The sequence below is a fragment of the Rattus norvegicus genome, chromosome 8, assembly GCF_021556685.1.
Source record: "Rattus norvegicus strain SHRSP/BbbUtx chromosome 8, alternate assembly SHRSP_T2T, whole genome shotgun sequence".
In the NCBI taxonomy this organism is placed as follows: Eukaryota; Metazoa; Chordata; class Mammalia; order Rodentia; family Muridae; genus Rattus; species Rattus norvegicus.
This window is the reverse complement of record NC_141541.1, coordinates 83,946,381-84,090,559: the sequence shown is the minus strand read 5'-3', so window position 1 is coordinate 84,090,559 and position 144,179 is coordinate 83,946,381. Positions and strand designations below refer to the sequence as shown.

The 144,179-nt window shown below is 43.9% G+C and overlaps 3 protein-coding genes across 12 annotated transcripts in view; 2 read left to right on the top strand and 1 right to left on the bottom strand.

Moving 5' to 3' along the window:
- Positions 1 to 12,401, bottom strand: part of Lysmd2 (LysM domain containing 2) — a 15,806-nt gene extending 3,405 nt beyond the window's left edge. For 2 of the 6 annotated variants that reach the window (XR_015626481.1, XR_015626480.1), the window contains exons 1-2: positions 11,300 to 11,608; positions 157 to 340 (exon numbers count right to left, since the gene is read on the bottom strand). Coding sequence is in view for 4 of the 6 variants with exons in the window: in NM_001106839.2 (NP_001100309.2) it covers positions 11,300 to 11,572 (273 nt within the window). In the remaining 2 variants the exon portion in view is untranslated. Of the gene's footprint in view, positions 1 to 156; positions 341 to 3,191; positions 3,310 to 11,299; positions 11,670 to 12,198 lie in introns of those variants that run through there. The other 4 variants (XM_087561200.1, XM_087561201.1, NM_001106839.2 and 1 more) reach the window with 4 other exon arrangements.
- A 12,615-nt stretch (positions 12,402 to 25,016) lies between these two features.
- Tmod2 (tropomodulin 2) lies at positions 25,017 to 74,029 on the top strand. 4 transcript variants are annotated; one of them, XM_087563503.1, is made up of 10 exons: positions 25,017 to 25,304; positions 38,711 to 38,906; positions 41,604 to 41,760; positions 44,093 to 44,215; positions 49,564 to 49,650; positions 51,301 to 51,431; positions 55,057 to 55,164; positions 60,411 to 60,554; positions 62,562 to 62,706; positions 65,105 to 74,029. In XM_087563503.1, exons 2-10 carry the CDS (start codon positions 38,781 to 38,783, stop codon positions 65,137 to 65,139), a joined length of 1,056 nt encoding a protein of 351 aa, XP_087419629.1. In that variant the 5' UTR covers positions 25,017 to 25,304; positions 38,711 to 38,780; the 3' UTR covers positions 65,140 to 74,029. The 4 variants fall into 4 exon arrangements, with proteins under 4 accessions (XP_087419629.1, XP_087419630.1, XP_087419632.1 ...); XM_087563504.1 differs by lacking the exon at positions 25,017 to 25,304 and adding an exon at positions 38,326 to 38,596; XM_087563506.1 differs by lacking the exon at positions 25,017 to 25,304 and adding an exon at positions 38,333 to 38,464.
- A 5,684-nt stretch (positions 74,030 to 79,713) lies between these two features.
- On the top strand, positions 79,714 to 140,073 carry Tmod3 (tropomodulin 3). 2 transcript variants are annotated; one of them, XM_087561197.1, is made up of 10 exons: positions 79,714 to 80,056; positions 107,860 to 108,030; positions 113,618 to 113,774; positions 125,542 to 125,664; positions 126,850 to 126,939; positions 128,452 to 128,582; positions 129,677 to 129,784; positions 132,308 to 132,451; positions 134,269 to 134,413; positions 139,567 to 140,073. In XM_087561197.1, the coding sequence occupies exons 2-10, from the start codon at positions 107,905 to 107,907 to the stop codon at positions 139,599 to 139,601; spliced, it is 1,059 nt and encodes a 352-aa protein (XP_087417323.1). In that variant the 5' UTR covers positions 79,714 to 80,056; positions 107,860 to 107,904; the 3' UTR covers positions 139,602 to 140,073.
- The last annotated feature ends 4,106 nt before the right edge of the window (positions 140,074 to 144,179 follow it).

Genomic DNA, 144,179 nt, shown 5'->3' with positions numbered 1-144,179 from the left:
TGGAGCAAGCCAATAAGCTGCACTCTACATGACCTCTGCATCAGTTCCTGCCTCCAAGTTCCTGCCTTGCTTGAGTTCCTGTCCTGACTTCCTCCAATGATGAACTATGATCTAAAAGTGTAAGCCATCAAATAAACTGTTTCCTCCACAACTTACATTTTGGTCACAATGTTTCATGGTAGCAATAGAAATCCTCACTAAGATTGAGACTTGATCCTGAAAATGAACCATTCTTCATCTCAGATATCTTGTTGTTTCTCCAAATCAGGTTGATCATGGGCATTGTGTCCAGAAACGGACCCTGAATAAGCTCCAGGTTGCAATACAAGCTCCAGTTCCCCTGGAAGCCAGAAGAGAGCATGAGATCCTGTGAAACTAACATTACAGAGGCCGTTAGCTACCACGGGGATGCTGGGAATCACACCCAGGTCCTCTGGAGGGGCAGCTAGTGCTTGTAACTGCTGAATCACCTCTCTAGCTCCTTTAATACTTACTTAATTCCAATTTGAACATTTCTGTTATCTGGCTTTTAAAAAAAAGTAAGTCTAGTGATACAATTTAACTTGTTGAGGGATCCCTCTATCCCTGGAATTCTGGTCGGAATTAATAGGACCAGGAGGTGGCAGTGGCCCATGGGTAAACAGAATGTCAAAGACTGTTGCAGCTGTTGAGATGGCTTCGTAGAGAAAGTGGAGTCTGGTTCTGATCCTTGTGACTCCAAATGGGCCCTAAAGAATCAGCTTCTGAGGGCCAGGTAAGAACAGGAGATAGGAGACATTTCGCTAAGACTGTGTCACTCTTTACCCTATGGAGAGTGAATGCTCACTTTAGGGTTCCCAGAGATTGTGCACATGTGAGTGGCAAATGGAGGTGGGTAAGGGGGAACAGAGACTAGAACATACATATCTCCCATAACCCTCGCAACAGGTCTGCAAGCCAGATAGATCTCTTTATCAACGAGAAGACAGGAGAACGTGGCCTAAGCCCATAGTGAGGGCTCACACTAATGGGCTCACTGCTTGGTAGAGTACATCTCTTGCTACTTTCCTCGGCTGTGGGGTGCCTATACTTACTTCCCCATGGTAACCTCTAAACTGCACCATGATAGGACCCCACAAGCAGCGTGAGGCTCATTTACACAAAATCGTCCTAGCGAGTTAAAGACGGAAAGTTTAGTGAGGTTTCGGAAGAGCCTAATGGCTTGATTCAAGCCTTTAAATTGACCGAGTTGGGGGGAAAAATGCATTCCTACTTCAAGGAGTCTAAAGAAACATCAGTCAAATAAATGGCCCATTCCTCCTGCCTTGCTTTGTTTTGTAAGAGGGTTTTACTACACAGCCCTACCTTTCCTTGAACTGGGGAGATGGCAAAAGTGAGAGAGACTGTGATGGGTAGGTGCATTTTAGAGACAAAATTAAAATCTAAATATCCCAAGTGCCCTGGCTAGCAGGCTCAGATTTGTGAGAACGAAATAACTTGAAAACATTGCCCATGTAGGCTGAGATATATTCCAATCCACCCACCTCTGGGCCCCTAATGAGATCCTTCCATCTCCCTTGGTGCACAAGCTTCCAAAGGCAGACTGCTCTGGAATGCACGGGGAGCACATGCTCACTCCCACCCCTGCCGTACGGAGCACCTCGGCCTCGTGACACATGACTTCCATCCTAGAAGGATGGCAGCTGCTGTCTGCGCCGGGCAATGTTCTCTCTTTCCTGCAGGGAGGAGAGGGCTGAGCCACCGCCAGGGAACTGCTACCACAGGGAACCTGACACTGATGCCACCCTGGAGGAAGGCATCACAGCCTGAAGTCAGAGTACCTCAGGCCTTGTGTTCCCATGAGTGAAAATAAAGCCCACTTTCTACTTGGCTTGATGCTTTGTTTTGGTTTTTTATTGGATATTTTTTATTTATTTACATTTCAAATGTTATCCCCTTTCCCGGTTTCCCATCCATAAACCCCCTATCCTATTCCCCCTCCACCTTCTATGAGGATGTTCTCCCACCCATCCACCCACCCTTCTCACCTCCCGACCCTGACATTCCTAGGACCAAGGGCTTCTCCTCCCATTGACGCCCAACAAGGCCATCCTCTGCTACCTATGCAGCTGGAGCCATGGGTCTGTCCATGTGTACTTTTTGAATGGTGGTTTAGTCCCTGGGCGCTCTGATTGGTTGGTATTGTTGTTCTTATGGAGTTGCAAACCCCTTCAACTCCTTCAATCCTTTCTCTAACTCCTCCGTTGAGGACCCTGTTCTCAATCCAATGGTTGGCTGTGAGCATTCACCTCTGTATTTGTCAGGCTCTGGCAGAGCCTCTCAGGAGACAGCTATATCAGGCTCCTGTCAGCATGCACTTCTTGGCATCAGCAATATTGTCTGGGTTTGGTGGCTGTACATATATGGACTGGAGGCCCACATAAAGCAGGCTCTGAATGGCCATTCCTTCAGTCTCTGCTACAAACTTTGTCTCTGTATCTCCTCCTATGAATATTTTTGTGCCCCCTTCTAAGAAGGACTGAAGCATCCACATTTTGGTCTTCTTTCTTGCGCTTCTTATGGTCTGTGAATAGTATCTTGGGTACCATTTTGGGCTAGTATCCACTTATCAGTGACTACATACCATGTGTATTCTCTTGTGTATGAGTTCCCTCACTCAGGATGATATTTTCTAGTTCCATCCATTTGCCTATGAATTTGATGAAGTCATTGTTTTTAATAGCTGAGTAGTACTCCATTGTGTAGATGTACCACATTTTCTGTATCCATTCCTCTGTTGAAGGATGTCTGGGTAGTTTCCAGCTTCTGGCTATTATAAATAAGGCTGCTATGAACATAGTGGAGCACGTGTCCATGTCATATGTTGGAGCATCTTTTGGGTATATGCCCAGGAGTGGTGTAGCTGGGTCCTCAGATAGTACTATGTCCATGATATTTTGTTTTGTTTGTTTCATGTTGTTTGTTAATTAAAAACAAATCTTGGGGCTGGAGAGATGGCTCAGTGGTTAAGAGCACTGACTGCTCTTCCAGAGGTCCTGAGTCAATTCCCAGCAACCACATGGTGGCTCACAACCATCTGTAATGGGATCTGATACCCTCTTCTGGTGTGTCTGAAAACAGCTACAGTGTACTCACATACATAAAATAAATCTTTTAAAATAAATAATAAATAAATAAAATAAAATCTTTACCTAGAGTCAAAGTACAACAGCAGCCATGCAGAGAGCAACAACTATGTGGCAGAGCCAGAGACTGTGGCAAGGCTGGGGACAATGAGCCTCCACCACGGTAAGGAAGCCGGGCCTTCTGAAAAGTAAATGCTGCAGTTTACTTTGAATGTAGTAAGAAGCCCTTGGACAGGCAAAGAGACATGCAATCTCAATGCTGGGAGGCCAAAGGACGAAGACCCCTGAGACTTCAAGGCCAGCTCTGGGCGACATACACAGGAAGGCAGAGGCTAGCCTACGATACAATGAAACTCTTGTTTCAGAAAACAGTGTGAGTGGGGTGTGAGTGGGGTGGGAGGGTGAGGGTGAGGTTCACCTAGTGCTTTTTGTTAGCATCCTTGAGATCCTAAGTTCAACCTCCAACAACACTTCTGCTAGGAATGGGGGCTCACACATTGAATCCAGGGCTGGGCATGGTAGCACATACTTCTAATCTGAGGATAGGGATGGTAGCACATGTCTGTCATCTTAGGTCAGACATGGTAGCACGTGTCTGTCTGTCATCTTAGGTCAGGCATGGTAGCACGTGTCTGTAATCCCATGACATGTGTATCTGTAATCTCAGCACTTAGGAGGTGAAAGCAAAAGGATTGGGAGTTCAAGCCCACAGAAGCTTCTAAACCACAGTTGACTGTGAGGCCAGCCCAGGATTCAAGAGACCCTGTCTCAAACAAAACAAAACAAAATGGCAGCTCCTGCAGTATGAAGGAAAGAAGAGGTGTGATCTAATTATAGTCAAAGTCCACTTACTTATAAACAACGTCAACTACCCAGGAGTTGTGGGGTATGTGGACTGAAAGACAGACTCTGGTGAAGGGGTGAGGAACAGAAGGGCAGGTACAGAGAGAGCAGCAGCAGCAGCCATGTAACTGGATAATCCAGGACACAGAGGATATTTTATCCTGTGAGGAATGCTGTCTATTTCCATCTGAACGCAGGTGTGGAAATTTCACCTCACAAGAAAGAAGGGCAGCTCATGATCCATGTAAGGAAAAGCTGGAAAACTCATTTCCATGGGCCTTCTGCTCGTCCTGACAGCCACTCAACCCTGAGAACAGAAAATGTGACCTTTCAAAGTGACAGAATGACTTTCTGTTTCTCAGGAGTTGGAGGTTTAGCAATTGGATATTTCTGTCCTCTCCTAGCCAGGCCTAGCAGCATGACCCAGGGAAACCAGCCTGCTGTCTGGTCACTGAGAAACAGACTGGAGAAGGCAAGTTAGAACCCTCAGGGCGAAATAAGGCAGAACGCACACAGCCGTCATTGAAGTGCTTTTCCTGTAGATACATTTTATGAACAGGAGTTTAAACAGGAGGGAATTCACAAGACTTAGCCCCAAATGTTATCTCCTAGTGGCTGCTGGCTTGGCTTGTGGAATAATCACGTATACATCATATACATATACATCATATACATATACATCATATACATATACATCATATACACATACATATACCATATACATATATATCATATACATATACATCATGTACACAAACATACACACACACACACACATATATATATATATATATATATACAACTGTCATTGTTTTTACAGGAAACAGACTGAAATAGTAAATGGCTCTCTCAATGTTCCATTTGTCTGTGACCTGTCCCTTTCTGGTGTTAGTGGTAACCAGACCCTTCCCATCACCATGTGGTCACAGGGAAAGCGATGCTGTTTTTCTTTCTACATTCTCAAAAGAGTATATAAAATCCACTTGCAGGAAATGTTCCCAAAAGGAAAATGTGTATGTGTGTGTGTGTGTGTGTGTGTGTGTGTGTGTACATATATATAACATATAACACATATATTATATCAATATAATTAAATTATAATTCTATATTATAATTAAAATAATGTATTAGTAATGATATATATTATCTATGCCAGAAGGTATTATCCATCTCCTGGAACTGGAGATGGTGAGATGGGTCTGGAGGTATCTTCAGGGTGAAGAAACTTTCTGAAATCAAACTGTGACAAGGACATCACAATTGTAAAGTCATTAAACATCACTTAAGGCAGGGTGAGTCTGTGCTCTATACTTATTCCTCAGTGACAGTGTTGGGGGGGAGGAGAACTCATAAAAACTATTAAAACCCCAAGTCACAAGTTACCCGGCCATACCTTTCACTCTAGGTGGCACTGTGACAGTCAACGACCTGCACCAGCCTCAGTGGGTCACCGTTAAAAACAGCCCACGAGTCCATCCAATTAAGTCTAACTCCCAGGTTCTCCCTCCCTTAACAGAAGATCACTCTCTCTCATCAAGGTGTCTCTAATGAGGGGAATCGTGGAACAACCCAGCTTAGCAGTTAAATGGAAGACATGGAGCTGACCTAGGAGCAGGTTTGAACTCTGATGCTAGGTGTAGGCCTGTTATCCCAGCACTCAGATGGTATACGCATTTCTCTGATACAGGGTGAGTCTAGACCATGTCAAAGAAAGAGGGAGGAGGAGGCAGAGTTTATGCAAATCAGTCTCCTTTGCTGCCTCCTTCCTATTCGCTGCCTCTGTGCTGTCCTCTCGTTTTTTCCCAAAGTTTCCAAATAAAATATTCTAAGTGGCAATTTCAAGCTGTGGCCAACTTCCCCCAGTGGCTTAGATACAACAGGGAGGGGCCAGGATGCTGGAATTAAACAATAGCTAAATCTAGAACCAGAGCTAAGAGGCCTTGATGCGTCAGTAGAGATAAACATGGCAGGGACCTTCCAGCAAATTTACGTCTGAGGTTTGAACTGCAGCTAATGGTTTTCTCAACCAAACCCAAAAGGTTTCAGTTTCAGAGCTACTTCCTCAAACTCTAGCAGAGATGCCCAAACCTAACCCTGTGTGGAACTGAGTGCTAGACTCACAGCTGAAGGAGACCAGGGCACCAACAGCACGCACCAGCAACTGCGGCTGGTACACAGAACTGGCCTTGCCTGCAGAATGGCACAATGGAGACAGGAGGATCAGGAGTTCAAGACCAGTGTGGGTGGGCTAGATAGTGACTTCAAGGGTAGCTTGGGCTACATGAAACCTTGTCTAAAAAGAAATAATAATAACAACAACAATAACAACAACAACAACAAATGGATAAATAAAAGGAGGGCCTACAAAATGGCTCAGGAAAAGTGTTTGCCACCAAGTCAGATGACCCAAAATGGGTCTCTGGGACCCAGCTGGTGGAAAGAGAGAACAGACCCCTTTAAGGTGGACTTTTGATTTCTACTCACATACTGAGGTACATGACACACCCCTCCCCCAACCCAAAGAAAAAAAGGTCATTTTTAAAATGTTTTTATATTTATTTCACATGTATGGTCTACATGTACATGCCTAGTACCCATGAAGGTCAGAAGAAGGTATCAGTTCTCCTAGATTTAGATATAGATAGTTTTAAGTCATGTGGGTGCTGAAAACCAAACTCAGGTCCTCTGAAAGAGCAGCAAGTACCCTGAACCATTGGGCCATCTCTCCAGCCCCACTTTATTTTTTTTTTCTTTTAAGAAAAGAAATAGTCCTCAAATCAATTCTAAAATTTCATATCTTCAGCAGATTGTACACCCTTACTCAGTCCCAACCTAGAATAGAGTCTGCTTCACTTCGGGGGCTAAGACTTCATACCACCCAGACTTTTTTTTTTTAATTTATTTAATACTTAATAATAATTCTTTGGTTTCCGGGCAAACATCCCCCTCCCCCCTCCCCTTCCTTATGGGTGTTCCCCTCCCAACCCTCCCCCCATTGCCGCCCTCCCCCCAACAGTCTAGTTCACTGGGGGTTCAGTCTTAGCGGGACCCAGGGCTTCCCCTTCCACTGGTGCTCTTACTAGGATATTCATTGCTACCTATGAGGTCAGAGTCCAGGGTCAGTCCATGCATAGTCTTTAGGTAGTGGCTTAGTCCCTGGAAGCTCTGGTTGCTTGGCATTGTTGTACATATGGGGTCTCGAGCCCCTTCAAGCTCTTCCAGTTCTTTCTCTGATTCCTTCAACAGGGGACCTATTCTCAGTTCAGTGGTTTGCTGCTGGCATTCGCCTCTGTATTTGCTGTATTCTGGCTGTGTCTCTCAGGAGAGATCTACATCCGGCTCCTGTCGGTCTGCACTTCTTTGCTTCATCCATCTTGTCTAATTGACCACCCAGACTTTTTATGGATTGAGTTCACACACGCATGAAGGACCCATCACATGCTAGAAAGAGAACATTTTTATCATGTAGCCTTGGCATCTAACACAGGCCTCAAATAACCCAGGCCCAATACAAGTAGAGGAAGAAATAATAATGAGAATGGGTTATTAGTGACTCACTGAAGAAAGGACACTGTGGAAATGTCATAGTGTCCAAGTCACTGGAGGAAGAACTTGGGCCAATCAACCTGGCTCAATTCTTGGAAAGAATTCTCCTTCCTCACAGAGAGGCCCCCTGGGTCTCCAGGCAGATTTCTAAGCCTGAGATACTCAGTGGAAACAGTAAACAAACAAGCACAACGGGCAGACAATGTATCTTTTTTACATTGTGACTGACACTGTGGCAACAAAGTTCATAGGTGAGAACTGTGCAATCAAGTTGCCAAAGCACAAATTCACAATGTTTCAAGTGAGTTTATAATTGTATACTAAATCACATCCCCAGCCCCTGGTTTACAGTTGAGACACAGCTGACAGTGGATCAGCAGAGGATCCAGACCCAGCCACTTCTCACCACATCTTCCCTTCTTCACTGTTATCTTAATCACTCTTTCTAGTTCATGGCATCACTACAAAGCCTTCATCCTATCTTGTTCCCCTTGGTCCTGGTCCATACAGTCTTCTCATCACAGCAGCCAGAATGATCCTTTATGGTCAGGCATGGTGATGTACACCAGCATTCCAGAGGCTGAGGCAGGATTACAAATTCAAAGTCAGACTGGGATTATACAGGGAAACCTTGTCTCAAAACCAAACCAAACCTACCCTGTTGGGTGGTTTTTATGCCAATAGGATACAAGCTAGAATCACTGGGAAGAGAGACCTTAGGAGCCAGGTGGTGATAGCACGTGCCTTGAATCCCAGCACTTGGGAGGCAGAGATGGGCAGACCTTTTGAGTTCAAGATCAGCCTAGTCTACAGAGTAGGTTCCAGGATAGTCAGGGCTACATAGAGAAATCTTGTCTCAGAAAAACCAAAAGTAATAAAGCGAGGATACCACTTGGCCTTTATGCAAAGGGGTTTGGTTTGGTTGGTTAGTTGATGGTTTCGGTTGTTCATATCTTCATCTTATTTTGCAGCCCTGGCTACCTGATACTCTATATGTAGCCCAGGCTGACATGATTTCCTAGCAACCTTCCAGCCTCAGCCTCCTTAATGGCTACTGGTGTTATGGGTGTGCAGCACCAGTTTAAGATAAGCATTATCGGTTTCCCTGGTTCTGTGTAGCCAGTGGGAGCACTTCCCAAACAATTTCATCAAAGTAATGAGCTGAGAATAAAGAAGCTGGGCAGTGGTGACACACCCACACCTTTAGTCCCAGCATTCAGGAGGCAGAGGCAGGTAGACCTCTGTGAGTTCGAGGCCAGCCTGATCTACAGAGTGAGTTCTAGGACAGCCAGGGACATGAAGAAACCCTTGTCTTGAAAAAAAAAAAAAAAAAGACAATGAACAAACAAAACAAAAACAAACAAACAAGAAAAAAAGGTGTGAGTTTGCCTTTAGGAGAACATCCAGCAATGTACAGATGAGAGTAGGAGGGTTAGTGTCTGGTGGGCAGAGCATGGGGTGCTGCTAAATATTCTACAATGCACAGGACAGCCTCCTGGAACATGGACTCTTACCATCTGTCTCAATAGAATGTTTTACACACACACACACACACACACACACACACACACGATGCACACCTTACTCCAGCAGGTGAAAGCAGAAGGATCTAGAGTTCAAGGTCATCCTCACCTACATAGGGAATTCAAGGTTGTCCTCACCTGGAGAGTTCAAGGCTAAGCTGGGCTACATGAGACCCTTTCTTGAAAAAAAATTTTAAAATTTCACAAAAACATATTAACAATAGTGCTAATGTTGAGAAATCACATTATAGACTATTTGTGACCCTAGATGGAGTACCTAATTCTTTATATCTGATTCTAACACATTAAAATCAGAAGTTGGGGCTGGCAAGACACGTTAGCAATTAAGAGCACTGGCTGCTCTACTCTGGACCAGGTTTTTATTCTCAGCACCCATGCGGTGGTGGCTCACAGCAGACCTTGACTCTAGTCCCAGGGAATCACCCTCTTCTGACCTCCGCAGGCACCAGGCATGTGTGTGGTACACAGACATACACACAGGCAAAACACCCCGCACATAAAATAAATAGCGTTTTAAAAAAAACGAAATAGAAAGACCAGAAACCTTTATAAAAGTACGGAAGATCTGGCTTATACTTTAACAGGAAAGAATAATGAAGGTAAAAGTAACGGGATCTGTTTTAGAAAAATCAAGTTAGAAAGTATTTAAACAAAAGCAGAGATCGCACTAAGCATGTGTTTAGCAGAATAAAGCCATTTGAGAAGAACATGTGTCACAGAATAACTGTCATAGGGAGAGACCATAGAAAATTAGTCTTTTGGATGTTATAGATTCGCAAGTATGCACATACTAGCCCAGTAGCTAAGATGCACAGAAACCAGACAAAATGACCTTCCTTCTTCGGTGAGCAGGATGCTGACAGCTCCTGCTAAGAACGCAGATCGGAAGTAATATTTAGAGCAAAGAAAATCTTTATCCCTGTGTTAGCTCAAGCTGGTCTTGGTGATAACCATATTTGGAAATACCCTGACTTCTTATCTCTCTTCTCATCTGCTAAAAGATGAATCACACCTGACTCCCCCTAGGCCTCTTAAGAAAGCCAAATTAAATAGGAAAAATATGAAAGCAAGAAGAAGCTGGAGAGGTGGCTCCGTAGTTAAAAGTATAGTCTGCTCTTCCAGAGAACCAGGGTTCAATTCCCAGCACACACATGATGGGTTACAACCCTCTGTAATTTCATTTGTAGGGGATCCAACACCTTCTTCTGGTCTTTCTGGACACCAGGCACACAGAAGGTGGGCATACATAAATTCAGGCCAAACACTCATACACTTAGATTTCTCAGTTCTGCTTTTCCTAGACTCCGACCCAAACTAGCCCCCAGTGAGTACATGGCTCTAAGTATATGTTCACATTTAGAACTGCCGAGAGGGGTCTCAAAATGGTGTGATCAAGTTCTCAAAATGCTTAAATGATAGAAAGACTTGCTGGAAAACAAGCACCTGGTTAAATATGCAAAATAGGTTTCTCTGAAGATACAGGCAAGATCATCTTTCTTCCGACTGCTGCCCACGAAGCTTCAGGAAAGATCATTGAAAACGGATACTGAGCTCCAATGTAAAAAGGCCATCACACAGCTCACAGTTAATTATAAGTAATTTTAATGAAACAATTTGTTCCCTCGGGTTTCCATGACCTTCCCTAAGGTGTAATGCAATATACCCAAGACGCACACCTTTATAAATTTGTAAAACACAGCCCTCCAGCTCACCTAGACCACAGTTCCTGGCTGCTGTTTAGCGACAGGTGTCACGTTCGGGGTCGCCAGTGAGCACAGGGGTGTAATTTCACTTCTAAATAAAGAAGCAGAATCGATAGAACCAGAACCATCCACGGGAAGAACTGTACATCCTGACTCATCACAGCTTGTTTACAGAGCACAGAATTCGTATCCGTGTGGCTTTGAGTAAATATGTAGTGAGCTCCGGGTAGGAAAACGGGTAAAGGTGGCTGTGGGTAGTGCCCAAAACGCGGGCCTCCCTAGTGTTTCTCGCGCGACAGAAACGACCTGAGACTGGCAGGGGTACTGGGAACGCCATGCAATAGCTGGTCGGGGAAACTCCCAGGCGGCTGCCTCTCCCTGCAGCAGCAGCTTAGACGCCCATTGCAGTTGCAGCAGCGCGCGCTGGGATGCGGCGCGGAGACCCGGGGGACGCACGGCCTGCTCTCCACCCTCCGCTCTCATCCCCGACCCCGCCCGGGGGCCGCAGGCCCGGACCGCGGCGGCGCGCCCTGCTCACCGTGACTCCGTACTTGAGCGCGATGCCCTGAAGCGTGTCCCCGGCGCGGACCCGGTGCTCCACATGGCGCTCGATGACGCCGGCGCCCAGAGGCGCCCGCACGCTGGCCGTGCTGCCGTACGAGCGGGTCTTGGTGCGGGCCAGGCTCAGCGACAGCTCAGCCTCCTCGGGCTCCGAGGTGGAGCGAGAGCGCAGCGGAGGGGAGGGCGCCGAGGGCCGGTGCGCACGGGGGCCGCCTTCCCGCAGGGCCGGCGCAGGCGAGAGATCCGCCATGGGTCCTGCCAAGGCCGCCGGGGCGCCGAGCTCGCCAAGGGGGCGGCGCCTCCTCCTCCGCCTCTTCCTCCTCACTAGGGCTGCGGCTGGCCGTGCCGCGGGGGCGGCAGGCGCGAGGCCGAGGCGGGGAGCTGCGGGACCTGCATGGCGTGCGCCGCTCTGAGCCAGCTTTTCCCAGGCACCAGAGGTCCCCGTGCTGATGGCGATAAGGGAGCTGAGCCTGGGCTGTAGTGTGCGGGTCCTGCCAGAGAAGGCCCTGCGGGAGCGCGCCGAGGCCTGTGGGCCGACAGAGGCCCACGGAGGTGTCCTAGATCCCATGTGGACCTCAGATCCGTGCAGACGAGAAAGAGTCCGACTAAAGCCTGACCTAGCCACAGTACATCCCCCCTACCCCCCATCAAGCTTTGCTTGCCATTACTGATTCCTCAGTGAGGGGCCTGCTTACTCAGTAGTACCCACTTCATAACATCAAAATCTTAGTGGCAGGAAACCTTAAGCTCACTGAAAATAGCTTCTACAGGTCTCTCTCCACCTGACACCCTCCCAACACGCACACACGCACACACCCTTGCTTGACACTAGGGATTCACCTCAGTCACACGCTAAGCCATTGCTCCATCACTGACCTGTAATGCCCATGTATACCAATTTTCTGTTTGGTACGCAGGCCTGCTGAGTAGCCTCTGACTACTCTCCAGTTGTTTGTAGTTCGTTCTTTTTTGAGGACCAGTGCCAGTTTCAGGCCTAGGTTTGTGCAGAGTTGACTGGGATCTTCTGTCCTAGCTTTTGAGAACCCCACTACCACCCATCTGTCTGCTCCACTTCCTTTGGCCCCACCCCCATCCCCCACTCCCTACTCTAGGTAGAAGAGAAGAGTTGTCTCTTGCTTCATTGGTTGTCTGAAGTTTGGTTTGTTGCTGTGCCCACAGAAACCAAAGAAACAACTCAGGACACCCTAGAGGACAGAAGAGCAGCGGTAGTCCCCAATATCACCCACCCCCTCGAAGATCCTTTAGTTGCTCCCTGAGAGTAACAGCATTGGTATAAACCCACATATTGATACCCAAGTCAGTTGTTTTTGCTTTTAATATATGTATGTACCCGGCCTACAATTCATCCTGGCCAGAGCCACTCCGTCTTTACTCTCACCTTCGTGTTTCCCATATGTTGTTCCCTCCATCAGTGACAGTAATCTCCCAAAAATCCTGCCTACTGTTCATTTGTGTGGCTACCTTTAGATTTATTTATATTTATGTGTATGTGTGTGCCATATGTATTCGGGTGATCGTGGAGGCCAGAAAAGGTTGACAGATCCCCTGGAGCTGGGATTGCAGGTGGTCGCAAGCCACCTTAATGGCTAAGAACCAAATCCATGTCTTCTAGATGGACAAAATGCTCTCTTAAGTGCAGAGCCATCTCTCCAGCTCTGTTTTGGAGAACAGGTCTCGTATAACCGAGGCAGACCTGGATCTCTTGGTTCGTGCTGCCTTCTGAGTACCCGGATTACAGGCATGAGCTGTCACAACTGGTGTATGCAGTGCAGTTGATTGACCCCTGGCAAGATCTCTACCAAATGACTATACCTCTGACCCCAGCGTTTTAGTGTTCTTTTCTGACACACGGTCTCCTTCTAATTCCAAGGCTGACCTTGAACTCAAAATCCTCCAGAGCACTGGGATTACCTGCATTTCATTACACCCAATTTGATGGTGTTCATTGCCTGGGACTCATGTTGTCAAAGCCGGTCTGGAGCTCCTGAGCTCAGGTGATCCCACAGGCACTACAAATACTGGGAATAGATGCCCAATCCACTCTACCCAGATTTCCTCCATCTTTAAGGTCCCTTTTCAAATAGTGTTCTTGAGCAGTGCATATGCTAGAGTCGAAGGATATATCCTCCGTAGGATTATTTTTTCTCTTTCTCCTCAAATTGCACCTAGCCCCAGCCTGCCCAGTTGTTACTATTTCCCCTTGGAACCTCCAGGGTTGTTGGTGAATCATGTTCAGTTTTGAACCGTGTTTTATTTGAAACATTTGTGTGTTTACCTTAATCTTCTCCACCAGATGCATCCTCCTACGAGGCATAACTGGTTCTGTCCCATTTTTTTTTTCTGTTCCAGCAATGACTACTTTAATAAAAAATACACATTATTACCTGTAGCTAAATACAATAGAAAATATTAAGATCTGATTTTCAGCGTACACTCCCAGGTGTGACACATCTCTCTGCTCTAAGAACAAAGGCAATAGGGCTGACTGGCTGTACTGAGACCCCTGAGGTTAGAAACTGAAACTAACTTTCCACTTCTTTTTTTAGCTTGATTACGTCAGACATTCTGTCCTGGTGACCAGAGTCCAAATAATTCAACAGGCAATTCTGAAACAATTACAAGCAAGGCTGATAAAAGCTGGAGTGGAACTAACAGGAAGAGTTCATCAAGGCTTGGGTCCATGGGCTGAGCACGGTGGTGCACTCCCATAACACAAGCACTTAACACAAGCAGAAGCAAGAGCTTTGCTGTGAGTGTGAAGCCAAGATTGGACTGTAAAGCAAGCTCCAGGTCCGTATCAACTACATGGGAGATTCTGTATCAATAAAACAGAACAATAGTAAAATAAAACTTTTTCAAAAGAGTTGGCTTAAAGATGCTTTTGTTAGTGTCTGTCTTAGTTCACTGGGATCATGCTTACAAAATAGCACACATGGGGTAGTTTTATAAACAACCAGAGCTCATCCTTCACCGTTGTAGAACTTGAGAATGCCAAGACGTTGGGGAGAGCATATGCAGCGTATGGCGAGCCTGTGTCCTTGTTCACACACACCTTCTGGTCTTCTTGCAATGGTGGAAAGCAACAATGAGCACCTTTGGGTCTGTCTTATAAGGACCAACTCATTACTACGCTTTTTCAATCTAGTCGCCCATAAAAAGCTCTTCTTCCTTTTATCCTTGGCCAGGAAGGTTAAGATTTCACCACATGAACTGGGGGAGTGGGTAGCAAAATATTCACACACACACACACACACACACACACACACACACACACACACACAAATGCAAGCTATACTGTGTTCCTGAGGAAGACATCATAAAAATGTCAGGACTCTATAATTAGCCTCTAAATTCTGTGCAATAGCAATTAACATCCCAATATGGGGTTTAGAGGAACGGGACAGGCTAGTCTAACATGATCTGGAGGCTCTTAGGAATAAGGAGATCAACATCGATTTGGAATGAGGTTAGTCCTTAGATGGCCTTGTTCAACACGGTGCAACCACTACACACACGGGATTCTGTGTGTGGCTATCTTGTAGAGTGAGCTGGACTGAGGATTCTCCCTACTACTTCTGTTCATGGAAAAGATTTGTGTAGGATCAGTTTGATATGAACCTTGAAAGGTTGATAGAGTATCCCAATAAAATACTTTCTTTCCTGGAATATGTTATATGTTATATAGTCAGATTCATATAGTATATAACCTTCAGACTCATTTCACATATCTAAACATATGTGTGTATGCACTTATATATACACATATAAAATATACATGTTTTATGCACTTATGTATATATATATATGTATATATATATATATATATACATGTATTTGTGGCTTAGACCTTGTCTCTAAAATAAATTTATTTAATTTAAACAAAAAACGGGGTGCTGGTTAGGTGGCTCAGTGGGTGAAGTAATTTACCGCACAAAGCTGGCAACTTGAGTTTGTTCCCCAGAGCCCATTAAAGGGGAAAGGGGAAAACTGACTCCATAAAGTTGTCCTCTGGCCTCCACATGTACACAGTGGCACTGGTGTACTACACACACACACTTCATACACACACTAATTATAATCTTGTAGCTCATTCTTTTCATTACTATTTGGTAATGTTTTGTTGTTTATCTATTCACTGACTGAAAGACACCAGTATGAACGTCTGTGCACAGGTCAATGTGCAAACTTGAACTCATACAGGAGCCCAGTTGCTGGATCTTATGCACAGCTGTTTGGCTGTGTAAGAGACTAACTGACTGGGGCTGGGGATTTAGCTCAGTGGTAGAGCGCTTACCTAGGAAGCGCAAGGTCCTGGGTTCGGTCCCCAGCTCCGAAAAAAAGAACCAAAAAAAAAAAAAAAAAGAGAGACTAACTGACTAACAGTCGGAGGGGCCACGACATTTCCATCCACAGCTGCAGGAAGAGTTGGGGCAGCCCCTGTTTAGAATTGCAGCCTGAACCTTGAGGCAATCCTCATGCTTCTGACTCCACCCCACCCCCAGCTTCTCCACTGATGTCCAGCTCTTCTCCCCCGCTCCCACCTCATTTTTAATCTTGCTGCATCAGTTAGTACTGTGATGTTAATTAGAAATATTGAGGGAGGAGAAGGGCCCTTGCCTTGTTTATGGAGCCATGGAAACACATAGTTTCTCGAGGCTGTGTTATGTTAGCTGTAAAGTTGTTTTCTTTCTTTCTTTTAAAGGCTCTCTTATTAAATCAAGGAAGCCTCCTTTAATTCCAAGTTTGCTGAGAGCTTTTTATCATGAATACACATCAAATTTTGTCGAAACCTTTACAAATGCTTATATTGGTGTGGTCATCTTCTTTGCTCCTTTCCCCTGTTGATGTAATCAGGATCAGGTGTTGAACCACTTGATCGTGGTGTATAATTCATTTCATATATGGTTTAATCCAATCCACTAACACTTTCTTAGGATTTCTGCACTTGTATCTGTGGGAGCTACTGACCTGCGATTCTCTCTTCTTACAATGTCTTTGGTTTGGGATTAGAGTAATGTTGGCTTCACATGATGAAATCAAATATTGTAGCTGCCTTGACTTTATTAAAGATTATGTAAAACTGATATAATTTCTTCCTTTAATATATGGATATATATTCACCCTGAAACCATGATTAATCTAACAAATGTTAGAGTAGAACAAAAGAATAGATTAGAAGTACTTGGGGAAATAAACGAAACAAAAAAAGTAGTTGTTTGAGAGATAAAACTGTAACTTTAATTTTTTTCAAATCCTATTTTTAATGATGGTTTTTAAATGCTTTAACCTTTGTTGTAACCCACCACCCACCAGAGGTAGTAGAAAAGGATACCGGAAGGTCTGGGCTACCACCTGGGACCACGTAAATGTCCAAGCGTTGTGAAGAGCTGATGCCACGCACTGGCGGCAGCTTCTAGAGAGCTGGCTCTGGATACAGCACTTGGGAGAGAGGGCTCTGCACCTCCCTGGACAGTACAGAAGAGCTGGCCCCGGTGGGGGAAGGCAGTGCAGGTAAGCTGGCCCCACCACTCATCTGCAGTCACAGGTAGAGAGATGATATCCTTTCCCCCTCGCCCCTCTCCACCTATGGCAGTTAGAAGAGCTGGCCCCAGGGTCATGAGAACGGGAGAGTTGGCCCTGCCCCCCTCACCAGCTGCAGCACTCAGGAGAGTAGATCCTGAACCTTGACTGAGCAGCAGAGTGGAGCTGGCTTTCGTGAGTGCACCCCCTGGCCCCTTGCCAGATGAAGCTCACATTGGGTGAGCTAGCTGGGACAGTGAGGGAGAGCTCACCCTGGTGGCGCAGGTGTGAGAAAGCTGGCCACCTCAGTTACCACCCAGGCCCAGATCCAGGGCTTTGAGTCCGTCCACCCCAAAATCTACCTCAGCTGTGAACTCCTGGAGCACGTGAAAGGGTAGGTCCTGCAGATCCAAAGCTGCAGGATGTCCGTGACGCAGGGCAACAACAGGGTAACCAAGAGGAGTCCTGGGGAGGATCCGGTAGAGCGCATGAAGCAGAAGCTAGAAGCCTCAAACCTGCCCAATGATTCATTGCAATGAACATTTGCAAGTACAGATTGTAGAGAAAGGGAGATGTTATGGGAAGCCCCGTGACAAACTACAGTTTCCATGACAAGATTTTTCTGGGCTTCGTTTTATTTTATTTATTTTTGTTGTTTTTGTTTGTTTGTTTTCTTTTGGTGGAGAGGATGCAAAGTCAGAAGGAAGATATGAAGGGACGGGGAGGGGAGTGAGATTGGGGACGTGATGTGAAACTCCCAAAGAGCCAATGCAAAGTTTAAAAGAAAACAAAGCCTTTGAATACAGAAGAGCCAACAGCAGGCCTGTTCGTGCATGCCTGTGACCTGAGTCCTTGGAGGAACTGAGGCTGAAGGTTGCAAGTCAGAAGCCATTGTGCACCATATAGTGACACTCTGCCTCAAAGCAAGGACAAAGAACAGCAACAAAATAGATAAAAATCCAAGTACATTTATGCCAGCACTCTGGAATGTTGAGTCAGGATCAGAAATTTGAGGCTAGCATGGACTGCATAGTGAGATAATTTCTCAGAAACAAAATGACTCTACCAAGACACAGAAAGCTTCACCAGCAAATCCTACCAAAAATTTAGAGAAAAATTAATATCATGCTTTCGCAAACATTTTCAGTGGACAGACATCAAAAAAAACTCATATCATTCTTTAATACTAGCCTAATACCAAAACCATTCAAAGTCATGAAAAATAAATAAATAAAACCTTCAGACCAATTTAAAAAAAAAAAAAAAAAAGCTGGCCCTGATAGTTCACATCTGCAATCCTAGCACTTGAGAGGCAGAGTCAGGAGGATTAGAAGTTCAAGATCATCTTCAGCTACATAGTGAGTAAGAGGTTTGCCTGACATGATTGACACCCTGATTAAAAACAAAGCATCCTAAACCAGAAAACACTGTTATGGAGGCTCCAACAATTATCAACTTACAACCTATCCTATTGCTTCTATACTTTTACTCTGTTCCTACACACACACACACACACACTCACACACACACACCCACACATACACACACTCACACACACACTCACACACATACACACACTCACACACACTCACACATACATACTCACACACACACTCATGCACACACACACGTGCACACAGAGAGAGAGAGAGAGAGAAAGAGAGAGAGAAAGAGAGCGCATTATTTTAAAAAAGCAAAATCCTATTTCTTTGGTAAATATGTCTATACTCTGAAAGATAAGAATTCAAAAAGAAATGATCATGACAGCATTATTACTACCCCAAATGTTTAAATAGTACCTCAATATAATAAAATATCCTGAGTTTGTCATGTGTGTGTGTGTGTGTGAGTGTGTGTGAGTGTGGTGTGTGAGTGTGTGTGAGTGTGTATGAGTGTGTGTGAGTGTGTGTGAGTGTGTGTGTGAGAGTGTATGTGTGAGTGTGTGTGTGTGTGTGTGTGTGTGTGTGTGTGTGTGTGTGTATAGGACTCTGAGTCTTGTCTTGAACTCCTGGGCTTTCTGTCTGTACCTCCCAAATACAAGGATTACAGATGTATGCCACGTGGTCAGATACTGCTATAACTGCTTAATAGCTGTTTTGTTCAAACCAATACCCACACGTTCTACTTGGTTGTCTATTGGATTTCCACAGGTTCACATGCTTCTCCTCATTTGTTTTTAATTCCAATTTACTGAAGAAAGGCTACAATGGTAGGCATGTAGCTTGCTACATCCTGGATTTTGCTGGTAGAAGTCTAGCGGTGTTGTTTAACATGTTCACTATAACATAGTGACTCTCTTCTAATTGCTTGCTGCCAAATCTGCTATAAAGATGATTTAGGCCATCTGTCAGCAACATGCCATTGCTCCCATAGTCCTTACTAACTGCTGCTTCCTTTGTAGCACACTTAAAACTAGTGATCTCTCCCGATCTTCCCAAAAGCCCTATATGATGCACATGGTTCTCTCTAATCTAGAGATAAGGAACACAAAGCTTGAAGAGGTTAAGGAATTTTGACTCCAGTTAATTCACCAGCAAATACCTGGGCTCAAACTGGGGTCTGTCTGATGTTAAAATCCATATTATTAGGGCTGGAGAGAGGGCTCAGTGATGAAGACCTCTGCTCTTCCAGAGGTCCTGAGTTCAATTCCCAGCAACCACATGGTGGCTTATAATCATCTGTAATGAGATCCAGTGCCCTCTTCTGGTGTGTCTGAAGACAGCAACAGTATACATATATACATTAAATAAATAAATAAATAAATAAATAAGTAAATCTTTTTTAAAAATCCATATTGTCATCCATTGTGACATGATGTCTCCTTGCGCCCCTTTGCCTGGGACTTGTCATGGTTGACTATTTTAATCAGCTCCAGGACGGAGACTTTCCATCTATCCAAAGAACTTTCACAACTCACCTCCTAAGTAACACATTGGATGCTTTCAACACCAACATAATAGAAAACCTCATCTCAAATGGGCTCAACAATAAGGATATCTATTATCTCATATAACAAGAAAGCCAGAAGTAGGACGACACCAGGGCTGGTTGGTTGGTTTTGTGACTTTATTCTATTTCTTAGCTTGGACATCATCAGTGTGATTTTCCCCTTCAGCTGGAACCTCTGATGGTTTTAGGACAGCTATTCCAATTTCAAGTCACTAACTCCATGAAACATCCACCCTGAATAGTGGCATGTTTCTCCGTGCATCTCTGTTTGAGAGCAAGAAGTTCCTTCACAGGGGAGAAGACACAGAAGCCATGTTAAGAGCCAGAGAGTGGGGAGGGGCGTTGTGAAGTGAAAGCCGTTGCCTTTTGTGAAGTCACTGCACTTATTATCTCTTGTTTAGATCAAGCCAACAGGATCAGGCAGATAACATTAACTGAATTCAATGACGGTAGGTCCAAAATAGTGAGACGGCAGACATGTTGGGAGGTATCCTGAAAGAGGAGAAGGAAGAGTATGGGTGGATAAACACGTGAAATTATTGAAGGATAAATTAAAGGGTAAAAGAGAGGTTTCTTCAGCAGACTTTGCCTCAGGTGTCACTGCCCACTCCTTGGACTATAATGTCATATGGCCTAGGAAAGGGTCCTGTTCCCCTGGCCATAATAGGGTTAGGAGCACAGTCCTAAGATGATATTAGGGCACCCTTCCCTAATGGATGGATTCTACTGTAAAGAAGAACACGAAAGGGCATGCCTTTAATCCCAGCACTCAGGAGGCAGAGGCAGCAGATCTCTAAATTTGAAGGTAGCCTGGCCTATAGAGTGAGTTTCGGGACAACCAGAACTATACAAAGAAACCCTGTCTCAAAAGGAAGAGGTGGAGGAAGAGAAGAGGAGGAGGAGGAGGAAGAGGAGGAGAATAGAATGGATGTGAAACAGGCAATCACTCCGCTACCCACTTCCACTGGGCTGTGCTGCACGCTCTGTCATGAATAATTAAAGCACTTCATTGTAACTATTGCATTTTTATTTTCTGCCCCCTGACATTTTCTGCCAGGGTGTCCGTTTCTTCTGTGGCATGAGGCTACAGCAGACGATCTGCAATCTAGCAGTTCTGGTTTAATTCTATATCTTCACAGTCCTAAAAGCAAGTCGGGGAGCTGGAGAATCAACTCAGTCAGTACAGTGCTTGGCGCATGAGCATGAGGGTCTGAGCTGGACCCCTAGTGTCCATTAAAAGCTAGTGTCCATTAAAAGGAGAGCTGTGGCGGTAAGTACCTTAACTCCAGGGATGGGAAAGCGGAAACAGGGCTCACTGATCAGATGCCCCATCCCAAAAGAGAGAATATGCCTAAAAAAAAAAAAAACAAGATGGATCACACCTGAGGAATGGCACCCAGGGTTGACCTCTGGGCTCCATATACACATACATATATGAGCATTCGCATGTGTGCACGTGCAAGACACACACATGCACATGCATAGGGCAGGGGTGTCAAAACTTGCAGGGTGGTACAGGCCTGTCACACCAAACTTGGAAGGTGGAGGCAAGTTCAGGAGTTCAAGGTTTCCTTTAGCTAGAAACCAAGTTGGAAGGCAGTATGAGTTACATAAGACCTTGTCTCAAAAGAAGAAATTCTGACAGGTTATATTAAGTCATTGGTATGACTGTATTCTTTTTTTTTTAAAGACATGAACAATAAATTTGAACTTCGTTACCTTGCTTGTTTGTTGGTTGGTTGATTGGTTGTTGTTGTTGTTTACATTTTTAAACACAGCCTTTGCAATAGACAAGGCTGGCCCTTAAGACCTGACTCTCCTGCCTCTGCCTCCCAAGTGCCCAAACTAAAGGCATACCGTCAGACACGCATGGTTTGTTTCATTGTTGCTGTTTGTTTTGTGGTTTGTTTGGCTGTTTTGTTTTGTTTTGCTTTGTTTGAGACAGGGTCTCACTATGTAGCCCTGAGTTCCTGGGACTCTCTGTGTAAAACAGACTAGACTTAAACTCACTGATATCATCCTACCTCTGCCTCCTAAGTACTGGGATTAAAGGCATGGGCCACCACGTCAAACTGGTATTTTGATTTTTGAAATAGCATTTCACACTGTAACCCAGGATATTCTGTACTTTACTGTGTAGCCCAGGTCAGCCTTAATTTCTCAGCAATGCCTGATTCACTACTAAGTGCAGGAATTACAGAAGCGTACTTGTAAGCCAAGCTTCTTATTAATGTCTGTCTGTCTGCCTGTATGCTTGTTTGTCGTTCTGAGACAGGGTCTCTGCAGCCCAGGTTGACCCTAAACTTACTATGCATCTGAGGGTAGACTTGATCCTGTGATCTTCCTCCTTCCACCTCCCAAACATTAGAATTATAGGTGTGTGCCACCAAACCTAGCTTATTGATTACTAATATTAAAAATAAGAATGCTAGGAGTAACGGAGAGGCATCAATCAGAACTCTACCAATTTTTTTTTCCGGAGCTGGGGACCGAACCCACGGCCTTGTGCTTGCTAGGCAAGAGCTCTACCACTGAGCTAAATCCCCAACCCCGAGAGGCATCAATCAGGACGTAAAATGAATAGATAAATAATTAATGGAGAAAAATTAGGAAAGTTAAATAAGTAACCTACTTTACACATTTGTATATCCATTGACATCTACCCGATTCTAGCCCTCGTGGGACACACAGAGGTTGACCAGATGTTCTTTTTTCTTGGCTGTCTTTTCTATAATTTCAATATCTTTCTAGAGCCCACACAAGGCTCTCTGTCTCTGCTTAGACTGACAACTATGATGGCAGTGTAAGAAATCATTTCTGTGTCTTCTTCATTCCACAGACTGCTTCTGGCGTAATGATCCATTCATTGTCTTACACGCAGCCCTTTCTTTATGGAGGACCATGACATAGCCACAGAAGATAGTTGGCTACCAGGTATCTTTGCCTCTCTCTCCTCCAGTCTGAGCAAAGTTGCCCCGTTATCTTTAGTTCATGCCTATACCACCTTTCTCTAGTAAAACTGTTGATCTGATCTGTAAACAGCCCCATTTTTATTTAGAAAAAGGCTATGACTTGTAATAAATGTACGACATAGAAAGGTCAGACATCCTATCTGTTATTCAGGACATTTGGCACTATGAAAGCATAGGAAAACTCGAGAACATTATTTAAGTTGGTTTGGCCACACCTCCAGTTCTTTTCATTCTGACAAGGGGGTCCGGGGTTATAACTGACCGTGAAACTCTGGTGTCTCTCTACCGCCATGCTATTCCTGTGTCCACCACCATAGTTTCCAGAGCAGTAAAAGGCCAGCTTTTATCCTCTGACTCAGCCACCTGCTGGCCTGTTTTTTGTTGTTTATTTTAATGCTCGTGTTAGTCGTGTGGGGGTGCCCTAGGAAGACAGAAAAAGGCATAGAATACTCCAGAGTTGTTGCAGTCTGTCTCGTGTAGGTGCTGGGAACCACACTTGTTTCCTCTGGAAGCATCATCAAGTTCTGTTAATGACTGATCCACATCCCTAGCCATCCCAGTTCTGAAATGTACAAAGGAAAATGCTGGGGTGGCCGGAGCAGAAGCGGAGAACAACGTTCTTGATGACTGGTGAAGCCGGACAAGCCTGAGTAAATCCTATTACGTCTCTTGAATGATTCTGTACTGATTTAAAAAAAAAAAAAATCCTCTGTTCATCCCATGGGACCGTCACAAAAATAAAACAAAAACAGGAATAGGAAGGTCTATTTTCACACACATGAAAAGTTGCTGTTATTATTTTCAACTTTAGAGTCTCTTCTGCAGTGTGGCTTTTATTTCAGCCATGTGACTGCTGCATACACCACTCCAGACAGCAGTCATTCAAGTTCACTCTCATCCGTCCTTTGTCTACTGTGGATCCCGTCAGCCCTGGGACGTCCATCTCTTTAGTTCACGTGCCTGCACTAATCCCAACATAACACAGATCCCCCATACAGGGAAACACGGCACGGAGCACTTGGATAACAAAACAAAACTGAGGCTGTAACTGTCACGTACCCTTCAAAGGTTATACTCGAAATACCCAACAAGGAATCAAAGGGAGAGAGAGACCTGATCGAGATAGAAAATGCTTCTGTTGTGTGTATGGTTATACGTATCTGTAATCCCAAGCCCCAGGAAACAAAATCAGGGAGACTGTGAGTTTAAAGAGTGGCCTAGGCTACATAGTAAGACCCTGCTCGTCCTCAAAAATAAGATTCTGGAAGGAACCCGTGTGCTAGGTACTTCCACAATCAGGGATTTGTCCCGTTCAACTTTCATGCCCCAGAAACAAGATAATATTCTGTGGTTCCTAAGAATCAGACAGAGGGGGGCTGGAGAGATGGCTCAGCGGTTAAGAGCACTGACTGCTCTCCCAGAGGTCCTGAGTTCAAATCCCAGCAACCACATGGTGGCTCACAACCATCTGTAATAAGATCTGATGCCCTCTTCTGGTGTGTCTGAAGACAGCTACAGTGTACTCACATATATAAAATAAATAAATAAATCTTTTTTTAAAAAAAAGAATCAGGCAGAGGGAAACAGACACTTGAGTACACATTCGTTGGTAGGGGTAGAGGTTGGACTGCTTAATAGATCCACAGTAATAAACTCAGGGAGTTTTAACTTCTACCCAGGCCAGAGATGCAGTTCTTTGGCCTAGCACTTTTTGTAGGACTCTCCCATCAGAGACTGCATCCAAAGAATGTCGTTTGTAACCACAGTGAAGAACTCCTTAGTGTGTGTGCTTTTAGTACAGACAGACCTGTGGTAGTTGACTCCCGCGTCGCATCTTTAAGTTGTAAACATATTATAGGGAATGAGTCTCGAATCCAATGTCCAGTGTGAAGCCATCGTGTAGGTGTCAGTTCCCCAACACTCCCAAACCAAAACTTATATCAAGCTCCCTAAACCCCAGCTAGCTTCCCTCCCCTCTCAAGCAATTAACCCATCTAGTCCTTCCCACACCTACACCCAGCCAGTAAATCCTAGGACAGGCCTGGTCTGTTCCTGAGTTTGGTCAGAAGTGGGCCTTCATGAGGCTGCCCAGAAAGATGCTCGCTTGTCCACAGTCTAGCCAAGCCTCTGCATTCACTGCGTCAGTGATCCTGAGCATGTCCACAGAGCCTACCCAGCTTCCCCCAAGCCCAGGCTCCACCTGCTTCGCAGCGCGCTGGCGCACAAAGCTCTAGATTCTACGGGAGGACCCTGAGAGGCCAGCGTGTCATCAGTAGACTCAGCGGCCCGGGCAGGGGTCCTGTCCCAGTGTGGCCACCGCGCGTCGCCGGAACTACGCTTCCCAGGCTGCCCCGCTGCAGCCGCGCGCCCCGCGCCCCGCGCCGCGCCGGGCCGGGAGCCGCCTGTTGATCTCAGCTCTAGACCGGGGCTACGGCAACGCCCCTGATTGTCGGACCCGCGTACTCCGGGCTCTAAGGCTGCTGGCCAGGACCTTCCGCTTCGGGATGGGCGCAAGCAAGGGTGAGAATCCGGGGCAGAAAGGGACTGTCCGGGCAGCCTGTCTGAAGCACCCCGGTCCGCCGCTTAGCGTGTCCGCGGGAAGATGCTCCATGGCGTGGCGCGCGGCCAAGTGCAGCCCGCATCGGCTTGCACCCGAGCTGCGGGTGCGCTGGGTAGCTGGGGACAGCGCTCAGCGGCCGGGGATGCGTGTGGTTACGGATTGCACTGTGCCCTGCAGCCCCGCAGCCCCTCAGCGCCGCAATCCACGCGCAGATGCAGAGAGGGCGCGGTCTCCGGTCGCTCGGGGCTACAGAACTGGTGTTTTCCACGTTAGGCTTTGTTTCCCATTTTTCTTTCTCCTGTGAACGTGTCTGTGATAAGCTCCCAGGGTCTCCAGCATCTCGCGGCCTCATTTGAGCAGGAGCCTGGGAAGGGAGGAGTCGGGCCGGCATCTTTTCTGAGATCCCGGGAGCTGTCACAAGGACGCATCAGCCTTCAGAAAGCCTCCCTGGACAGGTCCCAGACAATCTTGTCTTATTCTTCCCGGTTAAAATCATGCTGGTATGTGTCTTTCCGAGGTTTCCTTGCTTTAGCCTGTTAGCCTGCAAAAATATTTTTTTTAGGGAAAACATGATAATAAAGGGCTCTGGGAATTTTTACTTTAAAATAGTAGAAGGTGGAAGGTGATGCGGCTAAAATGCAAATTACAAGAACATCACCGTTTCTCCGGCGCCTATTAAATATCTGGTTCACCATGCGCTTGGAAAAAGAGAAAAAAGAATATCAGAGAACGTATTACAAAAGCATGGTTTCCATAGCAGCACCACCATCTAGGAGCTGAAGGCTCCTGGGCCAGACCCCCCTCGCTTCTCTGAGCTGCAGTCTCCGTGTAAAATGGGATATTTGGTAAAACGGTCTCTGAATCTCTTTTCTTCCTAGATGCTTGCTTGTGTCGAGGTACTGAAATGCCAGAGTGTTTAACACTTTTACAAAAAGCTTGATGGGAACAGAACGAACAGTTTCCCGTTAAAAAAGGAGGATTTTTTTCCCCAAGGGTTAGCCAGTTTTGTTTTGTTTTGTTTTAAACACACCCGATCCCCTCTGTTTTCTTCAGTCTAAGCTCAATAAATATCTCAAAGGTTTGGTTTTCGCGTTAACATGAATTGGCAGGCCACGGTGTGGCGGTTTTGTTTGCAGAAGGCAATGCGATCAGCTGATAAAGGTTAGTGGCTCCCTAGGGCTGAGTCTGAGCTGTCAAATGTGCTCGGCAAGAAGGTGGGGGAGGAGACTCCAGCAAGCAGTAGGCAAAGAGAACATACAGTGAGGAGAGAGAGCGGTACTGACTGACGATGGGTTATTGTGTGAAATGTGAATTCACAATAGAAGGGCTGAGAGACACACTGTACAACACTGACCTAATTCACCAACGGGTACAAAACCTTTGAGTGAAGTGTGAGCATCTTCATGTTATCTCAGAGCATCTTACCGAGGGAGCAGGTGCCTTCACACTGCAGAGATTAGGAGCTCTCTACCAGCCTCCAAAGGTCAAGGCAGTACCTCGAGTGGGTCTCCTGCTGTAAGAAGACCATCATTTCACCCATATAGCATTCCAGCCTATATAATGCAGGGGTAGGGGAACAGCTATCATAGTTGGAAATACAGGTAACTGTGCATTGGTGTATGTGAGCCTTGACTCCTACATGAGAACATAATAGTTGTAAAAGATCATTTTGGGGGGACAGGATGTGATGGGGCCTGTCTTAATCCCAGCAGGCAGATCTTTGTGAGTTTAAGGCCAGCCTGGTCTACATAGTGTGTTCCAGGGCAGCCCGGCAACGTGAAACCCTGTCTCAACCTTACGTTCAAAATAAAGAAATAAATAGAAATAATTTGAAGATGTCCAGGTAACCTGAATATGCACTGTATGTTAGATAATATAGAATGACTGTTCTTGGGTACAGTAAAGGTATTGTAGTAAGGAGATTGTTGTAATTTTTTTTGAATTTTAAATATTTTTAAATGCCTTTACTTATTATTTGACACAATGTATCTTCATTCTATCCATTCCTTCTTAGCCCCCATTATGTCCCCTTCCCACCTTCGTGACTTTGCTGCTGCTGCTGCTGCTGCTGACCTATTAAATCCTAGCAGCCACAGCTGCTGTGGGTTTGTGAGTGCAGCCACTGTGTCGCATCTAGAAGACTATTTTGCCACACTCCTCCCCATCCTCCAGCTCTCACATTCTTCCCACTCCCTCTTAGGTGATGCTCCCCGTGTGGTTGATACAGATGTTCCACTTAGGGGTGAGCGTCAAGCGTCACTTATCCTCAGCACGTCAGCCATGACGAGTCTGCACTCACTGTTGCAGGAATCGTCTCTGGCCAGCGTTGAGAGCGGCGCGAACGTAGCCATTAAGTATTTAGAAGACGGTCTGACGACATGTCCATTTAGCAAAACAGCAGTCGTAGGTTCCCCTCATGGAGGGCCTATAACCTCCCAAGCCATGGTCTTTTGACCAGGCATGAATTCCCTTAATCCAGTCGGGAACTGGTTGGCTGCCCCGCCCCCATAACTGCATTGTGCCATTGTGCCAGTAAGCACACCTTGCCTAGCAGGTCAATGTGAAAGCATTAGAGTTCACTGTTTGGATTATCCATTGGTGACAGCCTACAGAGCACCTCTGAGAGTGTGAACGATTTGGATTTTAGAGATAAAGCACATTGGTATCTACAACACTCAGCAGAACAGTCTGTGGTGGTAGAGCGAGTTCAGGACAGGCATGAGAGCCCGTGGGCCAAGAAGAGAAGTGCAATGTACAGCTGGATTTTGTTCCACTCTTTTGTAAATTTGAACCTTTTTCGTCTTTCTTTCCTTTCTTTCTTTCTTTCTTTCTTTCTTTCTTTCTTTCTTTCTTTCTTTCTTTCTTTTTTGCTTTAGGAGACAGTTTCTCTGGCTGCCCTTGAGTTAGCTGTTTAGACCAGGCTAGCCTTGAACTTAGAGATTCATCTGCCTCTGCCTCCCAAGTCCTAGGCCTAAAGGTGTGTACCACCACCACCTGGCTTAGATTTGAACTTTTTAAATAAGAAATCGGGAGTGAATTTTTTTTTTAAAAGCGACGCAAACAGTAGAAAAGGCTACAGAGGGCTTCGGGGATATCGCCAGGCTGCTGGAGTGAGTCTGACAGAAAGTTCTTAACTCCAGTCTCCCAAGCAAGACGTAAAATCTTCCCAGAGATGTTAATGGAGTCAGAAAAAAATTTGCTTCCTTTGGCTCTTCTTGATCATTTATGCTTAAGAGACGAATCCTCTGGCTCTAACTCAAAATGTCATCATATACTTGGTATCTTTGGGAAATTTGTCATAGAAAACCACCCCCCACCAAGGCCTTTTTATAAACTGTCACAGTGTTTGCATGTAACCAGAGGTAATCTCCTGAGATAAGGCCTTCCGGAACTACTTATACCTAACAAAATGTAACTCTGCAGCCTTGTGGGCTGTTTCTATGGAATGACAACAAAAGGTATACACAGTAGAGACACTCTAGGAATGAACCCAGAGTCTTCCCAGCACTCTACCACTGAACTATAGCCTGACATTTTTTAAAAAGATAATTTGACCTGCAGTTGATTAAAGTAGTGATGTGGAAGTCACAGTTATCAGTGCAGCCTCTGTGTTGGGTAATTCCCAACCCTCAATAATTCTTGCCCTAGCTAAGAACTACCCTGAAAGGATTCCCTCCTCGACACCAATGCAGGATTGGAGCTTGAAGATGAGGCCCACGCATGCTAGGCCAGTGTTCTACCACTGAGCCACAGCTGAAACCTTCTTCTGTTTGGTTGGTTTGTTGGTTGGTTGGTTCATTAGTTGGTGGATTTTTTCTATTGCTGGTAGTAATTTTTTGTTTGGTTGATTGGTTGTTTTGGGGGACTGGTGTTGAGACAGGGTTTCTCTCGGTAATCCTTGCTGTCCTGGAACTCGATCTGTAGATCAGGCTGGCCTTGAACTCAGAGATCTGCCTGCCTCTGCCTCCTAAGTGCAGGGATAGAAGGTGTGCGCCACCATGCCTAGCCTCAGCCTTCTTTGTTTTTTATTCTGATTAAGGTCTCAACAAGTTGTTCAGGCAAATCTTGAACTCTTGATCCTTCTGCCTCGCCCTCCTGGGTGGCTTAGGTGACTGCTCCCAGGGTCCAGCTGTCTTTTTCCCTTTCACATCTGGGATCTGTGGCAGTATGTAAGGAAGTCTGAGAATGTAAGTTCTAGCTAGCATCTAATGGTAGTTCATTTTACTTTGGGTTAGAAAATGCTGGGGAAGTAACTGGTTTAGTTTCTGACAGAACATAAATAGTAGAGTTCCCTCTTTGTCATTTTGTGAGTAAATCACATTGAAACCTTGTGTAAAAGGTTATATGGGCTTATAGACTATACCTAGTTCAGAGAAAGTTCTAGAAGGTATGTGAAGAAAACTTTCTACTGCAAACTAAAAAAAACAATAAACTCTTAAGACACCACCAGGTACGATAGCTTATGTCACAGAGATGGGGAGACTCATCATGTGTTCCAGGCTAGCCTGGTCTACATAGTGAGTTTCAGGCTAGTTAAGGCTACAGAGTGAGGCCTGACCTAAACTTTTAAATACATACATGCATGCATGCATGCATACATACATACATATATACATACAATGCTTCATTTAGTCACTGATACAAACCCCTTTTGTTCAATATTAATTTTTCTATAACTAGATCTCGTGTGTGTGTGTGTGTGTGTGTGTGTGAGAGAGAGAGAGAGAGAGAGAGAGAGAGAGAGAGAGAGCGCTCATTTAAAGCATACAGGATGCATGTTTACTTGGATATTTGTCTGTAGTGATGTATGTTTGTTTTTCTGTGACTCTCAGCTGTTGTGCTTCCAAACATTTAGAATATTAGTGTTACCAGAGAAACTATCTAATCAGATCCAGAAAAGCTGGTTTACTTGTCATGGTCAGATCTTTTTAGGAGTTAATGACCACTGAGTTCTTGGATCTGGAGGTAGGGAGGCAAATTCTGTAGAATATGGTATACAGTGTTTTCCAAGCTCCATATGGGCATTTTGAAAAACTGGCTAACATTGAGTGGAACTAACTTTGGGAAATTCTACCTTCAATGTATCTTTGAGTAGATGGCCAAATATTCTTATAAGTAAGTACAGATCATAAATACTGTCATCTGTATTTCTCATTACTTGGAAGGCCAGAATTCAGACTTCAGTTTCTAGTTTTCATGAATCATTTGACCCTAATATTCTTTCCTAACCTTAATTTCCTCTCTTTCTTCCTATAAACTCTTCTGATTATTTTTTTATTATCAATTATTTTTATTTTTAGTATGCCAAAAAGAGTCGATTATAATGCAGCTGAATGTGGTGGTACAAGCCTTTAATCCCAGCACTCAGGACACAGAGTTCCTGAGTTCCAGGACAGCATTTTCTAAATAATGAATTGAAGGCTAGCCAGGACTACCTAGTGAAACCTTGTCCTTAAACAACAGAAAACAAACAAACAAAAACCATTCAGTTATATACACAACTGTGAAGGCTTTTCGACTGTGTAAAGGGAGAGGTATTTCTGGCTCATCAACAGGGCTGGAACTGTCTCTTCTCCCTCTACAGCCAGTTTGAGTTCCTTGAAGTCCTGTATTTCAGCACATCCTTCCTGAGAACTGTAACTGTTTTTTTTTTGTTGTTTTTCTTTTTTTTTTCTCTTATATTTTCAACCTTCCTGTTTGAGTATCAACATTACTCTATCAGTTGGGTATGGTGGCACAAGCTTTAATCCCAACACTCAGGAAACTGATGCAGGAGGATCCCAATGTCAAGGCCTGCCTGGGATGAATAGCAAGTTCCAGGCCAGCCTCTGCATAATGATATCTTGGTTTTGTTTTGTTTTCTTTTCTTTTCTTTTCTTTTCTTTTTTTTTTTTTTTTCGGAACTGGGGACCGAACCCAGGGCCTTGCGCTTGCTAGGCAAGCGCTCTACCACCGAGCTAAATCCCCAACCCCATGATATCTTGTTTTAACTCTGCCTCTCACCCTGCAAGGAGGAAAGAGGTGATTGGAGGGAAGGAAAGGGAAGGAAAAAGGAAAGGAAAGGAAAGGAAGAATGACTCTCCTAGTAATTATTTCTTTCATGTGTGTTACCTGGCTCCGTGAATGACAGCTAGGTTGGTGGAAAGGTTGACTCTAGGACTGTGAGCTAACAGTTTCTGAAGCATGATGTAAGACCAGTCCTGCCAAGCCTAGACATGAAAACACCTCCAAGTTGGCACCCCAGCCCTGAGGAAGAGCCAAAACGCCCCTCATCAGATAACTTGGAGGTCTCTGGAGTCTTGTGAATATGGCTAGCATGTAATCAGTGTGGATGGGCAGGACAGCACTTTTGTCTATAGACAGCCGTTCTGATTGGCAGTGCCATTGCCCACCAGTTGCTCCATGGCTTGCCTATCATCCTGAGTCAATTTGTAAGCAATCCTGAGTCAAGTTGCACAAGACACCCACGGGTCATAACAAGGCAAAAATCAAAACTTAGCTGATTGGTGCCAAAGAAAAAGAGATAGGTAGATCAAAGACCAAAAGAGCAGGCAGAATCCAGGAAAATAGGAATCACAGGGCAGAAACAGGAAACCCATGGTGTTAGGAAGTTAGAAGTCTTTAAATTCCCAAAGGTGGGATGAGGGACTTATTAAAACCAACATGAAACTGGAGCTGGTGAGACAAGAGGATAGGACAGCATGAGACCCTGTCTTGATGAAGAGGAAGAAGAGGAAGAGGAAGAGGAAGAGGAAGAGGAAGAAGAAGAAGAAGAAGAAGAAGAAGAAGAAGAAGAAGAAGAGGAGGAGGAGGAGGAGGAGGAGGAGGAGGAGGAGGAGGAAGAGGAAGAGGAAGAAGAAGAAGCCGCCGCCGCCGCCGCCGACGACAATGATGACAACAATAATACAGCTGGAAAAGTAGCTCAGCAGTTAAGAGCACTTTTTGCTCTTGCAGAGGACCTGGGTTTGGTTCCCAGCACCCACATGGCAGCTAACAACTGTCTGTAATCCCAGTTCCAGTTCAACACCTTCTGGTGTCCTTAGACACTGTACACACACATGGCCCATTTATATGTATATATGTGTGTATGTATACATATATGCAGGCATAAATACTCATATACAAAAATAAATTAATATTTAAAATAAAGACAACAGCAGTAACATCAGTCAGTTAAAAAAACAGAAAGGCTGAAATACAAGGTAAAGAAGCAGACACAGATCTAGAAATGGGGATTCAGCAAGGCATGGTTGTCCACCTTATAAAGTCACCAGTACTAACAAAGAAAAAGCTAACCTGGTCTTCAGGTTCAGCCTTCCAGAACTATATGGCAAAACCTTGACTCAGTAGGAGGGGGTGAAAGGCACAATAGTAAAAAGAAATGAGAACACCTAAGAATAGAACTTAACCAAGAGGGGAATGCCACAGCAGGACATAAGGCCCATCAAGAGGGACACACTTTAGCAGAATGTAGGAACCATCAAGAGAATTAGAAATCAAGAGGTAGCATAGGAAGGGAGGCATAAGGCTTCCGTGTGAAAGAGCTTCTGCCCCAACTGGAAAGTCTTGGCTACCTCTTGCTCAGGTGGAAATATACATCAATTTGGGCAACCACCAACCATGGAGGCTTGCTACATTTGACAGTGCTAATCTGAGACCCTGATATGATGCTGCTTCTCTATGTTTAATCTTAATTAGGAAAACAAGAGAAAGAATACTTAAAAAAAAAAAAACTTCTCCCAGACCAAAGAGAGAATCAGCAGTGAAGGCTTGAACACAGTAGGCACTGTACCTCATAATGTCATAATGCCCCAAGTATTGAGACAAAGTCATGTGATGATGTCTCAGCGGTAGAGCACATGCATGATAGGGGGTCTATGTATTACATCACCTGATTCAGTTCAGCTATCTTAAGACTATGTACGATATATGTTAGCACAATACAAAACTGCCCAATGATGATTTCTCCAAATACTGCCCCGAGGAGAAGCGATGTGTGGCTGCACTGTTCATCAGTTCCATGTGCGTCTTCATCTTGAGACCTGGACTGATTCCCTCTAAGGTCATGCATGCTTTTAGTCTCCCATGCTCTCTAGTCCATTGCTATAACCACTTGGCCGTGACTACAAGGCCTTCTGTGCTTTCTAAACTAGAAAGGAACCTTCTTCTGTGGGTCCATTGTTAGAAGAGATGACTGTTTTCTCTTGACAGTTTTTGTGCTATAAAATTAGGGAGCAAGAATAAATAGTTTCAGTTAGAAGCACTTTGTGAGTCTGATAGGATCGGGTCTTCCCCGCCCTTCTAGCCTGCTCAATCCCTTTGCTGTAATTTTTTTTACCAGAAATTTTCCCTTGAAGTTTTGGTGTCTTTCATCCTCTGAGAGTCTTGCATAGTCCAGGTTGCCTCCCCAACTCTCTGTGGACCTGAGTCTAACCACAAACTTCTGGTCTGTTGCCTCCACCTCTGAGTGCTCATGTATCAAGCCTGTGCCTAGCTTCATTTGACAGCATTTTACAGCAACCACAAAAGATTTCACTGACCTGTCTTCAAATAGCTAGATTTCAAAACCCAGGCTATACCTGTCACATCTTTATATTTGTCTAGCATCTAGCAATTAATTAAAGTATATGTCTCTCTTGCCTTTAATACCAACACTCTGGAGGCAGAGGCAAGAGGATCTCTATGAGTTTGAGGCCAGCCTGGTCTACAAATTGAGTTCCAAAGGGCAGCCTAGGCTATATATCGAGATTCTGTCTCACCCAAACCTAGAATAAAAAAAAATAGAGATGAACTAAGTATTCAGGCATAGTGAGTGTTCTGTTAGAGGAGCTTGATAAACTCATGATGTTCTGTTTATTACTTTTAGAAAGTGTGGCTTGACTTGTGCAAATCTATTCATCTTTTTTTTTCAAGTCTCGTGAAATAATGAAGGTATAGATAGTAAACAGCTAAGGATTATCATCATTTACTGATTCAGAAATTCAGTTGGGTTTGGGTGTCTTTGTGCAGAGAACATTAAGAGCTGGGCCCTTCGTGTCAGAGCTGATTTTCCTCTTTCACAGCGTAGTTGTGTTAACAAGACAGTGGAAAAAGAAGCAAAGAAAAGCACACGCTTGACTTTCCTTCCCAGGGCTTGGGTTTCTGGGTAACAGGAAGAGGCGCTTCCTGCAGCTTGCTATCACTCCTACTTTCCATTTTGCTAATCGGCTCTGTGTTTGCCCACCTGGGCTCCTGGCCGCCTCAGAGGCACATGCTCCATCCAGGGTGTGCTTTAGTATCCTGTTGCCTGTTGAATGTTTGCCACGGGATAGACACCCCACTGGAGGCGAGGCTGCAGCAGGACTTTGCAAACTTTCCACTGTCTCATCGCTCCCAGGAGGGGAACCAGATGTGAGCCCAGCAGGGCCTGGGTGGATACAGCAGGCCAGCCAAGCTCTGGGAAATCAGAGATGCGACATTAGGAGGAGCTCATTTCCTTCCTCTGCAGCATACCTGCCTTTGTTTTAGGAGTTTAGTTTGGTTTTGAGATGAGACTCTTACTATACTAGGTCAGGCTGGCCTCAAGCTTCTATCAATCCTCCTGCCTCTGTCCCCAAAATCATTTAACAACAACAACAACAACAATAATGTAGCCGGGTTTGGTTGTGTGCCTGTAGTTAACATCACTCGGGCTGAGGAACGAGAACTGTAAACCAGCTCTAGGCCTACCCAGTGAAAATTTCCAGGCTAGCCTAGGCCATAGTACAAGAGCTTGTCTCGAACAAAACAACTCACCAATAATTCAAGGTTCTCTTTGAACCTTCAGATCAGATTTGTGCTCTAAACAGACACAACTCTCTTTTCCCCTCTGGCTCTGAGACCCCCACCTCCCCAGCACCTTGCTATAGTATATGAAGTTTGCTTTGATAAACCACTGTTGGTGGTTTAATTAGGACTGTTATTGCTTGGTGTTCTTTCCCTTGTGGATTACAGTTTGCACCCAGTACCATCTGTTTGGTCCGCTGCTGAGTCCCAACAGTGTTAGGAGAAGGTGGCCCCCAATATACATTTGTTAAATGAATATCCAAGCCTGAACTTGAGAAATCCGGGAGCAGTGAGAATTATGATACAGTTCCCTGCTTCCTGGGAGGTTGTGGTGTCTGGAGAGAGAGCGTGACATGCGTGAAAGAGAACGAGTGATAACTGTTAAGTAGGTGGCATAGGCAAAGCAAATTCAGGGAGGAGCAAATCCTGTGGGCTTAGGTGACCTCAGCAGGCTCCACGGAGGGGTAGGGCTGAGGGGAAAAGATGGCTGCCATGGAAAGATCTCTGGACCCACATCCCCCTCACTAGTGTGAGCTCATTTCCTTCGTTTGACATCAACATTTATTGTGTGTCTACTGTGGGTCAAGATCTGTGCTGGGAGCCAAGATTTTATTGGTGAATAAATGGTATACAATATCCAACCTCACAGAGATTAGCTAATAACTAATGTGCTGAAGCCAAGTTGTAGTCAAGGGGGTTACTATAGGGACAGCAAGTGACCCAGATTTTGACTCAGGGTCTGATCTGATTGAAGAAATAAAGCTCTCATTGACACTGGAAGATGAGTCTGTAGTGGGATACAAGTAGGGTTCTTAGTGCTCTGAGCAGAGAGATGTGCATTTATGTTCCAGGAATTGGAAATGGTCCAAGGCTGGATCCAGGAGGACATTGGAGATGCAGTGCAGGGAGGGGGATAGAACTGCAGAGGCCTGAGTGTGAGTTTGGACTGCATCCTCGGGGTAACCAGAAGCCACTGGGGGATTGCAAAATGACTGAAATAAAGGTAATCAAAAGATCCCTTTGACCTCTGTGTGCAGAACAATCAGAAGGTGAGGGGCTGGGCCTGGACATGGATGGAGATGTAGATGAGGTTCCCCATCATTGTGTAAGGATAGGACTTGGTGAATACTACACAGAAGGGTGGGGAAGGAAAAATGGCCAGGATGACACCATGGCTTCTGAAACAACTTCCTGAAATTCTAGAGGAGGAAAGGGCAAATGCGGGCTCCTCTGCTGAATTTTCAGGGTCTGATGACAGAGAAGAGTGAGGAGAGAGAGAAAGCCCAGAGCTGGCTGTGTGGCTGGGCTGAATGGCCCACAGCCTCCCTCACTCAATCCTGTGGTCCTGCAGAGCTCAGGATCTTAGCCAGGCCTCAGAGGCGGTGCACAAAGAGAAGGGGGGACATTCCAAGCCATGGTGCCACATCTGCCAACTTCCCGACAAGAGACAGAGGGTGGGCTCAGACCGAATAACTTGGGGGAGATTTCAATAAAGAGGCTATTTACAAGGGTGTGGGAAGCTTTAGGGAATCAACAAGGCAGAAATCTGGCAAGAGTCATCACAGAGACCCTTTGCCACCCCAAGGCCTGGAGCCAGCAAGACCTTGGGGAGACACGGTCATCTGAAGCACCCTCTCCGTACCCTCTCCGCCCTCACCCCGACCATGTCCTCCTCTTTGCTGCTGGTGCCTCCTGTCGGTCAAACAAAAGGCAGAAACAGCAGCCTGAGGCAGATGTACTCCTGAGTCACAGCACCTTGATAGAGCACCGTGGACAGCAGAAACAGAAGGAGGAACCGAGGATTCTAGAACAGTTACCCTGGAATTGAGAGCATTTGGGAGAGAGTATTTTAGTTTCTGTATTGCAGTTGTGACAAAGAACAAAGTCATTTGCTTAAAACAATATGAATATGTTGACCCTTCAGTTAGAGAGTCAAATGGATCCTGCCGGTATCAGCGAGACATTTTTGCTCTCTAAAGGCTGTAGGGGGGAAAGTCTTCTCTTCTCGTTCCTCTTCTCGTGCCCCTTCCTGCATCTTCAAAGCCCCAAATCATGATGTTCTGACCATGTTCTGTTCCAGCCATGACCATCTGGCTTTCCCTTCTGTCACCTGAATACTTTAGAGTAAATCGTGACCACTCAGATGATGCAGAATACTTTCCCTGTGAGAGGCCCTTAATCTAGAGCAGGAGAGCTAGCTCAGTTGGTAAGATCCAGGTTCCTAAGGTGTAGTACATAACTTTCACCAACATCCCATCTCCCCCAGTCAACCAATCTTCCTCCTAGCCACCCCAACCCATTCCACCAACCCACCATGCACTTTCCTATCCTGCGTTTTTGTGTAGGCCCTGGTCTATCCTAGATGGCTCTTGCACATGCACGTCCCCGCTTAGGACCTTTTCCTTCAAGACACAATGACAGTCTCCTTTCCGGATGACTCTCAAAGCTCCCCTTCCCTTACCCAACAGTTTTCAACCTACTTCAGACATTATTATAACACTACATGGCATCTGTGTGTCTGTCTCACTAAGCTCTGACCTTCCTGGAGGGAGCTTCTCTAGAGCTGTACTTGGCAGCAGGAATACAGCAAATCCTTACTGCATTGAAAGAGCTGACTGAACGCAGAATGCAGAGTTGTCTTTGTAGGGAAGATCTGTTGATTTTTCCTCAAGGGACCAAGTAAAACTTGCATTAGGCATGAAAGTTCGGGAACGAGGCATTTCAGAGGAGTGGAAGGCTGGAAAAGCATGCCTTAGGAGTATAAAGAGCAATTAGGAAGAACGACTGCAGAATTACTAGTCCAAAGAGGACATGAAGCTGGGAGGGAGGTGGGGTGGGGCACTAGGAGGTGTTGGACGGAGGTAGTCGTGTATAGAAGAGATCGAAGGATGTTATTTAAAGGTAGGAACTCTCAAGTGAATTAAAAGAAAACTATTAGAATACTCTCAAAGACATCATTAAAAATGGAAGATAAGGAAAGAAGAAGAAACAAGAGAGAGTTAACTGTGTGAAGAGAGCTTTAGAATGTCTCTTGGTTTCATTGCATGGACTTAAGGGACAACGTGTTCTCACCCAGAGCCTCTAAACTCTTTCCTCAATGAGTCCCATTCTGTGTTCTTCACAGCACTCTCCACCCTGAAAGGGCACAAGTATGCTGCTTACAACTGCCATACAATTAGTCATTGTTCTTCACTGTTTTCAATGGAGAGCAAGGAGAGGCTTTGTAGTAGAGTGGAAAAGCACTCACTACCCTGGGAACCAGAAGCCAGGCACACCTCCAGTAGCAAGGTCTCTGGTCACCACCTGCTCAGTCGAGGTCTGTAAAATCCAACATCCAGTGACGGTGTCGTGCAGCCTTCCTTACAGGGCTGCTCTAAGGGGGGAAATGGTTGGGATAACATGCTGTGTGTGAAAATACAGCAAGCTGCGGTCGGCTCTGGAAACTAAGGTAATTGCCTTTTGGGTCGGTTGTCTGTGTAGTAGAATTTATTGCTAGCCTGGCACAATCTGTTACTGATTTTTCAGTGTACAGTAAGGAGATGACGGTGTTTCTCTTTGTCAGTGGTAGTGTGAAGTCTCAGGAAGCTGGCCCACTTGAAGGTGTGAGAGGAAGGTGAGAGGAAGGTGTAACCATGGCGCTCCCCTTTCAGAAAGGGCTGGAGAAATACAAGAACATCGACGAGGACGAGCTTCTTGGCAAACTCTCAGAAGAGGAACTGAAACAGTTGGAAAATGTTCTAGATGACCTAGATCCCGAGGTTTGTGGCATAGGACTGGAGTGGGGTGCTTAATGAGAGCACAGGAGAAAGGGGCGGGTGGCTTTCTCTTTCAGAGGTGGCTAAAGTCTCCAGAGCCCCAGTCCAAAGTCATGAAATTGTGAGTTCTTCCCCATTGCTGCTGAGCCATTCTTACAGGTTCACAGTGAGCCCAGGGGCCACTGCGGTAGAAACAGCAAGTGTGGGTCTCAAACACTAATTCACTGTAGCTGGGCAAAAGTGTTTTGCAGTGGGAAGGAACAGTCTGATTTAGCCTGGGGCTTGGGGGAGCGAAGAGAACAAATCTTACCAAGTATATTCCAAGTGTCAGCTCCCTTGCTGGGCCCAAGGGTCCTTGGGGGAAAGGACTCTGTTTTATAACTAGAAGTCACACTAGCAGGAGGGACCCACGCAGGATCCCACACGGGTAAATGTCTGAAGTGCTGTTGCAAACTCTTGTGTAGTGTAGTTCCTTTTGGTTTTGTTTGAGACACGTTCTAGTGTACTCCAGGCTGGCCTGGAACTCATCGTAGCTGAGGATGGCCCACACTTCTGATCTTGCCTCCCTCTCCCAGGTGCTGGGATTATAGATATTTCATTGTGTTAGGGATTTGACCCCGGGGATTTCTGTGGTGAGGCAAGCACTCTGCCAGCTAAGCCACACAGCCTCAGACCGTCTTTTGGGTTTATTGATGCCGGGTCTTGTAGCCCAGATGGGCTGCAAACTCACTCTACAGATGAGGATGACCTTGAGTCCCTCCAGTCTTTACCTCCCATGTGTCTGAGTAGCAGGCATGAGACACAACACTAGCCAGACTTTTTGAAAGGCAGGTCTTACTGTGTAGTCTTGTCTGGCCTGAAACTCACTATGTAGCCCAGGCTAGCCTCAAACTCATAGAAATCCACCTGCCTCTGCCTCTGCCTCCCATTTGCTGGGATTTAAATATATGTAACACTAGAACCAGCCCAGAATTTTTCTTTTTAAGATGGAGTCTCACCATGTAGCTAAGGCTAGCCTGGAATTTATTATGTAGCCCAGGTTGGCCTCTTATGTGTTGGCTATAAGCATGCAACACTGTGCCTGGCTTTATGTCATTTTTTTTTCTCTTTTTGGTTTGTTTCTTTTTGATTTGTTGTAGTTGCTTGTAGGTTTTTGTTGTTGTTGTTGTTTTGTTTTGTTTTGTTTTGTTTTTTTGAGACAGGGTCTCACATAGGAGAGACTGACTTCCAGCTCACTATGTATGCAAGGAGAACCTTGACATTTCTGTTGTTTTACCCGTAAAGCAGAGATTGTATGTGGTACCACAACTGGTATTATCTTATTCAAATATACGGAGAACTTCTATGATGTGTAGATGATTATCATCATAATATCAATTTCTAATATTTTTGTCAGTTTTTGAAAAGCTGGGTGGCTCTTTATAGTGTTCCTTCTGCAAGTATTTTCCCCAGCCCTAATGTCATTATTTTATACTTAAAATTGGAGACATCCAAAATAGTGACTTCCCTCTAAAGAGGTAAGCGAAGAGAACTGTCCATATGGCATTTGCTGGACCAGATACTTTGGAGATTTGGTTTTATTTTTTTTTTAATTTAAGTACAAATTATAGATAGAGATACATGGATGGAATCTTGGGGCTTAATCAGAGCCGGTGGGCATAGTGCCACATGCCTGTCACCCCAACGCTTGGGTGAGGGAGGAGACTGTGAGTTTGGGTCAAACCCGGGCAACATAGTGAGTTCTAAGGTAGCATGGGCTACAAAGGGAGACCTTGACTTAAAAATCTAAAGTACAGCCAGGCATAGTGGTGCATCCCTTTAATCCCAATACTTGGGAGGTAGAGGCAGGCAGGTTTTTGAGAGTTCATGGCCAGCCTGGCTTACATAGTGAGTTCCAGGACAGACAGACAGAGCTACATGGTCCAGAAACTTTGTCCAGAAAAGGAAGGAAGGAAAGAGAAGAAAAGAAAAAGGGAAAAAAAAAGAAAAGAAAACAGACACATAAAAACCCTAAAACAAGAGCAGTCCCTGTGCACATGATCTTAATCCCAGCACTCAGGATGTGGGGGCAGAAGGATCAGGAGTCGAGGCTAGCCTCAGTTACACAGTGGAGCTAGCCTCAGTTACACAGTGAGTTTGAGGCCAGCCAGGGATTCATGTTTGTCAAAAAAGACAAACAAATGGATCTTTTGGTTTTTCTTTTTTCCTTCGGAGCTGAGGACCGAACCCAGGGCCTTGTGCTTGCTAGGCAAGCGCTCTACCACTGAGCTAAATCCCCAACCCCAAACAAATGGATCTTACTTGGGCAGATATAGACATATACTATACTATAATATAATATCCTCTTACCTCTTGGTTCTTTCTGGAGAAGACAGGTTACAAATAAGTGAGTATAGCCATTCTGCCTTAGAATTGTGTGCACACCTGACCAAACCTAATTACGGTGGACACAGAAAGACCTGTTCCCTTCACATACTAGAAGGCAGCTACGGAAAGTCCAAGTACTTCTGTCACTGTGCCCCTTCAGCTGGTTCCCTTCCTTAGCAAAGGTGGTTAGAACATGCACATCCCCAGAGCCATCCTTGAGATCCCACATCTCAGCTGGTGTAGGTGCCCCTGCTTTCCCTGCCAGTGCAAAAGGTTAAAGAAACAACCCAGTCTAGTCAGCGTCTTCCCTTCATCTCATATCTGTCTTGTCAGAGTGCAACACTACCGGCTGGATTCCGACAGAAAGACCAGACCCAGAAAGCAGCCACTGGCCCATTTGACCGTGAGCATCTGCTCATGTATCTGGAGAAAGAGGCTTTGGAACAGAAAGACAGGGAGGATTTCGTACCCTTCACAGGAGAAAAGAAAGGTGAGGCCCACAGACCACGTGTCTTGGCACAGAACGCCCTTCACACATTGTGGACCATCAGTCCAAGGAGCTGGTCTGGGAACAGGAAATAAACCTATGAGCTACATGTGATATTTTAGAACACTGTGGCTTGTAGATATGTGTCCAACACCCAGAGCAAACTCTAAGGTAAGTTACAGCTCATGGGTGATGTCGATGGGTCTTCATGGGTTCACTGGTTGTCACAAATGCCCCACTATAGCGTGGGATATTATGGGGAGCCTTGGAGAGGTCACGGTATATGAGAATTTTCTGCTCAGCTTGATATGAACCTAAAGCTGTCCTCAAAACTAAAGTTTATCAGTTTAAAAGAGAAAAACAGGGCAGGGTATGTGACTAATTAAATGAACACATGGGTTGAAATGGTTCTGCAACTAATTCTGCCAAAATATTATTTTCAAAGCCTGAAGAAAAAGCTTTGAAAACGTAAGAGCGCCCTGACCTGAACACACTGCACAGGCAGTGGTGTGTTTCCCTCAGCCTTTTGACTCATCAACTACAGGAGTCTAGGCAGGCCTTTCTACTCCATCTCAGGTGGTTAGCACCCCATCCCCAACCCTGGAAGCCATGATGAAAAGCATGTTGTCCATTCCTCTCATATTCACCGAGAACTTCCCCAGTGCTGAGCTCTGTGGCAGACCCAGACCTCCAGGTGTATAAGACCTTGACCTGCCCTCAAGAGGGAAGCCTGTCATCCAGTAAAAGGAACACAGGGATGTGACCGAGAAGGCTGCAAGGAGCAAGCCGGTGCCAGGACCCTTCCTGTCCCCTCCTCTCTTCTCTTTCCCTCTCCTTCTCCTCATCCCTTCCTCCTCTGCCCCTCTCCCGCCCCGTCACTGTACAGCCTAAATAGGCTCCTAATTCCTGTCATTCCTGACTTTACCTCCTCCAATGCTGAAACTTCGGGCATGCTGCCTGCACAATGTCCTGAATTCTTGCTGCAGCCTCAGTGTGGGTGTGGCTTCCACAGCACCTTGCCTGCATCTCCTTTCCTTGCTAAGCGCCAGCCCACGTCTTTGCTCATTTTCCCAGACTTATCCAACTCAAGTTAGTTTTCCTGTCGTCTCTTCTCTCTGACCCACATCCCCCTCCCCCTTTATTAAATCAAGAGACTCTCATTAAATGCTAGGCCTTGGATTTCCCTGACCCCTACCCGAATGACCCCTGTGACAGCGTTCATCCTTTTGCTGGTTTACTTTGGTGGTTGTGTGGCATCTGTATCAGCCTGAGAAACTGGATGGGACTGAGTGACAAGAAGGAGGTGCTCCTTCCTCTGAGCTCTAGTGAGGCAGTCTTTGAGCCTCCATTCAGTGGTGAGGAAAAGGGAGCACTCAGCAAGAGTCGTCCCTGCCACTCCCTCTGTGCAGTGCACATGGGCAGGTCAGGGGCCACTGAGAAGGAAATTAGAAAGTAGAGGTGATCAGGTTAACAGCCGCGGGTTACTACAGAATAGGAGCTGTTTCTATGGCAACACAGTTGCTGTTGAACTTACCAAATTGTGACAAGCATAGAGTATAATGTAAAAAAAAACCTTCAATAAAATTCCCAAAATGCTATGTATTCAATAATGGCACAATAATAAGGGGGCAGATTTTGTCATTTCTTCTCTGAGTTGGGGAGTGTCTATGGCAAATTACCCCCAGATTGGCCTCCAGGAGGCTGTGAGCAGGAACTAGCGGAGTGTAAAAGGTGCACACAGTCACCTTAGGAGATGGCCAGCGGGGTAGTTACCCTCCCTGCCATGACAAAACACCTGTCTGAAGCAACTTAAGAAGAGATGGGTCTGTTTGGAGTCACCGTTCAAGAGTACATTCCTATGTGTCATGGCTTCACGGCAGCAGAAGCCAATGACAGAGGCTCACTTCACATCCACAGGCAGAAATCAGAGGGATGCAGGTACTTGGCCCACCCTCCTTTTCATTCAACCCTGACCCCAGCCCACAGATTGGAGCCACCCACACACATGCCACACACACAACTAACCCAGTCTAGAAACTCCCCATAAACATGCCTGGAGATTTGTCTTCTCTAGATCCTCTCAAGTTGATGACAGAACCATTAGGAAGCTGCTTAACTACTAAAGTGAGCTCCAGGGAGTTCCGTGTGGTAAGAGGCAGGATTCCCTCCTTCTCATACTAGATTAGCCCCATCCCGGCAGCTCAAGAGCCTCAAATGATTCGAAACAGCTCAGTGATATGTGTCTTTAATGCCAACGTTCTATCTTCCATTCAGTCTGCCAGCTGTACCCGTGAGGCAGAAGCTCAGTCGTCTTTGTTTTTCTTCTCATTTAAAGGGAGAGTCTTTATTCCCAAGGAAAAGCCTGTAGAAACTCGTAAAGAAGAGAAAGTGACTCTGGACCCAGAACTGGAGGAAGCCTTGGCCAGCGCCTCAGACACTGAACTCTACGACCTTGCAGGTGAGTTCTCAGGGATGGCCCATGTCCCCCATGTGATCCCCAGGCATGCACTCACTGCCCCAGTGCAAACCTGTGAGCTGCTGGTTGGCCAGGGTAACAGCAGCACTACCATATCTATAAGACTGGAGCTTGTGGTGAGCAAGCCATGTTTTAGCCCATTCTCCTGTTTAGATGATTCCCACCCAACAAGACTCCTGTGAGAAACTCAAGAGAACTGATAGGAAATCTCATTGGGAGCTTAGAAGGAGAAAAATTGCAAGCTAGGTGTGGTGACCCATTCCTGAAATGGTAGCATTAGCACACTAAAGGCTGAGGCAGGAGGATTATTGTGAGTTGGAGTCCAGCCAGGGCTACAGAATTGAGACCTTGTCTCAAAAAAGAAAACAAAATTAGGAATTAAAAATTAATGAAGTGATATCCCCATATGCTTTCCAGGATCTTCCACATTAAAATATACTTCTGGATGTCACACATTTATGATCATTTCTTTTTGTTTGTTTTTTGAGAGAGTTTCTCTGAGGAGCCCTGCCTGTCCTAGAACTTGCTCTGTAGACCATGCTGGCTTCAAACCAAGAGATTCATCTGCCTCTGCCACATGAGTGCTGGGATTAAAGGCGTGTACAACCACTGCCTGACTTCAAGCTCACATTTCTATAGAGTTCTTGGTCTCCCTTACAATTGCCATTACAAGCTGGTTTGTGCCAAGACCAAAGCGACTTATAAAAGAAAGTGTTGGGGTTTGGGATTTAGCTCAGTGGTAGAGCGCTTGCCTAGCAAGCGCAAGGCCCTGGGTTCGGTCCCCAGCTCTGAAAAAAAGAAAAAAGAAAAAAAAAAAGAAAGAAAGAAAGTGTTTAATTGAACCGATAGTTTCAGAGGATCAGAATCTGTGCTGGTGAAGCAAAGGCATGGCAGTGAGATCAGCAGAATACTCACATCTTGATTCAAAAACAGAAGGCAGAGAGAGTGCACACTGGGAATGAGTCTTTTAAAACCTCAAAGCCGCTGGAGAGATGGCTCAATGGTTAAGAGCATTGTCTGCTCTTCCAGAGGTCCTGAGTTCAAATCCCAGCAACCACATGGTGGCTCACAACCATCTGGGGTAGAATCTGGTGCCCTCTTCTGGTGTGTCTAAAACCTCAAAGCCAGTGGCACACCTTATCTGACAAGGCCACACCTCCTAGTCCTTCCCAAATAGTTCCACCAGCTCAGGACCAAGGATTCAAACATGTGAATCAATGATGACCATTAGCATCCAAACTCTGATGTACCTATAAAAAAGTTCAAATGATACAAAGGAAATGAAAAGCAAGCCTTTCCCCCAAATTAAGTCCTAAGTCCTTTCTCTTAAAAAAAACAAACAAACAAAAAAAAAAACTGTGATGTGGATGGGTGAACAACATAGAAAGTTCTAGAGTAGCCCAGGCTACATGGTAAGATCCTGACTTAAAAACCTAAAACAAGAGTGAGGGGGTAGTTTATGTTCTTAATCCCCACAACTCAAGAGATGGAGGCAGAAAGCTCAGGTGCCCTGGCTAATCCCACTATGTATGTGAAGTTCAGAGGACAACTTTATGGAGCTAGCTCCCTCTTTCACCCTTGATGTGGGTTCTGAGGATCAAACTCAGACCACCCAGCTTGCATTATGGAGTTGCAAGTATCTTTTCTTGCTGAGCCCCAAGCCCCACCTACCTCTACTTCCCCAGCAGTGAGATCGCTGAAGCACATCTCCACACCCGATGTGTGTCTGTTTCTTACTTAAGTTCTGGGATGCTAACCCAGGTCCTTGTGCTTTCAAGAGAAGTATTTTATGAAAGTTTAGCTGCTTCCCAGCCGCAGAACTCTGGTTCTTATTCCCCTAGAGGATGTATGTAGACATCTATCTTCTTCATGAGGGAATGCCTGCCCTACCTTATTCCAGGATGTCTGCCATCCACACGTCTTCATCCGTCTCTGTTGGCATCAGTAGAGGACATCAGGTTCAGTCTCTGTAGCATCTGACTCACCTCGAGAGGAAGGCGTTTCTCAGTGACTGGGCATCGTGGCCCTGTGGTTCTATGGAGAGATTCCCTCCACGGTTACTGCTTTTCCCAAGGGTTGTCTCATAGGTTTTACTGGAATTGCCCAAAGGAACAATGCAGGGTGGGACTTTGATTCCCAGAAAACACCTAAGAAAAGAGAAAGAAAAAAAGCAATCATTCTGGTGATCCTTGACCCTGGAATCCGAGTAATAAATCCAGAGAGATAATGCAGATAGAACTGCCTTTGTTCTCCGCACTCAGCTGAGCAGACACTCCCTAAAAACCCCTCGGAAATCCTTCTGTGGGGATGAAAATCACGAGCCTCCTCTCGAGGCTGGATCTTTCTAGAAGACCGGGAATAACCTATAGACAGAAGGGCTCACAGCAAGTGAGGGGGCCCTGAGGAGCATTGTCTGTGCTGGTTTGGAAGGTAGAGAGGAGAAAGACAAGTAGTTCAAAGGTAACACAATGGCTCTTCTTTTTCTCCTTTCTTCCCGTCATGCCATGTGGTGGTGCCAGGCACATTCAGAACAAGGTCTGAGGAAACATCACAGAAAGTCCTGCCTGTGCTTCACTAACCTAGCCACTAATTAAGTTAACAATCAGTTGAGGCTAATGAGGAGGCCGACTCTGTGGGCATTCAATGGCTTCCCAAATCACACAGTTAGGATGTGGCAATCAGGGTTCAAACTCAATGTGTTCCACATTTCCCCTCCTTAACTCTGCGATTATTGCTGTTACTGTTTCCAGCGCAAGGGGTTGAACCCACGGCTTTAGGCATGCTAGACAGGCACTCTACCACTTCACTATAGACCCAGGGTCTCACTATGGTAGTACACTGTCTAGGCTGGCCTTGAACTCTTGAACTGTCTGTATAGCCCCAAAGTGGCCTCCTGGGATCCTTTTGCTTCTCAAGTGCAAGTCACACACCTACCTATAACTCCTATTCCTTTTTTTTTTTTCTCCATGTAGACGTGGCTGTCCTGGAGCTCACTCTGTAGACCAGACTAGTCTCGAACTCTTACTGGCTTAACCACTGACTCTTCTTTACCTACTGCCTCCCTTCTAACATGTAACTTAGAGTAGATCCAATCAGGCTCCTAGGGTTTGTGCCTCTCACCTATAATTTCACGAGAAGGGAAATCTGTTTCAAGATGCCCGGGACCACCCATAGTGTTGCTTCCTGCATGTGTGCCCCCTGGTGCCAGTTCCACATAACATTGGCACTAAGACCATGATATGCTCAGCTGATAGCCCTTCTTTTCTTTCCCAAAGGGATAAAAAGGACAACTCCGTTTCCTACTGAAAAAAAAAAAAAAAAAACCACAATCTTTCTGGTCTTACCTCTGAGGGGGGAAAAAAACAACATAATAATCTATATCACATTAAATCTTTAAAATTCATTGAGTCCATCAGACTTACTGGTACAGTGTTAATACCAATTAGGCAGAAGGAAGCAGGAGGATTACTACAGATCGAAGGCCAGCCTGGGCTACATGTCTCCAGGCTAGACAGGGTTACATAGTGAGACTTAAAACAAAACAAAATCCTTAGATTGAATTCCACCTTTTTTTTAATTGTAGAGATAAGAAAAGTAAATGGAGGTGGATATGGTGGCACCTACTCATAGTCACAGCGTTTGGGGACAGAGGCAGGAGGATCGCACTGAGTTTGAGGTCAGCCTATGAGTGTGTTCCAGGCTATCCAAGGCAATAAGAATAACAACAACAAAACAGACACACAAGAGTGAGTGTTGAGTCTACTTAACTAGGGCAATATTCTAGTTTCCTTTCTTTTGCTATAAGACACTGCCCCCCCCCCAACAAAAGCAATTCAGGGGAGGAGAGGGTTTATTCCTGTTACCCTGCCAGGTTATAGGTTACAAGGGAGAGTCAAAACAGGAACTTAAGGCTCAAGTCACATCACATCCGCAGCCAACAGCAGAGAGAAAGAAACACGTAGATGCTGTGCAGCTCACTTCCTTTACACTTGCATACTTAGGGGCCCAGGGCATGAAGTGGTGCTGCCCAAAATGGGCTGGAGCTTTCTGCATTGATACTAATACACACACACACACACACACACACACACACACACACACACCACACATACACACACACACCACACATACACACACCCCCACACACACACACCACACATACATACACACATGCCATACACACACACACCACACATACACACACCCACACACACACACCACACATACACACACACACATGCCATACACACACACACCACACACACACACACCACACACATACACACACACACCACACACACACACACACCACACATACATACACACACATGCCATACACACACACACATGCCATACACACACACCACACATACACACACCCACACACACACACCACACACACACACACATGCCATACACACACACACACCACACATACACACACACCACACATACACACACACCACACATACACACACACCCCCACACACACACCACACATACATACACACACATGCCATACACACACACACACACATGCCATACACACACACCACACATACACACCCCCCCACACACACACCACACATACATACACACACATGCCATACACACACACACACATGCCATACACACACACACCACACATACACACACACACCACACATACATACACACACATGCCATACACACACACACCACACATACACACACCCACACACACACACCACACACACACACACATGCCATACACACACACCACACATACACACACCCCCACACACACACATGCCATACACACACACACCACACATACACACACCCCCACACACACACATGCCACAATACACACCACACACACACACATGCCATACACACACACACCACACACCACACACACACACACCACACACACACACACACACACACACACACACACAGAGAGACAACATAATCTAGAGAATTCCTTATTAAGACTCTTTCCAGGTGATGCTAGATTGTGTCAAATTGACAGTTAAGACTACCCAGCACAGGAACCTAGCAGTGCCCCAGTGGCTGGAAGTTATGGCTGCACAGTTGTTTCTCAGCTCCTAATGATGCTGCACGTTTAACCATCAGAGGCCTGTAAGGCCACTGACAGTCGTGGGGGGATCGTTAGCAGTAAGTTTATTGGGTGCTGTGTACACACCACACACTTCGCCAGGAAAGGGGGCCTGGAAACTTTCTTCTGAATAAAGAATTGTTCTTCTATTTGCAAGCTAACAATGCAGTCACCCTAGTGTGTGTTTCAAAACTTCCTGCCTGTTATTGTTCCCTGTGGTTTCTTTCAGCTGTCCTTGGAGTCCACAATTTGCTCAACAATCCGAAGTTTGATGAAGAAACAACCAATGGCCAAGGCCGCAAGGGGCCGGTGAGGAGTAAGTAGATGAAGGATCTGGGAGCATGGGAAGCTTAAGAGCCACTGTCTGGTGCCTGTAGGAGAGAGAGAGCTTCTAGAGGAAGTCATTGGGCTCTGAGCAACCAAAGTAGGTGAAGCTGACGCTGGGCACCGTGTCTGGCAGAACACACAGAACCACAGGACACACATTCATGGCAGGTCTTCTGGTAGGGAAAAAAAATTCCTGATAGTCAGCTCAAAATACAAAGAAAATGTTCTGTTCCAAAGGGTATCTTATCAATGAGGGAAGCTTGGCTACGTTCCCTTTTTTTTATTCCAGTGTCTTTTTGTCTTGATTGTGGATGCTACCTCCCCACAAAAAGCAAGAAGGATACCCTGGCTTGGACAAGCTGCAGCCTCCCGTCTTCTTCACCAAGCATTTGTTAAATGCCTACTGGATATCAGGACTATTCTGGGCATACGTAGAAACATCTTTCCCAAAGGAACTTATCGGAGTAATCAGTTGGTCTTTGTTCACACTGTAAGATCTAAGTGGACACAGACCCTGGCTTCTGGACAAATCACTTATTATTCTCTCTCATGGAGACTTCAAAGACACTACTCAGCCTCAGAAGCTTCCTACTCACTCAGTTATTAAGAGGAGGTCTTGTTCCTTAGCTTAGGGTGGCCATGAACTCCTGAGATTATAAGTGTGTTGCTGATTTGTAAGAACTCTCTTTACGTTAGAATATTAATCCTAAGTATGTTGCATGCACTCCAAATATATGCTAAATTAGTTCGTGTTGTTTATTGTTGTTATTTGGGTTTTGTTTGTTTTGAGACAGGCCTGAAATTCACTGTGTAGCCCAGGTTGGCCTCAAACTCATGCTCCTCCTGACTCAGTCTCCTAAATCCTGGTATTGCAGGCATGTATATTGCTATATCTGGCTCAAGTAAATGTATGTATTTATTTATTTGTATGTATGTACGTGGGCTGTTTTATAACATGCATATATGTTTACCACATGTATATTCAGTGCCCAAGGGAACCAGAAGAGCGTTTCAGATCCGTAGACTTACTGATGTCTGTAAGATACCGCAAGGGTGCTGGGAAGGGAACTCCAGTGCGCTACAAAAGTAGCAACTGCTGAGCCATGTTTCCAGCCCCCAGTAACTGTTTCTAAGATGTTTTTCACTCCTCTTTTCTGTTCCTTGTTCTTTCCATACCTTTATCAAAGCTAGACATCCAGGATGGAAATTGAAGGAGGGGTGCGATCAAGAAGCCAGAGGGGTATTAATATTGGGGACCTGGGGATAGAACAGTACTAGAACGAATGCTTAGAGCAGGTCCTGGGTTCAAGTCTTAGCATCACACAAGATTTTTAAAAAGGATTTGGGGAATGAAGAGGCTCATTATGGTGGCCATCTTTGCGTCTCAGAGCCTATGGTCTGGTGCAGATCATGTGGGGAAAGTCATACGACAACAGCAGTAAATGCCAGTGGATGAGATGCCTTGTGGTGGCTGAAAAGCATCTGCCTTCCAAACTGACGCAAAGTGGCACCACTGCACAGTGAGAATAAACTTACTGGGGTTCAAATTGGAGTGTTGGACTCTACATGAAAGAAGCCGTCTCTAGTTTGATGGAGGACCTCTTGCACTTTCTTGTATAAACTAAAACTTGCGTTTTAGATGTCGTCAAAGGTGAAAAGGCCAAGCCGGTGTTTGAGGAGCCACCGAACCCCACAAATGTGGAAGCAAGCCTGCAGCAGATGAAAGCCAACGACCCCAGCCTGCAGGAGGTCAACCTCAACAACATTAAGGTCCGTCACTTCCAGTGCCTCCTGGCTTAGCCTGGCATCACAGAGCTGGCTGGACGTCACTGACTACCTATTTTTACATGGGCCTGAGGTCCTTTCGAGTCACTGATTTCAGCCAGAATAATCTAGTCAAAAGAGATATGAGTCTATAAGAAGAGTAATTTCTAGAACTTTTTGAAAAGCTTCCTAGAATTCAGGCCAATCAAAGCACATTGTACCTGGTACTGAATAACCACATCAGCTTTTCTTTTCTTTTCTCTTTTTTTTTTTTCTTTTTTTCTTTGTGTGCTACAGCACTCTACGTAGACACTTAGCTGTAGCCCCAGCCCCCTCACTCAGTGTCAAGTGTCAGGAATGTCAGAGAACTTAGAAGGGTGGTTGGCATAGGCTCTCAAGTGAGACCATAGTGAAGCTGACAGTCAAGGTTAAGGTATCCAAAGGCTCCACTTCGAAGACGGCACCCCCATGCAGCTGTGGGCAAGTGACCTCCCTTTCCTACCACACGGGCCACTCTCTGGGGCTACTTGAGTGTTCGTCCTCACACATCTGGCTTTCTCCAAAGATAGTGACCCCAGAGTGAAATGGTCAGGAACCCAGAGGCTCAGTGGTCAGAAGTAACTGCTTTCCTTGCAAAGCACCCAAGTTCAGTTCCCTGCACCCACATCAAGTGCCTCACAACCACCTGTAACTCCAGATCCAGGGGGTCCAACACTTCCGGCCTCTCTGGGTACCCATACTACCCGTACAGTGAAGAGGACAGTCACAAGGACAAGAAGCACGTGGCAAAACACACTTGTTTCCATAGTAGCATATAAATAAATAACAGTAGCCAGTCGTAATGAGTAATCCAAAGTAGACTGACTCCTAACCACTAACCTGGGAGAGGCAGGCAAACACGTTCCGAGAACAATCCATGTTAGAGAGGAACAGAGATTCCAAGATTCTTGTTTACTTGGAGCTTTCTCCCAGGGTCTCAGAAATCTCACACAGCTTTGTCCATCGACTGCCTTCTGACAGCGAGCTATTGAAGGCAGAGAAGGAGACAAGAGGAGCATGAACAAATACAATTGCCTATGGCCTAATTTATTCATTCTCTTCAGTAGGCTGGTTGATGACTTGGTTGGCTAGTTTGAGACAAGGTTTCACTGTGTTGCCAAGACTGGCTTTAAACTCTTCAAACTCGATATGTAAACAAGGCTGATTTCAAATTCTCCGTCCTCCAGCTTCTACCTCCCTAAAGATTAGATATGAGACATGTGCCATCAGATAGGTTTGTTTCATTGGTTCTTGTTGAACATTTAATTATTTCTAACGAGGTTTTTCCTTGTTTCTTTTTATTTATGCTTCTCTGAAACAATGTATCCTGACTGCAGGCTCCCTTCCCTTCACTCCTCCCAGTCCCACTCCCCACCCAGATCCTGCTTCTCCATTCCCTTCGGAAAAGAGCAGTCCTCCTGGGTTATCAACTCAACATAACATAACAAGACTAGGCACAGATGCTCATGTCAAGGCTGGATGAGGCAACCCAGTAGGAGGAAAAGGGTCCAGCAAGCAGACAAAATGAGCCATAGAGACCCCCACTCCCACTGTTAGGAGTCTCCCAAAAATGCTAAACAACCATGGCATGTATGCAGAGGGCCTGACACAGATTCATGCAGCCCTGCTTAGCTGCTTCTGTGGTTGTGTTCTCCTGCTGCCCTGGATCCCTGTGGCTCCTACTGTCTTTCCTCCCTTTCTTCTGTGGGGTTCCCCAAGCTCTGCCTAATGTTTGGCTGTGGATCTCTGTATCTGCATCTGCTCCCATGGGTGGCCAGAGAAAGCCTCTTACCTTTCTGATGAAGGTTGGGCTAGGCAGTACTCTATGAGTATAGCAGAATATTATTAGAAATAATTTCACTGGCTTGCATTTTTTTACCAGTCATGTTTGGTTCTACCCTAAATCTCTGGGCCATCCAGCTTCCAGTTCCTGGCCATCCAGGCAGTTTTGGGCATGGGTTCCCTTGCCTGGTGTGGGCCTCAAGTTAGACCAGCCATTAGTTGGCCACTCCCACAAGCTCTGAGCCACCATTGTTCCAGCACATCTTACAGGGTGTAACAGGCCAAAAGTTAGTGGCTGGGTTGGTGTTCCAGTCCCACTACTGCAAGCCTTGCCTGGTTACAGATGGCCGGTTCAGGCTGTGTCCTCAACTACTGTGAGTCCTGCTAGGGTCACTCTCACAGGTTCTAGGAAGTTTCTACTGTACTAAGTTTCCACATTGACCCCCAAATGCCCCCAATTCCAGACATTTCTCCCTATATCTTTCTCTCCATCCCTGAGCCCCTGACCTAATCCCTCCTGTTTTTAACTCTGCGTATAGGTGTCTTACGTGGGTATGTGCACATGAGGGAAGTTGCCTGTGGAGGCCAAGGGAATTGGATCCTGGAGCTGGAATTACCACAGGCAGTTGTGAGCCACCCAACGTGGATGCTGGGAACTGAACTCAGGTCCTCTGCAAGAGTAGCAAGTGCTGTTCACTGATGAGCCATCTCTCCAGCCCCAGTGATAGTGTTTTCATTGAGTGTGCATTATGTGCTATGTCGTTGGCCACTTAAGTCATCTCATTTGCTCCTCGGTGAGGATTGAGGAGATTAAGTTGCTGTGGTCACTCAGCTTATCCATGCAAGGCTCGTGTCCATTGCTGCCCCTTGATGCTTACCCATTACTTCTGCAGTGATAGGTGATTGGTGTGTGTGATTTGTAAGAGAGTCCACATATACAGCCATGCATTAAATGCAATTAATAAATCTAAAAATAAAAAGAAAGGAATACAAACAAATGTGTTAGCGCACACCTTTGTATCCAGAGGATCCACTCCCAACATGGTACATCTGTGAGGCCTTGCGCAAGAGACCTCGCTTTGCAGAGTCTCTGTCTTATAGGGGTGGAAGCTGGGAATCACCGTGAGTTCAAGGGAACTTTGACAACACAGTGAAATTGAGGACAGATGGAAGCCAGCCTGGGTTCCAGGAGAGCCAGTTAAGATCCATCCAGTCTCTACTTAGAATGTTATCGTAAGAGACAAACACTAACCACAGGTTGGCAGCATGGTGCGGTAAGGCCCAAACAGTTACAGAATTGTAGGAAAGGAAAAACTTGAAGCTGCCTAGGAAAACTCATAAACCAGACAGGAAATAATTCAGGTGGTCTTCAGAAGTGGAGAAAAGGGCCACAGGAGTTTTCAGGCCAAGGAGAAAAGCACATCTTAAGGGCATGTATGTGAGAGACCATGGTTGTTATCCATGAATGTCCTAGCATATAGGACAGAAATAAAAAAAGGAAAAAAATCTTTTGCGTTACATTCTCTTATTGGACACTAGGAGGCGCTGTTCGCTCAGAATAGCTTAGTTATCGCACACAGATTTTTTTTAAAAAAGTTTTTAAAAGAGGACATGTAATCGGCCATCTAAATACAGGTGATAGTCAAACGTTGCAGGGGACTCGCTGATGGTGGAGCTCAGTAACAGAGCCACATGCTTAGTACGTGTGAGACCCTGGGTCCAATCAAAAATGAAGACAGTATTTTCACCTTGAGGGTGAGTGCCAGTGCAGTGTGAGCGGTTTGTAACTAACCCTGTCTTCTATGCTTAGAACATTCCAATTCCAACCCTGAAGGAGTTTGCAAAGGCTCTGGAGACCAACACCCACGTGAGGAAGTTCAGCCTGGCCGCAACCCGAAGCAATGACCCTGTGGCCCTGGTGAGTGAGACTCAAAACACAATATGAGGCCATTTAATTCCCTGTGACTTTAGTCTTAGGTTTTTCTTATTGTTTAGGATTAGCCGGCTTAGCTTTCGGTTGTTTCGAGATAGGGTCTTGCTGTGAGGCCTGGGTTTGAACTCACTATGTCTCTTGGACTGATCTTGAGTTCCCAGTAATCCTCCTGCCTCAGCCCGTATAGTGCTAAAATTTTCGGGCATGAAATCACCATTTCCCGGCTAATTTATTTCATCAATTGAAAGGCTTAGATCTGCTCGACTCGAGGCACAGGCTGAGAGTCCACACTGCAAACACATGGACTCAAACGGATTCTCGTCAGCGCAGCGCTTTCCAAACAAGTTCAAGACAGGCCTCTTGGCATTTAGCTAAATAAACATTTAGACTTTATTGTGTTGAAAAAAACCATTCTGAAATTTTCCCTCCTGCAGGGACTTTCTGTAACTGCCATTAGATATTATGAGCCCCCAAAACTTACTTGAACTTGGCACACATAAAAACATCGGAGCGTGTTTTATCGTAATCTTCATGTGCGTTAACATGCCAAGCATACTTTAAACAACCAGAAATAGTGAAGGGTTTTGTTTGACATTCGGTTCATTTGAGTATGGAAAGAAAAACAATAACTGAAACCCTCATCCTTTCATGCATTTGGGGTAATCTAGCCAAACAAGAAAGTTACTTAGCCTAAGTAAATACTGTCACCGCCTTAGCCACCACCGCTTCCTCTTGTCTACTCTTCCTATTACAAGCCCCTCTCCTGGGGACTCAGTGAATGCAGCTCTAACCGCTAAGCTCTTCATGCTTGCCTCACGCCGTCGTCACTGTAGTGCTCCAAGTCTGTGCTGCTCTCACAATAGCGTGAGGGGTCAGATTATCCCAGGTGTGGCAAGTAATGACAGAGCCGAGAATCACCACCAGGTCTTTCCAGTTCCACTGCATAACACACACACAGCCCCGCGGTTGTTGACAGGGTCTCCGGGAGTCAACCAGAGAATTCACAACACCCGCCACTCGCTCTCAAATCAAAGTAGAAAAACCAAGGTCCTGGCAGGATGGTTGGATTTAAAGTAACAGTCTTAGGCTGGAGAGGTGGCTCAGCAGTTAAGACTGCTTGCAGCTTTTCCAGAGGACCTGAGTCGATTCAGAGCACCCACTTCAGACAACTCCCAAGTGCTCGGAACTCTGGCTCCAGGGAATCCGATGTCCTCTTCTGGCATCCGTGGTACTTCACACGCATGGTGCACAGATAGACTTTCAGGCAAAACACCCATATGCATAAAATAAAAATAAAGTCTAAAGAAGAAAAGTATATATAGGTATGTCTGGGCATGTAGATATAACTTAGAACTATAATAAGGTATTCTGCATTCTTTTATTTGTACTGCATCTTTGAAATCAAAGGTGTGTTTTATATTTATAGCACATCAGCTCAAACTAGCTGGTTTTTTTTCTTCTTTTTTTTTTCATCTTTATTAACTTGAGTATTTCTTATTTACATTTCGATTGTTATTCCCCTTCCTGGTTTCCGGGCCAACATCCCCCTAACCCTTCCCCCTCCCCTTCTGTATGGGTGTTCCCCTTCCCATCCTCCCCCCATTACCACCCTCCCCCCAACAATCCCGTTCACTGGGGGTTCAGTCTTGGCAGGACCAAGGGCTTCCCCTTCCACTGGTGCTCTTATTAGGCTATTCATTGCTACCTATGAGGTTGGAGCCCAGGGTCAGTCCATGTATAGTCTTTGGATAGTGGCTTAGTCCCTGGAAGCTCTGGTTGGTTGGCACTGTTGTTCATATGGGGTCTCAAGCCCCTTCAAGCTCTTCCAGTCCTTTCTCTGATTCCTTCAACGGGGTCCCGTTCTCAGTTCCCTGGTTTGCTGCTGGCATTCGCCTGTGTATTTGCTGTATTCTGGCTGTGTCTCTCAGGAGCGATCTACATCCGGCTCCTGTCGGTCTGCACTTCTTTGCTTCATCCATCTTGTCTAATTGGGTGGCTGTACATGTATGGGCCACATGTGGGGCAGGCTCTGAATGGGTGTTCTTTCTGCCTCTGTTCTAAACTTTGCCTCCCTATTCCCTGCCAAGGGTATTCTTGTTCCCCTTTTAAAGAAGGAGTGAAGCATCCGCATTTTGGTCATCCTTGAGTTTCATGTGTTCTGTACATCTAGGGTAATTCGAGCATTTGGGCTAATAGCCACTTACTAGCTGGTTTGCAAAGGCTTTGTAGCTACTACATTTCTTGTGGCTACCATTTGGTCAGCAGTGAAGCTATGTGTTTTGGGTTCTGTTTGTTAGATTTAAAAGACTAATTTTAATTTCGAGTTAAAAGTGTGTGTGTGTGTGTGTGTGTGTGTGTGTGTGTGTGTAGGTGTCCTTGAAGTCCAGAAAAGGGTATGTGGATTCCTAGAGCTGGAGTTACAGGTGGAGCTGCCTGATGTCTGTGCTGGGAATTGAACTTGGGTCTTCTCCAAGAACAGTGTGCGCTCTGAACTGCGGAGCCATCTTTCTAGCCCCAGGAAATTATACTTTTGTATAATCCCACAGAGTGCAGAAAACAAATCTTCTCTTGAGACCTGTAGCTCTACTCTGATCATTTATATAACATTGAAGGATCATCTCTATGTTTTCCCGACACCGCCATGGCCGCACATGGAGTGGATGCTCAGATATTTGCTGAACCGAAGTGAACTTGAGTGTAAAAACTCCGAGCTCTGCTTGGCTGCGTAGGCTCCATTTCGTGCAGTTGGAGAAGAAGTGTTTTCTCAAGTTTAAGCTACAGCGGCATGGTCTTGACTGCCTGCCAGGAGGGTGTGCAAGTTCTCATAAAGAGTTAATTGCTCTGAAGTTTCTTTATACTGGGACTAAAAGTTAATGCCAAAGCCGGGTGTGTCCCATAAGGAAAGGCTTGCTGCACCCCCACCCCATGCCCTGATTAAAATGTGTACATTTAATTTTAAGATCAAGTAGTAACCGGAGCATGGTGGCGCATGCCTCTAACCCCATCACTTGGGAAGCAGAGACAGGTGAATATCTGAATTCAAGGCCAGCCTAGTCTACAGATGAGCGCCAGCACAGCCAGGGTTACACAGGGTAACCTTGTCTCAAAGCAAACAAACAGCAAAAAACAAACAATGAAAAACAACTGTTGAATAACTGTCCCTTGACTTGCCTGGTTTGCCATTCCATCAGCCTGTGTCCCTGGCCTTTCCGTTCTAACACCTGTCAACACAAGATTGTTATTCTGCCCCAGTGATTCTCAGCTAAGAGCTCTCCTGCCCCCAGGACACACTGGACAGACTGGAGATGTTGGGGGTTGTGAAGAGAACAAATGCTACTAGTATCTGTAAGGTCTCAGAAGCCCGAGAGGCTGCTAATGGGGCACCCACAGCAAAGAAGTGTCCAGGCCCACATCTTAGCCGCGCAGAGGTTGAGAGACCAGCTAGTCTCCGGTGGAACTCCTTCCCTTCCTTCTTCCTGCCTTAAGTGCCATTAAGATAATTAGAATAGCTTAGGGCTTTCATGCTCTGCTCCCCAGAAGCAATCAGTATTAGCAATTTGTTTTTCATTCTTCCACTTATTGTCTTTATGACTTTAATTAAAGTGGCTGCCAATCTCGACTGTTCATGCACTTGAGGAAGGCCGGGTCTCAGCCTTAGAGATCCTGTCCATGTTCATCTGGGTGGGACCAAAATATACTTAAATATATATGCATATATATGTATGTATATGTATATATATATATTTAAGTGTATGTAAATGTCACCTATGTATATGTGTATATGTGCAGCTACATGTATGTGTCTAAGTGAGTATATGCACACATGAGTGTGGGGTGCTCATGGAGGCCAGCAGAGGGTATTGGATCCCGTGGAGCTAGTCTTACAGATGTCTGTGAACCTCTTGGTGCTGGGATCTGCACACATGTCGTCATGATTGAGGAGCAAGTGCTATGAAGCACTGAGCCATCATCCCTTCAGCCCGCTTATATGTGTATTTTTGAAATTTGTTCATACTGAGAGACCTTTTAAGTTATTATTAAGATGTATTCTTTTAGGGAATATGTAGTCTCAGCTCTTGAGGGGGACAAGCACGGAGGTCCAGCCTCAGTTACATAGCAAGTACAAGGCTAGCCTGGGCTACCTCAGAGTCTATCTTTTTTTTTTATTTTATTTATTTCATGTATGTGCATACACTGTCACTGTCTTCAGACACATCAGAAAGGGACATCGGATCCCATTACAGATGGTTGTGAGTCACCATGTGGTTGCTGGGATTTGAACTCAGGACCTCTAGAGGAGCAGGCAGTGCTCTTAACCGCTGAGCCATCTCTCCAGCCCCCTCAGAGTCTATCTTAACACATAAATACACAGAGAGAGAGAGACAGACAGACAGACAGAGACAGAGACAGAGACAGAGACAGAGAGACAGGCAGACAGACAGACAGACAGACACAGACACAGACACAGAGTCTAGAGAGATAGTTCAGTGTTTAAGAGAATTGGCTGTTCTTCCTGAGTTTTTGCTCCCAGCACCTACATGGTGCTCACAACTGTCTGTAACTCCACTTGCAGATGAGCCAACACCCTTTTTTACGTCAAGCATACACATGGTACACAGACATATATGCAGGCAAAACACCCAGACATTTAAAAAATAAAATTAAAAATAAGAGAAAACATACAGTCACACACATTACGTGGATGCTGGGAATCAAATCCAGGTCCTCCACAAGGGCAGCCAGCACTCATAACTGCTGTGCTGTCTGTCTCTCCACTTCTAAGTTATTTTATTTTTCATTTGGTTTGGAGGTTTGTTTTGTTGTTGTTGGTGGTGGTGGTGGGGGTGGTGGTGGTGGTGGTTTTTTTGTTTTGTTTTGTTTTGATTGGTTGGTTGGTTGGTTGGTTGGTTGGTTGGTTGGTTGGTTTGGTTTGGTTTTTAAGACAGGGTTTCTCTGTGTAGCCCTGGCTGTCCTGGAACTCACTCTGTAGCCCAGGCTGGCCTTGAACTCAGATCCACCTGCCTCTGCCTCCTGAGTGCTGAGATTACAGGCATGTGCCACCACTGCCTGGCACTATTTTAGTTTTTAATTGAAGTTCGAGATTTTAATTTTACTTAGAGATGAAAATGTCTTAAATGTTTTTCTTTAAGCGCTATAAAACAATCTTTTTTTTTTAATTTGGGAGAGAGATTCATGTTTAGAAACCCTGATGACTGTTCTCATTCACTAAGGCCTTTGCAGAGATGCTGAAGGTCAACAAGACCTTGAAAAGTCTGAATGTAGAGTCCAATTTTATCACCGGCGCTGGGATCCTGGCCCTGGTGGAAGCGCTGCGGGAGAATGACACCTTGACAGAGATCAAGATCGACAACCAGGTACAGAGGAGGCGGGGCAAAGCTGGCTTCTGTCTTAGACAGCAGGCAGGGAGTAGGCGAAAGCTCAAGGCTCTGTGTGGACTTGATGGGGTCTGCTGGCTTTCCTATGAAGCTTAACAGCTTCTGGCCCATGGAACATATGAGTTCTCTGTCTCTGTCTCTCCCCCCTACTCTCTCTCACGCGCACTCTGTGTGTGTGTGGTGTGTGTGTGTGTGTGTGTGTGTGTATGTGTGTGTGTGTGTGTGTGTGTGTGTGTGGTGTGAATGTAGAGACCAGAAGACAACCTCAGCTACCTTTTTCTCAGGTGCTTATCATCCTTTTCTTAGGACAGGCTGGCTGGTCAGCCCCAAGGACCCCCTTGTCTCTGTATCCCCAGTGTTAGGATTGCAAACACCAACATAGCAGCTTTTTAAATGTGGGTCCTGGGGATTGAATTCATGTCTTCACGCTGTTATAACAGCCCCAGAGCATGTCAGTGGACAGTATTTTTGAAATGGTTCTGATTCTGGGGTTGCAGGAGGCTGAAAGCTGCCTAATGTTAGTGTGGAAATCAAATCCAGGTCCTCTGGAAGAACAGCAGATGTCCTTAACCACTGAGCCATCTCTCCAGCCTAGATCTTTGCTTATGTGGGGGTATGGATTCCAGAGTAGATAATTCAGCAGCTGGATTGATGGCTGTCAGACTTTTCCTCCACTTAAGAAGCATCCCTGTTTTAATCCCATCAGCACTGAGTGACTTGGAAGCACAAGTACTAGTTTTGCTTAAATCCATCAGGAATTGCCCTCTCTTTATTTTTGTCTCATGCATTTGTCATTGAGACAGTCCTATTGGTTAACAGAGGCTAGCTTTGAACTAAAGATCTTCATGCCTCCGGCTCCCAAGTACCCAGCTCATCGTCTCTTCAGAGAGTTTCTTCTTTGCTGTTGGACGTTCCGTTGTTTTTTCGTTTGTTTGTTTTTGCTATGTTTGGTGTGTGTGTGTGTGTGTGTGTGTGTGTGTGTGTGTGTGTGTGTGTGAATACATGTGTGTGCATGTGGAGACAGAGGCTGATGCCAGGTGTCTTCTTGTCAAACTCCACCTGAGTTTTACTTCTTTAGCACAGTCTGCCGCCACTGGACCTGGAGCTCGCTGATTGGCTAGACTAGTTGACCAGGGACCTCCAGGGATTTACCTCTCCCTGCACCCCAGCTATGGAGCTCTAGGTTCATGTCACCATGCCTGACTTTACAACATGGGTGCTGGGGGTCCAGATCTGAATGCTCACACAGAAGCACTGTACCCACTGAGCATCTCCTCAGTCTGATTTCCTGCTGCTATTGCTGTGGTTGTTTGGTTGGTTGGTTGAGTTGGTTGGTTGGGTTGGTTGGTTAGTTGGTTGGTTGGATGGTTGGTTGGTTGGATGGTTGGTTGGTTGGTTGGTTGGGTTGGTTGGTTAGTTGGTTGGTTGGATGGTTGGTTGGATGGTTGGTTGTTGGTTGGTTGGATGGTTGGTTGGTTGGTTAGTTGGATGGTTGGATGGTTGGTTGGTTGGATGGTTGGATGTTTGGTTAGATGGTTGGTTGGTTGGGTTAGTTGGTTGGATGGTTGGTTGGTTGGTTGGTTGGTTGGGTTAGTTGGTTGGATGGTTGGTTGGTTGGGTTGGTTGGTTGGTTGGATTGGTTGATTGGTTGGTTGGTTGGTTGGTTGGTTGGGTTGGTTGGTTGGTTGGTTGGATTGGTTGGGTTAGTTGGTTGGTTGGTTGGTTGGTTGGTTTTGTTTTTCATTTTTCAGTACCAGCAGATTGGTCTGTCTAAATTTTGTTTCTAGACAGAGCCAGATTCAGTGGCTGCATGGAAAGAAACATCTCAGGTGGTTCGTTTTCTCTCTCTCTCTCTCTCTCTCTCTCTCTCTCTCTCTCTCTCTCTCTCTCTCTCTCTCTCAGTAGCCATGTAGTTCTCCCCAGTAAGTAACTATTTCCTTCCCCTTCCTGTTTATTCCATGTACATGGGTATGCTCCCACAAACAGAGGCAGCAGTTGGGAACAGCCGTGGAGATGGAGATCGCCCAGATGCTGGAGGAGAACTCAAGGATCCTCAAGTTTGGGTACCAGTTTACCAAGCAAGGGCCACGGACAAGAGTGGCAGCTGCCATCACAAAAAATAATGACCTAGGTAAGGCAGATGTGATTTGTGCTGGTAACGAGTAGGTCAAGCACTGGGAACATTCATCTTCCCACTTCAGAGGCAGTATCTCAGAGACCATGCCACTGGGCTCCCAGGCACTACTAGGTAGTCATGGCAAACCTCTGGTCTTCAAGGCTTCAGTACAGTGATGTTTTTAGGAGAGCTGTGATCTAGCTTAGCTCTGCTTGATTTTCTTGTCTTGGCCTCCCCTCTCCTCCTTCCTTCTAACTCTTTCAGTTAGACAAGGGCAAAGGAATCCCAGGTTCCTTATGTTTGGGTTCTGATAGTGTTTTCTTCAATATTCATAACTACAGGCACACGAATACTTCTGTGCATGTCAACTGTACTGACAGAGGTACATGACACAGGTTAAAGTCTCACAGAGCTTTCAGCCAGGCCTCTCTATACCTTCCTGTACTGCTACACTTTGCCAAGGATCCACACTGTTTCTCCTGTTAGGATGAGATGGGGCACGTCACAGTGAAAAGGAGGTTAGTCACAGTGTAGAAGGATGGGACAGACGTGGTCTGGAGACATCTCAGCTACCTGGAGTGGCATCATAAAGGGACATCTAGGATGGACAAGTCCTCTTGGCAGTCAAGCAGCCGCAGCCTTGAGTCCTTTGCTTGAGGTTTGGGAACAGTGTACCAGACCTTGGACAAGGGAAAGAGAGAGAGACACTGGCAGGACATAGGACTGTACTTACCCACAGAGTACAGAGAGTGACTAAGACCCATGACCCAGCAGGGGGCTTTGGGAAAGGATGGAGACAACCAGAAGATGCTTAGGAAATAAAACATGTAAGATTCGCATCTGAGCAACCCAGAAAACAAACATCAGGCAAAGCAAGACTCTAGAAGTATTGACTATAAGTCCCATACCCAGGAGCAGCCACTGCCAGCGTCTCCTTTTCTGTGCCCTACAGCTTGGGCTCCTGAAAACATCGAGGTAGAGAAGACTTCAGAAAAGGTGCCAGTTGGCAAAATCCAGGGAGCTTCCATAAGCCCCACTCTATCAAAAGAGCCTGCAGTCCGGAAGTGAAAGGAGAAGCGTTGTCCAAACAGGAGTGTAGTCAGGTGCGGTGGTGTGTGCCTGCAATTCCGTCATTCAAGAGGTTAACATAGGAGGATTTTGGCTGAAGACCAACCTGGGCTGCATGGAAAGACCATATCAGAGGAGAGGAGAGAAGGATCAGGCCATTTTTAAGATTTATTAATTTTAATGTGTATAAATGTTTAGTTTCCATGTCTCCCTGTACACCATGTGCGTGTCTGGTGCCTCAGAGTTCAGAGGGAGCATCAGTTCTCCTGGAACTAGAGTTTTGGCTGGTTGTGAGCAGTTGTGTGGGTGCTGGGAATTGAACCCAGGTCCTCTGCAAGAAGAACAAGTGCTCTTTACTACCGAGCCATCTCTCAGCACCCAAAGCGGACAGTCTTGACAGCACCTTTGATTCCCAGTGTTGGTTTGAAGGAACCTCAATCTTGGATTTCGCCTGTGATCCAAAACCACCCTTTGTTTTTTAAGACCAGTATTTAGGATTTTGTTCGTTTGTTTTGAGACAGAACCACGTTGTATATCCTAAGCTGTCCTGGAATTCAACTATGTAGCCCAGTCTAGCCTCCAATCCTCGATTCTCCTGCGTCAGCCTCCAGAGTACTATGATTGCAGGTGTACTCCATCACACCTAGGACTTGAGAGTTTTTAAACAGGATGAGCTTTAGAGAATCAGAGCTTCTGTTTATAGAGGCTTGGTCTCCCAGCTACAGTCAGAGATGCCGGGCGTGGCTGTGTTCCCCTGGGCACTTCACAAAGGCCAGTTGGTGACTGAACTGCACAGAAGCTAAGAGGATGCCCTGGGTTCATGAAAATAGTTAGCAGTTCACGACTCTCCTTGCCGGATTACTCCACAGACACATGGAGAAGTTCTCACATTCACGTTGCCAGGCAGAGGCAACTTTGTTTAAATGTGAATTCCTCCACGTGCTAGATTACCCTTGCCATTTCCATTTATTACCACAGTTCATGGAATGTTGGAACGTGAGATGATTTATGCCCTCGGGCGTGTGGCACAGAGTTTTCTGGGATGAATACAATCCTCTAGAACAGCGGTTCTCAACCTGTGGATCACAAGCCCACAGGGGTCACATATCACATACCCCGCATAGCAGATGACATCAGATATTTACACTGCCATTCGTAACAGCAGCCAAATTACAGTTATGAAGTAGCAATAAAGCAGTTTTACAGTTGGGGGTCAGCACAACAGGAGGAACTCTATTATAGGGTCGTCGCATTGGGAAGGCTGAGAACTGCTGCTCTAGAGTGATTGTAAAGAATATCCCTTTCTTCCATTTGTCTTTTTCAATTTTCTCTTTCTCCTACCTAGTTCGCAAGAAGAGAGTTGAAGGAGACAGGAGGTAAACCTCCACTAAAAGAGGTGACGTCTCACCATGCGGCCATCCAGAAAAACATACACACAATCTTCCTCTTCTCCACGGGACCATTCTGTCTAAGGCTGTTCGTTTCCGTTAACCATATCCATCATAATTGTAACTGTCACTCTTTTTTTAGCGCTACTTGTTTATCCAAGGTTCTGAAGTGTGTGTAGCAGTCTGCCTCGCTCCTGGACACGCTTGGTGGCTTGTACAAGTAGGGGGATACAGATCTTAAGACAGTGACAACACTGGAGATGATCTTAGCCACTTCCCTATTGGGTTGCCTCGCTTTCTTATGTGAACCTTTTTTAATCGTGGAAAGGGACTTAGCGTGTAGCATGTGTTTGTCGCTGACTGCACAGTGGAAGCCTATCTCTGTTTACACACACGGCTTCGAGATAGGCTTGAGTTCATGAGAAGTGTGTGCGACTGACCACACAAGAAGTTAGTATTGCCAGTCTTTCACAAATTCTCCGTTAATTCCAGAAAGAAAAAAAAAAGTGTCTCTACATGCACGTGTCCAGCTGATAGATGGTCAGTGGGATCTCCTTAGAAAGCACTTTAACGTAGCACTAGCAAAAGGACTGTTTATTACCCCATGATTTATTAATAACTCACACACTTACCTTTACTGACTTTTAAACATGAGTTAAACATATTTGTTTAGGTGTGTGGTACTGGGAACTGTACCCTGGGCCCTGTGCATGCTGGGCAAGCACTCTACTCCTCAGCTCCATCTCCAGCCCGAGTTATATTTAAAATGATTCTCTAATAGGAACTATTCACAAAGCCATTGAAAGACTTTTCAATGGGAAACTTTTAAATTTTTTCTAAAAGAAAATTTCAAAATGGTACATTCCCAAGTAAAACAACTATAACAGTGTCTTAGGGGCGAGAGAAATGGCTCAGCCGTTAAAAGTGCTTGCTACTTTTCCAGAGGACCGGAGTTCAGTTTCAGCACCCGGGCTGAGCAGCTAACAATAGTGTATAACTCCATCTTCTGAGGGATGCGATGTCTCCAGCCTCTGAGGGCATCCACACATATGTGTACTTACCACCCCCATGTCATACACATGATTAAAAATAGACTTAAAAGATATGGCACCTTAATCAAAGTTTCTGGTACACAGTGAATTTGACAGTGAATTAAATGAATTTGACAAATTTTAAAAGCGATTGTTGGTTCATCTTCAGCACAACCAGATCGCCAGATAAACTGGGGGGCATTGTGGTTAATTATGTAGATTTTTTTTGTCACATGCAATTGCTTCTTTGCCTTTTGGCTTAAAATCAAGTGTTGATTTTTGTCGTATGTCACAGTAAATCCAGTCATTTGCCAACATTAGGTTAAAATGAATTGTCAGTTGCTCAGATATCTGTCACCTCGAAGACAAAGCCCATGAGGACACGACCAAAGTGATCTGAAGTGATTGATCTCTTAGTATAACAGCAGGACAGTGTAATGAAAACATAAGGTAACAAAGATGGAAATTTTTGGCCCCAAAAACTCGCTTCTCTCTCCTGCCATAGATAATCAGCTCGTGTCAGCCACTGTCAGGTACTGTGCTAGCTGCCCTTCTCACTGCTGCCACTAAATACCTGACAAAAGGAACATAAGGAAAAGGGGGTTCATCTTGGCTCAAAGTTTTAGGGCGCCACCTACTGTGGCAGAGAAGAATGGCAGCGGGAGCATGAGGCGGTCGGTCACATCGCAGTCACAGACAGGAAGCAGAGAGAGAGGAATGTTGAGGCTCAGCCCACTTTCTCCTTTTCCTCCTTTTTATTTAGTCTGGAGTTTCAGCCTATGGAATGGTGCTCCCAACGCTCAGGGTGAGTCCTCTCTCCTTGGTTAAACCTCTCCAGTAGCACCCCAAGTGATTCCAAATCCCATCAAGTTGACAATGAAGATAATTGTCCTAGCTTCTCCTGTCCTTCCTTTCCCTTTCCTTTCATTACACAGTACCCCTCCTGTTTCCCTTCTTCTCTCTCTGTCTCTAAGTCAGTGGTTCTCAACCTGTGGGTCACAATCCCTTTGAGGGTTGAATAACCCTTCTATAGGGGTCACTTAAAAGCATCAGAAAACACAAATATTTACATTACGATTCAAAACCGTAAAATTACAGTCATGAAGTAGCAATGAGATACTTTTCTGGTTGGGTGGGAGTCACCCCAACATGAGGAACTGTATTAAAAGCAATAAGAAGGTTGAGAACCACTGCCCTAAGTCCTATATAATGGTGATTACCTCTTATGCTGTTGATAGAACAAAAGAAGTTGCTGTCCCTAACAGTTGGGACAGCTGGTCCCCATCCTGTATATTTTAGTTACTGTGGGTTCCTGAGGTGCTTGGTAGCAGTAAAACAATTTAATGGGAAACTAACAGACTGGAAAGCACTTGGAGTCAGGAACCTTAAAAAAAAAAAAAAACTGGACACTTGGAGGGAGAAACTGGACACTTACTGTGCTATAAATACCCACCACAGCCAAAGCAAAAATTCCCTGACACATCTCATTTTCTTGGCTCATTTTTATGCTCCTCAGGACATAATAAGTAGGGTATTCTGACATTTTTTGAGTCATCCCCCAAGTTCTTTAGCTTAATACTTTATCTTCCTGTCAATCTGAAAATATATTTGTTTTGTCTTATTCCTTAATCTGATTTTTCCTTCCTTCTCACCCACTTGGGTGTGGTATTGGAGCCCGTTTGTATAGGTTTGCTGGTTGTTTGGTTTTCAAGAATTCTTTGAATTATTGCTCAAAATAGCCCTATTAAAAATTAAAGTGTGGGGGTTGGGGATTTAGCTCAGTGGTAGAGCGCTTGCCTAGCAAGCGCAAGGCCCTGGGTTTGGTCCCCAGCTCCGAAAAAAAGAAAAAAAAATTAAAGTGTGGGGCTGGAGAGATGGCTCAGCAGTTAAGAGCACCGACTGCTCTTCCAAAGGTTCTGAGTTCAAATCCCAGCAACCACATGGTGACTCACAACCATCTGAAGTGAGATCAGATCCCCTCTCCTGGTGCAGCTGAAGACAGCTACAGTGTACTTATATATAATACATCTTTAAAAAGAAGAATTTAAAAAAATTAAAGTGTGGTAGGACACCCCAGTGATCCTAGCACTTGGAGTGAAAGCAAGATCAGCGTTGGCTACATAGGAAGTGTGAAGCCAGCCCGCTCCCTGAGACCCCAGTGCATGCTCCCTCAACCAAAACATGTTAAGTGACGTGTACTTACAGTTAAATCAACTATAGTAAAGGCAGAACTACATTCTTGATATTATTTACATATATTTCGCCTATGAGGGATAAATACCATCGTGATGTGCTATATGGCACAGGTTTTCCCTGCCAGCATTAACCTTTTGGCCATGGTGAGAAGAGTCCTTGGGAATTAGCAATGAGTAAGAAACTGGCTCCTTTCTACCCTCTAGATTGTTGGCTGATAAGCAGTCATCAGTTCTACCTGGGTGAAATGTGTAGATTGTATTTTAATCAGAATTTTTGGTTACTCTGTTGCCAAAGGAAGGATGCTAAGTGCCCTTCTTCTCTCTCAGCCATAGTCTTCTTTAAGAGCACAATCCCTTAACAAGCTTCCTTTCCCCTTTTTCATTCACTCTCTTGCCTTCATTCCTAAGAAACCCTGACCCTGCAAATTATCGTCTACAGCCCCGTATTGTGGAGAGTGGGACTGCAGTTGTTGGCACACCCTGGCAAAAAAGCAAGAAAAAAAAATCAGATTTAGATATTAGCTATTCCTTTTTACAAGGCGTTATTAATACGATTAAGATTGTAGAACATCATTTTTAAAATCATGCTGGTTTTAGCTTATGAATTTGTAAGACTATTACTAGTCAGCTGTTTTACCATGGGTTTTTAAGTAGCATGTAAAGTGTCATCTCCATCAGCATTTACATTTTGAAGGTAATGACTAGAAGATAAAGTGTACATCTTGGGGAATCCATCAAATCATTTAATTAGATGAGGACTTCACCTCCCACCTGCCCAGAGTGGGCCGTTAGTTTCATCCTGATGAGACGTCATATGTGTAAATTATTTTTATAAGTATCTATTCCACTAGCTAGTGTGTTGAGCTGTTTGCTAAGGCCTGACTAGCTGCTTGGAGGGAGCTCATGTTTGCCTAAGCCTGCTCCCCTTTACAGTTGCACAGGCCCTTAAGTGACAAGTCACTCACCTGAACTTGACTCGAAGGCTCCTGTTGCTGATGTCTTGTCATGTCGCCTGCATGTAGATGGCTTTTAGGAGATAATTCGTCAAGTCTAAAAATGCTAAGTAGCCTAGCAGTACAGTATACGTGCATCTCTCTGGCTGCCTGATGTGGGCAGCAGAAGCTTCTTCGTCCTTATCAGCATGATCAAATCCCTTGATTGCGTTCTCTCTCTCTCTCTCTCTCTCTCTCTCTCTCTCTCTCTCTCTCTCTCTCTCTCTCCTCGTGTGTGTGTGTGTGTGTGTGTGTGTGTGTGTGTGTGTGTGTGTTGTCAGATATCTAACTAGGTATTTGGCTACATCTGGACAACTGATTGAAGGGGAGGCTCTCTCCCCAGCTCCACTCTCCTTCCCCTTTAGAGCTGCCGCAGACTGGGGTTCATGGGAAATGACCCCAGAATCTGCAGTTTCTGTCACCCACCACATTTCAAAGTTGCGTGAAGGATGACTCTTGGAGAAGTCACTGGATTATTCCCCAGGAGATACTCCTATATGCCTAGCGTGTGACTCGTTCCATACTTAACACCCATCAGCGCCCTTCTTCCACCTCTGTGGGACACACTGTATATAGACATTTTGTACATAGAGATCACCAAATACTGTTGTGAGGTATTTGGCTGCATGTGGACCATGGATGGACGGGACCACGCCTCCCTTGCTCCTCTCAGGGTTGTTGGGGGCCCAGGTTAGAGAATCACGTGCCTGGAGGGGCAGGGGCTGTTCACCCATCTTTCTGCACACAGCTCATCTTTCAGTAGAAGCTCATTTCCATGTTGAAGCTCAAAAATTATCACAGTGCCTGTCCTCTCGGAGCCAGCCTTCTTAAAGTTAGACTGGCGTACCAGACCGTAAACAGCTGCCTCTCTTCTATCCGGAGGTGTGGCCCCTGGTGGGCACCAGCATTATGGAAGCCACTGCTTTCTGAATAACTGCCACATTTCTCACAAGTATGGATTTGGTGTGAAAGCGTCAGCAGGCTCTCATGCTCAGACAGTCCTGGAGAGTGGGTAAAAGTGTTTGAACAGACTTCCTTTTTCATGGCTGAGAAGTATTCTGCTCTCTCCTCGATACTTTGAAGGAGGCAAGAAACCTAATTCTGAACTGAGGAGTTTACGCGTTCATACTGGGATGACAGGGTGTCTTTTTGGAAGGTGGTTACTGGAGAGTCGTGGCTTCTCAGTTCCCACACCCCGCTCTTCCCTTCTCACTTAAAAGACTGAAAGGCACTTAAAGGAAAAGTATGAAAACATTGTAAATATCAGGGTGGTCCCACTGGGTAAATTACTGAGCAGTCTTTTGGAACTAACTGGCCAGAGAAAAGAACCTTGGTGTTCATTCTTTCCTTGCTCCCCAGTTCTAGGTCTGACTGTACTCAACAGAGTGGCTCGAGATCCTTTCAAAGGAAAAGGACTGGGGACTTAATATTTACATTAGTTTAATGGCAGAGCTCAGTGCCGCTCACTCCTCTTAACTGCCTGCCCTTCAACCTGACAGCAATGACTGAACCGTCACTAGATACCTGAGTGATGGGTTGCAAATTTTAAGTCTGTATCCTGGGTTCTGTCCTAGAAATAGGACAGAGAATAGAATCAGAAGTGAGGCCTAGCTAGGACACGCTGTTGACTTGGAAAAGGTGAAGGGGAGACCATGAAGTCAAGGACAGAAAAGAGGAACTAGCTAATTAGGCTTGATTGGCTGTGTCTTGTGGCAGTTGTTTGGAGCATGTTGGCTCAGCTGGTTGGTATGGTGGATGGGTACCATACCAACGGATTTGCAGGCTAAATCCCAATCCCATTACCAACACTTAGCAGGTGTATGATCATGGGCAATTCACTTAATTGCCTGACAATTATAGACTATATGGGGGACAAGCACCAGAAACGGAATCAGGTGACCTAAACACTTGACTCCACGCTTTCTTAGCTGGGGGACTTTGGGGGAGCCACTTGCTCTCTCAAGCCTGAAGCTACCCAGCTGTTAAATGGGAACAATATCTTCACTAACTACCTCACAGAGTCGTAATGAGAAATAATCAGATAATTGGACGAAGACAACATAGAAAGTAGAAAGCACGGCACAGAAGTACATGGCTTTAGTCAGTCACTAATGTTCCCCACTGCCTCTTAGTCTGTTTTGTTCTGACCAATGGTTCATCTTTTGGAGTAGGGCAAGAAGCATGGGTACTGTGTAGGGGACTAGAATTATTATAATTTACACATAGAAATGAGAGGTGGTTGATGGGGCGGTGGGTGTTATATTTCATGATACAAGTGATAGGTCATTTTTCCCACTTTATAAAGTGCTGGAGAGAAACTTAGTAAGGCAATGATGTGCTTGCCCAGTATGCACAAAGTCCTGGATTTGATCGCCACCACTGGATAGATAAACTGGGCATGGTGGCACTAGCCTGTAATCCCAGCACTCAAAAGTTGGAGGCAGAGGATCAACTGCTCAAATTCATCCCTGGCCACATAGTGAATTTGAGACCAGCCTGGACTACATGAGACCCTGTCCCAAAAACTTAAAAGCTCCTTAGGAAGTGGTCACAATCCTTGTAGAGACTGGACCCAAGAAGAGAACTCAAACAGTTACTAAGAATTCAGGCAAGAGTGCTACCGTAGCCTTCCTGTCATCACTAAAAGAGATGGAGGCTAAGCAATAAAGGCATCGCTGGCAACCTTGGAGAGCATCTCCTAGGGACTCCAAGAGTGTTCATGCCTAGCATCTGTGTACTGGGTGTGTACTAGTGCTGGCACTGGAGGGGAGAAAGCTCTCTGGGGCTGCAGCTACCTATCACCAGCAACTCAGCCCTAGTCAGTTCTTTATTTTGGCCAAGAAAAGCACTGGAGCCTGGCCTCACAGGGACGGGGTCCCATCAGTCCTTGTCTCCTTGGTACCATCTAATAAGGGGCCTTGTACATAGTAGATGCTTACTCCGTGTTGCTTGCTGTGCATTGTCCTCCAGCACTACAGAATTATACTCTGTTTACAACCATGTGAGAGAGCTATATAGACACACAGACACACACACACACACACACACACACACACACACTTAATTATACCAGTGTAGATGCCAGCTCTCTGTGACCTTGGCCATCTATCTTATGTTCGTTTCATCTATAAAACAGTACATTCTCTAAAGTCCCTCCTAGATCCCAAACACTACAAGCCTGTGATTCTGAACGTGGATGGGTAATGTATCTGCCCCAGCTCCTGCTCTCTCCAGGAACATCCTGCAGACAGCTGCTTGGTCCTTCTCAGCAGCATCTGATGACATCAGAGTTACTGTGGTGGAGCAGTCTCATCAGAAATGCTACTTCAGGGCTGGGAAGGTAGCTTAATGGTAGAGCGTTTCCTGACACGTGGGTTCAGTTCTCAGCACTACAAAATAATAATCATAATCATAATAAAAAACTTAAAAGTCTTTGAATACTTCCTTCAAAAACAGAAAGGATATTCTTAACATATCTAATATCTTTCTCCTTAGAATCAGAGAGAAAGAAGGGGAAGAAATACAAAAGAAGAAAGTGACCAGGATAGGTTTTTGTTGGCTTGTATTTTGTGTCTGTGTATTTGCATTTCCACACAAATTGATTGCATGCCAGGAGACAATCAAACATGCATTGTGTGTTGCAAGAAACTGGTCCAGGATTTAAACTTCTATGGACACCATCTAGATGTGGATAGGCAGAAATTGGCCAAGCAGAGAAAGGAGATGGATACAAAGTACACTTCCTGAGTAATTTTACTTTAGTACCAAATGTTAGCCATGACAATCTTTATTTAAATTATTCTAAGCCAGGCACGGCAGTGTCCACCTGTGATCCCTGCACTTGGGAGGTGCAGGAGCAGTGTCAGATGTTCAAGGTCATCCTCTGAGGCATAGCAAATTCAAGACCAGCCTGGGATACACAAAACTTTGTCTTACTTTTTAAAATAAATATATAAATAAAATAATTTGTATCCCTGCTACTTTCTTTTTAAGACCAAAACTATGTACATGAAGAAGCATATTTATATTTTAAGTAAGCCTTTATCTTAATCTTGCTTCATGTTTTTCAGAAAACAAGCAGCATTTTTTCATTGCACATAAAAATGTAAAATTCTTGCATGCCACCAGTCCTAATGGCTTACGAGTTCTATGCCTGTCAAGTGTGACCTCATGTGTATTGTTACCTATATCCTGTTGAAGAGACTAAGGGACATAATATTCTTGTAAACTTGTAAACTTTGTTGGTAACATTTGTTTACTTGAGCAGATACTGAAAAGCCACAAGGCTTTATTTTTCGTTTGATATTTTTTGATCAAAGCTAGATGATTGGTTAATTCACTAGGGACCTAAAGACTAACTTGCCTTTTAAATGTGAAGTTGAACATCTTAAAAAGTGCAAGACAAAAAAAAATGTATAGAGTGTAAACTAATTTTATCCTCATAATAAGGAACCCTATTGGCCCAAAAGGGTGTAATTTTGGGCCCTTTGGAATTAGCCACCCAGAACTAATGTTAAGCTAAATATAAACTGTTTTAATTAACCAATATCTTTCTGCTTTCAAAGATGTCATGTGTTCACTTGTGTCTGGAATGTTAGCTGTAAATTAAAATGTAAAAAGAGGTGGGGAGGGGGGATGTCAATAAACTTAACTTTAAATGTAAACGCCTGGTTCCTGGCTACTCTAAGACAGTATCTCTTCAAAATAAATGTCTGACACTATGTTCTTACTTTCCGGGAGAACATTTGAAACAAAAAAAGAATAATGACATCCTAATACAAAGAAGACAAAGTACACCCACTGCTCCCAAAGGAGAAATGGAAACATTGAAACCAAAAAGTTCACTTGTGGTTACACAGTGGAAGTTTGTTAGAATTGAGAGCAGGAATACAGAGAATTATATGCAGCTGTGTATACCCTCGGCCAACTAACACTAAACCAAATTTCTGAATAAAGATTTGACCTGGAATAGCAGGGAAACTAAACTTGCTGAGTTCTGGCTCAGCTTGGTGATCCCTAAATGTCATTGTTTAGACTGGTGACAGTCTGAGAAACAGAGGGCCTGGATCTGGTTTCTTTCTTTGCTGTTGCACACCTCCATGAAGAAATACATTGCTTTATTGTTTTGCCTAAAGAACTCTCCTTTTCGGGAGCCAGGGATGTAGTTTGGTTGGTAAATCAGAGGAAGCCTTGGGTTCCATCCCTAGTACCACATAAAACCCCGGGTGATGGTGTGTACAAGTTAGCCTGACATTCAGGAGGGACAAGGACGATATTAGCTACATAGTGAGTTCGAGACTAGTCTGGGCCACATGAAACCTTGTCCCTTTGAATCTGTGGCTAAATTTGTCTGTATTTGCTGTTTCCTAGATACCAGCTTTTGGATTTGGCACTCCACCCTTAGTTGATCCCTTGACTTGCAGATCTCTGGTGTTTGGACTTCGTTAAGGAAATGTCACCTCTTTTCTGGAGTCAATAGTTCGGTCTTTTTCTAGGACTAGAAGAAATGGTAGCCCATCCATACCCTGTCTTCCTTCTTCAGCAACCATCCTAGAAACTCATTATTTTGTATGTTAATAAAAAAAAGAAACATGAAGACCTGTAGTCTCTAGCAAGTATTCCTTATGCCCAGGCCTCAGTGGGGACCAGATGAATAGGTGATTAAATAAGTTGGTTTAAGCAGTAGATGATGGAAGGGAAGCATACAAGTCTACACATATGAAAGTAGGAAGGGGGTCCTATATACTTTAGAAACCCGAGTTTATCAAGCCCAAGCAAGTTTCAGAAAACTGTATTATCCAATATAATAATGGCTTGTTACTGCCAGATGGAGAATGGTTTTGGTTCTTGGTCCTCTGACATTTGCAGAAATCTGTATCAGTTGCACCTCTAGAAGAGCCATGATAGAGCAGGGGTGCGGGGGAAGTCAACTTCAGCTGCTGATATTGGAGGGACAGGAGTAACAAATGGCATTTGAATCATGAGGAAAAACATGAGGAGTCACTTAGCAAGTAGACGTGGGGTAACGGAAAGGGGCATTTCAGGCCAAAGAGTTTTCTGGAAACCTTTCCATAAACACGTGCATACCAGCCACGGTGCTGATCTTCCCCCTGATTTCTACCTCCCTGTACTTTAACCAACTCCAAGGCCCCAGAATGAAATCCTTTCTTCTAGTTTTTTGGTGTACAGTTCAAATTTCTATAGCTGTCTTGCAAATTGTGTCCTTCAAAACTGCTCGAGTGTGAGGGAAGCGGTCTCCTGTAGGGACCTTTTCACAATGAGCAAACTGCAGCTGGTATCATTTGCTTGTGATGACTCAGTACGGCACAGGCTTTATGAGGTGCTCTGGCCGGAGGCAGAAAGATAACACTAATGAGGGCTTCCAATGCAGAAGTAGGATTGTAGTATCCTCTTATCAATCACTTTCACTCTGCCGTGTGTGTGTGTGTGTGTGTGTGTGTGTGTGTGTGTTTGTGTGTATGCTCGTGAGCGTGTGCATGTATGTGTGTGCCAAGGAACAATGTTGAATACCCCTCAGATACCATCTTCTTTTTTTTTTTTTTTTTTTTTGGAGGTATCTGTGGGGGTGCAGGGAGGGTTTGAAACAGGCTCACTGTGTAACCCTGGCTGTCCTAGAACTCACTCTTTAGAGCAGGCTGGTCTTGAACTCAAGAGATCCTCCTGCCTCTGACTCCTGAGTGCTGGAGGTGTTCGCCCCCACTGCTCACCAAATGTCATCTTTAAAAACAAAAAGAATGAAAGAGGAAAGGAAGAAAAGATTTATTTACATGTATTACATGTGCCTAAATGTACAGCATATATGTGCAAATGCCTGTGGAGGCCAGAAGAGGGCATTGGGTCCCCTGCTCTTAACCACTAAACCACTTCTCCAGCCCTTCATGCCTACTGATGCCTGCCCTGGAGCTCACTAAGTCGACTAGGCTGGCTGGCCAGAGAGCCCAAAGCCTGATGACCTGAGTTAAATCCCCGGAATGATGGAAGGAGAGAAGAACCCAGCTTCTTTTTTTCAGAACAGAATAATCAAGCTTCTAGTTAGAGTGACTACAGAAAGAACTGTCAAAGGGGAAAGATGTGTGGTGTTTGACAGCAATTCTGGGATCTGAGAAGTGAGATCAGGAGTTCAAGGCCAGCCTCAGCTATGTAATGCATTTGAGGCTACTCTGAGCTACATAAGACCTTCTCTCAAAAAATGACATACAAGAGCTGGAGAGATGGCTCAGTGGTTGAGAGCACTGACTGCTCTTCCAGAGGTCCTGAGTTCAAATCCCAGCAACCACATGGTGGCTCACAATCATCTGTAATGGGATCCGATGCCCTCTTCTAGTGTGTCTGAAGACAGTGACAGTGTACTCACATACATAAAATAAATAAAATAATGTCATACAAAATGGGCTGGAGTTAAGAAAATGGCTCAGTAGTTAAGAACATGTACTACACTTGCAGAGCATGGGTCCAGTTCCCAGCACCCATATTTGGCAGCTCCCAAGTGCCTATAACTCCAGTTCTAGGGAATCCACAATCCTCTTCAGGCACCTGTACATATGGTGCACATAAACACGTGTAAGCACACATACATAAACATCAATAGTAAATCAGTTTTTTGTTTTGTTTTATTTTTAAATATCATACACATGAACTGTCAAAGAATCCAAATTATCTATCCATTCAAAATGCTGTCTCTCCTGGAATTTCTTGGAGCAGTTTTTTCATGCTCTTTAAGCCTGGCCACAGATTATAGTATTTTAAAGGATTTGATGAGATCTAGGAGATATGTCAGTCTAACCGGCAGTTAGAACATAGGCTAGAATTTGAGTATGTGCTTCATTTCCGGATCTATAATTAGTAACTGGCCATTTGACTTTACGCAAATTAACTTTCTCAATTCTTCATCTTTTATTACCACGTTTAAAACCCAAGGATATTAATTCTCTCTTTATAGGGTTCAAAGTTCCATGAGATATTACACATGGCCAATGCTTGGTATGTATTGGATAATCAATAAATATTAATTGAATTTGAGCACTGCAGGAAAATTCTTTCAGAAACAAGCTCCTGGATATTTTAATTTAGAAGAGATTTCCCTTAGCCAGGTAGGTGGGGGGAGGCTGAGAGAGATTTCTTTGTGGCCAGCCTGGTCTAATAGGGAGTGTCAGGGCAGCCAGACTATGTAGCAAGACCTCGTCTCAAATGAATAAACATATGAAGAGAGAGAGAGAGAGAGAGAGAGAGAGAGAGAGAGAGAGAGAGATTTTCCAGATCATTAGTGATATTCAGTGAGTGTCAGTTGCACAAAATTCCAGAGTGTTTACTTAACCAGGGGTACTCCCACCCTGAGAGGAAGAAATAGATGCCAGAAATAGATGCCAGGAGAAACTAACCATTGGGTGACTCCCTATTCTGGGTGTAGCTGGAATGTACCTCAAGCATGCTCTCTAGTCCTCTTCCAAGCTGCTTTTTTAAAAAAGTTATTAAGATAGAACACTATTCCTGCCCATGCTGATGCCCACACTGATTCCCATCCTGATGCCCACACTGATGCCCACACTGATTCCCATCCTGATGCCCATGCTGATGCCCACACTGATTCCCATCCTGATGCCCACGCTGATGCCCACGCTGATTCCCATCCTGATGCCCACGCTGATGCCCATCCTGATGCCCACACTGATGCCCACACTGATTCATATCCTGATGCCCACACTGATTCCCATCCTGATGCCCACGCTGATGCCCACACTGATTCATATCCTGATGCCCATCCCGTGTGTCCATGCTGCTGCTCACTCTGATGTCCAAACTCATGCTCACATTGATGCCCATCCTGATGCCCACACTGATGTCCATGCTGATGATGACATCACACAGGACATCATTAAACAGTCTTCCGAGGCCACCTTCCCCTCCCTAACTCCATCTCCTCCTTCCCTTTCTTTGAGTAGTTGCTCCTGCTGTTTACTCTTACTCGCATTAGCCCAGCCCCCCTGCCTGTTGTAGAAGTTAGGACGGGAGGATGGGATGGAGCTGGAAAATGGGGCATGTGCTCTCTTCCAAGCAGCTAGAAACTGCATCTGTTAAAAAGCACCGACTTGCTTGGACCCATAAGATAACTAACAGCAGGGTAACACCTAGAGTCTCTGCTTTCATTTTGTGTCTGCCTTCCTGTTTGGGGTTGCCTAGTTACCCCTGCATGCAGGCATGCTCACCATTCAAGGACTTATCTCATCGCCCCTCCAAGATAAAGGCATAAAAATAAAGTAACAGAGACATCTTACAGTCAGCTTTTACAATTACTCCCAAAGGCTGCTGAGGAAACCTCGCATTCCGTGAAACTTGCTAGCTACCTTCCAGATGAGAGCATCCCATCCAGGGTGGGGAGGATGCATTTTGGAGCATGAGCAGTTAATCTTCTGAGAATGACAGTGCCCTTTCAGGCAAAAGGGACTCTTTGGACCAACTTGCAGAACCAGACTGAAAGAATGACCAGTCAGGACACATCGTGACCAAGATTACTCAATTATACATACAAGAATGCTTCCTGCCCCAGTTCTTCTGCTTAAACTGAAGCTCATGTGGGCTTATTGACTCCTTTATCTGATCCTTTCCTAGGTGTGGGCATTAATGAAATCTATCTCTGCTTCTCACCTTTACTCCCCTGTTTATGTTAGAAGCACCGCACCCTGGTGTGATTTATGACATTTTCTGCCATAAATTGGAAAAAAAAAAAAACCTCGTGTAGTCCAGACTGGCCTTGAACTCAGTTTGCAAATGGCTGATAAACTTCTGATACACCTCCCTCTGTTTCAAGTACTGGGATCTGGGATTACAAGCATGTAACACCACATCCAATTTATACATTGTTTGGAATTAAATCTTGGGCTTTGTATGTGTTTGAGTAAGCACCCTACCAACTGAATTACAGTCCCAGTCCCTTCGCTTTTATCTGTCTTCCCTGGAAAGTTTGAAAGGCTGATATCATGCTCTCTCATTAATTACCAAGGGAATAAGAAAAGCCTTGCTCTGTGTATATTATGTGTCTTTTTACAAAAGGCCCACCATGCAAAAAGGAGACCTATTACCAAAACAAAAGCCTCTAGAAAGGCTTTCTACCTTCCAGAGGGTCGCGGGCAGGAATATACAGGAGCAGAAAGCATTTTTCTCGGCCTAGTCTTGTTATCTGTAGCCTGTTAGAACACCCTTCCCATTGTAAAGGACCAGGTCCATATGTATGGAGCCGCGCCCTTCTCCCTCGAACTACAACTCCCAGCCTGCATCCTGCCCCAAGAGTACGCACGCGCATGGGAGGGGACAGTGAGGAGGAACCAGCAATAGAGACAGCGCGGTCGGGTTTAGGGCAGCTGGCGGGAGCATTCGGCAACTCCCTGAACTTGAGGCACCGCGGAGTGTGGGCGCAGAGAAGAGCGATTCAAACCCGGCGGACTGTGCAGTGGGTCGGCGGCCAGACAGGTGAGTTCAGCACGGTGCTTTCCAGGAAGTCCGTCGGCGGACGCGGCAGCGGGTCGCTCCGGCCTGGGCGACTGAGAAGGGAGCGGCTGTGCTTCCCGCCCCTTGCCCGAGGGCCTCGCTAGAGAGCCGAGGGTGCCGGGCCGTTCCGGAACCGCCGGGTGTGCCGGGTGTCGCCCGCGGCCAGGCACGCAGGCTCTGGGCTGCGGGTGAGTCACTTGCGGCTGGCCAGCTGGGGTTCGAGACCGGCCGACTGGGGTTCGGGGCCCGCCACCTAGTGTTCGGGACCGGTCGACTGGGGTTCAGAACAGACCAGATGGGGTTCGGAACCGGCCGGCTGGGGTTTGGGGCCTGCCACTTAGTGTTCGGGACCGGCCTCCTGGAGTTCGGGACTGTCTACGTAGGATTTGGGACTGGCCGTCGGGTTTGGGACCGGTCGGTGCTTCGAAAACGGCGTGGCTGGGAAGCGCCTTGCCCCGCCGCCCGTCTACCCCAGCCATCATCTCACTGCTTGGGTGTTGTTGGTTGGGAGGAAACCCACAAAAGTTGGACACACCCTTTTTGTGATTGAAATCTGGTGTCTTGTATTGGCCATGTTGGTCTGTCTGCTCTGCTCTGCCTTAGAATAAATTTCTGGCTCCCGTGCAGCACAGCTGGGACCGGCTGTGAAGCTGATGCGGGTTTGTTTTGAGGACGTGACTGGGTCGTTGTATCTTCCCTTTACAGAAGTTGGATGGGTTTCCTCCGCAAGCCTGCATTCTGATTACAAACAGAAATGGGAAACAGCCCCAATTTTTACTTTCCTTTTCTTTCTCGGCTCTTTCCCCTCTCTTTTCTGTTTTCTCATCTTCTCGTTCGTGTTTAATTAAGAATTCCTGGGTTCGGTCCCCAGCTCCGAAAAAAAAGAACCAAAAAAAAAAAAAAAAAAAAAAAGAATTCCCTTTCCCCTTTCGAATCCTGCACCCTCACCCCGCCCCTGTACCCTTTTTATCCCCCTCTACCCACCCCCCTTCATTCGCTCTTGTCTAAGAATCACATTCCCAACTTGACTTCTGCTTCTCTTAAACACACACACACACACACACACACACACACACACACACACACACACACAGAGTCATCTATTTGGTAATGAGCAGAGCAGTAAAACTTATCCCAGGAGGTCATATTTAAACAGGAAATGAGCCTGTGGAGATTTGCAGTCTTCTGACATTCTAGTGCAGTTCATGTTTCTTTTTCTGAAAATTTTTCAGAATAGGTTTGGTTTTTTTGGTTTTGGGGTTTTTTTTTTTGTTTTTTTTTTGTTTTTTTTTTGTTTTTTTGCTTGTTTGTTTGTTTTGGTTTGGTTTTGGGGTTTTTTGTTTGTTTGGTTTTTTTTGTGTATTAAATTGATTAATCAATTGACCTCTCATTATTTCAGAAGAATAGCTTTGCTCAGACTCCTTTTCCTTTGTTCTCTTCCTAGTCCTAGTTCACACATTTTACACACACATATATCTTTTTAATATTTTGAGCCAGTCTCACTGTGTAGCCCAGGCTGGCCTTTAAGCCCATTCTTTTGCTGCCTCAGCTTCCCAGTACTGGAATTACAGATGGGGCTATGGAGTCTGGCTATCTCTATAATATATTAAGAGCTGACAGTAGGGCCTGGAGAGAAGACCCAGAAGGTAAGAACACTGACTCCCATCTCTGGCTCTGCATGTGCATTGTATTCCAATCTTAGAACGTCCTTGCCTTGTATCAACCAGCATATCTTAGAATGAGATTGATGATAGCCAGGTAATCCATGATTATCTTAGCCTTCTGTGGCTCTCGAGTGTGCGTGTGTGTGCATGGTGTGTTTGGGTCTATGCATGCTCTTGCGTGTTCACACTCAAACATGTATGCAGAAACCTGGAAGCTGATGTCATGTCCTCCTGGATCGTATCCGCCAAACCATATCCCTAACCCCTCCTATTTTTATTAAAAATTAATCCATTTGGGAAGCCCCGGCTATATGTCTATCATTCCAACCCCTGTGCTAGACAAGGACGGCCAAAGGTGTCTTCCTGAGGATATTATAACCCTATAGATGAATCATTTTTCATCTTTGTGGTAAGCCATTAGGCCACATTTAGATATTAGTTATAGGTCAGATCCCGTCACAATTCTTGGTTTCCAGTGTAATAATTTTTTTTCAGGCTGGAGATATAGCTTAATAATTAAAGGCTTGCCTAGTATGTGTTAGGATCTAGGTTCGATCCACAAAAGCAAAAAGGTAATTTTCAACTCCCAGCAACTGGCCTATTTAAACAAGAGGTTCAGTACAACAGAAAGAACCTAAAGGCCTACACCAAGTAGGGCAACACTTTTCACACTTAACATAAATCACCATACCTGTTCATTTCAAAGTGGGGTTTAGAATTTGCATATTTTAAAGTCAGTAGAAATCACACTTTGAAAGCCAAGATGGAAAGATAATTTTAAAAGACATTTTAAGGTGGTTATTACGGTTCTTTTAAGACAGGTGCTGATAATTGGGATCTCAGATATGAAGGCAGGACTGGTCTAATTTTCAATTAAAAAAAAATTGTTTAAGGCAGGGTCTCACATAGCCTAGGCAGGCCTCCAATTTACAGTGTCACCAAAGCTAGCCTTGAAGTGCCCATCTTCCTGCCCATACATCCTGAGTGCTGGGATTACAGATGGGTGCCCCTGGGCCAGCTTCTCCTTCCTTCTTTTTCTGTACACTCCGCTTTCTTCCCTCTTTTCTTGCATCTTCAGTGGTGTGATGTTTTCAGTAATTAACTAATTTAGCAAGTATATATTTCACCCTGTCCTAGACACGGGTTCCTGACCTGTTGTGAGGTAGGATTCCAGTCTGGAAGCTTACTTTCACACTATGCCTGTGTCCTGCTTCAGAGCACTTTGGAGGGAATACAAACACGTGGTAGTCGTGTGTATCTCGGAGGAAACAGATAAAGTCAGCTGCTTCCACAAACTAGTCATCTGTTCTCCTAGCCTTCCCTTTCTGTCGTGTTGGAGTATGTGTGCTCTATCAACACAGAGCACAGTGTAATTTCATACATTTGCTTGGAACTTAAGATGAGTTGAATACAGGGAAATCGGCTAGCTCTAGCACTGTGGTCAGTAGGTTGTGTTTGCAGGTATAAGCACATACCTGGGTTAGAGATCAACAGAGGGAGGGGAAGAGATAGAGGAAGATAAGATAAGAGATAAGATAAGGAGATAAGGGGGGATGGCTTTTAATAGTGTTCTGTGTCTGCACTTTGCTGCTATTGTTGAGGTTTGAATTATGAACTTCCTGCCTTTACTCCCAGAGTTCGAGGATTACGGGCATGTGCCAACACTCCGGCGGAATCTTTGGTTTGTGACAGGCTTTACTCTGTAGCCCAGTCTGACCCGGAACCCACTGTGCACAGGTCGTTTGTACACTCACAGCAAGCAGCCTTCTCCACTCAGCCTCCCGAGTGCTGGAGTTAGAAACGTGAACCACCACACCCCACTCGGTTTTCTTGATTAGAAGAGTCCAGGAGGGCATTATCGTGCAGGCTCTAATTGTAGCTGAAGTGTGTGTCACTGCTGCTCATTGACCTACCTGTTGACGTTTGATTACACTTGCCCCTTTCAGATCATTTAAAAATCATAAGTATGAAATTATATTGAAAGGAAAACAGTATAGAAAACAGAAATATTATTTAATTTGTGATGCTCTAGTAACTTGTTAGATATTAAAATTGTAGTCAAATTCTGCTTGCTAATTATAAAAGAAATTTAAATCTGAGCACACGTTCTTGTATCTGCCTGAATCCATTAGTGGGTATGTACGTACGTATGTATGTATGTATGTATGCATGCATGTATGTATGCTCACGCATAGGGATACATTTGTGTGGAAGCTGGGACTTTTTTGAAGACAGGGTCTCTCTCCACAGCCCAGGCTGTCCTAGAACTCACTATATAGACCAGGCTGGCCTGAAAACTCACAGAGATCCTCCTGCTTTTGCCTCCTGAGTACTGGGATTAGGGATATGTACTACCATGGCAGATTCTAACGTATTTTTCTAAGACAACTTTCTTACTGAAGTTTGAGCCCCAGGATCCTCCTGTCTCCTCTTCCCCAAGCCAGGAATTACAAGCACACACCACCTGACTTCTGTTTGGGTACTGGGGGTATCAGAACTCAGCTCCCCATGCTTGCATGGCGAGTGCCAGCTGAGCCATCTCCACAGACCTGTCAGTTTGTTTTGTTTCGATGCTTAGTAGCAATGGAGGAATAGAGGTCTTAATAATCCAAAGTGGTAATAGTTCAAAGTGTGTGCATTATAGTACTCTAAAATTGCTTTTGACTCAAAGTCATTACCCTGTATCTTGAAAATAGAATTTTTACATTGATTGATTGATTGATTGATTGATTGATTGGATACCCAGGTATTATGATGGTGCTTGTGGGAGGTCACAGGACACTCTGTGAGAGTTGGTTCTGTCCAGCCAGAGAATTTAACTCAAGTTATCAAGCTTGGTAGCAAGTGCCTTTACCTGCTGAGCCATATTTTTGGTCCCACAGGAACCTATATCTTGAAGTGAAATGCTGCTTTTTATGATTCGTGTTTCTCACATCTAGAAAATCTGACCTATCCTTAAGGCCATAAAGATACTGTTTCTTTACAGGGTCTCACGTACCCTAGGCTGGCCTTCATGAATGACTAACCTCTTCTTGCCTCTCCCTCCCAGATGCTGGCATTATAACCATAGACCACCACACCCAACAAGATACGCAGCTTTCTTATAGAAGCTGTCTTCTTTTTTTTTTATTTTTTTTTCTTGGTTCTTTTTTTCGGAGCTGGGGACCGAACCCAGGGCCTTGCGCTTCCTAGGCAAGCGCTCTACCACTGAGCTAAATCCCCAGCCCCTAGAAGCTGTCTTCTTATGGAGTTTTCGTGTTATTCTATCTACGATCCATCTCGAATATTTTAGCATTAGGTATAGGATAGGTTTGCCTTTTGGTTTGTTTGCTTTTTGTTTTTGTTTTGAGATGGGCTGTTACTCATCAGCCCAGGCTGTCTTGGAATTCTTGTATAGCCCAGGCTGGTCTTTAACAGCCATCCTCGTGCTTCTGCTTCCCAAGTGCTGGGATTACAGTCATGAACCACTGCGCCTGGCTAGGTTCACTGTCCGTTCATTTGTATCTTCCTATTACTCTCATTATTATACAGTAATTCTATGAAGCCAGGCACAGTGGTTATCTCTGCATTTGGGATACTTAGGCAAGAGGATCTTGAGTTCAAGGGAGGCAAGCTTAGACTATAGAGAGATCCTATCTCAAAACAAACAGCTTCATTATTTGTATACCATACAATTTACCCACTGAAAAGTAAGTCCAAGGGGACGAAAGAAAAGAAAGAAAGAAAGAAAGAAAGAAAGAAAGAAAGAAAGAAAGAAAGAAAGAAAGGAAGGAAGGAAGGAAGGAAACGAAACAATAATCCCAGCATTATAATCAAGCAATTAGTAATTCAAGGCCAGCCTGGGCTAAATGAGACTATGTCTCAAAGCAAATACAACAAAACAGTGTTAATGGTTGTAAAATCAATGGATTTTAATATACTCTAAAGAGTTGAGCCATCTATTTTAGAACATTTCCTCATGAGCAGTCACTAGGTCTCTGGAGACCTGATATAAACTGAGTCACAGAACAAGTGATCCTGTGTACTGTTTGTTGTTGCTAGAGAGAAGTCACCATGTAGTTCAGGCTGAACCTTAGTTCAGTTTTTCCTTTTTAAATTACATTTATTTATTTTGTATGTGTCTATGGTGTGCATTGTGGGTGGCCTTGCCATCATGGTACATGTGTGGAGGTCAGGGGAGAGCCCGTAAGAATCTGTTGTGTCCTTTACTTTGTAGGTCCCAGGAATTGAACTTGGGTTATCAGGCCTGGTAGCACCTGCCCTGACCTCACTAAGCCATCTTCTTTGTAGCCGACGTAGCTGAAGGTGACCTTGGATTTTTGATTCTCTTGCCTTCTTCTCCCAAGTGTTAGGATTATAAGCATGACATATACTGCCAATCAAACCCAGGGTTTTGTGTGTGCTAGACAGGCGCTTACCAACTGTTCTGCATCCTCAGCTCAACCCTTAGAATCCTGAGAAAATTGCTACAAAACTATTAAGTTTCCTTGATAGGAGTGACCTTTTTTGACCTGTAAAAATATATACTCCCTAGAGTATTTATTCTCAAGTACCTACACCCACTCCCTAGGGAAGGTACACAAACACACAAAAATGAACTTACAAAACAAGGTTACTGATAGATAGAGATAACCCTTTGCTGAATGCCTGTGAAAAAAATGGACGGAAGATGAAGTAGGAGGAGTGAGAGCAGAGTGGACACGATGCTAAGAATATCATGGCAAGGCAACTTTTAAAATTTTATGTGTTTCTGGCTGGCCTGGAACTCACTGCACAACCATGGTGGCCTTGGATTCACAGCATCCTCCTGATTCTCTCTCTTGTTGAGATGTAGGCATGGCCCATCGAATCTGGCTGCATGTTAAATGTATTAAGAGTATGCTGGAGTCGTGGAGCCTGCCTCTGATGCGGGTACCAGGCAGTCTGAGGCAGGAAGATCACAAACTCAGGGCTGGTGGGGACTACAAAAAGGCACTCTGCCTCAGAGAGAGAGACAGAGACAGAGACAGACAGACAGACACAGAGAGAGACAGAAACAGACTTTTTTTTTTAGAGCTTTTGGGTTTTTTGTACCATTAGTATATGTTTGAAAAGTTCATATCATTTAATAAGAGTAGAGACTTGTAAGTAAAATAGTTTTAGTCCTTAACTTACCAAATAATAAGCCCCTTATTGAGAAGGATTCTATTACTAATAATTATTACACACTCTAGATTCCCATATGTAAAATTACAAAGCAAGATATTTTTGGTTTTCTGGGTGTTTTGATATAACTAATGAGGAATTGTTGAGGAATATTCCTTTAGTGTACATAGCGGCAAAAGGGAGATTGCCCTTCAAGTATATATGTATCACATCAATTACATGTGTGTACCACTCGGTCAGCCCTCGCCTTAGGTAAAGATGGTGTGGTTTCATACAACTTGAAAGTTTCAGAGTTAAACCCTGACCCCCACCCCTCATTTTTTCTTTCCTGCAGTTTGTCCTAAAGTATACAGCATTGCCATAAACCACAAAACATGAGGGGACAGGACTGAGGCACAGCCGTATGGTTTTACCTCCAGCAGACACTCCTGGGTGTAGCTTGTTCTTGTTACTACATTCAGCCTCCTCCTTCCCCTGGCTGCAGAAGAAACCTAACTCATTTGCACAATCCCCCACCCCCAAGTCTAAACCTTAGGTTTGGCTCCTGTCTTCTGATTAGGATACTAGGGAACTGCCTTCAAGGAAATGTTGTTTCTACCGGTCTCTGAAGAATATAAAAATATTTGAACACTCGGGGTGCTGGGGGGAGGGAGGATATTTTAGGTTGTAGTAATGTGATCTAATGATGGGAAGTAGAAAAGAATGGAGACTGGACTGATTGTCATCGTCGTTGTCATTGTCATTGTTACTTGAGAGAGAGAGAGAGAGAGAGAGATCGTCTGTGAAATCGTCTGTGTGCCTGAGTGTGATTGTAAATCCCTATCAGAGTCCAGAAGATACTGTCACGTGCCTTGGCACTGGAGTTACAGGTGACTGTGAGTGGCTGACCATGAAAACTGGGAGCTGAACTCAGGTCCTCTGTCTAAGCAGTATACACTCCTAACTACTGAGCATCTCTCCCAATTCCTTAGTGTCCTGTTCTGAAACAGTGTCTCCCTATGTAGCCCTGGATGTTCTTAAAATTCCTTTTTTACATTTATTTGTTTGTGTATGTCCCTCAGCATATGTGGAGGTCAGAGGATGACTTAATCTTCAGGTGTCTGTTTTCTCCTTCCTGGGATCAAACTCAGGTAACAGGCAGAAGATGTCTGCACCCCCTGAATACCTTGCAGGTCCCAGGGACTCATTTTTCGATCAGTCCTTTTTCTCTTCACTCTTTTCTTTCTCTCCTTCCCCTGGCTCCAGTCCCTGCTGCCTTTTAGCCTAGGCTTTGATCTTTTGCTTACACTATGCTTTTCTCCCTCTTCTGGCTGAAGCTGCCTGTTTCTGACCACCCACAGTTATCTTGGAACTTTGGCAGTGATAATTGTTAGGCCCATGGGTTTGAACTGCTAATTATGTATTGCCTTGATTCTTAAAGTAGCTTTATGTTGTGTTTCATTTTCCCAAATAGATGGTATCCATCAGGCTCAGGGAACACAAACCAGGCTTGCTTGCTGTGGTGCAGGGGCTGGGGTTGTCGTGGATTATTATTACAAAACCACTGAGCTCCCAGAATGAACTCCAGCTGGGATTCAGAACGGCCTCTATGCTCACCCCATGCCAGCTTCCTGGATCTGTGGCTTGCTTGGGGTCTCTTTGGCTCTTTTCTGTGCTTCTCCACTCTACAGTATTACTTATTGCTTTTTTAAAAATGAAAATTATAACATAATTTATCTTGACTATTAAGTTTTTTAACTTTTTTTTTTTTTTCGGAGCTGGGGACTGAACCCAGGGCCTTGCGCTTGCAAGGCAAGCGCTCTACCACTGAGCTAAATCCCCAACGACTATTAAGTTTTTTGAAGTTGTCTTAAATCTTGACTCTAAGGCTTATGTCTGGCCTCACCTCTTTTTTTTTTTTTTTTACATTTATTATGTAAAAAGACACTGTAGCTGCCTTCAGACACACCAGAAGAGGGCATCAGATCTCAGATGGCTGTGAGCCACCATGTGGTTGCTGGGATTTGAACTCAGGACCTCTGGAAGAGCAGTCAGTGCTCTTAACTACTGAGCCATCTCTCCAGCCCTGGCCTCACCTTCTTAACACAGCCTTTTCCCCTAAAGACTGGCATTTTCTGCTTCTTCATGACATATGGTTCCCCTAAAGCTTCAGTTTGTTTGTTCTTTGTCTTTGAGATGCAGAGTCTATCCTTGTAGCCCAGGCTGGCCTCAAAGTCAGTGGCAATCCTGAGGACTGGGATTAGAGGTATAGACCACCATAACATGGTTTTTATTTATTCAGTTATTTTTTATTTTTGTGCTGAGGATCAAACTCCGGGCCTTGGCCATGCTAGATAAGCTCTACCTGAGCTGTAGCCTGGGTTTTTCAGCTTTGGCTTATTTTCCTGTAGGATTTATTTTGAATTCACGTGTACGAGTGTTTGCCTGCATCAGTGTATGTGCACCATGTATGTGCCTGCTGTGTGTGGAGGCCAGGAGAGAGCAGTGGGTCCCCTGAGGATGGAGTGACAGGTGGTGTGAGGTGCTGCGTGTGTCTGGGAACCAAACCCAGGTTCTCTGCAGGAGCAGCCAGCACTCTTTCTGAGGTTTAAAGGCTTTTGTAAATATATTAAATGGCTTTGCACATTTTGCTCTGTTTAAGTGTGACTCTTCCTGACTTAGGGAGTTACCTCCAGATTTGCTGATACATGATCTTTCAAGTTGGAGTTTTGTCTCTCAGCTATCCAAATTAGATTGCTCTGCCCTGCTTGGGTTGAAAGAACAGTAAAAGGACATTTATTTTTATTTTGTTGTATGCACATGAGTACAGTGCCCTTGGAGGCCAGAGGCCTTGAATCACCTGGAGCTGATAGGAGGTTAAGAGCTGTCCAGCCTGGGTGCTGAGAATCAAGGTCAGGTCATCTGCAAAAATAGCAAGTACTCTAACCACTGAACCACCTCTCCAGCCTCTTGATGTACTGTTGGCTTTTGCATATTTTTACTATAGTATGCAATTACTACTTTCTGGGGTTTAAAGGTTTTGGTAAACATATTAAATTGCTTTGCATGTTTTGTTTTACTTTGGTTTTACTTCTCTTTTATACCCAGCTGTGGCTTGCTCTGAGTCACTTTGATTAATTAGTTTCTGCTAATGTGAAATATTAGTGACATGATGGAAATTGTTGAAATTAGTGACTATTAGTAACTATGATAGAAATTGAATATTCTATAGAAGTAGTATGAGATTGTGGGAAAATAGGAACTTTAAATCTTGTTTAAATCTTACATTCACCAAGAAGTATATACCCTTGGGTAGGCTCTTTTTTTCTCTCTGAGACTCAGATTGGTTTTAACAAATAACAGGATATTAATTGTTATTACTATAATTATATAAATATTAATGTGATACAGGGTTATTAAATAATGTATTGCTATGTTTTATATTTTATATTATATACTATTACTCTTGTGTCAATGTTAAAAAAAGGTTGCATATAAAATATATGCAAGTGAAATTTATTCCTCTTTTTTTTCTTCATTGTTGTGAAGTATGGCATGTGGTCCCTTATCAATCTGAGTAAAGAAGTGAACCTTCAGGCCGATGAGATGGCTTGACAGGTAAAAGTGCTTGCTCTGTAAGTCTGCTAACCATCTCCCAATGTCATCATCTCATCTCCATGTGCATGTAATGCTACAGAGGTACCTGTATTCACAGACATCATGCACACACATACACACTGATAACAAATACAAATTTTGATATATTTCTGTATGATATAATTGAAACACAGGCAGTTTTGATTCTGTCACTGAAAAATAATAATAATTACAGTTGTGATAGTCAGTTTCAGATGTATCTTAAACTTCTGTTTCCAGCCCTTGCTTAGCTCTCTGAAACCCTGCTTCTTTTCCAAGTAGCCTTTTACTTCTGTGTGTCTCTTGAGTTCTCTATGAAAGGAAAATGTCCTTTACCCTACTTTTAAAGCGTCTGTGCCAAGGCAGCCCCTGTACCCCCTTCTTGGCCAATAGCCACAGTTTCCGAGACTTCCCTTCTTTCTTTCCTCAGCTCTGCTTTCGTCAGCTGTCCCCAGGCCTTCATGTTGATTTGTTTTTCTTTCCACCTCTGTTCCCTCCCACTTCTCCTTCCCAGAAACCTCCTCCATCAACTGTATGGTTCTCATTATGTTAGTCATTTTATGTGGCTTTACTTTGTGTTGTATGTGACTATGTTTTCTAAGTATATATGAACCAATATATACAAACATAAAAGTTATGTATATCATAATAATATTATGGTAGTTATATATACTTACATGTGTTACTGTCCAAATCAGGTTAAATTCATCTCCTCAAACATTTATCATTTCCTAATGGTGAGTGCTGTCAAAATCTCTTCTTTGTGTGTTTTAAAATGTATTACACGTTTTTATCTGTGATTACACCATTTTGCCACAACTTCTTCACCTTGTGTAACTGTAACTTAATGCCTGTTGATCAGCCTGTCTCTTCCCACCCCTCCTTATGTATTTTCAAGGCTATATTATAGTGAGGGTTTTCATTGTTGTTGTTTTGTTTTCAAGACAGGGTTTCTCTGTGTGGCCCTGGCTGTCCTGACACTTATTCTATACACCATGTTGGTCTCGAACTCAGATCTGCCTGCTCTGTCTCCCAAGTGCTGGAATTAAAGGTGTGCACCAGCATGCTGTTTATAGTGAGGTGTTTTCTTAAAGATTTATTTATTTTATTGTATATGAGTACACTGTCACTGTCTCCAGCCACACCAGAAAAGGGCATCAGATCTCATTACAGATGGTTGTGAGCCACCATGTGGTTGCTGGGAATTGAACTCAGAACCTTTGGAAGAGCAGTCAGTGCTCTTAACCGCTGAGCCATCTCTCCAGCCCTATAGTAAGTTTTTTAATCACTTAAGATGAACTCTTCAATTCTAATATCACAAGAATGTACACTTTGTGCTAGAGATTTTATGTGTTTTTTATCATGAAACTTCCAGTACAGACTTGTAAATACCACATCTTACTGGACGACACTTACTCCAGCTTAGCCACTATTAGAAATACTTTTTTTTTTTTTTTTTAATACTATACGGCATAGGGTTGGGGATTTAGCTCAGTAGTAGAGCGCTTGCCTAGGAAGTGCAAGGCCCTGGGTTCGGTCCCCAGCTCCAAAAAAAAGAACCAAAAAAAAAAAAAAATTACTATACGGCATCAAAGTATAGTATGCAAATTCTAGTCTTGTACCTTCTATAACCTATAATGAGTGCCTCTATGCCGGCTGTGACAGCCCAGAGGGTAAAGGCCTTTGCTACAAGACTGGTAATCTGAGTTCAATCCCTGATAAACCACCCTGTGGAAGGAGAGAGCTAACTGCCGAAAGCTGTCCTTTGACTTCCACAAAAGTGCTGTGTGGACATGTGTACACACTCAAGAAGGAAGGAGGGAAAGAAGGAAGGAGGGAGGGAGGGAGGAGAAAGAAAGCTTCCCCTTAATCTGAAAATTAATTTGTGATAACAAAGCTTCTGTATACTCAGACTTTTGAAATTAATTAGAATAATAACCATTGCTGACCCTTAAAAACCACAAGTATGCTGTGTGACTAAGGTGTGTAGGAAATACGACACATGAATGGCATGTCATGGGGCTAAATAGTTCTGCTGAGTGTTGACCTTTGAGGAGGGGAAAGACAGGGTGGTTGAAGGAGATAGAAAAGGCTTCAGAAAGAACAGGTTTGAGCTGGACTTAAATTGTGAGGAGTTTGGCTAGGATGGAGAAATCTGCAGATGGGTGAGAGCTTGTTGCAGATGTGTGTACATTAACCCTCCAGGAAACAAGTAAAGCAGCAAGGTGAGAAGTCTGTGAGACCCCTGCCTAGTGATCTTAGTTCATTAAGTCACCCAACAAGCAAGAGCATTCCTAAGTACAGGCCTAACAAGTGCTTCAGACTGAGCTGCACCAGAGCAGAGCCGGCTGCCTGGGAAAGGCGCTTTGCGAGGGCCTGCCTCCTTCCTCCTCATGAGATCCAGGATTGCGTCAGGTCCTGGAACCTTGCCGAGGAAGGAGCAAGGGCTGGAGATAAGGATGTTGTGTGTGTGATGCTGTTGTTTGTTTTTCAATTAATTTTTAGAGATGTGGAGCTTGGAAGGTTGTTTCTCGTAATATTTCCTTAGGGAAAAGATCTTGAGAAAAAAAAATCCCCAAACTGGCCTCGGTCCCAGTTTGAGACTCTCACGGCCTTCAGTCAAAAACTGGGAAACTTGAGAGATTATGATCACGCACATTTGAGTAAGGGTTGGCTATTGCTTTTATAGACTGAAGTATTTTCTGGTCTAGAAATATTTTTCTTGTTCTCAGTTCTTCTTTTTGTGGTTGTGAGGAGGGAAGCCTCTGCCTCACTAATACGAAGCATGGGAGTCTCTTACCAGGCCTGTTGGGCAGTTCACGGTTCTTGCCTTGCTCTATGTCAAAGCACTTTTCCCCATCACCTCAGTGCGTAATAGGAAGTCAGTAAATTCGGAAATCAGAGCCATTTGTTTCTTCGTGTGCAGAATCAAAATGCAGCAGACGGTTGGGCTGTCCTTCAATATGAATGAGTGAATGAATGGACATGATAGAAAACTGAAAGGGTGTCACTTGGTATGTAGTGAATGTTGGAATACTCACGCCTGTTATTTCAGCTTTCCTGTTTCTCTCTGGTTCTTACAGAACTTTCCAGAGTTATTCTGAACTCATTTATTATTTTAAAAGCTCTATATTTAGAGTTCAAAGGACCATGAGGATCTCTTGGTAACCATTAGAGTGTCTTTCTGTTGAATATGGTGGCTCATGCCTTTAATCCCAGCACTTGTGAGGTAAGTGCAGGAGGATCAGAAGTTCAAGTCCATCCTTGTTTATATAGGAAGTTCTGGCCAGCCTGAGCTACTTGAGAACCTGTCTCAAAAAACAAAACAACAACAAAAAAAAAAAACCCTAGAAGAAAAGTTTCTTATACCTAATAAAATATGTCTAACTTAAGGGACAGATGTCAATAAGTAATGGAGGGCTGCTAATCTCCCTAGAATAATTAAACTTAAGCTTTGATGAGATCTGTTTTTCAGAGGCCCTTTCCTTAAATTTCAGTTTCCCTCCTCCCCACTCCCGTCCTTTCATGAGACAGGGTCTCACTGTATAGTTCTGGCTCCTTGAAACTTTAGACCTGGCTCTCCTTCAGACTTGTAACCATTCTCCTGCCTCTGCTTCTAGCATTGAGATGTAGGTGTGTGCACCACCACTCCCAGCTTTTTTTTAAATAAGAGAAAATGTGGTAGATTGACCACAATAGATGTGGATTCTTACCAAAGCAAGAAGAAAACAGGTTTATTGAGTATGTCACAAACAGGTTTATCGAGCACACTGCCGGGAGCCGCAGGCTGGGCAGTAACAAAAGCACAGCCTGAAACTTGACTTTATCTTAGTGAGAGACTGTGGCTGAGGGCGGTGGCAGTCGGTGGCTCACTCCTCACAGCTGAGTGTATACAGTAAGCAAGAAGTCGGTGTGTTCACGGAGCATTTTATTATAACACTAGTCACGATTGTACACTTATGGTGGAAACTTTGGCATTCATTCCCGACTTAACGGTGTGCTGACCATTTACGTTTCTGTAGAGACATGTAATTTATGACAGAGTCAGTGGGAAGATAAGGAATCACAGTCGGCTTGGTGTGTTGGAAGCCTTTGCCAGTGTGATCATGCCACATTAACTTTTCTCCCTCTAGTATTTCACAGCATTGGCCCATGTTTGACTTCGTTATTTTACTTTCTTTTTCTTTCTTCCTCTTAGTTGATCTGGTTTTTCGAGTCACTTTTCTGAAATTTTTGTATCTACCAAGCATGATTCAGCTTTTACGGTTTTCCTCTCTGTTTGTACGTTGTTCATCTTGGCAGTGACGTGGCAAGTCAGTATTATGTTTTTCTTTTTTAAAGGTTGAGTAAAATGATGTTTCTGTAAGATCATGCCTGTTACATCTAGAAAGACAAGAGCCCCCGAAGTCCCAGAAAGTGACCAGATCATAGACCTTGGGGAGCCCTTTCATAGTGGCTGTGCTGCAGGCTAAGGCAGAACCTGGGCTCTGGTAATAAGGTGCTTGATTTACAGTGTTTGCCATGGACATGCAGGGATTGCCAGTCTAGTGTCACCTTGGCTATTCAGTGGTGCAGGACGCTGAGAGGAGACTGACTTGTTCAAAGCCAGAGAGCGTTTGTTTCATTTATAGATCTGCTGACCCTAGTACAAGAGTAGGGGCTAGGGGGCCCCTGTTCTCTTTTCTTTTTATTTTCTTTTTAATTTTCTTCTTTATGTTTCTTTTTCTTTTAGAGTGTAATTTTGAGAGAGAGAGAGAGTGAGAGAGAGAGAGAATGAATATGAATATGAATGAGAATGAATCAATATATGTCTGTCTGTGCCCACAGAGGCCAGTGGTATGGGATCCCTCTGGAGCTTGAGTAACAGGCAATTGAGAGTGGCCTGGAGGGTGCTAAGAGTCAAACCAGCCCATTAGGTTTTTTCTTCCAATGGATTCTGGATTTCTCTGGAGGGTTTCCCCCCCTCCTTTTGTGATATTTAAACTCAACTAGGCACTTAAATTTGCTATACTTACAGATCTCAGGTAAGAGCTACAAGATACTCATCAAGTAGTTAGAAAATAGAGGCACAGAAAGGGGCTTTGAGGAATGTGCTTAGCTTAATTTTTAAACTTCTTAAAAATATTTTTAAATTGAAAGTTTTTCCATTATGTTTTATAAATATACCATTTTATCTGATTATGATCTAGTGAGATTCACCACGGCTCAAGGAGGAGGAATAGAATTTTATTAGAAAGAAAAATTTTTAATCTGGTTCAGAAGAATGAAAACTAATAGAATCAAGTAGGGGAAACTTTAAGAACTTTATTTTAGGGCTGGAGAGATGGCTCAAGGGTTAAGAATATGGCAGCTCTCCCAGAGGACTCGAGTAAGATTTCCAGCACCCACATGGCAGCTCACAACTGTCTGTAACTCTAGTCTCAAGACTCTGCAGTTACTAGGCACACATGTGGTGCACAAACGTATTGGTTAACATTGTATTTATCGTATGTGTAAGGAGGCCAGAAAAGAGGGTAGGGGTCTCTGGAACTGCAGTTACAGACAGTTGTGAGCTACCATTTAGGTTCTGGAATTCAACAGAATTATCTGAACTGGAAACAAGAACTCTTAACTGCTGTGCTGTCTCTCTAGCTCCCATATAAAACATTTTCAAATGGAAAAAAAGCTTCCAGGTTTTGTGTGTGTGTGTGTGTGTGTGTGTGTGTGTGTGTGGTTTAATGTTCTGGCCAAGTTCATCCATTATTTTGTAAACAGTATAAGTAACAATATGCATACCTATAATCCTAGAATTTAGGAGGTGGAGGCAGGAGGATCAGGCTGTGTAAGACCTTCTTTCATAAAGCAAAGAAACCAAAGCCTCCAGTGGGTGCTGTGGTCCATGCCTGCGATCTGAGAACTGGGGGAACAGGCAGGAGGATCGCTGCAAGCTCAGGCTTAGCCAGAGCTATAGTGAGGTCTTTTTCTCTGCTTCCCGAAAAGACAATGTGTGTTTGTCGCATTTGTTTTACAGCCACCGATTGGGAAACTTCTTGGTTTTTATTTTGGCTTAAGACAGTGTCTTATACAGCCCAAGCTGACCTGAAAGTGCTAAGATTACTGGTATGCACCACCACACCCAGCTTTATTTGTGAAATCTTCATCTAAAAATATCCCAAGGAGATTTTTATTTTTATGTCCATGTCTTGTGGGCTTATTTTGGTGGTTTACAGTAGTTCTAGCAGTCTCTAAAAGCATTTTCTCCCATTCTTTACCAAAAACCTTATCTGATTCAATTATCTAAAATTTGGGGACAGCCTTCATTCAGAATACCCAGACGCCTTATTAGCTATTAGCCAGCAAGCTTGCTGATGGCAGTTATGTCGAGAATGGTTTTTCTCAGTTCAGTCTTCTCATTTAGGGACACTTGGCTTTCATCTGAGCAGTGATGCACTCCTTACCAGATCAGGCATTATTGTTGGTACAGCGTTGCTAGAAGGTGGGGTTCTGCTTACCTGTGGGTATGAGAGGAAGTGGACAAGGGAGGCCGTGCCTCCTGCCCAGGGCAGAATTGAGTTTGCTTTTGCTACTTGCTCACACTCTGCTGGTCACCACAGTTGGGAATTCAACAGACTCAACCCTAAGGAACTGTTGAGTATCACAGCCTGTGTCTTTTCTGTGCCTTATCAGGGATCCTTGTGAGCTTTTAAAGTCAGTTTGAGGAACATTTCTAAAGTGCAGAGAGAAAAGAAGAATGTGTTCTGTCTAATTTTCTCTAAGACCTTCCCTCTTGATCCCATAGGCCTTTTCCTGTCCATATCCTGACAGTCTAGCCCCTCCCAAAACACATGAAATGGGGTAGGCCTTTAATAAATGTATGCATTGGTCTGAGGATGGATTGAAAATTAGGGTGTTTAACAATGCTCAATCCCAAAATAAAGCAATAAACAAACCAACAGACATTTAAGTCCAAGAAAGTCATAAGGGACAGAGCTGAGAAAGGCACTACTTTTGTTCATTCACTGCTTGACATTCAGTTCGCTCTTTTAGACCTAGCCTAGTTTTAGAATTTTTGTAAGTACTTTGATTCTTATTAACTTGGTAGAATAAGAACATTAATTATTGCAGAAGGAAAAGCGAGTCATAGCTGTACTACTCCTTTGGGAGAGGAGAAAACAAAACAAGACTCAGATTAATGCCCCCATTATGCACTTGGAGTAGTTAGCCATTTGTTTAGGTCTGAGCACTATTCGGTTTGTTTGTAGGATAACTGGTAGAAGGCTTTTTAAGTTAACCAGAGGTAAAAAGAAATCAAACACTGGGACCAAGACACTGAGCATGCTAAATGGTGCCTGTTTTGGTCTTTGCTTCTCAGGATGGCTTCGCTCACCTTGCCTCTTCTCATCTGTTGCCAGGACTTCACAAGACAGGAGGGTCACTGGGAGTGGGAGCAATTTGCAGCAATGAACCATGGCAGGAAGTATCTTACTCACATGGGAGCCCCAAAGTCTCTAGGGTTCACATTTGACAGATTGCTTTTGAAGTGGTGTGAGTAACCTGGTAAAATATTTTCTTGTAAATAGTGGCTGAAGTGGTCTGGCCGCTTTCTGCTATAAGGTTGCCCTTGCCCTCTGTAACCTCCGTCTAATTAAAGCTCTTTGTTCTGGCCCTAACAGGTTTGCCGGGCTGCCTAGTAACTTCAGATTTTGTTCTTTCCCCTTATGCTTCTGGTATCAGTTTTAGCAACTCAACTTGGGATGTGGCAGGAGGAAACTTGCTGGACTATGACACAATTTTAGAAACAAGGTCAGAACAGTTGCTAGGTATGAGAGAAGTCAGTGGGTGTGGCTACAGAGAGGCAACATGAGGAGTCCTGTGGATTAAACTTCATCTTGACAGTGGTGGTAGATGCATGAATTTGTGCTTATATTTAAAAAAAAAAAAGACTATAACACATACATAGGACTGTATGTAAAACTGGGCAGATGGAGAAAGACCAATGGGATGGATCAAGATCAATGTCTTCCTTGTAATCTGTGGTTTTGCAAAACAGACACAATGTGATATTTCTTTGTACTGTGTGTGATTCTACTATTATCTTAGTAAAGACTTAAATATCACATTACACACCACAAATATACACATTTATAATTGGTCAAATTCTTGAGTTGGACTGAGAAGATGAGTCCATGGTAAAGCACCGAGTTAGACTCCTAAGAGCTCATGTAAAACTAGATGTGCTATTACATATCCTTCTGGTTGTTCTGGAACTTGTTCTGTAGACCAGGCTGGCCTCAAACTCACCTGCCTTAGCCTCCTGAGTGCTGGGATTAAAGGTGTCTGCCAGCACCACCTGGCAAGTTCTTATACAGCTCTACTTAGGATTAATCTCAGCCACTCAACTCAGCTAAAGATTTTCACATGGGAGGTTATTTTTCAGGTATGGAGTTCAGAAGAAAAGTCCAGATTGGATAAAATTAAAGAGTGGTCATTGTATGAAATTCATCAGAGGTAGATGAGCATAGGAAAGAAGGAAGGTCACTGTCTACAGTTTGCCTAGTCCTGTTGTAGGCAGAGATGTGAATCTGCACAGAAGTTTAACCAGAGAACAGCGAGATCATGGGTGTGCAAAGAGAACAGATAGAAGAGCCTGGAAACTCAGGCCTATCCTCTAGGAAAGATGATGGAATGAGGAGTAACAGCTTGTACATCCAGACTTTATCTCTGAATCATGGAACTCCGCAGTTGCTTTTATAGCATACTCTGGGTCAAGACCTTCCTCTATAAATAGAAGCGTGGAGAAAAGTGGACAGAGTTGGTAACAATGTTTGTTTGTGGAAGGGATACATGTGCCGTGGTAGAGGTCAAGGAGACATTGTTTCCCTTCACCAGTGGGTGCTAGGGGTCAGACTGCGGTCCTCAGGCTTGGTGCCAGCTATCAAGCCCAACTTATGTTACTTAGAAACTCTCTTCAAGGGGAGAAAATGTATCCTAATGTTCACCAAATGTATCCTAATGTTCACCAAGGATTTTTACTAAACCTGAATTGCTGTTGATTGGCCAGCATTAGAGGTTGAGGCAGGAGGATCTTTGAGATCAAGGCCAATTTGGACTATATAATACTCTATTTTAAAGAAAAACACACCACTAGCAACAACAACAGAACTGTTTATTAATGGGGTCTGGTTATAAGGGGCACAATTAACTATATATAAGGTTAACTATATTTAAGGTTATCCCTGGAAGCAAGAGTAGACTGATAAGTTATTCTCTGCCAGTGAAATGAGCCAATTCAAGCCAGATTAGAGTCTATAAAAGGCAGGTTTATTGGGAAGCAGCTCTAGAGTGCACCGGCCTAGACTACATCAGTGAAGTTATCATGGGGAGGGACATATAAGGGATGGGGGAGAGAAAGAGAGAAAGCACAAATGCAGAGAGAAGAGAGCAAAAGAGACAGAAGTGTCTGCATGTTAATGGAAAGGGCCTCTGGGGGAGGGGAAGCCCAGTCCCTGGGCTGGAAAGTATGCCTGCCATGTCCTGTAACAGGTAGGAACTGAGGGATGCTGGGAGAACCTGGAGCCATGCTAAAGGAGACCTTTAACATAAGAAAAGGTCGTCTTTCATCTGTTAAATATGCACCTAAGACTCTAGTCTTCAGTCTGAATGAATCCCAACATCTTAGCCTTTTTTTTTTTTTTATAACAAAATAAGGGACAATGTAATCATCTGTGACTACGTCCTGCTGCTATTGGGGTGCTGTTACTGGGAGAGGAGGGTAGTAGCAAAAAGCTGGCATGTTGGTCAAGTCTGGGAAGAGCAGGCTATTTTACTTGTAGTCCAGGTTGTGGGACCATCTGGGCTAGCTGCTTTTGGAGCTGTCCTAGATGCAGGTTCTAGGAAACACCTGAATTTACCAGGGTGCGTGCGTGCGTGCGTGGGTGCGTTCGTGCAGAAGATAAAGCAAAGGAGTTTAGGGAGGGAACTTTTTCTTAGGTGTACATTTGAAACTTCTTTTAGGTCTTAGTAGTTGGAGGAGGGGAGCAGAGTCCCAGAACCAGGGAAGGGGAATAGATCCCACCTCAGGAATAGACAGGTGGGGAGGAAAACAGGCTGTTGGTTGGCAGTACTTATCTGGAGTCAGTTTGACTGTGAGAAGTGGATTCTAGTGGATGCCCTGAAGCTTCTAAGTATCTTTTTAAGTTTAAAAAAAGAGATACATTTTAGAAGTGTTAGTATTACCTCTGTTTCATGTTAAAGCCCTGAACTTTGAAGTCTCACCACAAGGGTAGCACGTGGAAGAGATCTGAAGCATTTTCCTTCCTCCCATGTTCCTTAACTCACTTTCACTAGTATTCAAGGTTCTCACGACTTCCAACCTTCATAGCTTATGTTTACCAACCTCAAAACACCTTCTTGTTTCCTCAAACACTTTCTTGTATCCTCAGACTTACATAGACTATGTGGGGACAGCTGCAAGTATATTAGATTGTGACTGTGTAAGGATGGAGCCTCATGAAGTTTCTCGGGATATATGATGTTCAGTAAGTTCAGTAAGGCCTTGAAGAATGTATAGGGCTTCAGTTGAGGAAGAAATAGATGTGGTTAAAGAATGTATTTCATCTGGAGACAGCATGGTAAGCAGGGGTGTGGGGATCTAGAGTTTGTATCTTTTTAGAGCCAGGGTATTGTGATAGGGAGCAGCTAGAGATGGTGCTGGAAAGCTGGTTAAACCAGTTTGTGCTGAGGAATTCGCATTTTTCTGTGAAGAGTTGGCAGCTTTTATTCTGTGAAGGCCAATAGTTAATGTTTTTTGTTTTGTTTTGTTTTGTTTTGTTTTGTTTTGTTTTTCCGGAGCTGGGGACCGAACCCAGGGCCTTGCGCTTCCTAGGTAAGCGCTCTACCACTGAGCTAAATCCCCAGCCCCTGTTTTGTTTTGTTTTCCGGAGCTGGGGACCGAACCCAGGGCCTTCTGCTTGCTAGGCAGGTGCTCTACCGCTGAGCTAAATCCCTAACCCCAATAGTTAATGTTTTAGGCTCTGCAGACCACTGTAATTATTCATCTCACCCACAGTGCCACATGAACCAAGGATAGACAATACATCCATGAATAATGTAACTATTCTAATTTACATTTACAAAAACAGCCAAATTCAAGTCCCTTCTGTAAAGCCCAAGGACATATTCTTACCTAGTTATAGTTTAGTGCCCATTAGCCATCCTCCATGCACAACTTCTTAGCCTGTAGAAACATCTACTCAATGTCTATGGAATTAACAACTTTTTTTTTTCTTTTTTCTTTTTTTTTCAGAGCTGGGGACCGAACCCAAGGCCTTGTGCTTGCTAGGCAAGCGCTCTACCCCTGAGCTAAATCCCCAGCCCTGGAATTAACTTTTTAACTTCTTCTTATATGTGAGAACCTAATGTTTGACTTTCTGTGTGTGGCTTATTGCATTAAATATGTCCTTTAGTCCGCGCTGCTGCATGTGTCCACCGTATTGGTTTGACCTCCTTGACATTCAGAATTTGTTCTCTTCTAATAAATTATCCTCAGAGGACAGGTGACAGATAGCATTGCCATCCTCAGAACAGAAGCATAAGAAAGCCACTCCCAGAGCAGCTCTGGACTGCTGTCCTGGGACACTGTTCATATACAGATGCTCCTCCGTAAAGGCTGAGGGGAATTGGGGACTCTAAGAGTGGGAACACAGGATAAAAGAAAGTGCAGATGTGAGTTTTGAGTGAGGTTAGGTATCCTGAATACTAGTTGTTAATACTTTGTTGAAGCACAATTGAAGTTTCTAGAAAAATTGACTGTATTAACTGGAAGTTCTTTCATCTTGGCAAAAATTCCAGAATCTGAATCACAAGGAAATGACTTCTCTATTGTTTTGAAAAAGAAAAACAAACTGAAATGAAAGCCACAGAAACATGTTCCCCTATGATATACAAAAGTAGTAAGACTTAACGGAACACAACTACAGACCCCGTGATCTGCACCAGTAAGGTCCTGCATGACACACGGTGCATTTGCAGCACAGACGCTGTGAGAGCGACCATCGCCACTCGGTGAAGTAGATGGAACCCATGCCTGACGAGGCTTAAGTGGCTAAGAACCTGAGACTAAATAGGCCATGGGCCCGAGGCCTATTGTTCTGCTAAAGGAACACAGCAATAAAGTGACTCCTAACGATATCCTGCCATACTTCCTTGTCAGTTAGGGATACTATTGCTGTGATGACACACCATGACCAAAAGCCGCTGGAGAGGGGAGGAGCTACTCGGCTTCCACTTCCATACCATTTCATCATTGAATGAAGTCAGAACAGGAACTCAAGCAGGGGAGAAACCTAGGGTCAGGAGCTGGTGGAGAGGCTGCTGAGAGGCTGCTTATTGACTTGCTCGGCTTGCTCTTACAGAACCTAGGACTGCCAGTCCAGGGATGGCACTACCCACGGTGAGCTGGGTCCTTAATCACTAAGTAGGGAAAATGCCTTATAGCTGGATCTAACGAAGGTACTTCCTCAGTTGAGATCCCCTCCTTTCAGATGACTCTAGCCTTTGTCAAGTTGACATAAAACTAGCCAGCACACCATGGATCAGTGTCTCGCTCAGCCGTCATCCTATAGATGATGTCCCTTCCTGCCATAGTACATGAGGACTAACAGAGATCCACAACTGGACAGTATGCGGAGGGCAAGAGATTCTGGAACACTCAGTCCTAAATGTCCTCATTAAATCCCTCCCCCAGGGCTCCAGGAGCTCAGGGAAGAGGAGGCGGAAAGGTTGTAACAGCCAGAAGGGGCGGATGACACCCAGGAAACGGTGTCTTCCAGACACAACAAAGCTGACTCACATACGAACTCAGACTGTGGCAGCAAGCACGGGGCCTGCACAGGCTCCAGACAGACAGACTGGAGATGAGAGGGAGATGCAGATATGAGATCCTGCCCCTGCTTCCTAACCAGAAGCAGCTATCTCCAATTGACAATCAGTTGCAAAGGAAAAACCAGTTTTCTGCAGTGGTGTCTCACTGGGTACACAAACCACAGTTGAGGGCAGGCCCCATGCCACACAAGTAGATGGCCAATGAAAAATTAATGATGTTTTTGTAGTTTGTTTGGTTTGGGATTTTTTGTCTTATTCTGGTTTTGGGGGGTGGGGGATGTTCTTTATCTTACTGTTCTACTGCTTGTATGATATAATCCCTAATTTTATGTTTTTATAGGGTTTTATTTGTATGCATGTTTCTTCTCTTACTATTATTATTATTCTAGTTGGTTTGCTTTTTTATTTGCTCATTTGTTTTCTAAAGAGAGAAAGAAGATGTGGAGTTAGATGGGTGGAGAGGATCTGGGAGAAGATGGAGGAGGGAAAATTGATCAGAAAATTAAACTTGATAACAAAAATTACTACCTAGAATAAATTAAAGATTCCTCTTAAAAGACCACTGGAGTAGGGCAGTAGCTGAGAAGGTACAGACCCTGACCTATCAGTGTGAAGATCTGAGTTCAGATCCTAGAACATAAAAGATCTCAGCATGGTGGTGAGTGCCTGCAAATTGCCTCCTGTGCCCACTGCTTGGGAGTGGGGGGACAGATGAATCCCTGAGGCTCATTGACCAGACAGTGTAGCCGAATCATTGAACTTCAGTAGAGTTCAGGTATTGTTTTGTTTTGGGACTGTCTCTAAAAAATCAAAAGATGGAGAGATCAAGGAAACACACCACACATCAACCTTTGACCTTGACATGCATGTGCATGCATACCTGCACACATTGTGGTATACATCCACAATAACAAGCATGTATCACACACACACACACACACACACACACACACGACAGTGTGCTTGTAAAAATGAGCAATAGGTTATCCAAAGAAAAGGATTGGTAAAACAGTGCATAACCTTGTCATAATCTATCACCGTGCACATTAAAGCCATGGTGAAATACCATTTCACATATGCCAGAATGCCAGAAAATTAAAACTCCAATATACTAAAAACATACAAGAGCTCAGGAATTGTCATATATGGAATCTTTTAGAAATATAAATTGGGAGCTGGAGAGATGGCTCAGTGGTTAAGAGCGCTGACTGCTCTTCCAGAGGTCCTGAGTTCAATTCCCAGCGACCACATGGTGGCTCACAATGATCCGTAATGGAATCTGATGCCCTCTTCTGGTGTGTCTGAAGACAGCTACAGTGTGTGTGTGTGTGTGTGTGTGTGTGTGTGTGTGTGTGTGTGTATACATATACATATATATTTTTTATAATAAATAAATCTTTAAAAAAGTAAATATAAATTGGTCCAGTCACTTCAACATAGTTTGGGATTGCCTTCCCCCAGCAATTCCATTCCTAGGTTTGAGCCACAGAGGAACTATATGTCTATACCAGGAAATAGGTGGATTATTTTCATAGCAAAGAAGCAGAGGGGGAAACTGCTAGGAGCTCAACTGTTCACAGGATGGAGTAGTTGCTGACTTGAACTTGAAATGAGTGTAACGAGTACAACTGAGCAGCAACCCAAAGCCATGGCCAGGGAGGCACGGAGGTCCGTCCTCGGAGGACTCGTGTGTGAACTTGCGGTGTAATAAAGACGGAGAGCACAACTCCCAGCGGACTCCAGGGAGCAGGGGACTCCTTGGTAATTGGGCCTGGGGGGAGGGAAGCTGCAGAGGTGACTGCTGTGCTGGGGTGCTGTGCGTAGTGTGTTTGTGAGTGTTCATTTCACTCCTAAAGTACCCCGGCACACCTTAGCTAGATACTACTTTAGGACAAGAAAAAGCAGTGTACTGGAGTAAACGGTTTATATGTGTTGTATCCCAAATCTGTAAAACCAGGGTGGCCTGTATTGCAGCATTCCGTTTGCCAATAAGATCTCATTTATCATTGTGCATGAGAATATTTTAATAGGGTCATTTTGAATTTCTGCATCATATTGGGATACTTTAGAGAATTAAGAGAATATAAATAATTATCTTTTTATATGTACATTTTTAGAGAATTACTGGTTAAGACATTGTCTTTACTATATATCATATTTTTAATATCAACTTTTTGTTATCTCTCTGTCGTTTCTCTCCCTGTCTCTCTGTCTCTGCCTCTCTCTCTCTCTCTGTGTGTGTGTGTGTGTGTGTGTGTGTGTGTGTGTGTGTGTGTGTGTGTAAAATCCTGGGAATTGAACCTAGGATCTCGCATACAGCAAATGCAATGCCACTGAAGCACATCACAGCCCTCCTTTTATAGTTTTAAACTCTTGAGACAGTCTCACTAAATTGTCTAGCTTGCTTTGAATGGATCCTATAACCCACCAGGTAGGCCTTGAACTTGTTTCCCCTTTGTAAGTCTCCTCAATGACTGAAGTTACAAACCTGTGCTGAGACCCAGCTAGAAAAGTTATCCTTGATATATAAGTGCTTAGCAATCTGTTATCCTTACCTGTCTCAAATAATCACACTACTGGTATTTTTATGAAGGGAATATTTTATGAAAGGAATCTTGTTTTAAATAGTTTTCCTCTCAAAATTATCCATCACCTCCTTTGACATCATGTTTTATGGTTAATAGATTTGAAAGTTCTGGGAACTTATCAGAAATGTAAGTTATAGGTTCTTACCAGGCCATGACTATACTTGATTTGTCAATCAGGAAAGTGGGGTAAGGCCCTGGACTCTGGATCTTGACAAGTGTGGCTACATCTGATACACTCAGCCCAGAGAACTTTTGGAAGGCATCTCTGCCACTCAGTGGTAGGGTGCTTATGTAGCATTCACAGGCCCTGGGTAGACGATAGATAGACAATAGATAGATAGATAGATAGATAGATAGATAGATAGATAGATAGATAGATAGATAGATAGATAGATAGATCAATCCAAACAAATTGTGGTCTTAAAGTTGGAAGTACAGAGCGGGAATTGCTTAACAATGGTTTTGCTAAAACCAAACAATAATAACAACAAAAAGCAATGTAGGCACAATAGCACACACCTATAATCTCAGCATAAGAAGATCCCCAGCTTGTGCTACATGAAGGGAAAAAAGAGTCAGGAGTAACTGCTAGCCCAGAGGAATTGCATTAAACAAGCATAGCCCAGGCCTGACACAAAATGTCTGCAGTGAAACAACTACAGAAATGACTACTGCCCATTTGCTTATAATCAGACCTAAGGTGGTTGCCAGTAAAATCAGTGGCTGTCAGGCTCTTTAGTTAAATCTTACTTTCTATAATGAGACAAAGGTCTATAATGAGTGAAGATAAACAAGCTAAAATATTAAGCTGGGAACTCTTAGAAGAAAAGGTAGCAAAGGCTACAGATCAGCCCTGGCGAGCTGTTCGTCTCACAGCCAACCAAGGCTGAGGTCAGCCACTAGTGCTGGCACCGTCTCAGCCCATGGGAACATTGTATGTGGTGGAGTACCTGACTGCCTGCTCCCCATTTTTGTTGCAGCATGTTCCCGGTGTCCTTTCCTCCAGGGTAGTCCTCTGTATGCTGTATGTGTAGCTGCTGCCCCTGATTCCGTTGTTAGGTAGAGCCACACTGACCAAATGAAGAGCCTTCCCTGTAGGTGGGCCTTCTTGACCATCCTGCCAACTCCTGGGTGGCACATCCCAGTGTGTTTTACTGTGTTTTCAGAATGGCTTTTTGTTGTTCTTTAAAGCGTCTTCAGCTGGGTGTGGTAGCATGCACCTGTGTTTCTAGCACTCATGGGGTCAAGGCAGAAGGTTCACCTTGAATGCAAGGCTAGCTTGATCTTTGGAGTGAGTTCCTGGTAAGTTAGCCTGGGCTATATTGAGAGACCATGTCAAAAAAAAAAAAAAAGAAAGAAAGAAAAGGAAGGAAGGAAGGAAGGAAGAAAGCTTAAATAAACAAACAACCTAGTAATAGAAAAATAATATTTTCCTTTGAAAATGTCTGTAGAAGATTCTCTTGTTTTTATTTTACATGTACCTGTGAGTGTTTGCATGTATATGTGTGTATCACATGTGTGCTAGCGCCCTTGGAAGCCAGAAGAGAGTATCAGGTTCTCTGGAATGAGTTACAGTTGTGAGCCACTCCATGAGAATGCTGGGAACCGACCAAACGCTCTCTGCAGGAAGTATTCGCAACTGCTGAGCCATTTCTTCAGCTTCTAAAATAGTCTTTTTGAAAAATATTTTTTAAAAACTTTCTCAGAGGCAAGCAACTACTGTTCCTTCCTGTGAGACATATATTGCTATTTTTCCTATGTTGCCATCATGTTGTACTGTTCTCCTAAATAGTTTGTAATAAAGCAAATGTTCTCCATTAGGATAAATTGATGTCCCAGAAGTTTATTTTGGCAAAAAAAAATTCATTTTGCCACTAAAATTCAGTCATCAGGAATTGTACATTCTACCAAGTAATTGTTTTAATGGTTTTCATCTTCACTCCCTTCTCCATCTTGATTATTTTCCTGCAGAGACAGTGACGGCTCGATGGTCTGTAGGGGAGCAGCAGATGATGCCGTCAGGAATGAGGGACACAGGAACGAGCCCTTCCCTTTCCCCAGTGACAGACGCAGTACATAAGAGTTACCTGTAAAAGGCTCTCTTTCTTCTCTCCGTAGCTATAAGAAGTGGTGGAAGGAGCCGGCGACTGCCGACACTGAGCCATGGCACTGCCGTTCCGGAAAGACTTGGGAGACTATAAGGACCTGGATGAGGATGAGCTCCTAGGCAAGCTGTCGGAGTCAGAGCTGAAACAGCTCGAAACTGTCCTGGACGATCTTGACCCCGAGGTTGGTGCTGACAAAGAAGAGACCTGCAGTAGCCCTTCTGACTGTTTAAGTCAGTAGCTGCTTTCCCAGCCCCTTCACCCACTTTCCATCCAAATGAACTGGCATTTTGCTTCTTTTCCAGGCCCCTATATCTACCGCTACATGTTATGACACAGACATTTTAAACTATCGTTAAACATCTACACCAATTTTCTTCTCCACTACAAACTTCCCTTTGTGTAATTGAAATTAGTAGTAGCTAATTAGCCCTTTAATTTATGCTAATCTGTTTCTCTTCAGACTACCAGGCTGGCACCAGTATAGGTGCCTCTAGAATGTTCTTAGTGGCCTAAACCTAATTATAATGGTACTTAAGAAAGGTTGACCAACTGATCTAAGTTATTAGCATTGGTAGAACAGATCTAAGGGGCAGATCTGAACATGGATATTTCTTTTTTCTTTTTTCTTTTTTATTCAGTTTTATTTGACATCTTTCTTTCAAGTCTAGTATTTCAAACAAAAAGGAAATTGGTTGCCTTGGGCCAAGTGTTCATGTCTCCAGCCTCTTAAGGGAAAGATGCTGCAAAATTCTGCAAAAATTTGCTACTGGAGATTGTCTCAAAAACTTTTAGTAGTTCCCTTTTTACTTATATAAAAAAAGCGCAAAACCATGAGCCCTGGGAGCTATGAGCTCCCCCTAACCTCCACACAGTCTATTTTTTCTCTTTTCCTGAAGCTTATGTTTGAATTAAAGAGCACCTAACTATCTCTGCAGGGCCCTCTCTTCAGATCTGTTCCCTTGCCAACACCCTGCAGGATCCCACCTCTGCCATCTAAAATTCTATACGCTGCCGTGTAAGGCCATGATCTCAGCTTATGGTGCAGATGGAGGGAAAGGATGATGATGAAGGCGTGGGTGGGGGCTAGAAATGTGGGAGGGATGGATTGGGATTGAGCAGAGTAAGACTGGCATTTGGTGGAAGGAAGGGCGGAGTCTACTGAGTGTAGAGCTAAACAATGCCACGTGGCTGGCAGGTCTACACGTGAGAGGGTGCTCATGTCTGGAAGGGAGAAGGCCAACTGATTGAGTTGGTAAGGGGTAGATTGAAAAGAACATGGGTGGCAAATACATTTGCTCTGGATGGAGGCTAACAATGAGGAGTTTTAGGGAACAACCAGAGGGGAATTTCAGGAAAACAGAAACATTACTAGGGTACATCAGAGGTTCTCAGAGTCGGCGGCCGACTATGTGCTGAAGGTAGATCGCAAAATTGGCCAAAGATGACAGGGGACAAAGAGGTGTGCGCTGCACAGTAAGGGGGAGGGGACTCCACCCCCGCAGGATTTGGGAAGGAGCAGACAGCTCAGAAGGAGGCTAGACACTGCAGAAGAGCCCATCATAGAGAGAACATGGAGCCAAAAAGGTGCCATCTATCCATCCATACGTTGGAGACCTTGTTAGCAAGGAAGGCTGACTGTTTTTCTTGAAGAGATAGAAAAAATTTGGTTTCTGAACATAGTATCTTTGGATGTTGACCAGATAATTGTATAGTAAATTCATATATTGATAAAAAAGAATTCATTAAATATCTGTAAACTGCTAGGGCTATAATTCGGAAATGATTAAGCACAAGTCTTGCATTCAGATGCCACCAATATAGGGGCAGATCGGGTCATGAGGAAGAAGGGTAGATATCAGGAAGACACGAGTCCCTGAGGAAGCTCTCTGAACGAGTTGACTGCAACAGTGGCCAGGAGACTGTGAGCCAAGGAAGGAGCCGGAAGTGGGAGGGGAGGCAGAAGCCTGGACAGAAGTGATGAGGCTGAAGCACAGGGCTTGGATGTGGGAACTGAAGATTGAAGCATTGTGTGATTTGCAATCTGCGTGCCAGCTGAACGATTTGATAAATTACACTCCAACCCCATCTAGCACTGATGAGATAAGTACAAAGGAATATTAACCACTACCTAGGATTAAGCAGAATTAAAAGGACCAGCATTGAAATTTTTCAAAAATGGTGAAGAGATTTTTCACTATTTATCTCTTCTGGGATTGATCTTGAGCTCTTTTTACACTTCTCTTTTATTTAAATGTATCTTTTTTTTCCCTCCATCTTTATTAACTTGGGTATCTCTTATTTACATTTCAATTGTTATTCCCTTTCCCGGTTTCCAGGCCAACATCCCCCTAGCCCCTCCCCCTCCCCTTCTGTATGGGTGTTCCCCTCCCCATGCTCCCCCCATTACCGCCTTCCCCCCAATAATCACGTTCACTGGGGGTTCAGTCTTGGCAGGACCAAGGGCTTCCCCTTCCACTGGTGCCCTTACTAGGCTATTCATTGCTACCTATGAGGTTGGAGCCCAGGGTCAGTCCATGTATAGTCTTTGGGTAGTGGCTTAGTCCCTGGAAGCTCTGGTTGCTTGGCACTGTTGTTCATATGGGGTCTCAAGCCCCTTCAAGCTCTTCCAGATCTTTCTCTGATTCCTTCAACGGGGGTCCCGTTCTCAGTTCAGTGGTTTGCTGCTGGCATTCGCCTATGTATTTGCCATATTCTGGCTGTGTCTCTCAGGAGCGATCTACATCCGGCTCCTGTCGGTCTGCACTTCTTTGCTTCATCCATCTTATCTAGTTTGGTGGCTGTATATGTATGGGCCACATGTGGGGCAGGCTCTGAATGGGCGTTCCTTCAGCCTCTGTTCTAAACTTTGCCTCCCTATTCCCTGCCAAGGGTATTCTTGTTCCCCTTTTAAAGAAGGAATGAAGCATTCACATTTTGATCATCCGTCTTGAGTTTCATGTGTTCTGTACATTTAGGGTAATTCGAGCATTGGGCTAATATCCACTTATCAACGAGTGCATACCATGTGTGTTTTTCTGTGATTGGGTTACCTCACTCAGGATGATATTTTCCAGTTCCACCCATTTACCTATGAATTTCATAAAGTCATTGTTTTTGATAGCTGAGTAATATTCCATTGTGTAGATGTACCACATTTTCTGAATCCATTCCTCTGTTGAAGGGCATCTGGGTTCTTTCCAGCTTCTGGCTATTATAAATAAGGCTGCTATGAACATAGTGGAGCATGTGTCTTTGTTATGTGTTGGGGCATCTTTTGGTATATGCCCAAGAGAGAGGTATAGCTGGGTCCTTAGGTAGTTCAATGCTGAATATGGATATTTCTTAACAATAGTCTTTTGTCCATGATAAACCCATCCTAAGTTACAGATATTATACATTGAAAATGCATTTAATATATCAAGCCTATTAGCATCATAGCTTTGCCTAGCCTACCTTAAATGTTCCTAGAACACTTAAATAAGTCTGCATTTGTACATCACCTAATGTAAAGCCTAGTTTGTAAAAAAAATAAAAGTATTTACTACCTCACATAAGTGAACTTATGTGCTATACTGAAAATAAAAACCAAAATGATTGTATGGTGTGCTTTTATGCTATCTTAGAGTGACCCATTGTTAAGTCGAGGACAGTGTAGATGTATACTTGTCTTAATTTGTCAAGTGATTGTTACTTGTGTCATAGGCTGCACAAGGCTAAAGCGGAACCATTCAGTCTTTGAAATGTGACTCAAGGAGAAGCCGATAGCAGGGAAAACCAGGAGCAGATAGCAGGGAAAACTTCAAGGCGGTGGTTATTTGCAAAGCTTGACCACCTTTCTTGAAAACACATTGGTTTTCTGTGTCCTTTAAGAATTGAAGTGTTGTGAGCTTTTAGGGAAAGGAGTGGTACTGAGAATTAAATTCAAGCATGCTAAAAATGTGCTTTATGAAATTGTTCTTGTTGCTAAGTGATATGTCTATACACAGGTAAGGTCCTTTGGCCATAATTACTATTACAAGAAAAACTTCTTATACCTAAGCCTGAGGGACTACTCAAGATAACAGAGCTGTCAGCAATGTATTTGGCAGGAGTCAGTGAGACCAATTTAAATCAAATGGTTTAAGATCTAGAAACCATGTAAGAGACTGTCTAGGGGTTTTTAACTTGGGCCAATAACTTTTGTGAGGGGCTGTCAAGACCATGACAGAATGTTTACCAGCACCTTGACTCGATAGAACAGTCTTCAGGCTGTGAGAAAACTATGCTGGACATTTTGTAGACAGTGCCAAACTCCAGACGTGGACCAGAAGGGAAGGGCTCACCATTTCCTTCTGAGCTTTACCCCCAAGGAGAATGCTTTACCATTTTCTCCATGGTCTAAGACTGTGGGGTCCTTGACGTGGCCTTGCCTGTGTCAATACATACGTTCCCTCAGACTTCACTCCCTCAGGGCTTCCTCTCTTACCTCCACTCAAGCATGTGCTCTACACTAAGCGCAAGGCTGTGCAGTGTGAACACCAGCAACCTGAGCTCTTCTGTATCTCAGGTGCCATGGGGCGTGCGTAACAACCACAGTACTTGTTCTTAGCAACACTGATGCTCATGTGTACACATGCACATATGCTCAGTGAGCAGTTTGGTACTATATTTAAATTAAGTAAATAGTCTTGAGGTCGGACTGTGCTTGCTTTTATTTTGATAAGGGCTCTGATCGTACAGAAGCCATGACAAAGGGATAACATGTAGTTTGCAATTCTTCTATGACAGAATTAGTTTATATGCATTTTTACAGATGAGTTAGTAAGCATCAAGAAAATTGTTGTTGCTATTGTTTGAACATTAAACTTACTATTCCCCTGCTTCAGCTTCCTGAATGCTAGAATTTAAGCCAAGCTAGGAAAACTTTTTCCTTAATAATCTTTGGAGAAAAACAAAGATCAACTCTAATATAAATATCAACGTAAATTTAAAAACTATACCTGGAAAAATAATGACCCATGAATACTTAAAAATTAAAGGGTGAGGCCAAGCCAAATGGTTCATTCCAATAATTGGAATACTCGGAAGGATCACGCACGTTTATGGCCAGTGTGGTCCACATTGTGAGTGCCACGCCAGCCAAGGTAGTGTGTCAAGAGCCTGTTTAAAAAAAATGCCAGTGGCTGTTGGCTGCTAGTGGGATACTATCTGAAGAAAATACGTAGGAGCCTATTTTTAATTATAATATAAGTGAACTCTACCTACTTAAAAAAATATGGAGACTTGCCAGTAGCACTAACATACCCCTTTAATCCCATCACATGGGAGGGAGAAGCAGGTGAATCTCGGAGTTCAAGGCCACTTTGATCTACCTATCGAGTTCCAGGACAGCCAGGGCTACAGAGAAACCCTGTCTCATCAATAAGCAAAGATCTGTAGGCCAGTAAGATGGCTCAGTAGTAAAGGCAGTTATCAGTAAGTTTGACAACCTATATGTCAATGTACAGAAGGAATCAACTCCTAAAACTTGTCCTCTGATCTCTATGTACATGTCATGGCACTTGTACTATCCCACACCCAAAATAAGTACATCAATGTTTAAATTAAAAAAAAAAACAAAAGCCCCACATATCTCACATGACTCTCCCAGAATCCTGCAAGGAGGTATTTAATGTAAGTATCATGCTAGTTTCTTGATCTTTCTTGCATGGGAAGTCTATAGATGCATTATGTTGTTGTCATTCTTGGTGGTTGGGTGGTCATAATGGCTGACTCATTCTCTTTGGCAGAATGCCCTTCTGCCTGCAGGGTTCCGGCAGAAGAACCAGACATCAAAGTCCGCCACAGGACCCTTTGACAGAGAACGGCTCCTTTCCTACTTAGAGAAGGAAGCATTGGAGTATAAAGACCGGGAAGACTATGTACCCTACACTGGAGAGAAGAAAGGTAAGCCCAGGATTGTGTGCTGTCATTCAGCAGCTTTCCGTTCTTTTGATACTCGATACCCATGGGGAAAATTGGGTTTGGATGTAGATAATCAACACCCTTCAAAGATACACTGCTGGCAACCTGAAAGTTTACGGGGTAGTTTAGACATGTCACATATTTTTATCAACTTATCCAGAGTTCTTTTTTTAACCATTCATTAGTGAAGTTTGATTACACAGAGGCTTTGTACAACCTTCTTCGCTATAAGTTGTTGAAGCAAATGTAAAACACTCTAGTTTATTACAGAGTACAAGCGAGAGCAAAGCCGTGCTCTTTCCTAACTCTTAAAAGTCTTTAAAGTGAAATTCCATAAATAATGTATGCTTTTTAGGTGTCCTTAATATACATAATTTTTGTTTGCTCATGTTTCCTATCATGAGTTTGAGGAAGTTTTTCTAGTCTCTTAGCTCTTTGATATTGTAGTATCTAATTCATTTGTTCTCTTACATTTGAGCACCCTGCTTTATCTTCCTTAATCAATAAACAAGAACAAACACCACATGAAGTGAAGACTTGGCTTAGATTGAACTTCACTTCGTAGAGTGAAAAAGTTCACTAATGAAAGACACAGCTCACGAAGTAATGGCTAACACAAATAACTTAGAAGTGGGGCATGAGCTACCTGAAAAAGCAGAAATGGGGAACTGAGGACAAATAGAGACTTTTACTTTAAAGTACAGCTAGCTAGAAGATTCTCCAAGATGGCTTAGCTTATATGCAGGGTATACTATAGAAGTCAGTACACTATAGTCCAATGAAGGCTGGAGAGATGGTTCAGTGGTTAGGACCACTTGCTGCTGTTCCGGAGGAGGACCTGAATTCAGTTCCCAGTTCCCATATTGTGCAGCTCACAACTGTTTGAAGCTCCGGCTTCAAAGGCTCCAGCACCCTCTTCTGGCCTCTAAGGGAACCTGCTCTCACTTGCACACAACACACATCCCCACACATAGAATTAAAAAAAGCATTTAGAAGAAAATCAGAGTACATAAAACTAGAACCAAATATATAAGCATATAGAATACAATTATGTACATTAGGTAGGTCTCCTGATGCAATGAAAGCCATTGTTGTTTGTTTTGTTTTGTTTTTGTGGTTTTTTTTAATTGGAGGGCTTCTTTTTTAAAGTGTGTGGGTTTTGTGCACCCCTGTGTAAGGGTTCCTGTGAGGCCAGAAGAGGGGTCATGTAGTTGCAAGTCCTGAGCTGCCTAATAATGGGTGCTGGGACTTGGGTCCTTTGGAAGAGCAGCACGTGTTTCTAACCACTGTAACCATCTCTCCAGCCCCACTTTGCTTTTTTCTTATTACTGCGTTCACTCATTTACTTCCTGTCTATATGTGCATGGGCAAGTCAGGGAACAGCGTGAGGAATGGGTTTTCTCTTTCCTTTTCCTTCTTACCTGATAGGGAAGAGTTATGGGCGTGGGTTTTTGTTGTTATTTGTTTGGGTTTTTAGGATTTGTTTTGTTTCTTGGTAGTCCAGACTGGCCTGGAATTAGCTTAGGCGCTGACCAGTCCTTCTGCCTCAGCATCCCAGTGTGCTGGGTTATAGGGATGAGCCTCCACGCCTCACTGAGGCTGGTTCAAGTGCATTTCCTTTTCAGTGTTGGAGTTAAACCCAGAACCTTGTGTATGACAAATAAAACATTCTACCACTGAGCTACGGCCCAACCCTCTAAGCGTATTTTTTTATAGGCAGACCCACAGCATACATCTGTTCAATTCGTCTAACTGACAACTCCTTTAGGAGTACTGTCATGATATGAAATAATTTTGGCAGAGATTAATCCAAATAACTTCTTTATAATTCTAAATGTTTAAAGGTTAAAATTGTATGTATATGTTTCTTTCACCTGTATGTATCACATTAAAATGTGAAAAGAGATGGGCTTTTGCCTCTTTAAACGTTTGCAAAATAGTAATGGGGATGTAGCTGAGTTGGAAAAAATGCTTGCCTCATGTAAGAAACCCTGGGTTCAATCCCCAGCACTGCACAAACTGGGTGTGGTATGGTGGATACTCTGTGCTCCCGGTACTGAGGAGGTGGAAGCAAGAGAATCGGTACGAGGCTAGCCTGGGCTACACGAGACCCTGACTTACACCACATACACGTACAAGTAAGTAAACTAGAATTGCAAAGTAGGCAGCTGGGCACAAAGACGAGGGCGAAGGACAGTGTTTATCTAGCTGTTCCTAACAATGATGACCATGCTCAGTGCTGACGGTGGCAGTAATTTCCCAGCATACTGAGCAGATCGTCAGTAGTCTGTCTCAGTTAAAAAGGCACAGTGCTGTACATACGGATGGAGCTGCCACTTGGAGAAATTACGTGCCCAGCCGTTAATATCTCCTACTGCCTTTCTGTTGTCCGCTTATGACTCCTTCTCCATTGGCTCCTGCCAGCTTCCCTCTATCTGGACTGCTTCCCTTTGTCCCTTAGGGCCCTCCTGTTCTCCCTGCTGCTCCCCTGGGGCACAGCCCTGCACTTGATTGTTTCTGTTTGTTTCCCAGCTCTGAGAATATAATATTCTTGGCCGCCTTCCCAAGAAGCCCATCCATTATACCTTGTTTCCTAAAGGTGAATTAACCAGCTGTCTTAAATGAATGGCTTCTTAAATACCCTTCACCTCGCTTGCACTTGCTTCAGCTCTCCAGAACACTCAGGTTCTCCATTATTCCAAAGAATAGGACTTCTCTGGAGAACATTTTGACTCCTGAGTTAGTGAAAAAGCCTGTAGTCAGATGTCTTTACAGTGGCAGTATGTAGGGTTTGGTGGTGTCTGAAGTTCTACAACAAGGGCTTAAAGGCCCATTGTCACTCCTTAGGACTGTATCACTTCATACTTCCCCAGAGATCAGTTTTCCTGGCATAGTCTTTTTTTTTTTTAATCCATTTTAAAATTCCAGTCCTGGACTTTGTTGAATAAGGAAATTAAAGTCAGTCATACATAGTATTGTCTATTGATAATAGATGCTTCGAATTGTTTTTGTTTTTTATAAAAAAAAAAATGCACCTATTGAAAGTTATGTGAGGAGCTGGAGAGATGGGCTCACTGGTTAAGAGCAGGGCTGCTCTCCCAGAGGACAGGAGTTGATTCCCAGTACAGATGGTAATCCACAACTACCTATAACTCTAGTCCCAGCAGATCTGATGCCCTCCTGTGCTTCCACAGGTACCACAAACACGTGACACATACACGCAGGCAAAATACACATACAAATAAAGCTAAAATCTTAAAGGTTTAAAAAAAGGAAAGTTATGTCCAGGATTTACATTTTTTAACTTAAATTATGTGTATCTGTGTATCAGTGTGCACATGAGTGCAGGTGCCCTAGAAGGCCAGAGTTGGGGACATTGAACACTAATGTAGTATCCTGTGTGGTGGCACATACCTTAATCTGAATCTTTGTGTCTAGGACAGCCAGGGCAACACAGTGAGACTATGTCTCAAAAATAAAATAATTGATAATAAAAATGTACATTTGTTCTATTTACTATAAATCAGTTCCTTCATTATATAAAGTTTATAGCCTGATATGATAGTGAATGCCTTTAATTCTAGCACTCGGGAGGCAGAGGTAAATAGATTTTATAGTTCAAGGCCTGCCTTGTATATATACAAGTTCCAGGACAGGCAAGGCAACCCAGAGAAACTGTCTAAAAAACAAACAAATAAAAGCTATATATATATATTTTTTTTATTTTATCCAAGGTCAAAATTTCAGTAGAGAAATAATCATGACTTTTAAAAAGCATGCGAGAATTAAGATGATGATAATACAGGAGATACTAATACACTTGTTAATGAATGGCTTGGGATAAAAAATTATACACCCACCCTTTATCTGCTTGATATCTGCCTGATGAAGCATTTCAGTTCCCCTGTGGCATTTAGGGCACAAGCCAAAATTAGTCAGTGTCTCATAGTTACTAAGATTTAAAATATTATTAAGACATATCATTTAATACACATATTTGGACCGGCACTTTCAGTTTTAAGAAACTTTTTTAGCAGTTTTCTACTGTGTATTTTTCAGAAAACATCTGATTTTGACCAAGAAGCAGAAGCAGCCCAAGGCTTGGCAGGTGCTGGCCACTAAGCTGGCCCAGTGAGGTCATCTTTTTTGCTACTTTTGTATTTTAGAATGCTACATACAAACTCTCAAGAAAAAAATACACATCTTAGGTTGTTAAAATGTGTTTGCTGGTTTTGAATGCTTATTCATTCATTATGTGCACACATGAGCAGCTCGTGGCATGCTTGGTTGAGAGAACAACCCAAGAGTGATGGGTTTGTCCTGCCGTGCAGGTCCTCAGGATCACGCTTACGTCTCCACTAAGCCATCTCGCTACCCAGTCCCCTCAGTTCAAACAAACAAACAAACACCCACAAACTTTATTTGGGGCTGGAACGTGGCTCAGCACATACAGCTCAGCGGCCCTGTTCCTCCAGCCCTACAGCATGTGATGCCCTCCCCTGGCCTCTGAAGCAGCTGTGTTCAAATACACATGGCTGTAAGTGCATCATGCACACGCACACACATCTCTACGGTGTATAAAATAATCTTTAAAAACCACCTTTTGCTAATAAAGATTGTGTAAAAGGAAATTCCTGTGCCATAAAATCTCTCCATTACGATTCAGTAATGTTGTCTATATCCACAGAATTACAACCCCACAATCTAGTTTAGAACAATTTCGGCATGCCCCATAGAAACCCTGTTTGTAATCGATCTACCACATCCCGGTTCTATTCCACAGCCACAGGCAATCTCTGATTTACTCACTGGCTCTGGACACTTCACATCAGTGGGCTGATACGATATAAGCTGATGACTGCCCTCTCTCTAAGCCTGTGCACTCTACAACAGACCCACATTCCCAGCCCTCCCTTCACTCCTGTTAATAATGGAATCATATTCTATTGTATTTTATTCTTCAATATTTGAGTTGTTTCTGAATTTTAGTTATAAATATGCTACAGTGAATATTATATACAAACGGTTGTTGTTGCTTTTGGTTTTTTGCTTTTTTAAGACAGTTATATGCTATAGCCCAGGCTGCCCCCAAACTCCCAGGGATCCTCTTGCCTTGGTCTTCCAAGTGCTGGGATTGCAGGTGATTAATGAGCCATTACATTCAGTTTTCTGATTTGTTTTGGATTAATGCTTGTGATGGGAAGGGGAGCTCTAACTTCATGGAATTATGTGTGTGACTGTCTCAGTTGAATTGTCTTGTGTTCTTGCAAATGAATCAGTTGCCAAAAGTATAAGAGTTTACTTGTAGATTCTACTCCATTGATCTAAATAGCTTGTTTTCTGCCCAGCAATACTGGCTTAACTATAGTAGGTTTGCATTAAATCTTCAAATGGTCAACTGTGAGTTCTCTGCTATTGATCCTTTTCAAGGTATCATGGCTTGCTTAGATCTCATATGAATTTTCAGATTAGCTTGTCACTTCCTGTAAAGTGAACATTTGGGATTTTGAAAAGGACTCAAGTCAAAAAATAAATTTGGAAAGATCCTACACATTCTGTATTCATATAATAAATTTAGATCCTACCTAATTTATACCTTTGAGGTTATAAAATTAATCTCAATTATTTACTAGTGTTAAGGTACCCCCAAAGAAAATATGAAGTAATCCCTTTTTTATTGTTGAATAGGAATTGTCTTTTTTATTTCTTACTCTTTTTTTCCTTCTGGTACAGACAGTCCAACCACTGACTTCATACAGGTTAGACAAGCTGGCGCCTGCTGCGCTAAATCCCCACCCCATCCCTCTATTAAAAATAGACTCTTTTCTCATGTAATATACCCTGATTACAGTTCCCCTCCCTCCATGCCTCCCAGTTCCTTCCACCTCCCTTCCCATCTGGATCCACTCCCTTTCCGTCTCTCATCAGAACAGGATTAGTTACTTTTTATTATTAACACATTTCTACATGTGGAGAGATTATCATAAAGAGAATGCCAAGACAGATACCAAGTCCATGTTGAGCTATTTAAAAATAACCTTTGATATATGTGCTACTGCTTTTTAATATTCTTAATAAGTTTACAACAGCTCATTTTTAAGCTGAATTTATTTAGGAATAAGACATTAAGTTATATTTAAAACTTGAAAGGAAATGTGAATTCATCAAAAATCATTATCCCTCCAAAGATTGTTGTTATATTTAGTGTCTTTAAAAATGTGTAACTACGGGCTGGAGAGATGGCTCAGCGGTTAAGAGCACCCGACTGCTCTTCCAGAGGTCATGAGTTCAATTCCCAGCAACCACATGGTGGCTCACAACCATCTGTAAAGAGATCTGATGCCCTCTTCTGGTGTATCTGAAGACAGCTACAGTGTACTTATATATAATAAATAAATAAATCTTAAAAAAAAAAATGTGTAACTACATCTTTCTATTTATCAAAGAATTAATAAAATGAGTTTGATTCCAAAAATTAAAGATAAAAATTTGTGTTAGAATTTCCATAGGTCTTCAGAAAATTTTTTGGCTTTTTTTTTCTATTAAGGTTTATTTTGTACTTTTGAGCATTAGTAGAAGTTTGTGGGTGGGGGAAATCAGATATGAATAGTACCTCAAGAAATGTGGGTGAGGATTATAAAAATAAACACCTTAGCTTTTTACAATGCTTTAAATTCCTTCAACCCCTCTAAGACATGGACAACTGTTGGTATTTGGTTGGTTTTATTTTTTCTTTTTTCTAGTTTCATTCTTTAAGCCCAGGCTGGCCTCAGACTTAGTACATGTTAGACCTGAGGATGACCTGGAACTTTTGCCACTGCCTCCCACATAAGGCCACATCAGCTTTTCTTTCTTTCTTTCTTTCTTCCTTTCTTTCTTTCTTCCTTTCTTTCTTTCTTCCTTTCTTTCTTTCTTTCTTTCTCTCTCTCTCTTTCTTTCTCTTTCTCTCTTTTTATTTTTAATTGACAAAAATAAAAAACTATATATATTTACAATATGCAGCAAACTTTTTTATATATATGCATAGTATAGAATGGCAAAATCAAGGCATTTGGTACATGGTTTTGTTTTGTGTGGCAAATAGCTCATATGGTTTTGTTTAGTCAGTGAATGCCATAATCCAGTGGTTCTCAACCTTGCCTGCTGTCCGTTGGAATGCAGATACACATCAGACCAGCTACTAAACCAGAGTCTCCAGGATACAACTCAAATATTAGAATTTCTCAAAACTTGTTGCCAAGTCTACTCTGCATTCACTACTTAGGACCAGTTCTGAACAGCAGGGCACGCAGGCAAGCTTGGGCCCAGCAGGCAAGCGTGGTAACACTGGGAGCCCTGCCTGCTGTACCACACATACTCCGACCGACCAGAGCCTGTGCATCCCAGTCCTCCTGTGTACCGTTTCCTTTGTAATAGCAGCCCCGGTGAGGATCTTAGAACACAATTACTTGGATTTCTCTTTAGTTATCAACCAGTAGTGAAAATTTACCTAATAGTGAAAATAGTGAAAAATTACCTAAAGGGCTTGAGACGTGGCTCAGGGAACAGTTGCTACTGGGACACAAGTTTCATTCCCAGAACACACACACAATGGCTCACAACTGTAAATCCAGTCCCAGGCAACCAACACCTTCTGGCATCTGTGGGCCCCAAGCATACACTTGTAAATAACACTAACATGCACACACATAAAGATAAATAGTAAAAGATACATGTATTCTATTAGTAAAAAATATACTTTTTAACTAATAAATACTAAAAAACAAAATGTAATCACCAGAACCCTCAACTGTTGAGATCAGTTTTCATACTACCGTATGAAGGCTGGCTTTTGTTGTTGTAGGAGGAAGGTCTTCTACTAGGAAAAGTTAAGTTTTTAAGCTACCAGTTGGAAGAAGCACTAGCTTAAAGAGTTTGGAAACTTATTTCGAGGCTGGAACAATGATTCAGTAGTTATGAGCAGCAGTTTCAGAGGATCTGATGGCCTTTTCTGGCCTCTGGGCACCAGGCATGCGTACGTGGCACATAGACCTATGGCCCGGCAAACACCCATATATACATAGAGTTCTTTCTAGTTAGTTAGCTCATCTTTGGAGCAGCATGTTTGAATTATGCTGTATAAAGTGGGGCCATTTGGACTAAAAGGTTGCTTACCGAGTTGTTATTCAGCAAGTTGGATGGTGAGAATACAGAGATGACCAGATCATAGATTCTGCCCTTGAAAATCTCAAAGGAGGGAGGCACATAAAGGAGTCTTAATTTGCACTTCCCTGATGACTAAGGTTGTTAAACACTCCATTTATATTTTTTCTTCTGAGAAGTGCTTGTTCATTTCACTAGCCCGTTTGTTGATTGGCAGTTTTAAATGCTATGTAGAAAGCTTTAGGTTTCATGCAACTCCCCCTCTCTGTTGATATTTGAGATTGGCTCCTGTGCTATTGAGGGTCTGTTCAGAACACTCTTTCATACCCCCAGTGTTTTGAAGAGTATTTCCTCTTTTTTCTCTAGCAGTTTGAGGTTTTAAATTAAGGTATTTATTCCATTTCTAATTGGTTTTTACATGGCATGAAAGATAACGGATCTAGTTGTGTTCTGCCGCAGGTGACACCCAGTTTTGCAGCACTTTGTTGACTGGACTATCCTTCTACTGCATGCTTTCGGCCACCCTCGTCAGAGATTAGACGCCCACAGCTTTGTCGATGTAGTCCACTCCTCTGTTCTGTCCCATCTCTCCTTTTCATTACCAGGCTGCCTCTGTCCCTGTAGCTCCTGTAGCATGGACGGCTTGAGGTCTGTGACTCCTCCAGTTTTGTTCTTGCTCCTTAGGATCGATGTGGCCACCTGCGACTCCATGAGTTCTTGGTGCCCTTGATCTGTAAAATAGCACCCAGATTTTGATGGGCATTGTATTAAATCTGTGATTCATTTTGCTACTAAAGTCATTTTAACAATTAATTCTGCCAATCCAATATCTTCATTGATTTTCTTTTCCAGTGTTTTGTTTTCTTTGTAGAGTTCTTTTTAGCAGAGGAAGGAGTGCAATATGAATGGGATATTTTTTTCTACTTTCTTTCTCTTGAGAGTTCATTGTTCGGTGTGTGTGTGTGTGTGTGTGTGTGTGTGTGTGTGTGTACGCGTTCTACTGGTTTTTTATATTGATTTTTGTATCCTGCAACTATATTGTTAGAGCTAAGAGTTTTCTAATAAGTAAGATGATGGTGTACACCTTTAATCCCAGCCCTCCCAAAGTAGATGCAGGGAGAGGTTTATTCATCGAGTTCCAAGACAACCAGGGCTACACAAAGAAACCCTTTCTTGGAAAGACCAAGGGGAGTGGTGGATTGCATAAGATCTTTTAAGACAATTATATGGTCGGTAATAAGGAATCCTTGACTAATTACTATAGGTAAGACTTCAAGATCTGTCTGCACTAGATGCTCTATGGTATGTATGTCACAGCTAGAGCTAAGACTTAAAGCAATAATTTCAACTGGCGCTCTGTGGTTAACATGCCCTCATTAATACAAAGTCAATTTGGATTGACCCAGTGTCAGAATCAGAAAACCCCTGGTTTTGAATTCAGATTTAGGCAGTTACAAAAACTGTTATTCTCACTGTGTTAATTTTTCTGCCATTTTAACAAAAGACCTGAGAAAAACAACTTTGATCCTTTTAAAGGGAAAATTGCGGGCTGGTGTGGTAGCACATACCTTTAGTCTCCTGTACTTGGGACATAGGAGGATCTGAGATCAAAGCCACCCAGGGCTACACAGTGAGACTGTCCTTAAAATGTTTATATTTGCTCGTTGCCCTGGAAGTGTCAGTACATAGTCAGCAGCTCCTTTACCTTGGGGCCTACAGTGAAGTAGAACTCCATGGTGAGAGCATCTGTGGAGCAGAGATGCTTGCCACATGGCAGCCAAGAAGGGGCCAGAAACGGGGTGTCTCCCCAGACCTCTCTAGTAACTTGCTTGTAACTAGTTTCCTTACTCACCCCCACCCCACATCCCAGGGCCATCATGGCCATCATGGATCTCCCTTGGGATTAGGTCACAGCCCTCATGATCCAGTTACTAATAGTGACTGGATTACCAACTGGGAGACAGGACTGCTGCCTAGGAACTTTGAGGTAAGCAGAGCCATGACAACCAAAACAACAGAATGAACCATAACTGACTCGTATTGCCAGTCTGGTTAGCACAGACATCAAACTAGATGTTTCTGCTGAGCACTAGAAATATAGCTGAACTTTTAATCAGATAACCACAGCTGTAGTATTGGATACAGTGCAGCAGTAGAGACAGACAGTCTGTCTTTAGTGCTGGGAATGGTACTCCTAGTACAGAGGAACTGGAGAGGAAAAGTCCCCAAGGCTTGCCTGTCAGCTGGGAGACTGGGGAAGGCAGCAGAGCTACGACTTTTCCCAGGCCATCCTCCTGCCATTGAATGGAAAGCAGATGAGGTAAGCAAGGGTCACATTATCCTCCAGGGTACAAAGTGCAGGGTGTGGGAGGTGGGAAACAGCTACCCTGTAACCTAGAGAGTTTTAGTCAGGGCTGTATGTCAGGGGCGGAGGTCACAGGAAAGTAAGCAGATCCTCCAAATCCCAGGGTCCAACTCTCAGACCTTGACAGGAAGGAAGCTCCTGATATGTTCTCAAAATGGTTCAGCACTCAAGAGGCAGAGGCAAGTAGATCTCTGTGCGTTAAAGGCCAGCCTAGTCTACATGGCACGATAGCCAGGGGTACAAAGAGAGACTTTGTCTCAAACAAAGAAAAGAATCAAGAATAATAATAAATCTTTAATTATTAAACATAACCAAAGAATCTAATGGAAAGTACACAGCAGCATATATAAAGAGATGGGGAGCTTTTAGCAGAGTCATGAAATAACTTAGTTTCCATTTTTTTCTTTGAGACAGGCTCTCATAAGCTCAGGATAACCTTGAACTTCTAATCTACCTGCATCTACCTACTTCACAGCTAGCTAATGTCCTTGCTTCAGAGGAATAGTTGTCAAGTTTTAGGACATCACTTGGGACATAGAGAAATCTCCCTGCAGTTAGAACTTAAGTTTCTGGGATTATATCTGCTGGTCCTCAAGTGACCATAACAATTTGTAGCTTAATAATAAGAAATTGGATGCCTTTTTAATTTTTATAAATTTTCTAGGGTGTGTGGGTGTGTGTGTGTGTGTGTGTGTGTGTGTGTGTGTGTGTGTGTGTGTGTGTTCGTGTATGTGTGTACATGTGTGTGTATGTGTGTGTTTGGTTTGGAACTCACTGCCATTCTGCTTCAAGTACCCAGTCCTCCTCCCTTGGTTTCTCAAGTGCTTCCATGGTTACTCAGCCAGCTTCATTTAAATATTGAGTCAGAATTTGTAAAAAAGCTCATAATTGCTCCACAAAACAACTGGGCATTGTGCACTCAAGAGGCTGAAGTGAAAGGATTATGAGTTCAAGACCAGTCTAGGTCACGTAAAAGTTGAAGGCCAGCCTGAGCCACATAGTGAAATTCTATCTCAGAACAGAAAACAAAAGTAGGCATTTTTGTTTTCACAGATGGGAAGATCTTCAGTTATTTTGCTTTTTTAGTGTGTGAAGCCCAGTGTATTGCTACAGGTGCTGACTGACCTGCTGGCCTGCTCATCTTTTTCAGCTGCTCGTGCCTCAGCTGGTGTGTGTAAGGGGAGAAAGGTGGCAGTGACTCAGTGGCAGTAGTGATGAATAACAAATGCTTCTGTTTTTCAGGGAAAATTTTTATCCCCAAGCAGAAGCCAGTGCAGACTTTTACAGAAGAAACTATATCCCTTGATCCAGAGTTAGAAGAAGCCTTGACAAGCGCTTCAGACACAGAACTGTGTGACCTTGCAGGTATCTCCCGAGATGGGGGTGGGGGATTTCGAATGATGGTGGCATAGGGCAAGCAGTGCAGGGCCTGTCTGACAAATGCCTGCTTTGTACAATAAATCTGATGGTTGGAGTCCTCTACATACTCTCTATGGTGACATTTTATAGCGATAAGATTTATTTGATGATATTCCTATGTTGCTGTATTTTAGTCTTCCTAACAACAACTGAAGCTGTTCCGTCAGCTGTGAGCCTGCCCAGTCTGAGCACTGGGAACAGCCTTCAGGGTTACCTTCTGCCCCGCTTTATGGAGAGTAAATAGACATCAGGAGCTGTAGGCACTTCCCCAACTTCACTGAATGACAAGGAACATGGCAGACTTCTGTGTCCCCATGGCCAGTTTCCTACCTAAAACACTCTTCCCATTTACTGTACAAATACACACTTTCCTGGGTAGAAAACATGACATGTGGGAAGACCCTCACACCTGGTAACTAAGAACTGGCATGTTGGGAAGTAGAGTGAAGGTTCTTGGGAAGGACCGTGGACCGTGGCAAAGGCATGTGTTGTCACAACTCCAGAAGGTGGCGTATTCTGTATGGAGCAGAGCACTGGGGCTTTGTAAATGGAAGCTTCCTCAGAGAGCACATCAAAGAATTTGAATGCTTCTGAGAATGCTGCTGCCTGATTTTTAGTGAAAGAACTTAACACTTACTGTAGTCCATGGGCTACCATGCCCAACCTTCACTGTCTTTGTAAAGTGCTGTGTTCCTAACAAACCCAGACAGCAAACAGCAAGTGCGTCTTTTCACTTCCCTCTCTTGGCTCAGATGGAGCCAAGCACAGGTTTTCCTTTAAGGTCAGCCTGCCTCATGCTGTAATCTAACTTCAAAGACACTAGGAAATAAGAAGGGTATTGGTGAAAATAAATGAGAGGTGTTGGTGACTTGAAACATACCCCACCTCTCCCTCCTGTTTGGGGATGTCAAGTCCATTTTTAGTTTAGTAGGAAAATGTCTGGAGAATGTTAAAATATTCAAAATTTTTGTTTGCAAACTGGGTGCTAGGCTCACACCTATAGCCACAGCTACATGGAAGGCTTCAGCCTAGGAGTTAGAGGCCTGCCTGAGACATTTAAAAAAAAAAAGTAAAGATGAAAAGGCTTAGAGCAAGTAGAAGTGGAAAGCTCACTCTCTTCTGTCTCTGCAGCAATTCTTGGGATGCACAGCCTGATTGCAGACACACAGTTCTGTGACGTGCTGGGAAGTAGTAACGGTGACGACCAAGAACATTTTCCGAGTGAGTAACTAAAATGCCTGTGAATTCTAATCCTCCGTCAAATATTTTACTTCCTCCTGTATAATATTCAAATATTATATATGCGTGTAAGCTTAAAATTTAAGTTTGATATTGCTATCACAGAAAGCCATTAAAAATATAAAATGTGTTTACATGTTGTGAGTCATGTTTGTAATCCCAAAATTAAGAGTGCTTCCTGAGCCAGGTGGTGGTAGCGATGCTAGTTTTTAAGGAACCCATGGAAATTCTAACAGGGTTTCTTTTTTTAAATGTAGGACATTTTTAAATTCTCAAGGTAAATATATTGTAGCATATGTCATAAGTATACACACTGCAGAGTACATGTCTCAGAGCTGGAGAGATGGCTCAACAGTTAAGAGGACCAGCATTTTGTTCCCAGCACCTACATGGTATTCACAACCACCTGTAACTCAAGTTTCAAGGGATCTGGTGCCCTTTTCTGGCCCCAATAGGCTCCTGAATGCATGCAATCTACACAGGCACACATGTGCACATTTATGCACTCACAAATAATTTTTTAAAAAAGAAGTAAATGTCTTTATTCAGAAGCATTATGTAGCCTACCACCCCCCTCAGCTGTTAACCAGTTATCTTGTTTCATAATTCTGGCCCATTTAAAATTTACATACAAATGTATACGCATTATACATCAATTGTCTTTTTAGTAAAATTTAAGTATTTATTATAATTTAATTTCTAAGAACTTTAATTAATATTGTTTACATTTTATGGGTTTTTATGGCTGTTCTGTCTGTATGTATGTCAGTGTACCCATGGTGGCCAGAAGAGAATGTTGGATTCCCTAGGGCTGGAGATGGTTGTGAGCCACTGCGTGGGTGCTGGGAATCAAACCCAGGTCCTCTGCAAGAAGAGCTAGTGCTTTTAACTGCTGACCCATCTCCCCAGCATTCAACTTAATTTTTTAATAATAACACCATTCCTAGGGTTGGTTTCTTTCTTTTTTGTTTTTAATTTACTATGGACTTCCCTATACAGTCTGTCAGGTGTCAATTATTCTCCCGTAACACTCCAATGAAAGAGGTATTGTTCTTGTTAATGTCCTCTGAAGGAGCTGCAGGTTTAGAGTGACAGTGAGCCTTGGTGTCACATAAAGTCAGCCGTGAGGGTTTGCAGACTTATTTCATTCAAACATTTGTATACTTATCCCTTTTATAGTGTTCTGTATTTTCCCTTGGTTTTTAACTTTTTATTTTCAGAAATATCCGTTTGTGAGAAAGAAGAAAACATCAGGTATTACTACCTGCCTTCAGCTGTTTCATTAACACTGCTAACCTTGGCAGCCTCCCTCCCCGCAGCTTTTCTGTACTCAGTAACGTTCATCTGGTGACATAAGTAACTACAACATATCAAGGGTCTTTCAGCAGTTCTGCGGGGCGGGGAGAGACGACCGAGCGAGCGAGCGAGCGGATGTTTCTCCTCTCAGTCTCAGCTGTCTCAGTCAGCCCTTGCTCTTTCCGTCTGTTCCTGCAGATGTGGTTAAAGGGGAAAAGATTCTTCCAGTGTTTGATGAGCCACCAAATCCAACCAACGTTGAAGAGAGTTTAAAGAGAATTAGGGAGAACGATGCCTGTCTTGTTGAAGTTAATTTGAATAATATAAAAGTAAGTATGTTAAAACATGCACTATACATATGTATCAACATCAACACAGTGTTTGCCATGAGTCAGTGGAACCCAGGCCAATGACATTGTGTTTCTGGTATGTAGTGTTAACTCCTTGCTTTAAGGTAAACCATACTAATGGTATTTGAACATAGATTCCCTCAAAGTTTAGAAATTCAGTGTTACAGAAAGTATTTAAAAAATTTATCATAAAAATGTAAGTCCTACACACAGTAAATTAATTTTTAAACTACTACCCACTTTTTTGTGGGTTCGTTTGTTTGTTTAAGACAGGGTCCTTCTGTGTAGCCCTGGCTGTCCTAGAACTCACTCTGTAGACCAGACTGTCCTCAGCTCAGAGATCCACCTGCCTGTCTCCTGAGTGCTGGGATTGAAAGCATGAGCCACCACTGCCCAGCAAAATACTGCCTACTTCTAAGAACTTTAGCCTTTCGATTTTTGTTTTAATCAAGTTTCTGAAGGTATCCTGAGTTGTACAACGAATGTAAAGGCCACTGTCCCATTAGACACTCTTCAGCCCCCTCTGTTCCTCTCTCCACCCTGACAGCTAACTCGCTCTGCTGCCTCCAGCCTGCTAAATGGGGTCAGGTTTGCTGCCTTTTGAGTTTGGCCTTTGGCAGAGTGCATTTGAGACTCGCCCACTTTGGGTAGGTTTCACTAGCTGGTCCTTTTCCACTGCAGAGTCATTCTTGCTTTTACTCACGAGTTACTTAGTCAACGTGGATTGCTTCCCGTTTAGAATGGTTATGTGTAAAGTAGCTGCACCCGTGATGTCTTTGAAAAATGTAAGTTTTTCTTTCTCTTGACCAAATGCTTAGACGTTGGCTTTCTTACTGGTTTTTTGGGGGTTTTTTTTTCTTCCAGATTATTATTACTGCTGGTTTGTTTGTTTTGAGGCAGGCTCTCTCTATGTAGTCCTGACTAGCCTAGAACTCTGTGTAGACCAGACTATTTATTTGTATGCTTCCTGAATATATTTTAAAGCAAACAGTAAGTATGAATGTATTTGATTGATGGATTCAACTTCTCATAAACCAAAATGTGAAGGTGTTTCACATTTCTTGTCTTTCAAGAATATCCCAATTCCAACTCTAAAAGATTTTGCGAAGACTTTGGAAACCAACACACATGTGAAGCATTTCAGTCTTGCAGCCACCAGGAGCAATGACCCCGTGGCTGCTGTGAGTATGCGGTGATTGATGTCAGTCGTTGGTGCCTACAGCCTGTGTGCTGCAGTGAGAGTAAACCAATCTGTCTTGTGAGTCCAAGACTCTGTGTGATGGAAGATGGTCTTGAACTCCCTCCTCCTCCTGCCTCTACTTCTGAGTATTGTGATTATAGCTCTAAACCACTGCACCCACTTAAACCGTGACTTCCTGTCACAGTCCTCTATCCAGTTACTTATTTGGGGTGTGTGCGTGTGTGCGCGTGTGCAGATGTATTACAGTGTGTATGGGGAGGCCAGAGGACAACTTGTAACAGTTCTTTCCTTCCACCATGTGGGTCCCTGAGATGCAATTGGGGTTGTCAGGGTCCACAACCAGTGCCCCACCCACTGAGCCATATTATTGGCCCTAATTTATATATTTATATATTATAACTATATACATATAACATACACATATAACTATATATTATATAATAGTAATATAATATGTATATATTATATATATCAATTTATCAGTCCTCCAACTTCACTAGTTCCCAGGTTCCCACCCAGATCCTTCCCCAGGCTCTGAGTGTTGCAGTGATCCAGGGTGTTCTGCTTTTCACCTTGGCTACTGCCGGGCAAGCTGATTTCAGTGCCTGCTGACGACTCTGGCGCTCTTGTCCCCTTTTATCCGTTTTTTTGTTTGTTTGTTTGTTTGTTTGTTTGTTTGTTTTTGTAAACTATTTTTTTAAAGATTTATTCATTTATTATATATAAGTTCACTGTAGCTGTCTTCAGACACACCAGAAGAGGGCATCGGATCTCTTTACAGATGGTTGTGAGCCACCATGTGGTTGCTGGGAATTGAACTCAGGACCTCTGGAAGAGCAGTCGGCACTCTTAACCACTGAGCCATCTCTCCAGCCCCTTATCCCTGTTCTTTTTTTTTTTTTTTTTTTTTTTTTTTGTTCTTTTTTTTTTCCGGAGCTGGGGACCGAACCCAGGGCCTTGCGCTTCCTAGGTAAGCGCTCTACCACTGAGCTAAATCCCCAGCCCCTCCTGTTCTTAACTCTTAACTCTGCCTACTAAGTGCTGTGCCAGGATGTCTAACAGACACGACTGACTTCCAGACCTGCCCCACACTTCCTTTCCTCACCTTCTCCTACATGGCAGTGTCAGTCTACTTTCCTTGGTAGACAGGCAAACAGTCACCCTAAACTTCCCTTTCTTACAACCTCAGAGCATGTATTCATTCCTGTCTCCAAAGAGTTTTAGAATCTAGGATAGGCATGCTGGCTCACACAGGTAATCCTTGCTTTCAAGGAGACAGAAGTAAGAGGACTGCCATAAGTTTATCTCCAGCCTGCTCTATATAGCAAGTGCCAGGCCAGTCTGGGCCACATGGTGAGATCTTAGCCAAAAAAATAAAAATAAAAAATAAACACAGACAGACAGACAGACAGACAGACACACACACACACACACACACACAGAGGCTGGTGAGATGAATCCGCTGGCCTGACAACTTTAGTTCAGTCCTCAGAACTCACATAAAGGGAGAAAGAGAACCAACTCCAGCGTTTTCCCCTGACCTCCACGTGTGCACCATAATACACGTGCATCCACACACATCGAAAACACACACATAGATACAATCATTGTGTATTGTTTAACTGCCTGCACCTGGGTGCATTGGTGTATACCTTTAATTTCAGCAGTCTGGAAGTAGAAGCAAGCTGTCTCTGTTCCAGGCCAGCTGGGGGCAACACTGCAAAACCTTTCTTAAAAGGGCATAGAGAAGGCTAGAGATGTAGCTCAGTTAGTAGATGAAGCCCTGGACTTATCCCCAGCACCACACAAACTGAACGTTGTGGCACATACCTATGATTCCAACATATACTTATAATACCTAGAATTCAGGAAGTAGAGCCAAAAAGGAAGTTCAAGGCCATCCCAGCCTGGGACTCACAGGGCTAGCTTAGGATATGTGACACCCTGTCTCTAACCACGGTGCTGGTGCATGCCTTTAATCCCAGCACGTGGGAAGCAGAGGCAGACTGATCTCCTAGTGCCAGGCCAGCCATGACCACAAAGGAAGGGTCAAAAGGCAGAAAGAGGAGGATACTTTCAGTCTCAACCAGTCCTCACATTTTTTTTTCTTTTTTTCGGAGCTGGGGACCGAACCCAGGGCCTTGCGCTTGCTAGGCAAGCGCTCTACCACTGAGCTAAATCCCCAACCCCCAGTCCTCACATTTTTGTTACTCCTGGCCTGGTCCAAGCAGACTTCTCTTTCCTGGGCTATTGCAATTGCCTCTCATTGAGCCACCTCTTGAATGTCAGCACCAGGAAGTTACATGTGACCCAATAATGTAAGGATTGTGGGCGGTACTATACATGGGATAAGAAAATACACGAGAGACCTGAGCAGTGATGTATAAAACTGGACCAGTGTAAAGAGAAACTTGAGAAGGTTAAACTCATGATTTACTTATGGAACATGCAGTGAAAAAAATGGTGCTATCAAATTTTAATCTCCAAATATTTTAATTTCTAGGCTTTTGCAGATATGCTGAAAGTGAACAAAACTTTGAAGAGCTTAAATATGGAGTCCAACTTCATCACAGGCACTGGGGTTTTAGCACTGATTGATGCTTTGAAAGATAATGAGACCCTATCAGAGCTCAAGATTGACAATCAGGTTTGTGTTCTACTGTAGCAGTTTGGGGGAAACTGTAGCCCCACTGCATCTGGAGATTAGAAGCGTTGGGTTCCTGGACTGGAGTAAAACATGGTTCTGAGCCACCTGATGTGGGGGCTGGACCTGGACCTGGGTCCTCCAGGAGAGCAGCAAGTGTTCTTAGCTGCTGAGCCCTCTCACCAGTCTCCCAGGTAGACTTTTTAAAGGGGGGAAATATACATGCTAGGAATATTTCAATATAGAGCAACTTTTAATTTTTTATTTGAAAAATAGCTTTGGGGACAGGGAAATGGCTCAGTGGTGACGTTCTTGATGCATAATCATGTGGGCCTGAGTTTGGATCCAGCACCCACAGAAAAGCAGGATGCCACACGGTGTATGTTTAACCCCATCTCTGGAGAAGCAGAGACAGATGGATCCCACAGGCTCACTGGCCTGCCAGCCCAGCCAAAACAATGAACTTCAACTTCAGTGAGAAATAAGGTGGGGAATGGCAGAGAACAGTCGTCAGTGTCAGCCCCTGGCCGCCACACATGCATACTGGCGATGCACCTGCAACCACGTGCCCATGCGCACATACATACATACATACATACATACATACATACATGGTAACTTCAGTTGTTTGAAATGATATTTGGCAAATGATTCCGAGTCCTTCAAAATAAATTTGTAGACTAGGAAGAGAAAAGATTTGGTGGTTATATCTAAACCTGAGAGGTAACTCAGTATGTTTGTGATAAAGTCCTAGATGCTTATCCATATTGTAGTACATGTCAAAACTCCAGTATATACATGTAGTTTCTATTTGGGGACCATTAAAATAATGCCATGGAGCTGGAGAGATGACTCAGCAGTTAAGAGCCCTGTTGCTCTAGTAGCTAAGTGGTAGCTCTAATTTTTTTCTGACCTTCATGGACATCAGACATAAACATGGTGCACATACATACATACATACATACATACACACACATACATACATACATACATACGTATCAGTAAGACACATATACTCATATGCATGAAATTTTTTAAAAATCAAAAAAATTAAGAAAAATAATGTTCTCATGAATCTTCACATATAAATTTTTTATGAACATACATGTTTATTTCTTAGACCTTATACCTACAAGTAGAATTGCTGGAGAGTATAATTCTGTATTTCAAGCAATTACCAAGGGTCCACTTTTCTACATACTTGGTAACTACTTAAACAAACAAAACAAATGAAGGGCCAGGTTGTATTGCCCAGACTGTTCTTGATCTAGGATCAAGCATTCCTCCCACCTCAGCCTACCCAGGACCTGGAACTCTAAGTGCACACTATCATGCCTGATGCTTATCCCTCTTCTCCTTTGGTTAGTTTGTTGGGACCAAGGTTGAGACAGAGTCTTATGTAGCCCAGGGTAGCCTCCACCTTCTCTGTATAAGAGGATGACCTTAAATTTCTGCTGTCGGCCCCCAGTGCTGGGCTCACAGGTGTGCACCACCACACCTGGTCTATGAGGTGCTGGGATTGAAGCCAGAGCTTCGTAGGTATTCAGCAGCACTGCCTGCTGGGCTGTTTCCTCAGCCCTTTCTGTCTTCTTCAGTCTACCCATCCTTGAGGGTGTGAGGTGCTCTCATGGGAGCCATACATTTTCATTTCTATATGCGTTTTTGGTGTCTACTGAACTTTTAAAATGTGGGTTTTGTATATGTTGTGGAAGTTGGGAAAACTCGAGATTAACAATCAGTATGGGACTGAGAATCTTAATTACCTAAAACATGTTTTGATCTGGTTTATTAATATTATTCTTTATTTTTTATTCTTACAGAGACAGCAGTTGGGCACCTCTGTAGAATTAGAAATGGCCAAGATGCTCGAGGAAAACACAAATATCCTTAAACTTGGATACCAGTTCACGCAGCAGGGACCCCGAACCAGGGCAGCCAATGCTATAACAAAGAACAATGACTTAGGTAAGATGTGTGCAATACTGAGTCATAGTTCCAAATACAACACCAAGCTGATTTTAGACATACGTTTTAACATAGAAAGGGTGCCTGTCTTCAGTGTCCAATACTGCTGGGTCCTTTATACCGGGGGTCAGAGCCAAGCCAGGTTGTAGTGGTCTTCATGTGTTAACAACTTCTGTGACAAACACGTGATAGCTAAGTGGGGCTTTCCATCCTTGGCTCTCAGTCCTTGTGCTTTGAAACAAAGTTCATCCCCACCAGAAAGCACGTGGCCCGTTGTCAAGCAGACCCAAGAGAAATTTAGCTTTAGATTATGAAGTACAGAGCAAGTTTGACTCCCCGCCTCCCTGACGTGGGGCCGGGCCTTCCTGCTGCACCCGCCTGCTCAATCCCTTTTACCACCGAGTCTTGTCTCACTGACTGAAATGAGTCCTGCAGCCTGGGATGAGGTATAAATAAGGTGTTCATGATTTTGTTTCTCTGTGTTTCCAGAAAGTGACTCTCCTTTGAAGTTATGCTATTTACCACTAAAATGTTTATAGGACTCATTCCAGGAGGAAGAATAAGCCCCCAACAGGGCAGTGTTTCCAAGCAGTGTGGTTCCTCTAAGCTTCAGCTGTGTTTGCACTGACATTGCTGTAGCTTGTTCCTTTAGTCCACATTCCATGAGCAGTGAGCAGTATTGTTTAATTTCCTCTCTGTGACAGTTGCCCATAGACAGTGTAGCCACTTTTTTCAAAAGAGAAAACATCCCTTTTCTGTGCTCTTGATTCTAGATGTAGCTTTCAGTCATCCAACCTGTCTCGGTGTTGGTTCACTCCTGCAAAGTTGACTTTGCTGTTCAGAGCAGTGTTTCTTACATCTGGGCTGAACTTTGTAAATAGCTGAGAACTTTCCTTCCCTTAGAGATTCAGATTTAGAAAAGGGTGGGGCTTGGACATATTGACCCTCAACAGGGATTCTAATTCTGTTGTGGGCAGTTCCTCACTGAAATAGCTTATTTCTCTGGGTATTAGGAGGTATTTGGGTTTCTGTGTTCTGACATTAATCCATATCTTAAACACATGTGCCATATATATATTTCTACTTACCACATTTGTCATGCTTTTAAAATTGCCTTTTATTTTATAAGTTAGTTATAGTTCATTTAAAATGTCTGTCTCCAAATAAGTTTTGTTTTTGAGCAGGGTCGTGCTATTATAGCTCAGGCTTGCCTCAAACTCCTGGTGCTCATCCTGTCTCCACCTGCAGAGTGTTTGGATATCACCAACATGGGCCAGCATGCTAGCTAAACCAGTTTATTTGGGGCATAGGGACCATGTTGCTGTCAAGAGCCATGTTCAAAATCATATCTAGATCATAGGAGGTATTTAGTAAAAATGAATATACTTCAGGGATAGAGCGCTTGCCTAGCATGTTCAAGGTTTTAGATTTAACCTCTAGCAAAAATCGAAAAGAAGAAGGGGGTAGGGGAAAAGAAAGGGAGGGAGGGAGGATGTGAATAAGGCAGGAGAATTTTATTTTTATTCAGTTACAGTTTTCTGTTAACTATATCATCTGAAAATAATAAATGGATCTTCCATTTACCTCTCCTCTAAAACTACCTTAAATCCCCAAACACAACCAATATATATCACCCCTAGTTATCTCTGTCACAGGTAGATGATACCCACAGGAACATAATTGCAACCCATAAACATCGCAGCAGGGAAGTCACTCTTTGCAAGGTCTCAGCAGTTAGTGAGTAAGACTTACTAACAACTGACTACTGTGAAGGATCAAGAATTTTATTCATGGAAAGAAACTGAACCTGGTAGATAAGGACACCAGGTAACAACTGTGCCTTATATATGCCAACCAACTGCGGCAGATGCCACAGTTGTCACCCAGTCCTTTTCTAGGCACATCTGTTAGAGCCTTCGAGATCTTGTGGATGAGAACAGAAATAGATGACTTCCTGGGCTGCCTCTGGAACATTAAGCAGAGGTGGCTGTCCATAGCAGGGCACTGTGAGGACAGGAAGGCCATGTGGAAGAAGGTGTATCCGTCACAAAGCAGAATTGAGAAGCCCAAACTTTCTGCTGGGAATTCTCTAGAGTCCACTGGCATTCCATTCTGATGCAAACTAGAATTACAGACACAAGCCCCACATGTAAGGTGAAAATAAGGACATTCCTAAGGGTGCATGTGCAGTGGCTTGAATGTGAAAGCAGGCAGGTCTGTGATACACTCGCCATGCACGCGTTTGGAGGAGAGAGACAAGAAGGGCGGGGTGAGGATAATCAGAATGCATTGTGTACATGTGTGAACATGAAGTAGGTGGGTGGGGAACCTGAGCTGGAGTTAATAGACACTAAAACCCATGACAAAGAACTTGTTTTTTCAATGTTTTATGTTGGAGGCATTTGAGAGCTAATGTAAGCTATGATTAACACAACTCTTTAAAAGAAAACATAACTTTTGTTAGAGACTGAAAGTGAGGTTAGTAAGACTTACTAACAATTGACTACCATGAAAGATAAAAAATTGTATTTATGGGTTGGGGATTTAGCTCAGTGGGAGAGCGCCTGCCTGGCAAGCGCAAGGCCCTGGATTTGGTCCTCAGCTCCGGAAGAAGAAAAAAAAATTTTTTTAAAACAAAATTTATTTATGGTAATAAATTGGACAAGGTAGATAAGAAGGATACCAAGTAACAAAGAATAATCAAAAGTGGTGCTCTGCCCTCTGCTCTCTGCCCTTTGCCCTTCTTTGCCCTGTGCATATAACAGCTGCCTCAGATCTGCTCCATATTCGTTGTCTTTAGATGCACTGTGACTCTGTCTATAGATACAGAGCCTGGGGACCCTGCTTTCTAACACATAGATCCCAGCAGCCTGACAGGACTCAAAACTGACAGTCTCCTGGGCAAGTAACTTCTTCAGCTCTCAAATGGGACTCCATCAGGTCTCTGTTCTCACTGTTATAATATCTTCTCGTTGTTTTCTTGCTCTTAGCTATCCATTGAAAAACTTCTGCCTACTCGCCATCTCTCCAGCTAAGACGTGTCACAGCTCTAACAGAAAAGAGGTTGTATGGGACACATATAATACGCACTTCAACTTTGACTCAAGCTTGTTACCTGTGGGCTAGCGAACTGCATAATAGCTTCCTGAGGGTTTTTGTTTGCTGTTCTTTCTTGTAGATCCTATCTGTAACACTTTGTAACATTTTTTACAGCATGCATTTTAACATCTGAAATGGTCTGCCCTCCCCTAAGAATTGCCTGGTGTTTCCTTTTTGGGGTGTATTTGTGTTTTTGTTTCAGGCCTCCTTGGCTGTTTTCTCCCTTAACTTTTCAGTAGACTCTGGAAACGTTAGCTCTTCCCACAGGTTAGTCAGAGAGGCTTGAGTAGGTGAGTACAGCTCACAGAGATGTGTCCTTGGCCTTCAGTCTCTGACTCTACCCAGCCGGTGACTGGACAGTTCTTGTACACAGCAGCGAATGTCTGGTCCCAGCAGTCAGTAGTCGGAATAGCCTGGGAGCCGCCATTACTCTAGCTGGGTACAGAGCAAACAAGATCCCTGATGACTCTCAGCCCTTTCACAGACTGGTGACATCAAACCACTCAGGAGCTCACTAGTGGCAGGTAGGCTCCTCAGCTTCAGGAACTTGCTGTCGTGACCAGCTCCTCCAACAGCCAGTTTTAGCTAAAGAAGGAGGCAGTGACTTGTGACTTATATCCGAAAGAGAAGTGGGGAATCAATAGCCAATCCTCTTGAATCAGAAAATCTGAGTACAAAGTTCCAAAACCAAGAGTGCACATCCTCTGTGGTAGCCAAATTGGCTTTTCTCACTAAAAAGATGGCTCACCAGTGCCTGAGAGCCAGCGTGTCATCCGAGGTGGTGGCTGAAGGTGAGCTCTCGGTACTAAGCACTTTTGTTCTCAGCGCTGCTCCGTGAAGCAGGTTATGCCTGTAACTGTGGCCGTGAGCTTTAGATACCATTGTTCTCCTGCTACAGAGGAAAGTTGAGAAAGACCCAGAGAGGCTGATTACCACTGCACAGAGTGACAGAGCTGTGGTTGTGTGCCCGCTGACTCTGCCACTTGGTGTTCCAGCCTCTTGAATAGTGCTCAGGTGTAGTGGAGCACTGAAATGGAGTGCTTGGTAATTGCCCTTGGTGACTGACAGTCACAGATAGCATGTTCCTGCAGCTCAGGACCTTTCCTGCCACTAGTGAGCTCAGCAGTGGCTTAATGTCACCAGTCCATGAAGGGGCTGAGCGTCATCATGTGTGAGCACAGCTGGCTAGCCACTTTGAGCAGCCAGCATTTAGTGCCCAGAAGGAAACTTTATAAAGAGAAGGGAAATTTGGAAAGCAATTGCAAGTCAGTTATTACATTTAAAAATGTTGGAAGTATTTTTATAGATTCCTTCAATGTAAGGAAATATATCTAACCAGGGAACATGCAAATAGTTTTAATAAAACTTTAAATTTTATTTCATGATTTGTTGTTTTGCCTGTGTTTATGTCTTTGCACCATGTGTGTGCCTAGTGCCTGCACAGACTAGAAACAGGTGTCAGATCCACTGGAACTAGAATTACAGACAGTTGTGAACTGCCATGTGGGTACTGGGAATCGAACCCATGTCCTCTGAGAGAACATTGAGCCATCTCTTCAGCCCCCTAATATAACTTCTTTTTTTTTTTTCTTTTTTTTTTTTTTTTGTTCTTTTTTTCGGAGCTGGGGACCGAACCCAGGGCCTTGCGCTTCCTAGGCAAGCGCTCTACCACTGAGCTAAATCCCCAACCCCCCTAATATAACTTCTTAAGCACAGCTTGCTGGTGTCATTGCAAATATTATTGAACTAATTGATTACTTCTGTAATCTTAGATGTGTGGTTTTTTTTCTATAAGCAAATGACTTGAAAGCTGAGTGCTGAACACTCTGGTTTCTAGCCAGCAGTATTGTAAGGTGTATACATAGCTCTAATTTGAAGCCTCTTGATTTTCAAGTAAATGACAATGGCAGGTGACTGAGCATTCTATTAGCGACCGTATGAGTGAGAAGCACTCAGTTCATTGAGATTGTAACTGTTTTATACAGAAACTTGTTACAAGCATGTTAACATCTTATAATAAACCATGGATTAATAACAGACTTTTTCCCCCACAGTGCGCAAGAGGCGGATTGAGGGAGACCAGCAGTAAGCGTGCCCAGCGAGGGGTAACCGCTAGAAGACTGCAGATCACAGAGGCTCATGCGTGTGGCAGCAGATGTAAACATTTCCTGGGTGGAAGGGAAAAGACTGGAAATCTTTTTTTAACTATATGCATTATTTTCCTAGCTTACAGTATTATATTTGATTTGTAAAATCAGTAGTAGGTAGTGTTTTGTATTTGTATCATTTCTACTGAAACCAGTTTAATTGAATGGTTTGTAATGATTTTTAGGTAAAAATGCAGTTGTAGAAAGTTTCAGAAGTCGTGTATGTAAGAATAATTTGAATGAACATCTTGGGGACCAATCTTTTAAATCAAAAGGGACGTTGCTAACTCAAGACTAATGTTGTTCCTTACACATTTATGGTCAGGCACATGGTGGTTTCCTTTTTAAAATCCATGAATTAGGCAAACGTTTACTTATTCCTTATTAGGGAAATAAAATGTTGGAATGTTAAAAGATGACTCAGAATCCACTATATCTACCTGCATAAGCCAAAGCAGGCCTCCACAAGACAGAACAGCCATCTGTGTGGCGGTTCTCAGCTACACGGGGGGGCTGGTTGTGTGTGTTTGTTTCTTTCCAATAGTCCTTGTTCTCCTCCACCACATACCTTGTCAAAAATATAGTTATAAGTATTTCTCCTTGCTGTGGGCATTACATTTTTGTAAATGCTAATGGTTAAAAAGCATCAGAATAGAGGTTATTTTCCCCATAAAAAGGCTCTTGGCCAACACTCAGTTATTTAGAGTAAAAGAGAGAGAAAAAAGAAAGGTGCTGTTAGATGTAGGAGAGTTCAAGCCTGAGAAATTCGCAAAATGGCCATTACACTGAGGAGCAGTGTCAGTCGTGAGCTAGCTATGGTGGCTCACTCCTAGAATCTTAGCACTCGGGAAGCTAAGAAAGGAATATTGCCAAATGTTCAAAGCCCGCCTGAACTACATAGGAACCTCCGGGTTAGCCTGGGCTACTGAGGACCTCTGTCAGGAAAAGAAAAGAGCACACTTGTGTGGTGAGAAGCGCTGCTGTAAGAAGCACAGCTGCAGTACAGCATTGCCTTGATCCCCGCTCCACAGTGTTCAGCCAATCACAGACGGCTATTCTTCAGACACCCAACTTTAGTAGATGTTTCCTTTCATCTTGTACTTTTAAAGTCCATATAATAAAAAATAATTTCTACAGCATAGGTTATCTTTATCACCCGAGTGCTACAGTGACGAGAATGGGGTGGGTGAGGCTACCACTGAGGCCCTGCTAGAGGATTTGGGTTTGTATCTATGCTCTGCCCCACGCAGCTCCTACAGGAGTAGCAGAGGCACAGCCACAGACAGTAGAGAGAAGAAGGCTGGGGAAGCATGAACGGCGTTTGCTTATACCAACGTGCTGGCCTAATACATTATACAACTGAAGAAAATACTTCATGAGCAGCTTAGGCGTGACCCATCTGACTGAGTAGAGGTCTTTCAAGAGCCATAAGGGAGAGCAGTGTTCACCTTGATCTTTAAGGGGTTGGGGATTTAGCTCAGTGGTAGAGCACTTGCCTAGCAAGCGCAAGGCCCTGGGTTCGGTCCCCAGCTCCGAAAAAAAAGAAAAAAAAAAAAGAAAAATCAACTTGATCTTTAAGTCTGGCACCTCTTTTTTAGCAACAGTATTTTAAATTCCACGGAGATTTTTATGACATGGTAAATAATTAGGACTTTACAACAGTTTTCAATTTAAACCAGAGATTTTCTAAACCCTCAGTTTTATTATGTCAAGTTAAATGATTATCTAAGAGAATAGTCTTCACATTTTTAAATTGCCCACTTAAAAAGCCTTAAACTGCCCATTTTATAAGACTGTATATACATATTTGTCTCAAATTACACTTTTTAGTGGGTCTACATGAAATTGTATACATTCAATTCACCATTAGCAGCTAATATTAATGCCTTAAAAATAGACTTTGGTGCTATACACTTATACTAAAATCTACTATAAGTTTAAAAAATGCGTAAAATGCATTTTCTTAGGGTGCCTGTCATTTCAAAGACCAAATAAACATTTAATGTTAAACATATTAGCAGTTGATCATTTCAAAAAGGGTTTTCATATCCTTAAGTTGCATGTTTTCACCAATGAAATTGGCTGTGTCCTTTCCAAGGGTTACCCTCCTGAACAGTTACAAGTAAATAGAACTTTAACAATTGTTTTACAACTGATAATCCCTTAGTGTGTTTTCTTTATAAAGGTGATATAATAAAGTTATAAAAGAAAAATGTCTTAATAAAATATTAGTTGTATGCCACATTATCTTTAACCTTTATTGCCACTAAAATAGAAAGTTATATTAAGCTTCATAAAACCTCATGGTTCCCAGGGCTAGCTTACTTTTTCTGTATAAAGTCAGGAGCCACTGTCACCTCCCAGCAGATGAGTGATAGCTCATCTGGAAGTACAGCCACTGCCAGCTTGGAGCCTCACAGTGTCTGGCTGCCCTCCTCCCGGACAGCTTCGCTTAGAACAGCATCACCTGAAGATGTGGTACCCAAGAGAAAGGAACCTGTGGGCATCTGAGAGACAACTGCTCTTGCTGCCAGGTACGGGTGCAGCATCTGGGACCTGAACGTGAGCAGAGCTGTCTTCTCCATCCGCTCCATAGGTCGCTTCAGTTGTGTCATGTTTACTTTACTGCACTATCATTGGTTCCGTGAGTGCCTCCCTGTAAAAATCAAGCGTGGGGCTGGGAGATGTCTCCATCATTAAGAGAACTGGCTGCACCCAGTACTCAGGAGGCAGGAGCAGGCAGGTCTCTTGAGTTCGAGGCTAGACTGGTCTATGGAGCAAGTTCTAGGACAGCCAGAGCTACACAGAGAAACCCTGTCTTGAAAAAAACAAACAGCAGAGCACCGGCTGCTCTTGCACAGGTCCCAGGTTCGGTTCCCAGCACCCACAGCAGACAGCTCCCTTCCTCTGGTAACTCCAGTTCCAGATATAATGCCCTCTTCTGGTCTCTGTGGACACCTGCACACATGGTGCACAGCAGAGAAGCAGGTACACACACACACACACACACACACACACACACACACACACACAGAGAGAGAGACAAATAACAAAAACTGAACACTGTAGATTTTATAATGAACATTTATAACATTTCCTTAATAGAACTGGACCTGGGACCCCACTTTGAAGGCCAGGTGAAAGTAGACCGTAACTGATACGAGTTCACACCCTCGGGGTGACCCCTCACCCAGCAAGACTAGCCCTTTTTCTACGTTGTCGGTGTTTTGACAAATCCAGTGTTTTGACAAAAACTGGTGTTTTGCTGGTGTTTATAGCAAATCCTATAAAAATCTTCCCGCTATTACAGTTTATATATTCAGACAAGTTCTAAAACAAATTATCAGTACTTTTTTAAAGTATTATTTGTATGTGTATGTATGCACATGGTGTGCGTGCATCTTTTTAAACCTCAGTTTGTGTATTTACAACCTGTAATCCAGAGAGCCCGGTACAATTTTCACAGGGGCAAGGAGTTTTCTTGCTATCTTGTTTTATTCCTAGAATATGTTCTCAACTGAATAAACAAAATGACGATAACTCCTAATGATTCCGATGTCTCAACTTTGGTTATTAGGAAAACAGTTGAGTCCATGCAGGGTCAAGGCAGCTGGTTGTGCAGACCAGACCACCCTGCACATCTCAGAATGCCCGAGTGCCAACACTAGTCAGTCAGTCTGGCTTCCTGTGGAGGTTTCCAGCCTGCATGCTCTAGTGTCCGCTCTTAGTCTTTCCACTGTGGCACTAATGGCCCTTGCCCTCCAGGCGATGCAGACGGTGGTGTGCATTTTGTTCTCTTTCTGGGTCTGCTCAGGACACTCGCTGTATCTTTTTTTATGCTCTACAAGTGAGATCCATGTTTGGGTTTAACTTCCTGCAGTATTAGTGAGCAACTCTCATCAAGGAAAACATTTAACTCTGGCTGGCTTACAGGTTCAGGGGTTCAGCCCATTACCGACATTGCGGGAAGCATGGTGGCACCCAGCATACCCGTATTGCAGAAGGAGCTGAGAGTTCCACGTCTGAGTCGGCATGCAGCAGAGAGTGACACTGGGTCTGGCTGGAGCTTCTGAGCCCACTTCCAGTGCCACACTCCCCCCTCAAGGCCACACCTAGTAGTGCCACTCCCTGGTGGCCAAGCATTCAAATCTGAGTTTAGGGGGGTCATTCCTATTCAAACCACATCATCCAACAGCTGTGTCCACCTCAGAGAACACAACTCCCCTACACCAAAGTAAAACCGAGCCCATTGTGTGAGTCTTACCTCCTGTCCTCATTACACTTTGACCTCTTGCTCCCTCAACATTGGTCAACAGAAGCTTTCCAATAAAACCCAACAGCCTCTGCAACTGGTCCATGTGATCCTGATGAGGCAGAGCTGCTCCTCCGTGTGCCAAGAGCCTTGTTTCTCTAGATTGGATTTGTAAGGGAAAAACTGTACTCAGTAGCTCTCAAAACAGTCTCTTCTCCAGTGTTAGAAGTGGCTGAGAACAGGACCGTGTGTTACTGTGTATTTTTTG

What these genes read in the sequence shown, in the direction of transcription:
- Tmod2 (XM_087563503.1), top strand. Translation starts at nt 38,781, where the DNA reads ATGGCGCTCCCCTTTCAGAAAGGGCTGGAGAAATACAAGAACATCGAC. An exon ending in CTTCACAGGAGAAAAGAAAG is followed by an intron (nt 41,761 to 44,092) that starts GTGAGGCCCACA and finishes TCTCATTTAAAG; the next exon opens with GGAGAGTCTTTATTCCCAAG. An exon ending in AGATCAAGATCGACAACCAG is followed by an intron (nt 60,555 to 62,561) that starts GTACAGAGGAGG and finishes TCCCACAAACAG; the next exon opens with AGGCAGCAGTTGGGAACAGC.
- Tmod3 (XM_087561197.1), top strand. Translation starts at nt 107,905, where the DNA reads ATGGCACTGCCGTTCCGGAAAGACTTGGGAGACTATAAGGACCTGGAT. An exon ending in TGGACGATCTTGACCCCGAG is followed by an intron (nt 108,031 to 113,617) that starts GTTGGTGCTGAC and finishes TCTCTTTGGCAG; the next exon opens with AATGCCCTTCTGCCTGCAGG. An exon ending in AGAACTGTGTGACCTTGCAG is followed by an intron (nt 125,665 to 126,849) that starts GTATCTCCCGAG and finishes CTGTCTCTGCAG; the next exon opens with CAATTCTTGGGATGCACAGC.